This window comes from Mastigoproctus giganteus, chromosome 8 (assembly GCF_048544385.1).
Source record: "Mastigoproctus giganteus isolate SK-2022 chromosome 8, ASM4854438v1, whole genome shotgun sequence".
In the NCBI taxonomy this organism is placed as follows: domain Eukaryota; kingdom Metazoa; phylum Arthropoda; class Arachnida; order Uropygi; family Thelyphonidae; genus Mastigoproctus; species Mastigoproctus giganteus.
In genome coordinates, this window is record NC_143582.1 from 73,788,586 (window position 1) to 73,900,506 (window position 111,921).

Genomic DNA, 111,921 nt, shown 5'->3' on the forward strand with positions numbered 1-111,921 from the left:
TAGGGTTTTTTTTTTAGGTCCTTGCCACTGCAATCTCAGGAAATTAGGTGGCAGGACCTGCCAGCATAAATAACTATAATAGTGGTGTACCTGGTCTGCCTCCACAGGGCGGAGTGGGGCAATATTGGATCCCATTATGGGCCCAGCGGCTAAATGACCAGATGAACAACGGTACACGGTACACGACACTACACAAATACAAAATCCATATACTTTAAACCTCTGGCATTGACAGCGTTCTGTTTGACACCCACAATGTATAGCATGCAGAGAGGGGGGGGGGGGAACCCCAGGTGCCGTTTGACACTAAACACACTCTACACTCTATGCACTGAAACGCAGGTCGACCATCACCAACCTGCTGGCAACTACTAACACCATTCTGGAAGCCCTACAAGACAGAGAGGAGATGGCAATTGTTTATCTAGATATCTGGTCTGCCTTTGACTGCATTGACATCCAGCTCCTCCTTCAGTTTTGTGAGAAGGGACACCAGATTAAAGGAAATATCCTTGAATTCTTAAAGTCGCTTCTTACTACCAGGGTTCTTCACCTGACAGTGAATAAAAAATCCTTCATTAGGAAAGTTAGTGTAGGTGTTCCCCAGGGCGGAGTTCTGTCTGGGCTCCTCTTTACTGCTGCCATCCACCCATTCCTATGCCAGGAAATGGATTTTCTCAGCTATGCAGATGATTTGAAGCTCCTCTATCAGATCCATGGGACCGACAAACCTGAGACTGCTTCCGACACCATCAACAACAGCCTAAAAGCTCTAGTTACGTACCTAGCACAGTTCTCTCTCCAGAATAACCCAAATAAATCGGCACAAATGGTGTTCTCACTCAAATCACACCCAACTCAACTAAACCTGAAAATCCATGCCACCCGGAAATTGGGGATGATGAGTTTCAGTACGGCTTGTATAATGTATTTAGGAAGGATAGAGTAGATAGAAGGGGTGGTGGGGTAATGCTTCTTATCAGAAGCAGCCTGAGTGCGACGATAGCTTTCCCGGATTCAGACGTTTCACATGCTAGTATAGAGTCTGTATGGTGTGAGATAGTTGGAAACAAAGGTATAATGCGAGTAGGAGTAATCTACAGACCAGGTGATTGTGAAGATTATGACAAAAGCCTCTACATGCAAATGGAATGGGCAAGTAAGCGTCAATGCCTTATTATGGGTGATTTCAATCTGCCTCTAATTGATTGGAGTAAATGGGAAGGAAACTCGACATGGGGAACAAAATTTTTAAATCAACTAGATGACTGTTATTTGTATCAACATGTCAGGGAAAATACTAGAGAAAAGAATATCCTAGACCTCATCATCACACATGAATCAGATGACATAACAGGGCTGACAGTAGAGGAACCAGTAGCAGGAAGTGATCACGGAGTTCTATGGTGGATGATGACGAGAGAGGTAGCAGAAGTAAAAGGCAAAGGAATGGGTTTTAATTTCAGAAAAGGAAATTACGATGCCTTAAGGTACTACATGGCCTCTATTAACTGGGTAGATATCGCGCAGAGAATGAATACGATTGAACTGTGGTACGCTTTTAAAACATTAATCACAGATGCCTTGAATGCGTATATACCATTAAAAAAATACTCCACGAGGAGGGTTCCAAGTTGGATGACTAGTGAAGTTGCCGCATTACTTGAGCAGAAAAAGGTGGCATGGAAAGGTTACAGAACAATAAAAAGTACTGAAGCCTATAACAGCTACAAGGTGATGTGTAATAGAGCCACAGAAAAGGTTCGACAGGCAAAGGCAGTTTATGAGAAATCACTAGCAAGCAGAGCAAAGAGGGGGGATAAAGAATTCTTCACATATATAAATGCCAAGAAGAGCAGGACAAACCAGATCGGACCTTTATGTAAGGGAAAGGGGATAGTAATAAATACACCAGCTGCCGTTGCAGATGAACTCAACAGTTATTTTGCATCGATATTTACAAATGAAAAGCCTTTTGTGGCAAAGGGAAATTGTGGGAGCGAAGTTAAAAAATATGTAATTAATGATATTGAAATTTCGCAAGATTATTTAATGAAAAAACTTTCGAGCCTACAGAGCAGTAAGGCTCCTGGAGTTGATGGAATATACCCTATAATCTTAAGAGAGGCGGCAAGCGAGTGCATTGAACCAATGAGGCTAATTATGCGAGCATCATTAGACTCTGGGGAGATTCCCTTGAATTGGAAAAGTGCAAATGTATCTCCCATACATAAGGGTGGCTCTAAAAGTGAAGTTGGAAATTATCGACCTGTCAGTCTGACTTCAGTAGTAGGGAAAATCATGGAGGCAATGATCAAGGGTGGAATTCAGGATCATTTGGATCGAATTGAAATTCTCAAGGATACTCAGCATGGTTTCGTAAAGGGAAAATCATGTTTAACAAATCTGGTTCGCTATTTCGAAAGGGTCACTCACGAGCTGGATTTAGGGAATAATTTCGACATTGTTTATTTAGATTTCAGCAAAGCTTTTGACTCAGTCCCACATGAGCGGTTGCTTTATAAGCTGGAACAGGTTGGAATCACTGGGAAAATCCTTAGATGGATAGAAGGATGGCTTCAGGGCAGGAGGCAGAGGGTTGTGATAAATGGCTATTCCTCAGATTGGGTTGATGTAAGAAGTGGGGTTCCCCAAGGATCAGTATTAGGACCACTGTTGTTTTTAATTTTCATAAACGACATTGATGAAGGGATAGAGGGCGTGATGTCTAAATTTGCAGATGATGTTAAAATTGGGAGAGTAGTTAATGATCACTGTCAAGCTGAGCTTCTTCAGAGAGACCTAGATAGACTTCAGGAATGGTCAGAAAAATGGCAGCTGTGCTTTAATCCAACAAAGTGTAAGGTATTACACCTGGGAAACAGTAATCCCAAAAAAACTTATTCACTTGGTGGAGTTCAACTAAAGCCAGTACTGGAGGAAAGGGACTTGGGTGTTACAATACGGTCAGACATGAAATTCTCTGAGCATTGCAAACAGGTTGCAAGGAAGGCCCATGGTGTCCTATCAATGATCTATCGAACTTTTGCAAGTAGAGATAGGGACGTGATAATCCCATTATATAAGGCTTATGTTAGACCACACTTGGAATACTGTGTTCAAGTATGGAGACCGCACCTGAAGAAAGACATCGAGCTTCTTGAAAGGGTGCAAAGAAGGGTAACTCGCCTGGTGAGATCGGCAAAAGGGCGTCCTTATGAAGAAAGACTTCGAATATGTGGGTTGCAGAGTTTGGAAACTAGACACCTTAGAGGAGATTTGATTGAGGTGTTTAAGGCTCTGAGAGGCATCAGTAAAATGAATGAGGACAAAATTTTCTAGATTATAAATGATGCTAGAACTAGGGGACATAAATTCAAGTTACGGGGGGAAATGTTTAGATTGGATTGCAGGAAGTTCTATTTTAGCCAGCGAGTTATAAATTACTGGAATAAGTTGCCTTCATGGGTGGTAGAGGCCGACAGTTTGGGGAAATTCAAAGGTCATCTGGATAGTACTTTCGGGTAAGGGAAGCACATAGGATGATAGGTTTAATTTCCTTTTTATTTATTTTTTATTTTATTAATTATTATTATTTAGTTATTTATTTTTATTTTTTTGTTTTTATCATTGTTTTGTTCGGATTTATTTTTTTTATTTTTTTTTATTATTTATTTTTTTTTTTTGGCTGGTGCAGCATAAGCCATAGGCTTTCTTGCACCATGCGGCCGTTACTAATACTAATACTAATACTAATACCTCCATCCCTCCAGTAACCAAGCACAGAGATCTCGGGGTCATCTTTGACCCTAAGCTTAGCTTTAAACACTATGTGGCAGATATTCACAACAAGGTCTGCCGATCCAGATGGCTTGCCAAACAACGCCTCCTTCATGTCACAGAATCCCAGTACACCATTCAATATATTTACCGGTTTTTAGATCTGTAGGTATCTGTCATTACCTACAGATCTGAAATCTGGGCGTCGGTAGCAAAAACCACGCTAAAAACCGTCTCATCTGATGAGTACTGGCTTCTTCGGTGGGTACTCTTCAAGCACACAAGCTTCCATCCCTCACACATACTTCAGAAATGACCAAACGTCTAAACTACAGAAAAGTCTCAGAACGGATCTTCACTCTCCGCTTACACGTCACCATTAAAATGATAGCGGTTGAACTCAACACGCCAAGTTTTTGGCAGATGTGTAGTTGGAGAAACCCCTTCCCCCGATACCCTAAAGGGCCCTCCATTCTTTACAGTCCGTGGCGTGGAGGCTCAGGAAGGGCGACAGATTCCTGCCAATGGAGATGCTCCAAAACGTCCAAGATATGGATGCTAACTACAAGAAATTCATTGAGGACAAAGCCTGCAGAAGACGTATCATCAGGGAGCAGCTTTCATCTTCGATCGAGTGACTGTCACTATTTTTCCTTGATTGGTTTGTTGATAATTTAAAAAAAAACTGTTTTCATGTGTTTATAACTTATTTTTTTGCTGTTAGAGTTTTAGTTCGTTTCTATGTTAAACCCCTAGCATTTTTGCTGTTATGGGCATTGCATCAGGCATACATGTAAAATTTACTTATTTTCGATGATTGCAATAAAGATATTATAGAAACCACTCAGCACATCAGTAGCAAACTGCAGGACATGGCTGACTACCTCAATATTTTCAACCTCCAAATCAATCCCCTAAAATCGGCACAAATAATTTATTCACTAAAGGGCAGCCCAACAACGTTGGAGCCTGTGCTTAACGGCTCCTCAGTTCCAAGTGTTCAAACTCACAGAGATCTGGGGGTCGTTTTCGACTCCAAACTATCTTTCAATGATCACGTAAACCTCATACAGTCGAGGCTGAATTCACTACACTGGGTCGCCAAACAACAGCTGCTCCACACCACCCACCCACCCACCCACACCTGGTAAAAAGATACATCGTATCAAACCTATCCCCGACAATACTGTATGCTTCAGAGATATGGGCTTCGGCTGCCGAATCCAACATCAGTAGCAGGACATGGCTGACCTCAATACTTTCAACCTCCAAATCAAGCCCCTAAAATCGGCACAAATAATTTATTCACTAAAGGGCAGCCCAACAACGTTGGAACCTGTGCTTAACGACTGCTCAGTTCCAAGTGTTCAAACGCACAAAGATCTGGGGGTCGTTTTCGACTCCAAACTATCTTTCAACGATCACGTAAACCTTATACAGTCGAGGCTGAATTCACTACGCTGGGTCACCAAACAACAGCTGCTCCACACCACCGACCCCACCTGGTAAAAAGATACATCGTATCAAACCTATACCCGACAATACTGTATGCTTCAGAGATATGGGCCTCGGCTGCCGAATCCAACATTTAAAGGATATCCTCTGCCGAATTCTGGCTTCTGAAATGGGCTAACACCAAACTCCACCTTTCCCCAGCTCTCAGATCAACGCAGTTAGCAGATGCTCTTCAACTACGCAGGCTCCGATCCTACATCGGAGAAAGAAGGCTGCTGTTCACCATCAAGATGACCACCGGTAAAATTACAGAGCCGAACTTCTGGGATCACTGTTCTTGGCGCATTCCTTCACCTTATCTCCGGTCTTCAGCACAGCTGCTAGCAAACCATAACCGGTTAGTACTAGCCGGCAGATTCCTGCCCAAGCAAATTCCGCCCTCACTGCAAGCCATCGGCGGAGACCTCCAACAAGTGGTCAACAATAAAAAATACAATAAGGGAATCCTCGTCGAACTGAAAATGTAGAACTGTGCTTTGTTGTCTTCCAATAATCTGATGTAACATATGTTTTTCTCATGTGTATCTCTTTTGTAAATATGTATTGTAAACCCCTGGCACCACCATGCCGTGACGGGACTAATTGTATGTATATCATGCTGCAATTAAAAAGATTCTGTTCTATTCTATTAAATACGGAAATATCACGGCGTGCATTACGACGCCTAAGGGCGTCTCACACATGTCGAACATGTGTGAGACGCCCTTAGGCGTCGTAATGCACGCCGACAGCCAACTCCTTGGTCACTTGGTGAGCTAAGGAGTTGGCTGTGACCAAGGAGTTGGCTGCTCGATATAGATACCCTTATATCGAGCATGGTTCACCGCTGTCAGGAGTGGATCGTTGGAGTGGATCATACGCACTACTGATGCCATGCGACTATATTTTCGAGCATCTTGTATCGACTTTTGTAATGTGACCTTTTTAGTAATTCTTATCCAACCCCTATAAATGTCCGTTATACCTGTCCCAAGTTTCTCGTTGTCTCCTCATTGCATCGTTATTGTACACCACCATACAAAATTTTGTCCCGCTTCATTGCAAGTTGCACGAGTTACACCACGTTTTCTATTAATTTTGTCGAGCAGCGAATTAAATGTATGAAAAGCAATCATTATGAAAAAGTTTAATTAGAAACTTTGTATTTATTTAAAAATGTTTTTATTTTAATTATTACTAATTATCTGAATAATGTTAATTGCACTTTTCATGACTAAAATTCATGATTTCTAAAATTTAATCGTTGATTAAAATTTAGCTATGTATTGAAGAGCACGCAGAAAAGCAATAACACTGCATAGCAGGAGTGAATGAATTTTATTAGTACTGCAATCAACCTGAAGCATGATCAAAAGAAATATCACGAAGGTGTGTTCGAAATGAGTGTAGTGTGACAGGAAACAGGCTTCAACATGGCGTGAAAAGAAATCCCCTACAGATGCGTCGCACTGCAAGGGATTCCTTTCACGCCATGTTGAAGTTTATAATAATAGCAGCGACAGCTTCGTGGATGAGATTCAAAAAGTCATCTCGTTTGTTAATCTCTGTGGCGTAAACAATTTGTTTCATGTAACACGCCGACTGGGTTAGCCGGGTGGATAAAGTGTCCGCCTGGCAACCCAAAGGTCGCGGATTCGAATCCCGCCTCGGGCTTGGATCAGAGTACTGCAAACACCTTGGGAGATGCATTATAGCCCCAGAAGCTATAATGCGCCAATAACTAACAAAAAAAAAAAAAAAAAAAAAAATTCATGTAACACCGCACATAAAAATCCAACGGTTAATGTTAGGAGAGTGCCGCTTACACTTAAAGGAAACAACTTCCTGAAGTTTTTTTTTGGTATTCTGCCCCAGATGCTACCATCAAGACTTTCCTGGGTTTAGAGTACTGGATGCCGAGATGGTTAAACAAGATCACTACGCAGCCATTTACAATCTCAAGAACTATTTTATATGCCAACTTGGATGTCACGCCTTGGTGTCATATAATTGTCACCAAGAACATTCTCACTCTTGCAAAACTGCTGACCGGGAGACTCGACTTGCCGAAAACTGACTACCTGCTGACTTGGCCCCGCATGACGCAAAGGTGGGATAATAGGATACCATCCCCTTCACTCAGTAGCGCGCTCACGCAGCTGGGAAGCCTTCAGCGATTTTTTCTTTTTAACACCATTAAGATGTACAACAATCGTCAAGCAGACCCAGAAAAGCTTTGCACAGAGAAGAGGTACAGGACTGAAATGTTTCAGAATGCATTACTCCACCTATAAATGTCGATTGAAGCCCACTGATGAAAACAAAACAGAATGCAGGAAAAGAAGAATTAACTGGTGGGAACTGTTTTTGCTCCCCACTGATGAAAACAAAACCTGCTGATGAAAACCACTGATGAAAACAAAAGAATGCATGCAGGAAATGAAGAATTAACTGGTGGGGACTGTTTTTGCTCCCCACTGATGAAAACAAAACAGAATGCAGGAAATGAAGAATTAACTGGTGGGGACTGTTTTTGCTCCGCACTGGTGCTCCTGTTATGTTTACATTATACATCTTATCTTACTGTTATCTCGCTGTAAATAGTGGCGTAGATGTGAACATTCTCTAATTCCTTGTAAAATTGCAAATTATGTTTATGCTCTCGATCGGCCTGTCATGTAAAATAAAGCAATGATATTATAATATAATTAATTAGACAATGTATAATTTATTAAGACAATGATATGTATATAACTTATATTTGTATATATGAATGTGCACCCCCTGGTTAATAGCCGTTAGCGGGTGTCTCTTAGGAGAAAATAATGACGCAAATATCCTCTGCAAAAACTATAAGTAATGTTGTTATTTGGTTTTTAGGAGCATTAGCAACTAAGGCCATACTGCTCCGGGATATACGGTGGTCATTCCCTGACCTATCCGCATCCTCCGTATTTGGTGGTCACGGGCTCGAACCCCGGTCTAATCAAAAAGTGGGTGCTACGCACTACTGCTTCTGCCCACCTTGCTACGGAGGAGCCCTATAAGTAATGATCAGCGTTTAGGCGGGCAGGGAAGTTGTGATGAATAACGTTATCTCCTACAACCTACAGTCCACATACCGACGCTAAATCCCACTTGGAAACAGATTTGCAGAATAATGCGAGGATTTTCCACTGACCATGTATTGAGATTGTGATTATCTCATCCCGTGTAAATGTTGCGCACAGGATATTTGACAAGAAAGTCAGGGCTGTTGTTGACAGATTAAGTATCCATAAACAAAACTGCTCACGAACAAGTGAATCGCCGGCTTGCAATGCCCGAATTCTCTGCATACAAGCCCATGTTCACGCAATGTGAAGGGGAATTTTCCGGATGACCCGTTCTTGCAGCAACTCTTTGTGCTGGTGGAAGAATCTAATGTCACGATAACCAGCACTTCTTCCTCTACTTGTGTAGAATATGATCGGAGCTGGCCTCAGTCGAAACGCCCTTTCATTGTACCCAGTTCCCTCAAATTAAGGTTGACGCTGACAAATACAGGCCAATTAAGGTATCGCCTTGTTAGAAAACGACGCTGGTATTTGGTGGCTACAGCTTAGCATTTCCATCACATACACATTCATAAAGTGAATGTCTGTATGTTCTGCGTTAATGCTCTTCTACTCGCCATATATGTAACGAAGTTACTGTACCATAGCAACAATTCGTTCGGTGTGGCCTTATATTTTCATCATGCGTTTTATAAAAAATACAGCACGACAATTTACATAATATTTCGTGCAACAATCTGATTTGCATACCCCACTTCTTGATGTTCACAAAACGCTAGAAGTAACGTCACTAATCTGTTTAACGCGCTAACTCAAAACCGGTTTCTCCTACTTCAAACTTTGTGTATCTTTTAATTAACTATTCCCTCAATAAATACGTCGATTTCAAGGACACCCTGTATAAAGAGACTTAAGTATACGAGAGTAATAAATATTATACAATTGTAATTAAATCGAATGGCTAAGTTTATATAACGTAAAATATAGAGCTTTATTAAGAGTTCGATAAAATTATAATCTTAGTAATTAATTGATAAGGGAATAACTATATTTACTTATCTTCTATTAATCACTGAAAAGAATAAAAATTCAATTAATTTAAGAAAAAATAATCAAACGCGTCTGAAATATACCGCACTGCGTACATTAACTAACCTGTTCTATTTTAATTAAAAATGCGGAACACGTTTTAATAAAACATCATTCGATTATGCACAGGTTTCCTAAACAACTCGTTTATACGCATCGCCTTTCAAAAAATATATATACTGTATATATTTAATAGGCTATTGGATTTAAAGGCAGATATAAGAATAGCACGACGTTATAAAACTGGGAGAAAGGATTAATTTATCCGATTTTCTTTAAGAAAGACAGTAATTTTGGACCGCATTCCCATAACGCAATTCGCCGAAGTGTATTCCCTCCCATTACTAGCCCATGCATATTGAAGACTGAGATTTAAAAGGCGGACTGGGCGTTTGTATTATTTATTATTGTTATTTTTATCACGCAGTGCTTACTGTAGCCTTCATTAATTAGTAGTCACATCATCCCTGTTTCCGTCTAAGGTTACTAAACTTGACTGTGTTTGCGCAGCAAGCAACTAATTCGAGATAATTTCTCATCGGTTGCCAGCTGCATTTATTCTATTTCAGTGATGGTAATATCTGAAATGTTCAAAAATTAATGAAAAAAGAAAAACCAAAAAACCGGATGAAGAAACAAATACCAAACCAGAGAGAGAGAGAGAGAGAGAGAGAGAGAGAGAGAGAGAGAGAGAGAGAGAGAGAGAGAGAGAGAGAGAGAGAGAGAGAAGAAAACCCCGCAGCCATCTCCCGAAATTAATTAATTTGACCATGCATAAAAAAAAACCATAATTCGTCCCCTCCAGACAGGCCAGAACAGTATACTGTTCCGGCTAGTCCGGCCTTTTATACGCATCGTTATTTTGATTCTACACGACTATTAACTCTCTAAAAATTTCGAAACTCTAGCTATAAGGATACAGTTCCCACATTTCGGGTGATCTCTCGACTTTCAAAAAGATGAGTTCGAGATTCATCATCATCATGAAATTGATCTGGCTTAGGTCTTTTAAGACCAGTTGCGTTGTAGCTCTTGGAGGTGGTCTTCATTTCGCCATCGTTGTCTTGGTCGACCCACATCTCTTTTGCCTGTAGGTTTGTAGTTAAAGGCTAACTTTTGGATCCGGTTTGGGTTCATTCTTTCTACGTGGCTGATCCATTTTTTCTGATACCGTTTTTATATCATTTACTATTATCTGCTTTTAATTTCTCACGAATATCTACATTTCTTTGATGATCTACTCTTGTAAAGCCAAATAATGGCCTTAAAAATCTCATTTGTGCTGCTTCTAGTTTTTGTGCATCTTTCATATTTATGACCCAAGTCTCAAAGCAGTAGAAGAGGGCTGGTTTTGAAGTGATGTTGCGCAGTCGTAATTTTGTTTCAGTTGTCATTTGTTTTCCGAAGTGGCGTTTAATCGTTCCTTTCATTTCATTCTATTTTTGTAGTTTAGAGTGGATGTCTTTCCCTTCATTTGATATTAAATTTCCCAAATAGGTGAAATCAGATATTTGTTCTATTATTTTGTCATCGATAACAATTTTGACTCTTTGTATGTTTTTTCCACATAATTCCATTGATTTTATTTTTGAGGTGAAGATTTTCATCTCGTACGTTTGCCTATTTTATTCAGTTCATTAACTGCTATCTGTAGTTCATCTTCCGATTTTGCAATTATAACTTGATCAGCATATAATATAGTTTGGATTTTATTCCTGTTGTTCAACTGTATCCCGTTGTTAATTGCTTATTTCCATTCTTTAATAATTTTATTGATGTAGTAGATATTAAATAAATTTGGTGATAGTCCACATCCTTGTGTGACTCCTTTATTGGTGTTAATTGGGTCTGATAGTTGGCCGTTAGAATATTTTATGCAGACTTTTGAGGTTTTATATATGCTTTTTATCACTTTCCGGAGTTGGGTTGGGATATTTTCTTCATGTAAAAAATTCCAAAGTTTTTTTCCGGTTTACATTGCCATATGATTTCTCATAATCAATAAACAGCAGAAATGTTGGTAGGGTTAAATTCTCTTCTTTTCTCCAAAATTTGTTGCAATGAGAAAATGGCATATATTGTGCTTCTTCCTTTTCTGAACCCACATTGTCCTTCTTCACTATATTAAGTTTATTCTTTAGTAAATTAGAGCATAGCTTTGAAGCATTTGATAGCAGTGTTATTCCTCTGTAGTAATTAGAGTTATTTCTGGAGCCTTTTTTTGTCAAATTGATTACCATTCCCGTTTCCCAATCTTTGGGTATTTGTTGCTTATGCCATCTTATGGCATACATAAGTAACAGATACCCAAAAGAGATATTAATAAATGGTTCCTCTTTGCTTCTGTGGCACAGATATTATTTCCTCTACTGCGTGCTTTTCTACAGACAGAAAATCATTCAAGGCCTCCAGTACAACAGCAACGGCCATATCCTTGGGGGGAAATTTATACTGGTGGACTACAACGTTTTATATAACGTGACTGCTTCTCTGTTAAATCGCTGCAAATTTGATTGCTGCAGTTGCGTGAGGTCATTTGGTAGTAAAGATATTTACACATTTTCTCCGGCTGACGTTAGGGAGCGCAATGGCAGTAAACTGATTTCCATTCATTACTGGCAGGCGCCATAAAGTCTAGGAAATCAATCTAAAAGAAGCAGAACCCGATGACATTTACTGTTGTGAAGCCTCTATTGATCAGTAGTCTACCTACCTGCATTCCGTACAGCTTTATTTAGAAATTTTTCAAACATCTTCATACGCAAACCGTCATATCTTAATTACATAACTCAATTCTATACGAAGACATGATGTGTAAAATGTTACAGTTTATCAAAATTTTCTTTCGCCTGATAAGCATGATTAAGGAAATGCCTTTGGAAAACTAACATGCAAATATACTGTATTTAATGTGTACGTACAGCATATTTGACAACTTTGGAATATGAATAAATAATCGGAAAATCTGACAGGATTCATCTGGGCACTGACACAGACTGTACCAGTGCCGAGATGAATGCAGAAAACGAAGCACCTGCCTCCGACACAAGAGTTAAAAGATTTAATGGTGCAAGTTCATATGATATAGTCAATTGTGGAAGGGGTGGAGGAGGACACTTTTGAATAGCTGGCTCCTACGCCGAAATACGTCGATCCAGCTCTGGGCTGAGCCCGTTAGTCAAATATTTTAATATCCATTTCTCTCTTTCGATATACTCATCTATTTACACGAACTGATGGTTCAAGGATCAATTACTGCATTAATTATTCATACTATCAGAAAAGTACTATGTCTGCATTAACAAAAGAGAAATCTTTTATGTGAAATGATTATTAATAACTCGCTCTATAAAATAAGTTTTGTGACATTTTGTTAGTATTAATTATAAAACTAAGTATCTTACTGGAAAAAGTTCTTCTATTGACTAACTTGATCTGATTATTTTTCCAACACAGAAATCAATATGGAATATTTCGATGTAAGGTACGAACTGAGAACCACCTGCGCTATTAATTCGGCGAACTGAATTTGAGAGGTAAATCGAAATCCGATGAGATTTCTGCTGGATATGTTTGGACAAGAACGCTGATAGCGTCAGCTGCAAAGACTCAAATATAATAGATACTTTCATACGATATAATTTCGGAAGATATCACTGTTCGTTCTGCGAGAAGACCCTCCCCTCCTCTATGGCTGGTAATTATTTTCGGACAAAAAAGATTATTTCAAAATAAAGATGAAAGGCAAGACGAAAGGTCAACACAAGTCGAAAATTTATATGAATTTGCCTTCTCCTTCTTTATCTTTAAAATATGGTCAATTCCACTGATAAGGAAGCTTCTGGCCTCGATCCGGTTGGAGCAGACGATGCCACTTGGATCCTTACAGCTTCATTTGTTATATTTACTATGCAAACAGGTAAGTGACAATATGGGATACTGAAATTGGTATAAATCTCTCTCTCTCTCTCATTATCTAAACCAAAATTGAATAGAAGTAAGTATCTTCTTTTTGTTAAAATTTTTGAAAGCATTTTGTTAAATTTTTAATTGCTTAATAAAGTGACAAAGAATTTCGATCGTTAAGGGAAAGCATCATTGTACGCACATGCAAAGCAGTAAAATTGTAGACTCAAGCTTATTAACGATTTAAACAAGTTAAACAATATACGAGGAGTTTATAATATAAAAACTATTTGAAGAAGCAGCCCTGATTTTTAGGGTACATGGTGAACTTGAACGTGCAATGTACTTAATACTGAACAAAACTACTCAAGTACGGCAACTTGATATATACCAGTGGTTTCCAATGTTTTTGACTTCGCAAATTCCCTTGAGAAATAACGGGTTTTGCAGTTAATACCATTTTAATAATTAATATGTTTTTAAAACAAAACAACTATTTTCAAAGTAAAGAATTTATTTAAAAAAATAAAGCTTTGTAACAAGTATGTAACAAGTTTACAAATAGTATCTGATTTCTGATACCGTCATCACTTTATAGTTAGCACATAGTAATATTAAAATATAATTCAATTCTTGAAACATAAAAGAAATGAAAACAAAACCATTTAGCTAAAACTAATAAGGTTTCTGAACTTGTTTTGCAAAAAACAGTGCTTTAAAAGTTCGACACGGAAAAAGATAAGAGAATATGTCATCGCAAATTTAATTGTGCATAAAAGCTTGCTGGAGTGTTTTAATATCGTTTGCAAATATTGAGGCGTAGGCGAAAATGCTTTTTCGCACATCAATTGAAAAGGAGATCACAAATTTAAACTTTTTCTTTTTTCAAAAAGTAGTGGATTTTCAATTTAAAGAGAGGAGGAACTATACTGAATTTACGAGTTCACTATTCGAAGTATTTAAGATCGTACAAATGCTTTTTTTCTTTTTTTTTTCTTTTTTTTTTTTTTTTTTTTTTCAGAGGAGAATTTCTAAAGAAAGATGCCCAAGTAGGTGATATAAGAGGTTATGGGTTTAAATGAGCCTGACGTAGACGAGTGGTCAGCAGCGAATATTGTTGTTGTAATAGTGTTAGGAGCATCAGGGAGTAAGGCCATATTGCTCCGTATATACTGTCCGTAAATTGCGTGTTTTGAAGTCGATTTTCTGTTTGCTGGACGAAAAACCTGAGTTTTGAGAAAAAACCATGCTACCCTCGCCTGAGACCGACTAACTCAGCCACGTTGTGAAAAAGGCCCATCGACGGGACTCGAACTCGGGTATTTTCCACCCGGTGTGGGGGAGGACGGCGATTCTACCAACTGTGCTACCCACGAGGACGATCAGGAGCGAAAGTGCTGTAGCGCACGCTCTTTGAGTTAACCGTGGTTCAAGCCCGTGACCGCTAAATACGATTAACGATTGTATTCATGATTTATTGTAAACTCTGACCTGGGTAGTCGGTCCGGAGTAGAAACAAGAACAAAGGGGGGGGGGAAGCATGACTATCGCGAAATACTGACTTATTATAAGCGTATGTGTAACAAAACTGCACTAATTCTAAACCGAATATTGAAGAAAATTGAAAATCTAAGCACTTCGTCCTGCATAGAGTGAAATATGCCTTGAAAGAAATACACACAATTCTTAGACATTTCGTGGTACTTCGTGTACAAATTCTTCAGTGATCATAAAGTCAGAACGGGTAAAGGGTGGTGATTAAATTAAAAGTAAAAGTGTTTTTACTTTAATTAAATTTGACAATCACTTAACTATCTTTAACTAATTACTTAATAGATTAATTCTCGTAGATCAATAAAATATTAATAAATAAAATATTCTTCTCCAGTTAACAGACCATGTTAGAATTTTATTTTTCATATCATTTTGTAGGTTTTGGATTACTCGAGTCAGGAGTGGTGTCCAAGAAGAACGAGGTCAACATCTTGATGAAGAACGCTGCTGATGTTGTACTCGGAGGACTCTCTTACTGGATGTTTGGATATGGTCTTCAGTATGGTAAAGGACCGGGAACGTCTCCTTTTTGTGGAATTGGCTCTTTCCTTCTTGATACTGGATCTAACGATATGGGTATAGTCTTCGCTACATTCATCTTCCAGCTGTCATTTGCTACTACAGCAACGACTATCGTATCTGGGGCTATGGCAGAAAGAGCTGATTTCAACGCATATTGTATTTTCTCCTTCGTAAATACACTCACATACTGCGTCCCTGCCGGATGGATATGGGGAGAGCATGGATTTCTGATGAAACTAGGAGTAATAGACTTTGCAGGCTCCTGCGCCGTTCATTTGACTGGAGGAGCTTCTGCCCTAGTGGCAGCATGGATGTTGAAACCAAGGCTGCATCGCTACGTCAAAGGAACTGATCCCATACCAATGGGTAATCCTGGAAATGCTGTCGTGGGAACTTTCACGCTGTGGTAAGCTTTATTAAATTCTAATCTTTATAGCAGATCAACGTTAAGAATATGAATAAAAGTTAAAGGCGTAAAGAAATTTAAATGCCGTTTATACCCTTTTTAAATGAAGAGACTCAGTGTGGACTGTGGACAAATTATGAAATGAGTCACTGGGAACATTGTCGTTGCGCAGATGTGGGAAACCACAGGCGGCGCCTGACCCTAATACTATAGGAACATTGTCATAAGTTGCTAGATGTGAATCGGCATTCTTTATGGGCGAGAATGGCCATACTGCAGTCTGCAAGTTTTTATTTTAGATGCAAAGCAAAAAGAATTCCGAAAACAAATAACATTTTCTTTCGGTAACTTGCACATTTCGCCGCTAGTGAAGTTCTTTAGTAGAATCCTTTCAGGACTGCTGTCTCAAATCTAACGTCAGATATCCTTAACAGAAAATAAGATTATGGTTTAAAATTATTGACTGACAGGCCATAGCATAAATGAATCTAGGAAGAATTAAGTTTGGTGAACGATCGTGAACGTTTCCCGTGATGGACTAAGTATGATACAAGAAGGATACTATGGCACTCGCTTGTAATAATCGCATCTGTGAAACTCCGATAAGAAAGGAGTGCAATAAACGGGATTTGAACAGATACTAAAAATTGATAAGACTTTTCTTTACTGGAAAACCATACTGCACTGCTCGTCACTGAAATTGTCTCACCTAAAAGCAGTGTCTGCTTTGAGTTCAAAATAAGTGGAGTGACAGATACCATTGTACACAATAAATGGTTAAGTATGTATATCAATTCAACAGCATTTACTTAAGAAAATATGGAGCACATCAATATGAAATATGGCCTCAGTAAACAGCGATAAAAATGGCCAAATGTCGCGGCAGAGTCGAAATTAAACCAAGAATGTCGTCTTGGTTTAACATTTAGCCATACTTCTCGTTTTTGTACTGAATGAAGCAACAGTGGTTAGGAGTGAGATCAGATAAGGTCCAATAATATCACAAATGTGTTCGATTAACGAAGATCTAATGAACGTGTAGGCCAATCAGGAATGTCCGCGTCATGTAAACGATGTCGGGATATAAGAATCGCATGTGGTCCTGCTAGAAAATGGAGTGTGGATAGAGCGTAGAAAGAGCAGAAGCGCGAGTCTTAGAATAGTTTCAACATAATGTTTTTCCGTCAACATGCCATCAATAACGACCAGTTATACGGCGACTGAAATGGTTGGCTTCGCCCCACCATGACTCCTCTCCCTGATGCAGGCTGAATTCTGTTCTCGATGTGTCTAGAAACAAACCGCCGTTGCTGCATCCGAAACAGAAACTTGATTTGTCACTAAATACGAATGATAACGGCCTCCGTAGCCGAGTGGTCAGGAGCGGGAGTGCAGTAGCACACGCTCTTTGAGTAGACCGGGGTTCAAGCCCCCTGACTGCTGAATACGGTCGATCTGCCGACCAGCGTGGCAGATTATGGTCCATTTCCCTCAGCATGAATTGTTGAAGAGGCTTCCATCCTGCAGTGGGTTGATAATGGCTGCACTTAAACTTTTTTTTTTTTACCATCCTTGTCCTTGTAGCATTGTAGACGCTAATGCTAACAATGATGGAATGACATTAGAAGCCAGTGCCGGATTAAGGCACGGGCTAGTAGGGCCCTTGCCTGGGGTGGGGTGCCAAATTTTTACAAATCATGAAAAAAAATATATATACAGTATATCCTTAGTAAAGTGGGCGCCGAAAAACCTTTCTGCAAGGTGCGCGAAAATATCTTGGTCGGGCACTGTTAGCAACAGAGATGAGAGGAGACGACGGCGAGAATGCAACCGCACTTCTCGCAGTCATCTGCTATCCGTGCTTCCCAACATAAGGGCAGCTAGGAGGTTATGATGATGGAAATCTTGAGGATTGTAACTAATCTGTTTCTTGAATCTAGCCGGCGGATCTATTGATCCTCCTTCGGGCTTTCTTCTGATGTCACTTGGCGACCGGAAAGGTCGCCAAGTGATCATAAAGTCAGAACAGGTAAAGGGTGGTAATTAAATTAGTGTCCTTACTTTAATTAAATTTGACAATCAAATTTAATTTTAAGTAATTTTTTCCGGATACTTCCATGTACTGACTGTTGCCAACAGCTTCTATTAGTTCAGACATCGCTACCGACACGAACGGTAATTTGCTATGCTGATCATCCAGCTTCTGACAACCCAATGATTGATCTCTTTTCAAAGTCCGTCAGTTGTACATTTATGCATATTAAAGGTCATTCGTCTACTGTATTGTTTACAAGTTTTTATTGAATCTTCAGATCCATACTGTCAGAGCCATAACAGACACGTTATTGGACATTCATTTTGCGTACAGCAACTTCACAAAATATTTGTTTCAGTCCATATAAATCGCAGTTACCTGTGATCTATTCCAATGTCTTCTGTAAATTCCAAGAGCTCTTTTAAAAGCCTGAATTACAATTAACCTAAAATCAATACCGCTGATTATTAATAAGAAATACACCAGAAAGAAAACCTCAAGAGAACTGAGGCCAGGCTTAACATGTGTATGGATAGTGGAATCTCAGCGCAAATATCGCTGACAACACAAATGTAGAAAGGACTTCCAAATGGCACGCGTCAAACAATAACGTTGACACATTAAAACTAAAAGTACTTCCTCAGAGTGGGATAAACTTTACTCATCGTTTATCAAAAGAGTAAGTATGAATATGAATAAGGGACAACATGTATGAATGAAACATTCATTCATTCGTATTGTTCCTTTTATAACGATGCGAAAAGTGTTTGCTGCAACTTAGTTGGGAGTGGTTTGTGGCTTATCAGTGATTGAATAGGGGCTGTTTCCGACTGAGGGCATGTGGTGGTGAGCAGCTACGCCCCAAAATTTTAAATGTTTTCCCAAAACTGCAGCAGTAGATTGCTACTGCTGCAGTTTTTGGAAATATTTAAAGAGCTATCATGTGCGTAAATAGTTGAATGATTCGTGAAAATTCCTACACGAAGACTCGTTATATTCACTAACCAACAGGTGGATGTGCGTAATTGCGGTAGTGAGAGTGGCAGGTTAAAATCCGCCCAAACGTTTGCCTTCATATCATCACAGAGGTCCTGCATTTTGCCCTGTAAGTCTGATTCCTCAGTTTACGTCGCAGCATCGGTCATTTTTGGTGAGGGTTGAGTGATAGCCCACCGCAAAGTTCGGTCGAAGAGAGTTCGTACTAATTACACTTTTCATCACTATATATTTTTTTTATTATATATGAACACGTGTGTGTGTTTTTTACCTGTATCGAGGGTGGCTCCTAGGCCTAAGCCCATCTCCACCTTGCATGTCTGTGTTGGTGCAGAAACTCTGCAAAGCTTTATGTATTGGTGTATGGTGTGTCGCTTGTGTCAGTCCACCTCGCCACCAGGGAGTAGCCAACACCTAGGTAGCCGCTGCCCTCCCCCAGGCACAAGCAGCCGAGCCTGGGTCTACTATCACCTTTAGTGCCTTGTGCAGAAATCCCGCACCCACCGGAGTTAGTGCAATACCGGTCGGTGCCAGATATCCTGTCCCCAGGTTGCCCAAACCTGGAAACCAGCAAAAAAAAAAAACTAGTGGAAAAATATCCAAGCCTCAGCAGATACAAGCCAATTTGAAAAAACTCCAATAAACTTAGCGAAGTAAATATTTACATTTGTACAAGATACTAGAATTTTAACTCTAAATCCTAGCAATACAATTAAATTTACATATCTTACAACGTCATTCTATTTATATTTAATGGGATACAAACATATATATTAACTTCTCAGCTGTCAGATTTCTATTCGATTTTAGATTTGAGTTCTTATTCAAGTCTTTTCTTCAAGACCGTTTCTGCAAAGGTCTGGAAAGTCTCAAAAGTTTGTTTTGTTCTCAAGTAGTATTTTTACATTATCCTCAGCTAGACCTGGAACCTGATTAAGTAGCAATACTCGATGGTATGTATATTGCGGACAAAATAGTAAAACATGGATCCAGTCCTCCATTTGACCACAGGTGCAAAAAGGATCCGGCTCCAAACCTCTGTCGAAAAGTTTGAACCTCAAAGATCCATGGCCTGTTAATAAATACGTTGTAAACATGCTTGGTGCAAACCATGAAACAGAAGGTTGAGTAGAAGCAAACTTAACATTTTCAATATACTTCTTTGTGACTTCACCATGCACAGACTCATTCCATCTACTTTGCCAAATACTAACCACTTCACTCCATAATCTTTTCCGTTCTGTCTTCAAGTTACTAACTGGGTCTGTTGTAATTCCCATAATAGATACCTGCAGTCCTTTCTTATGTTTATAAATCATGCCACGGTATAAGATAAATAAATCTAAAGGCAGTTCTCCTCCAAGGATTTGGAGGGCATTGTTTGATATTGTACGAGGGACATTATTTAGTGCCAGAAGTACTGTTCTTTGAATTGATAGTAGCTTATTTTTGATTTTCACCTTAACGATGTTCTGGTACTAAATACCTGCTGCGTACGAAACTATAGGCAGAAATATTGCTTTATAATATAGTTTCATGGTCTTTTTATTCACACCCCAGTCTCTTTTGGAGAGAAGAGGCCCCAACACCGACCCCTGGGGGCATCCTCTCGAAACCTGGGCATTATAAGGCAGATGGTTTGCCTTGACCATGATGTATCTCTCATTAAAGTATGATCTCAGTACCCTGTACACATAATTATCACATTTAGCCAATCTTAAAGACCTGAAGGAGTCGAAAGCGCCCTCAAAGTCCACAAAAATTGACAAAACATATTTAGAAGATGAATTCTGGATAACGTTAGTCAATGTAAAAATAGCATCGTCAGTGGACCTCCCTTTTTTGAAGCCAAACTGACAGCTTGAGCATAATTGGTTTTCCTCAAATTTCTTTAGTATTCTGGGAGCAAGACGATGTTCGAATAACTTTCCCAGATTAGCAAGTAAGGAAACTGGCCTGTAAGCACGGGGATCGGATGCGTTTTTCCCTGGCTTGTGAAGAATCTTCAGCAATGCCAATTTCCACTGATTCGGAAAGTACCCTTCCAGGAGGCATTTTAAGAGATTTAGCAGTACTTGTGGGTATAAGTTGAAAAACTTGAAGATAACAAGGTTCTCCACAAGATCAATTTCGGGGCATTTCTTGCTGTTTAGTCTAGCTATGGCAGAACCCAACTCCAACAGATTAAAACACTCAATATCAGTTGAACTCGTATACATACTATTTTCAAGACGTATCTGACCTTGCTCCAATGTATCCAACTCTGGAATATCTTTAGGGAACAGACTTGACACTATAGCATGTATCGTAGAGCTCCAGTCCTCAGGTTCTGCTCCGTTTATTCTTACTGTATTGTACACTTCTCCACAGATTAATTTGTTTCTAGAGATTTTGTAAACTAATCTCCACGGTTCTGAATTCCCAACCTGTTTGACAAATCCTTGCCAACAAGCTATTTTAGCATTAGCTATTTCCTTATGGTATCTCCTCCGAAGATCTCTATAAGAATCCTTGTATGCTTGAACATCCTGTTGAGACAGATGTCTGTGTTTTTGATTAGAGTGCTTCACACTTTTCATCAGAGTGCTTCGAGGGACTGTGTGTTAATCGTTGAGGGACTGTGTGTTAATCGGAGTTTGGTTGGTCACTGAAAGTTCAGAGCAAGGGTTCTGACCTTCGCTGGTTTCCTCCATTTCCGATATGCTTAAAACGGTTGTAGAACTGTTGTTGTAGTAAGATTTTAGTGGCATCAGCGATTAAGGTCATATTGCTCTGTAAATTACGTGTCTTCTGTGGTCGATTTTCTGTTTTCTGGACGAAGAACCCGCGTTTCCGGGAGAAAAATATCCTACCCTCACCTGAGACCGACTAGCTGAGCCACGTTGTGAAAAAGGCCCATAAATATTCCTCACGTCATCGATGAAGCTCGAACTCAGGTCTTTTCCACCTGATGTGGGGAGGACGACGATTCTACCAACTGTGCTACCCAAGAGAGCGTAGAACTGTCGCTGTGATGTTATCAGTGCTGCTATGAATGCCGTTAAGGTAGTCTGGTCGTTGTATTGTACATTAAGGCAGTGCAAGATTCCAATTCCGTCAGAAACGGAAGCGATTTTATAGGTTTCTTTTACATCGTGGACAAGTTAATCAGTCTTGGGCTGCATGTCCCCTCCAGGAAATTTAGATATTTTTATCAGCAAAAACAAGTAAACTGGCCATAGAATACAAGCAATTTACCGATACATTGATACCTCAGAGCCTTAGGTGCTCCGGTGAGAAAGCAAAATAAAAGCATTATTGCTTTTAAAAGACAAAAAATGCTTCAGATTTTTGGCTTTGCCACCTAATGTCAATAAACAAAGCAAGTCTATTCATCTTATTAGCTGTAAATTAAATTTGCTTTGCCACCAAAATATATTAAGCGGTGCAAAACAAACTTATGCAGAGAGCGCACAGGGACAACCCTATCTACTTGTTCCTTGAGTAGTTCTGATAAATACTGTCCTGCTGTATAAACTATTATAACCCTCTGTGCAGACAATGAAATCTACTGACGACTGCAACAGAAGAACCTTTCACCAAACTTGAACTGGAAACAGCTGCCATGAGGATTAGAAACAAAAATAAGTCTCCTGGCTCTGATCTTTTGGAGACGGATATTGTCAAGAAAGCCGTCAAAACCATTCCAGAAGTGCTTCTTAACCTATTCAACCACTGCCTCAAAGAAGGCCTGTTCCCCCAGGCCTGGAAAACTGCAAACTTGTGCCTCATCCCCAAAAGTCCCAACGAACAACTGGACCTTCCGGGGTCGTACAGACCCATAGCACTCTTATCAGTTCTGAGCAAGCTCTTTGAAAAGCTATTAAGAAACAGAATAGGAATCCACTACACTGCAGCCGGCCTGCAGTCACCCCAACAATATGGATTTAAGAAGGGATGCTCAACTGTGGATATCCTAGAAAATATTACTGATGCTGCAACTACCTCAGATCAGAAATACTTTCTGGTCATAGCAATAGACTTTACCGGGGCGTTTGACACTTTATGGTGGCCAAGCGTCCTGGCCCGACTCCGGAAAGAAGGCCAACCTACCATCAAATCTATCAAGTCATAAAATCCTACCTGTCAAATAGGTTCGTGATAGTCAGAGTACCATATTCTTCAGTAACAAGACAAGTATTCAGAGGATGCCCACAGGGCTCAATCCTGGGTCCACTCCTATGGAAACTGGTTTTAGACGGCTTTTTGAACCTGGAACTCGGCGACGTCGTCCCCTAGCCTATGCGGATGATTTGGTTCTGATGCTGCCTGGGGGGGGGGGTCTTGGGCGCCACTGGAGAACACCGCCAACAGAGCTAGGGGAAACCTTGGACACCGCCAGTAACATACAAATATACTTTGCAGAGCTATAGAAACTATAGAGAACTGGGCTAACAGCAATAATTTGAAGATCTCATCCTCAAAGACAAGATCCATTTTATTAAGAGGAACCCTAGATACCAGACGACCCCCTCAAATCAAGATACAATGTAACACAGTTAAGCTTACCACCGAATTAAAGCACCTTGGAGTCGTACTAGACAAGAACCTGAGCTTTACACCACATATAGTGCACTTACGGAAGAAAATTAGAGGACACTCCGCGCTTTTTTCGCGAATCACACCCAAGGAATGGGGTTTGAGGAGAAAAACCTCAGCCTCTATTATAGAGCTATTTTCCTGTCAGCGATTACATATGCTGCTGGAATATGGTAAAGCAAGGCCACCACTGCAGTGAACCGGAAAAAACTGGAGACTACGCAGCGACACATACTCATAACCATCTCGAGAGCATGGTACACTGTACGTAACCACGCACTCCAGGCCCTAACGGATCCCTCCCTCCCTCCCTCTGGACCTGGAGATTGTTAAGCATGGGCTACTCTATCAACTGACCAAAGGCAGAACGGCAACATGCCTCGACTACACCATAGATCTGTCAAATGATCCCAAACTAGAAAGGAACCGTCTCTCCGCTTACCTCCAACAAACTTGGCAGGCCTGCTGGGAGACCTCCAGCAAAGGTGCAATTACCAGAAAATTTCTACCCAACATACGGCTGGTATATCCGGATTATCCACTGTGGCTCTCACCAGGACTCTACACCACCTATCTGCTGACAGGACACGGGGCCATTAAAGACAAACTAAAAGGATTTGGACTGAGTGATACGCCGTTTTGCCTCTGTGATGAACGTGAAAGCACCTAATGTATAGTTGCCCACTATATGAGGTCCTTTATTGCAGGTTCATCACTAGAACACATCTTAACCTCCGTAATCAAGAAGACCTCGCCATAACTGAAGTCGACACATACAAGGCGTTCGCGCAGCTGGCCCAGGACCTCTTCACAAGAAGGACGCTCCCACAGCCTCAGCCACTGCAGTAAACCATGCCGTGCAGACCAGCAGAAAGTCTACAGAACAACGGAAACATAACCAGATGATGAACTGGTCATGACCAGGGTGAAACAACCATGGAATTAAACATCATAACTGAGTCTCCCTGAAGTGATAATCTCTATGACAACCGAGAGCTGTATCCACCTGAAGTGACAATCTCATCCAACACATGAACATGACATGGATAAGATAACTTATATATAATATATAAGATAACTGGACCTGACCTGTACGTGACCAACTAAAAAAAAAAAAAACACACACACACTGTGACAAACGCGTCCAGCACAGGCATTTGACAACCTAATCAAGACAACAAGACTCCCATGCAAGGACTCAGAGAAATGACTGCAGCACATTGCTGCCACCTAGCCATATGGCGATCTGGGCTGGTAACCTTGACCAGCCTGCTTTCACGCCTATTCCTTGGCGGGGGGTAGAGACGGCTCGCTGTCTTCTCCTCCTTCTGCCACCCCCTCTTTCCCTCTGGTGGGACATGGGCATGCCCCACTGACTGCACGGGCCATCTACCCTATCGGCCCCTTACTTCTCTTTCTTCCCCCCAGCCTTCAGGCTCCCTACCTTTCTCTTGACTATACACCGCGAAACCCCACACATCCAAATTTAAATTAACACCAAAATTATTGCCCGCGGCGGGACCTGACAGAGTATAATAAATTACAAGGTACACCTGGCCAGCCTCCTCTTTGGCATAGTACGGACAACGTCGGATCCCATCAGGGGCTCGACGGCCAATAGGCCAGAAGAACAATAGGCACAACATACTGCACACAACACATGATCCACACACTTAAATCTCTGGTCTTGACAGAGTACTGTCCCTCGATACAGCGAACACTCGCGAAGATGGGAGAAATTCCTGGTGCCGTTTAACCCTCAACACACTTTGTACTTTGTATAAATTATTTTAAAATGGCTTCTTTACTTAATTTTTCCCAACTGCTTCACTTCGAGAAAAAAAAAAAAAGGAAAAAAAATTAAAAGTTTTCTTGTCTCGGTTAGAATGATTATATTCTTTACTTAAATTTTACTGAAAATTTGAGATGGGAATCTAAATTATAGCACCAGATTCTTCAAAATAAAAAGTATTTTGAAATCCATGGTTTTCTAAATCTTGCAGGTGGGGTTGGTTGGTGTTCAACACAGGCAGTAGCTTTGGTATCACCAACAGCAAATGGCATTACTCTGGGAGGTAAGTTATCCACTGGATCTTATATTTACACTATGATTAATTTGTTATATTTAATAAACTTATTCCATGTACATATTTTCTATGTTTTGTCCGGTCCTTAACAAACAGTAAGTTAAAGTAAATAATTTTTCCCGACTGCCTTACTTCGGAAAAAAAGAGAAAATCAAAGCAGTGCTAAATGTTTTCTTGTCTCGGACAGAATGATTATATGGGATTCATCTTGATCTCAAAAAATTTCTTTACTTTTCCAGCAAAAATATTTTAACTTCAATGTCGATATTCAATTTTATAAATTTTTATTGTCTAAAGAAATTAATATTCATATATCACAACCTGTTAAGAACGGATATAGTTGGGGGAGATAAGAAATTGTCGGTGATACCTTCAGTCATTAGTTGGCTTATTTCATATGGCAAATTAAAAGTTTTTATGGAAGAATTAAATTACAGGTAATTATTCCGAATATTTTCTCCTGGACACTAAAGGCCTTTTTCTTGGGTGAAATATTAAAATATGAAAGCTAAAACTCCACTATGGAACAAAATAGTTGTTTATATTTAGCTATTTCTTATATGTATTTTGCGTGTTGAATAAAACGGTGCCATTGCTTTTTCTCTAGCATCAATATTTTGGTGGAAGCTGTAGCTTTTATGCACTACGTTACAGCGTACTAATATTGAAGTATTCGTGTGTATATGTATATACATATTTTTTTGACAGTTTACTATGACTACCAAATGAAGGAACAAATATCTCCACACTCGTTTTCTGATGTTTGTGGATATTACGTAAGTCTGAAGAAGATGAAGCATAAAATAAAATCATTATGCGACCACGATTTTATGCTTCAACTGGTTCGGACTTCCTGCTCTGCAATCCATCTAAGGATCTTCCCTGTGATTCCAACATATCCAACTTAAAAAGTAAACCTCTTATGCGAAACTGAGTGAAATGCTTTGCTGAAATCTAAATAAACAGTGTCGAAATTATTTCCTACATTCAGTTCATAATTGACTCTCTCAAAATAGCTAACCAGGTTGGTTAACCATGATTTTTTCCCTTTACGAAACCATGTTGCATTTCCTTCAGAATACCATTTTTGTCTCAATGATCTTGTAAGGTACTCTTTATCGTTTCCTCCACGATTTTCTTCATCATTTCTTTATACCACTGAAGTCAGACTGACCATTCAATAGTTTCAATTACAATTACAATAATTGTAATTGAAAGTCTGTGCTAATTGATGCGTGATCGGCGATGTTTATCGCGTCTAGTATAACAAAAAAGATTTCAAAAGTACAATCGCTGCAAACAGTTAACCAAGGATACCATCAGCCGATTTCTCAGAGAATATTGCGAAGAAAATTGCATAACATGGATATCTGGAGTAGAGTCCCTCGAAAAAAGACCAATGATAACAGATGCACCTAAAAAAAACCCGGCTAATATGGATTAAAAGGCATAAAAACTGGACTGTTGATAATGATAATTGAAAAGCTGTGATGTGTGGTCTAACGAATTCTGATTTTGCATATAATCTATGCAAAAATTATGCTAGGCACAGAGTTCACAGGAGAAGCAATGAGGCAATTCATCCAGACCGTGTGCAAGGTGTCGTACGAGGTGGTGGTGGTGGTGGGTCAGTGATGCTTCGTGGATGTTTTAACTATTATGAACTGGGTACTCTACTTGAAATACCAACTAGGATGATTCAGGCTGGCTATACAAATATTCTGGATGATCCGGATTTTCCTTTTGCTGAACATTTGAAGGACACTAATGATTGTGATTCCAAGATGATAACAGTCTGGTTCGCATGACGTCAACTGTTTTACACTGGCACGAACCAAACGAGGGAATATTAGGGCATTTAAATTGGCCAGCCAAGTCAACAGATTTAAATCCTACAAAGAACATATGGAACTAACTTGAAAAGAATTTAAAACATAACAGCAGCACCCACAAAACTCAATTAATAACAGGCTTAATTGTTCAGAATGGCTAATATTGATATAAACTATTTAAGGGGTTTTGGTGAATCCCTACCAAGGATAATTCATGAAGTTATTCGTGGTAAAGGAGAGGTTGCACATTATTAATTGAAAAATTGCAAAGTTTACTAAATTTTTTGTCCGGGACGCTTAAGTACGTAAAGAATTGGCATGTCAAGAAAACCGCACAGTAAAACGACCGGTAGTGGTGTTGTTAACTAACGATTAGTCAAATTAAACAATATACGTTATTAAATACCACGTGCTATATGGTACTCGTTTTCGAAATGACCACTGATTGCCCCTAATGATTCTTCTCATTGATAAACTCCAGAGTATAAACAAAATGGTTTTTTTTTTTTTTTTTATTAATTGCTCAGATGCAAGTAGTTTTACAAGTCTGGAGGCTGCACTTTAGGAAGGATGTAGATCTGTTGGAACGGGTGCAGAGAAGGGCACCCAGATTGGTAACGGGAACAAAAGGATGCTCTAACTTAGAAAGGCTTCAGTTCTGCAAATTGCAGCTTCTGCAGACTAGGCATCTGCGGGGAGATCTGATCGAGGTGTTAGATAAGGTTTTGAACGTATTAAATAAGCTGGATGTGAATGGTATCCTTCCCCTTACTGAGACTACACATATGAGGGGAACATAAATTTACGTTGAGGTAGGATGGCTGCAGGATAGATGTGCAGAAGTTTTCCTTCAGCCAACGGTTGTTGATTGTTGGAACAAGCTTCCATCTGTTGTTGTGGAAGTGGATGGTCTGAATAAATTCAAGGAAGAACTAGACAAATTCTTAGAGGGTATGGATGGGTGAAGTGTGTGATTTTTTTTTTTTTCTGATGCTATATAAGCTTGCTTTCTTGCATCATTTGCACTACTACTAATTCCTCAGAGGTTTGATATGTTTCAGTTGCAGAAATTCTAGCATGTGGTAGTACTACTGTACTTTTTCACTTACCGCTCGCCTATGGCAGGCCTAAGTAAAGTAAATGAATTTTACTTTAAATTTCTCAGACACGGTAATAACAGCTCCTTACAAGTCAAAATTATATCAAATTCTACCATTACTTATGAGTAACTAAAATAATAAGTATCCTAACTTTTGTTCTAGGGCAGCTATCAACACGATCAATGCTTCAATTGGTGGAGGCCTTGTAGCCATCATAATAACGTGAGTGTCTACTTTTTTATTCACTAAGTCCACTTACATTTCTCATATGTAATAAAGACAGATTATCCAAGATTACACACTGCTCGTTGTTGAAATTGTTCTGTCTAGAAAGGATGCACGGATTTACACGAAAAATTGCATGAATAACTGTAACGTACAAGGTAATTTTTATTCAACTTTATTCATCTTACTATTTCAAACTACCCTGTGTCAAAATTTTCAAACAGGAATTGGCTGAAAATTTTTAATAACTGTTGACGTGAGGCAGAGACTGGCTTGGCCTCCAATGTCATCTAATTTAAATTCATGTGATTTTTGTCTCTGAGCTCTTGTCTCAGAGACCGAGTATTTCAGAAGAATTCACGAAATGGTTCGTGAATGATTGCAGATGAATGTTTTTCGTGTCGGATGAAATATTGGAGGCATCTTTTGCATTATTACAATATTAATAATGCAAAACTTATCAAAAATTTAATATTTTAATAAACTAAAATGTCATGATTACACTTCGCCAAAAGTTAACTGATATAACTGACTAAAACTTATGCTTCATTTTGGAGGTAACGTTTCCAAATTTTGATGTTTTAGAATATGCGCCGAGGAAGCTAAACTCACGAAGTTTGGAATTGTTTCAAACCAAGATTAGCCCTACATGGTGACCGTGTATCCATATGGCACTGGACTCTCAACAAAACAATGGCCCGTATTACAATGCCCGCATTGTGCAGGAATGGTCCGAAGATCACGTTCGAGGAATTTTTATGGGCTTTTATCACAACGTGGCTAAGTTGGTCGATCTCAGACAACGATTTCATGGTTTTTCTCCTGGAAACTCTTGCTAGACTTTAATTACTTCCTCCGGCAAACAGGTAAATTATATATATATATGTTGCTGATGCGCCTAAAACCCTACAACAATAATCACAAGACTTGTACATGCCATGCTTGTAAACTGTATAACTAAATAAATAAACCAAATTACTGGTAAAAAAAGCCATTTAACTCTTGCTCGATAAAAGCGCATAAAACCTCTGGCCGGAAATTTTCCACACGATAGAAAAGAGTACATAGTAGTTTGTGGTCATTGTTCTAGCTGCAAGATACCACTCTCTGAAAGAAGATACTAGTTTTATTCATACTCAGGTATAAAAACAAAAGAAATTCAGGATTCTACATATTTTATCAGTAGGATTTCACTACCCAATATAACAGAATGCATTACCCCATTCGGCCATCCTGCCTGTATGAAAGAACCCTAACCCCAAACTTTGGGACTATTGATGCAGTCGACCAGCATCAATAGTCCCATCGTATTTCCCTCATACATGGAATAAAAACAAGGTATTTCATTCCGTTATAGATCTGAATACCCCATTTAAACGTGCAGATCGCATCAGTATGAGAATTATTATTAAATATACTATTGCACGAGAATTATGAAATCTGTAATGATTACTCGGCTTAACAATGAGATTAGTAGTAATATGCTGACATGAGATCGCGCAATTTTCATTGTAACAAAGGTAGCTTGATGATTGATGCTGCTACCTTGAAAGTACAGAGAAGTGCTGTATCTTCAAGGAAGGATCGAACGCGGTGTTCTCACCCTTCCGCTCTCATGCGGCCAATGGATGCTGATCCTTTTTCTTACTTTTTCCTAACGACACAAAGTGCTATATTAAATGTCCCATTATCATACAATCACCAGTTCGTACTGGCATCCCAACTACATGCCAGAGTTTTAATAACCATCTAGTCGTATGCAGAGAGTATTCTTGCTTCTTCAGCCTGACGTTCTGAAAACAGAAGAAGACACATTTTTGCGAGTGGGTCTTAAATCACCAGAAATGTAAGTAGGCTCTGCTAGGAAACAAATGGGGCCTCGAAACTAGGTTCCTCACTACATCCTAATCTGTACTACTTCAGTCTCAGTTCACTAAGTTCTTGTGCATGATATTACACAGTAACTTTTCTTTCAAGGGCCATAGCCAGAGGGTCAAAGCTCCAAACTCGCCGAACTCATGACAACGATACAATCAGAAAACATCTCTACTGTAATAAGATACGTTACCGAAATTTCCCTGCAGTCCCTAAAGTACCCAGTCATAAAAGATTAATAATAGACTATACAAAAGATGGTTTAATTCTTGTTAGTTTCAGACGCATCAGCGACTTAGGCGATATTGCGCCATTTAAAATATGTCTGTGAATACGTGTTCTGTGGTCGATTTTCTTTTTGCTGGACGAAAAACCATGCTACCATCGCCTGAGACCGACTAATTCTGCCAAATTGTGATGTAACCCCCATTAAAAATTCCTCGTGTCATTGACGAAATTCAAACTCAGGTCTTTTCCGCCAGGTGTTTGGAGGACAGTAATTACGCCAACTGTGCTACCAACAAGAGTTTAATTCTTGTGAGTTAACTAATTAACTATAGTATATATACGCAAGCTTAAAATTATATATGGTTGTTCATCAATTTTTATTAAGTATCGATGGATATAAGTATCCAGATACAGATAAATTTCTATACACAGTTTTTGATCAATAACCGGATGATAATAATAATAATAAATAGCCAGGATAATACATCAGAAGCTAGCAAGGAAATGCCAGTTGATCAAAGAAAGAAAGAAAGGCAGTACTAGCCACAATCTGTACTGGGATCACGCCATAATAACAGACAAAACAGTCCCGCACAACAGACTGGACATAACCCTTGTCGACAAGAAGGAAAAGGCTACCTAACTGATTGACATAGCGGTGCTCAACACTGGCAACCTCCAGAAAACCCATAAAGATAAAATCAAGAAGTACACGAATCTAAGACTGGAGATCAATGAGATCTAGCATACGCAACAAGTAACGGCCATCCCGATCATCGTGTCAACCACCGTTATGGTGCCAAAGACCCTACATACTAGCCTAGCCACGATAGTTCTCCCAGAGAACACCTACTAGGAACTCCAGAAAGTCGCAATCCTGAACATCTGTAGGATAATCAGAGAGTTCCTCGACCAACAGTAACACCAGACATAACAACCATCCTGTGTACTTGGTAGCAATACCCGTTACGGGGTAGAACCCCCAGTTCAATCAGGTAGAAATAATATAAGAGCAACAATAATGTAGGACAGTCAGAGAGTTCCTCGACCAACAGTAACACCATACATAACAACCATCCTGTGTACTTGGTAGCAATACCCGTTACGGAGTAGAACCCCCAATTCAATCAGGGAGAAATATTTGAGAGCAACAATAATAATAATAACATAACTCTGGGGTCTGGAATACCGATTCTTTGAAGGCAATCAATGACTAATGTCAGTTACATACACAATCTCAAAATCAAAACTGCAGTAACTTGCGTTATACATTGGTGCAAAATGAAGCCTATGTTTTGAAAAACGCTTGCTGACTTAACCTATGCTCTGCTAAACATGACCATGCTAATATCCAAGAAACTTGTGGGCCAGAAAAAGAGCCCTACAATGCCATCCTGTTCTGTGCTCCAACTTCAATAAAATTTCTGCCTTTAAGAAAGTTTTCAGTCAGCTGACTTTTTCAACTCATCGGACAGATAATTTGAACTGGGATTTAAAGATTATTCCTGCAAGACTGCCTTTTTACAATCCCCCAACAAATGTTTCAAGCACTCCTGAATATCCTCAAAGATTTTGAGATAGAACTCCAGAATTCTTTGCTGCATTGACTATTTCATTATAAACCCTGTTGCTAATAAATTTGGTAGTGTCGTGTGTTAATTTTGTGTAGAATATAGTTTTTATTGTTGTTTTTTTAACCATTTATTTGTTAAGATTCCTCTGGATAACTGTAAAGAGGAAGTTAACTTGAAACTGTCCTACCAAAATTCATGTGATAACTTTGATTGCAAGAAATTGTGTGACCATAAAATATGCAAATATTTCAGCCTATAAAGGTAATATTAGCGGTTGGCTCAGAATTAATTCAAGTATGCGTGTGTGTGCGTGCGCACGGAACAATGAGCACACGGATGTTATGTGGAAAATGTCTATTGGCGCCTATTGATAGTGATGTCTGAAAATGTCTGTTAATATTGTTTGCAAGTTATTGTGCCGACCGGGCTAGACGGGTGGGTAAAGTGTTTGCCTGGTAACCCAAAAGTCGCGGGTTCGAATCCCGCCTAGGGCTTGGATCAGAGTACTGCAAAAACCTTTGGAAGTGCGTTATGGCCACAGAAGCCGATGCGTCAACAAAGAAAAAAGAAAATAAAGCAAGTTATTGTACATTATTCTCTACATTTTCTACATACATGTCCGCAAGTGATTGTCTCAGCAAGGTAGCACAGTGATATCGTCACAGTCCTCCCCATATCGGGTGGAAAAGGCTCGGGTTCGAATCCCGTCGATGACGCGAGGAACTTTAATGGTCTTTTTTTTCACTCTGTGGATGAGTTAGTCGATCTCGGACATAAATAGCAAAGTTCCCCCCCCCCCCAGAAACTGGGTTTTTTTTTCGTCCAGAAAAACAGGCAAATCGACCAGAGAACATATGCAATTTACAGACACAAATACGGGTTTATGTAATGAATTATGGGTGACCCTAATATAACAATTTGTTTGCAAGTGATTGTACGTCATTATCTGCATTTTCTAATATGATATTAACTATATGATAATGTATTACGGAGTTGGCAAGAACCGCCTAGTACAATAAATTAAAAAAAAAAAAAAAAAAAAAAAAACGGATAACGTATCCTCGCGGTTAAAATAGTGGTTAAATCACCGTCCTCCTTCACCCGGCGTCGACAAAGAATGGGCGCGAATCCCGTCAATGCCGAGAGGAAGTTTAATTGGAATTTTCCAGATTGGTCGAATTAATGGGTCTCAAGTGAGGGTAGCATGTTTGCAAACTCAGGTTGTCGTCCATAAAACGGTCAGAGAACACAAGCAATTTATAGGCATAACATACTTGGATGTATGACCTTAATTACTCTTGTAACCTTAAAACTGAAATGTTTTATACAGTCTGTGACATTGAAATCGAACCATGAAGGAACACGAATACACACAGAATAAATAGCCAAGGAGTTAAGGAGCACATGATGAAAGTTGCAGAAACTCGTGTGTGTGTGTTGATATTTGATGACACAAAACGATGCATACAAGAGACAGATCAACAATATGATATATACATCCACCACGGTTACAGATACATTGAGCTAAGCTTCTCGGCCTTAAGTCGTACAGGTGTCGAATAGCATCCGGCGGTATTTCCCACCAGGTCTCTTGCTTCTGATCCCGCAGAACATCCGTGATCTGTGCTGGCTGTGGAAGCTCTGTATATGGCATCCAGTCATGGCCCACAAATGCTCAATGGAGAAGTAACCAGAGGACCGGCTGACCAAGACAGGTCCCACGTTAAGTCCACACCACAAACATATTCAGAGGAAACCCTTGCAGTATATATTCAGGCATTGTCTTGCAAAAAAAAAAAAAAAAAAAAAAAATTGGCTTCAGGAACACCAGCAAGAAAGGGAAGAGCGACGGATTCCAGAATCTCAGCAACATAGCGGTGAGCAGTCAGAATGCCGTTAACGAACATCAACGACGACCGACCATCAAAACTGATCGCTCCTCGCACTGTAACACAAGCAGAGCGTGCAGTATGACGTTCAACAATGGCTCTGGGATGATTACCTTCCACGTCGTCGCCACACGCGTATGCAACGCTCATTGGGCCTCAAGGAGCGGAATTCACTGCTGAAGACCAATTGACGCCACTCTGTATTCCAGGTGGCCCGTGCACGTGAACATTCCAGATCTGTTCACGATGGACAGCAGTCAGGGGTAACCGACGCAATGGTCGGTCTGAACGGCGGCCACCATCTGCCAGTCGACGTGCAATGGTTCGATCGGTATGGGGTGATAGCCAGAAAATATCACAGTTTGTTGGGTGGTAGCCAGCGTGGCTGTAGGTGCGGCGTAAACGTGTGGATAAGACAATCCTCCCTTCTGTAGTCCTAAGTCTTGGTTCACTACCCATTCGCCGAGCAGTCACTGTTACCAATATCTGTGCACCGTAGTATTGTCACGGTTCACAAGTTCCGCTACACGATGAAGCGATCACCCAGCCTCTCGAAAGCCGTTAATTCGCTCTCTGTCGAAGCCGCTGAGCTAATGATATCGATGTCGAACGTGATCTCTCGGCATTCTCTACAATCTCTTTGATCTCTGAAGCCGGTTCCTGCGAGATGAAAGCCTGTAAACTGGGCTACACAAGCCTTGCTTTGAACTCCACAATCTCTACGTTCGTTTTTATTCAGACGAAGCTTCCGCTCGACTGGTCCAGTATTTTAATCATGTGTATATCTCGGCAAACTCATCTGACTGTTGATTTGCATGCACTTCGGATCATTCCTTTTGGAGAGTGTTTGCATGCCAAGTTTGGCACAATTGTTGAAGTTCAGTAGCCTTTGATAAAACAAAATGTACCCTTTGCTGTCAGGGTGTACAGGATGCCTGGGGGGAAAGTGCTTGCGTGAAGGGTGCGCGCGCGTTGTCCCAGCTATGAAGTGAGGAAGAGGAGGCAGAGTCATGGTCTGGAACTGTTTCACTTAGTACATACTAGATTCACTGCTGACAGAGCATGGAATTCTGAATGCTGCATCCACCATTGATTATTGATTCGGTGTGACCTACATTGCGGCAATTTTACGGAAATGGCCCCTTCATCTTCCAGTGCAACAACCTACCATGTACACAAAGCAATGATTGTGAAAGCATGAATTGAAGAGAATAACATCGTAACATTTCAGTGGCCATAGCAACATCAACTCAATTAAACATGTCTGTGATAAACTGGAACGCAGAATTTGGGCAAGGCCAAGACAGTCTTCGTAAGTAGAGCTCACGAATTCTATCAAAAATTAGTAGAAAGTCTTTCACAATGCACTAAAGCGTTTATTACGAACAAAAGTGGATTAGTACGCTCTTCATTTCTTTAAATAAATAGATGCTGTTGTTTATAATTACAAATATCCCATGACTTTTGAAAGGAGAATGTATGTCTCTATTCAACAAAGAATATTATTAAATAATAATACCTTTAGCCTGACACATTTTACAGACTGTGATTAGCAATATTGAATCAACTTTTTTAAACCACACTTTTCAAATCGAGTTTCTGCCTCTTGTTGCCAGTTTGAAAGCTGCTCGATTTCCCTCAACATGGTATTAAAATTTTAAGTGAGTGGTCTTATAAATTAGCATAGGCATAAGATGCAAGAAAGCAAGCTTATGCAGCATCAGCCAAAAAAAAAAAAAAAAAACTCTCCGATTTCACTCCTCCGTTCGTTCCAAATACCTGTCCAGCTCAGCCTTAAATTTATTTAGGCTATCAACTTCCACAACAAAAGATGGAAATCTGTTGTTATTTGTAATGAATGTAATAAAATGCTGTTATTTGTAATGAATAAGCTAAATAACAAGGGTAACTATTTCTTTCTTTCTTAGCTATCTAAAAAATAAGATATTTGCAGTTGGAGACATTGTAAACGGAATTTTAGGCGCTTTAGTTGGAGTCACTGGTGAGTATAATGATAGTGTAATTATAAAATTATAGAATCAACATACGAAGGCCTTTTTACAAATAAAGTTCTCTGAGTGAATCGGTAAAATCTAATAGAAATTACTCGTTAATTCACTACTGGAATGTAACCGATTCAACATAATTAAAAATTAATAAAAAGACTGAAGGGTCAGTCTTATCTTCAACTCGTACTATCACTTATTGAAGCACGGCTGAAACTATATATATATTTTTTTTTTCAGAGTGGCTCTCAGTATTACAGTCGTGTTTGTAAAAATGCCCTCTCTGTTGTCGAATATTATTCTTTTAAATGAACATTCACTTTCACTGAGAAAAAGAAAGTAATTATAAGGAGTTAAGAGTAAAGAGGTTGTAATTATGCAAGGGCTAAGAAGCCCTTGATAGTATGTGCGATTAACAAATTCACGTTAACGAAGGTACTAACGGTGATCTATACCTCATTCAACTAAATATGAACTTATCTATGTCGTGTAAATCAATTTGATATGAGAATTCGGAACAACAAAGGAGGTACTAATCATGAAAGATGATCAATTTTGGCTTAGAACTTGATGATGCATCCTTCAATGTTCCAGCAGAGACTAATCGATTCACATAATGCAACCTTAAAGTTCATCTTTAGTCGAAAGATGTGAATAATCCTTCTCAGCGAAAAATATCAACAACACTACTTTAACTTATGAGTACAAAGCAATGATGTTCGGCATTTTGAAACTTCTAAAACTATTGGAATATTATATCACGGCTATTTTATTTATTTGATTTTTTTTCTATTTATTTTATTTTATTTATTTGATTTTTTTTTAACACCACGGGAAATCTTTTTTTTTTTCCCCTCTCCTCTGGAGTGGGCCCCCAGAGGAATCTGGCCCATCTTTTGCCAACATCAGGTGGGTCAGAGTCTCGAATTGAGACAGTGCGAGCTCCATTGGGACTGGTCCACCTTCCCGTGGTGTGGACAAGTACCCAGAATCATCTATCCAGGTGACTGATGCTTCTGGGTAGCCAAGCGGTCACAACAACAGAACACACACACAAACATACACTACTTATTTCTGGCCCTTCTACAGTGGTACTGTTCTTCACAGAGATAGGAGGCGTAGATGAACTGACGTTCCAGGTGCCGCCCATTACAAAAAACACGTGTCCACATGTATATCACGGCTAGACGCTTCACCGCCGAATGCTGCTTATAACAATTCTTCTTTTGTGTTCCCTTTTCTCCAGTTAAAAGAAAATTTAACTCATACACACTGTCCTTTAGAACCGACCATTTCGAAAGGCTTACACATGGTACCAACGATTATAATAAACGACTAAACGCAGATGGCGCGATGGGATTGCCCTTGCAAGTTTAACAATAAAAAAAGTATTGTAATCTCATTCGGGCTAGTCGTGCGGTTGTTCACAGTGTTTGAACTATAAAAAAATCCAAATGCAATCTAACGGCATTCGAGGTAGTGCGATACATGGTAACTCTGAAGAGGGCGCTGACTCTTTAAAAATTACAGCTGTCAGTTGCAGGCTCCGAAAAAACGATAAGTATTTGCCTTTTTATTTACATAATTGTTATTTTATATTGTACTTAATACGTAGTCTTATAGTTATAGTTACGCTGGTTATTTTTATTTTAATTTAGATAAACAGTTTTTGTACATATACGTAATACTTAATATACGTAAAACCGTTATTTCGTTCGAATCTTGCAGCCATTGTTTTTGTATATAGTGGTAGGGAATTCAAATTTTTAACTGAGGTAGTTAGGTAGCTCTAACGTATAATTTATAGAGTAATACGCTTCACTGTTTCTATTAGATAGCGTAGTATTGACATTTAATTAATTTAATTTATTGATTTTATTAATTTAAAGTATCATGCCCCAAACTAGAGCAGCAAAGCAACGGGCACAAAGTGGCAGGAGTGCTGTGACTCGGGGGAGAACTGACGGGGTGCGATTCTCCAACGCATCACAGCCTAAAAAAATGTGCGACTTGTGAAATGTTTGCCGAACTCTGGAACGAAACATGATATTGCCATGGGGGATGTCTTTGTGTGTGCGCGATGTGAGGAAATCAGGCGACAACTCAGCGTTGTTATGGGCCTATATGAGAGTTTGAAGGACAGGGTGGATGCCCTCGAAAGATCTAAATTGAGGGGCCCATCAGGCTCTCAGCTGCCCACATCAACGCCAGAGCTTGCACTTGGTCATCACGCAACACAGCGGCGATCCCCAAGGCAGAATGCGCTGGTCCCTCAGGAACTAGTAGTTGTTGGAGACTCTATTGTCAGGGAAACGGGAAACATGCTTTGTAAAAAGGATAGGTGGAACAGGCCCAGGGTATGTCTGCCAGGGGGAAAGGTTGATGACGTTGTAGAGCGGATATCATCTTTTAAGGGCACAAAAGGTGATATAGTTGTACACGTTGGCACTAATGATATTAGGAGTAGGAGACCGGCAGAATTACTTAACAAGTACAAGTCACTGTTGAACAAAAGCCGAGAATTAGGATTGAATTTGAAAGTGTCTGCAATTCTGCCCAGACACGATAGAAGGGAATATATGATGAGAGCCTTGTCGAACAATTCGGCCCTGGAAAGAATTTGCAAGGCTCAAGGGGTAGAATTTTTTTCAGCCTGGACTGTACTTGTTAACAGGAGAGACTGCTTCTATAGGGATGGGATACACTTAAATAGAAAGGGTGCAAGAATATTTGCTGATGCTATCGAGGCAGTATTAGGTGGGTCGGAAAACTGATAGTTTGGGGGGATACAAGGACTAATAGTTTAACAGTAGCTGTAGGCAGAGGTGAAGGTGATTCTTGCACAACTTCTATTAGAATAAGTAGCGACCTGGAGCGTGGGGTGTTGGGGGTTTCAGGGACGGATGGCAGTCATCCTGAAATAGGTGGGTATATGGGATGTGTTAGGGTAACTAGGAATAGGAGTAAGAGCATGTATGCTTGCATGTATACCAATGCTAGAAGTGTAGTAAATAAATTTGATGAATTTGAAGTGTTGTTGTTGTTGTTTGGTTTTTAGGAGCATTAGCAACTAAGGCCATATTGCTCCGAGGATATGCGGTGGTCATTCCCTGACCTTTCCGCATCCACCGTATTTGGTGGTCACGGCTCGAACCCCGGTCTAATCAAGAAGCGTGTGCTACGCACTGCCGCTCCTGCCCACCTGGCTACGGAGGCGCCATTTGAAGTGTTGGTCAAGACATCAAAGGCGGATATTGTTGAGATAGCAGAGACGTGGTGTCACACAGATATAAGGAATGCTGAACTGGAATTTGGGGAGTACAATGTGTACAGAAAGGATAGACAGGATAGAAAGGGAGGAGGTGTTATGCTGTTAATTAAGAAAAACATAAAATCAAAAGAAGTGCATCCAGTTGATACAGATGAACAGTGCACTGTTGAGTCAGTTTGGTGTGACATAAGCACTGCGAAAGCAAAAATAAGAGTAGGAGTGTGTTATAGGCCCTAATGACTCGAATGAGTACAATGAACAATTGTACAGAGAAATAGAGTGGGCTAGTAAATCGGAATGTCTTATAATGGAGGATTTTAACTTCCCAGGTATCGACTGGAACTTGTGGGTTGGTCACTCACACTCTAGTCAGACTTTTGTGGATTTATTGGATGATTGTTTTCTGCAGCAGAATGTTCGAGAGGCAACCAGAGAAAGTAATACTCTTGATCTGGTTATCAGCAGTGATCATTCTTGTATTAAGAATTTGCAGATAAAGGAACCACTAGGTAGCAGTGATCACAGTGTACTGATGTGGGATTTACTTAAAGATTTAATTACCATCAGGGGTCAAGGAAGGGGTTTTTGCTTCCGTAAAGGTGAGTACAGTGCTCTCCGACAGTTTTTAAATTCTGTACAGTGGGATAAACTGACGATGTTACCAAATTTTAATCGTGGATGCTACTAAAAGTTTCATACCTATTAAGAAATATTGTTCAAGGTTTAGGCCTAAATGGTTATCTAATGAACTAATGAGACTCGTAACAGAGAAGAAAAATGCATGGGATGCATATAAATTATCAAGCGACTCGGACGCCTATGGCAGATATAAGCTAGTCTGTAATCAGGTGACAAAGGAGGTTAGGCAGGCGAAGGCAGATTACGAGAAATCCTTGGCAAAAGATGCTAAGAAAAACAGCAAGGATTTCTTTACTTATATAAACTCTAAAAGGAAGGAGATGAATCTGATTGGTCCACTTGACATCGATGGTTCGACTGTTTATGATCCTGCTCAGATAGCAAACAAACTGAATGAGTATTTTGCATCTACATTCACACATGAGGAATTATTACGGTTTGAAAATGGCAGAAGGTTATCAAATTGTAGCAGGATACTTAATGATTTTGTAATCACTGAAAGCAAAGTGGAGGAGAAATTGTTGAAGTTAAACATAAGAAAAGCACCTGGGGTGGATGTGATCTATCCAGTTATATTAAAGGAGGGGGCAAAGCAACTAAGCAAACCCTTAGCCATAATTATGAGAGCATCCTTGGACTCAGGGGAGGTCCCACGGACTGGAGATGTGCAAATGTATCCCCAATTCACAAAGGGGGATCGAAGGGTGACACGAGTAATTACAGACCAGTTAGTTTAACTTCTGTTCCGGGTAAAATAATGGAGTCACTGGTTAAAGATGCATTGCAGGATCATCTGGATAAGACTGCAGCAATAATTCAGACACAGCATGGGTTTGTTAAGGGAAAGTCTTGTCTGACAAATTTGATAGGATATTATGATGTGGTTACAAAGGAACTGGATGCAAAAAATAATTTTGATATCATATATTTGGATTTCAGGAAAGTTTTTGACACTGTTGCGCATGGAAGACTATTGTACAAATTGGAGCAGAATGGTATTAAGGGTAAGTTGCTACAATGGATAAAAGGATGGTTAAGTGGGAGAAGACAGAGGGTGGTAATCAATGGGTGCTGCTCTTCGTGGACTAATGTTATTAGTGGAGTCCCACAGGGTTCGGTGTTAGGTCCACTGTTGTTTTGTATATTTATCAATGATATTGATGAAGGTATATCAGGCTTAATGTCGAAGTTTGCAGATGATACAAAGGTTGGCAGGGTTGTTAATGACAGTAATGGCAGTGTGCTACTGCAACAGGATCTAGATAATTTCGGCAGATGGGCTAAGAAGTGGCTACTGAAGTTTAACCTTGACAAATGCAAAGTACTGCATATGGGTAGAAGTAATCCCAGAGAAACGTACCAACTGTGTGGTACTACACTTAAGGTGGTAGAAAACGAAAAAGACCTGGGAGTAATTGTGCAGTCAGATATGAAGTTTTCTGAGCAATATAGACAGGCTGCCAGGGCAGGTCATGGGGTTTTGTCAATGATATATAGGAATTTTGCTAGCAGGGAGAAGGAGGTGATTGTTCCTCTGTATAAGGCAATGGTCAGGCCACGCCTTGAGTACTGCGTACAGGTCTGGAGGCCTCATTTTAGGAAGGATGTAGATTTACTTGAGCGTGTACAGAGAAAGGCAACAAGATTGGTGAGGGGAATGAAGGGATCCTCTTACCAAGAGAGGCTTAAGTTCTGCAAATTGCAGTGGCTGGAGACTAGGCACCTGCGCGGTGATCTGATTGAGGTGTATAAGGCCTTGAATGGGTTGAGCACGCTGAATTCTGATGGGATCCTTCCACTTGTTCAGATTACGAACCTAAGGGGGCATAAATTCAAATTAAGAAAAGACAGATGTAGAATAGATGTGCGGATATTTGCCTTTAGCCAGCGGGTGGTTAATTGCTGGAACAAACTTCCATCTGTCGTTGTGGAAGTTGATAGGTTGAATAAATTTAAGGAGGAACTGGACAGGCATTTGGAGGGAATGGTGTGATTTTTTTTTTTGGCTGATGCTGCATAAGCTCATACACTTGCTTTCTTGCATCACATGCCACTACTACTACCTCATTGTGAAGTATGATCACAATATGCGATACAGTTGAAACGATGCCTTTACACTACTATCGTAGTTTTCGTTTAAGAGCTATCTATGGTGTATCTACACCAATATTTAATACAGTGTTTGAACAAATGCATGTCTCAGAACTTTGATAGACACAATCGAAATAGTTCATGATATACTCTCGTACAATAAATCCTTTCATAACAACTGAATAATGATTTATTAAGAAAGTAACAGTAACCAGTACGAAAATTAAAGGAAATGCTGCATGAGAAATGAATGGATATGTCGAATGCAGTGGTTCGGGCATACCAATAATTCCTGTAGTTCTACTGTAATGAAATAATCTAATTAACTGTCCCTTTAGCCTTGGAAAATCGCTAAAACAGCCAAGCAGAACAATTATTGTACATATTTATAAATTATATTTTTATAAATTGTAAATATTTATAATTTGAAGGAGGACAAATGTGAAGAGAATAAATGCTTTACAGGAAGAAAAATAAGCCTGTAGTACTGAATTCAATGGTTTAAGATAATAATACTATCGTCACCGCCTTTGACTAGAATCGTTAATTATACTGAGCTGTCCAAAAGCCTTAAATCGCTGCAAGGGTACAAGGCTACACCCCATTTTGAATCAAGCTTTGAAACTCGACAAATGCTGGCAGCAATCCCATACACGCCTGTGCACCAACAATGAACATCGATCTGGTGAATGTATGTTTGCACAATCTCGCGACCATGTGCGCATCTGAGTACGCACAACTCATTTAGTATTTATTTTATTTTTTCTCTAACGTCTGTATTTTGTTAGTATTCTGTATGCGTTTATTCACTTGCTGAAGAAGGGGTTCGTTTAGCCTGAAAGCTACGAATTAATCTTAACTTACTTAGTAATTAAAAATCTAATTATTGTCTCTACTGGATTATTATTATCATAATGTTTTATTAAGAGCGACAAAGCAACAGGGGTATCATGTTCATCTATTAGAAAAATAGTTTGCTGATGCTTCCGAAGTCGTTCGAACAGTAAGAAAGAAAACATGGGGAGTGATTTTACCTAATGTTGACGATTTTGATCTCTGTTATTCGAGAGACTGTATCAGAGAATTCTTGACAAAATAAATAGCCAAATGTGGTAAGATGATTGAGAGGAAAAAATATCTTTTGATGAAAGTGACAAATATCTTCGTCGAATAATGAACGAGAAACGTAGTAGTGGTGGTGGTGGCAAATTATGCAAACAGCAGCCAAAAAAAAAAAAAAAAATGCTTCCCATTTCACATGTCCATCCCCTCTTAAAATTTATCTAGTTCTTCCTCAAATTTATTCAAAATACCCACCTCTACAAAATCAGATGGAAAATTGTTTCGACAATCAATCACCCTCTGGCTGAAAGCAAATTTCCACATCCAACTTGCAACCAGCCTTCCTCAATTTGAATTTATGTCCCTTCGTGTTTAGTCTGAGCAAGAGGAAAGATTCCATCAGCAATCCTCAATCCATTGCATCTAATGCTTATTCAATCCATTCAAGACCAATCAGATCTCCTCGCAGGCGACTGATCTCCAGACGCTGAAATTTGCAAAATTGAAGCCTTTCCTAGTAAGAGCACCCTTTTTCTCCCTTCACCAATCTTGTTGCTCTTCTCTGCACTCGTTCCAACAGACTGGCGTCCTTCCTAAAATGAAACCAAATGGAAATACTAAGAGATGAAAATCTCAATCTATCTCCCTTTTCTTAATTATAATAATAAATATGAGGGTTACCACAATATCCAAATAGGATATTGTGGTAACCCTCGTTTTTCAATTTCCGGGATAAAATCAAGATAAATTAAAATTACATTAAACTAAAAACACCGAATTTAAATAAATAAATAACCTAAAATACCTCGATATGCTCATACAGTACTTTCCGTACGTGAACCCTCCAAGCACCAAAACACGCCGATATCAACCAGCCCCAGCATCAGATAACCCGCGCACTAAAGAAGACTGAACACATTTCCGTCAAAAATAATCCTTATTTTAAAATGCGTAATCTTTTATTATTAAAACCCAAATCTCCTTCGTAGAGACCAAACTTTTCGTCTGCGAGACATTTTCAACAGAAGGATAATAATACTGAAATCTCAAATGTTCCTCCCTAAATTTATACATTGATATGAGAGATTACTGTCAATCGCGCATGTGCACAAAGGCCCATAAGTCCGAGATTATGTAGGGACGACGAATGTTAATAGAATGTTCTAGAATCTTCATTTCTACGGTATCTGCTATGAGTAGCTTAGTGAAATTCGCTGTATACTAAGAACCATCGTTTCACGAAATGAAAACGAATGGCCTTCATGTATCGCGATGAAAGAAAGTTCTGAGACCCCTGACTTATGAGCCCTAACTGTAGCCTCATGTTGTTTCAGTCTTACGGAAAGCATATTTTATAAAGAACCTATATATAGCGCATTACAATCACCACATGGAATACAATAAAAAATATCATTCTTTTCAACACTATTAGTGCGCTATATATTGGTTCTTCAAAGAATATGCTTTCCGTAAGACTGAAACAACATAAAGCTACAGTTAGGGCTCACAAGTCAGGAGCCTCAGAACTTTCTTTCCACGCGATACATGAAGGCCATTCGTTTTCATTTCATGAAAGGAAGGTTCTTAGTATAGTATACAGCGAAATTTTACTGAGCTACTTATAGCAGAGACCGTAGAAATAAAGATTCGAAAACATTCTATTAACATTCGTCGTCCCTACATAACTTGGACTCATGGGGCTTTGTGCACATGCGCGATTGATAATAATCCCTCATATCAACTTATAAATTAAGGGTTTGAGATTTGAGATTTCAGTATTATTATCCATCTAGTGAAAACGTCTCGCAGAAGAAAAGTTTGGTCCCTTCGAAGGAGATTTGGGTTTTAATAACAAAAGATTACGCATTTATTTAAATTCGGTGTTTTTAATTTAATGTAATTTTAAATTTATCTGATTTTATCCCAGAAATTGAAAAAAGGTCTCCTATTTGGATATTGAGGTAACGGTTTGAGATCTTTCTTTATACGAAATAGCTTGTTACCAACTTAATTTTGCCAGATGTGTTGCCATTGTTCAAGAAATTGCTTCTTTATAATTAACTTGTAATCTGAGATCGGTATAGCAGCGGTTCTAAACCCGGGGTTCGCACTAAAAATTCTGTAATGGCATCTGCCATACACTTGCCGGTCTTGGCTTTATGTCGTTTTGGATATTACAGCGGCATATAGGGGAACCCTGGAGACCGCAATAAAAACAAACACACCTTGACACCTTGCCATTACAGAATTTTTAACAGAAGTTATAATTTTTAAAAATTATATGGCAATGTTATGTATAGGTACTTAATAATAATTTTTATTATTACGCATTATCGTTTATAAAAACATAGTACTGGAAATATTTTATAATAAAACTTCAGAAGTATTCAGAGAAAGGCTTAGTGGTTCGCGATAAAAATATTTTGTTGAAAGGGATTCGCGAGTCAAAAAAGGTTGGGAAATGCTGATCTATAAGATTTGTAGCAGTTTTGGCAGCTAGGTCGGCAAGTTCAGTTCCAGAAATTTCAGCGTACCAAGGTATCTAACAAAAGAGAACTACGTAGTTGTTTGTTCTTATTTAACTTGGTCATGGTATTTCAAATCTGTATGAGTAAGTAGTTATCATGATTTTTATTCTGCTCTATAGCTTAGATAGCACTAATGGAGTCTGTATAAATAACACTGCAATATTTGTTGGGAATGTGAAATTTAAGGGTATGTGGATAGCGAAGAGTTCTGCTGTATAGCTGATACATTCAAAAGAGAGTTTCTTGGCTATGGTAATGTTAAGAAATAATACTGTACCAACATGAATGTCAATTTTAGATCTGTGCGTACAGATTAGCGTGTACTGTACATGCTAGGTTCTCAATGCGGCGTGAATTTGCAGTACAGTATATTCTGTTGCGATAGGGCGTGTTTTCTCCACGCTGTGAATGAAAGGTCGCACAACTTTATACGTCCAAGGTGGGACTGCACGAGAAGCAGCAGGCATGGTAGCATCCTTTAATTGTTATATCTACTGTGTGTGTGTGTGTGTGTGTGTGTGTGTGTGTGTGTGTGTGTGTGTGTGTGTGGTATTCATCGCTGTCGTATTGATGTTTTGCCTTACTCTCGCGTTTTTCCCTAATTTTTGTTTCCAGTGTGTGTTTATTTTGTGGCTCAAAATAGTTGTGTTACTCTTACGGTCATAACACAATTTTTTTTTCATTTTTTTTTTTTCTATTCCAGAAAGTCTTACTATGAAACGAATATTACCAAAAAAGAATCTGAGTGGAGCAGAAAGCAGGAAGAAAAGGAAAATGCAAGAGGCTAAAAAGTCAAGTGGTTTTATGACGTCATTTTTTGAAACTCAAGAAGCTGGTACTTCATCAGCAGTAACTGCATCACATATGAGTGTTGACCAACCCACCAGTATATCGGAAGGAGAATTAAATGTCTTTCAAGAACCAGAAGTGTCTTTCAAGAGGCCAGAATGTACTGAAACTTTGAGCAGTGAAGAGCAGGAAAAAACAGCACAGACCATACAAGATGCGATTCAGTCATCATGATGCAGTCTTCTTGGAGTTTGATAAAACATCAAAGGAAGTCATTTTATCAGATGCACTGAGGACAGAAATGATCAGATTGGGTTCGAAGTATTTTAAAAATAGTGAAGGGCCTTTTATTTCCACAAAATCTATCAATGAATAAAAGATGGTTTAAAAAAAAAGTTGGGAAATGGATATGGAGAAGAAGTTTGGCGCTCCTGGCTTGTTTATTGTTCAGGAAAAAAGGCAGCCTTTTGTTTTTGTCGTTTGCTATTTTCTCAAACTGACAGTCTTCGTTGGAGCAGCAAAATGGGTTCAATTACTGGAAAGCACCAGAAAGGTTTAGCACCCATGAAAATGCAAAAAATCATCGATACTGTTTCACTCATTGGAAGGAATCTCTTATGGAACAGAGGAATCATTGACGTAGAGCTTCAAGCGCAAATCGCAACAGAAAAACAAAGTTGGAAAGATGTTCTCTACAGAATTCTCCATTGCATAAAATTTATAGCAACTCAGAACCTTCCATTGCGTGGCCACAAGGAATCACTTAGACAGGAAGAGGAAAGCAGTATTGGAAATTTCCTTGGGTTACTAAAGTTGTTGGAAAACTTTGATCCTGTCAAGAAAGAACATCTCAGTAATGTAAAAAAGCACTTTGGAACAACATCATATTTATCTCTTTTAGTGCAGAATGAATTTATTCAGCTGATGGCTGAACAGTAGAGTTCGCCAGAAATTGTTACAGAGCATCCACAATGCCAAATATTTTGGCCTCATGTTTGATTCTGCTCCAGATAAAACACATCGAGAGCATATGGCACAAACAGTTCGTTATGTTGATATTGATTTTCAGAAGAAAACAACTCATGTAAAAGAAAGTGAAGGCCCTGATGAATCTTACATTCATGTAAAATTCGTCAGGGCCTTCACCTCTTTCCTTGGATTTATCCAATTAAAACAAAAGGATGCTGAAAGCATTGTAAAAGTGATTTTGGAATAACTAGAAAAAGACAAAATGCCATTTGAACACTGTCGGTTCTCAGTGCTATGCCAATGCTGCAGTTATGGCTGGTTATAAAAGTGGTGTTCAACAGAGGATTATTGAAAAGCATAGCAAAGCTATTTTTGTGAACTGTGACAATCATTCTCTCAATTTGGCTGGAATGCGTGCTGCCTCCCATTATGCACTGATGGTGACTTTTTTTTTGGTGCAATTGAGTCACTTTATTCATTCTTTTCACGTTCTACTCTCCGTTGGCAAAAGCTAGAAGATGTCATACCAAATCCGAGTTGCCAAATCCGAGTCTGAAAACCGGTGCAGTTCTAGAACAAAGGCTGTGAAGTCAGTTCACGAATATTTTGATATTACAGTGGAAGTCTTGCAAAGAATGATTGATTGATCAAAATGAGACTGCTGATACAAGAGGTGATGCAAAGCAGGTGCTGAATCGGATTTTGATATTTGATTTTTTTTGGCTTTGCTTGGATTTTGGCACAAAATTCTTGTTCGGATTGATTGTGTTCAAAAACGACTCCAAGATCATACCATGAACTTTCATGATGCTGCTTATGATTTAAAAGCCCTTCAAGATTATTTTTTTAAGCAATCGAGAATCACTGACTAGTAAATCACTTGAATCAGGGCTGAAACTATGTGATGAATGGGATATTCAAGTAGAAAGACGCTCCAGAAAGAAAAAACAAATGTCCGGTGAAAGAGCCAAGGATGTAGGGCTCGCTACAAATGAAAAAATGATGAGAATAATGAAAGGAACTATTAATCGCCTCCATAATGAAACGGAAGGAGGATTTGGATTTCTTTTAGCTCATCGTCCAGTAATTCAGTCTTGCGACCGGTCAGTTCCTCTGATGAGCTGTCTCCTTTTAGATGTTAAAGGATTACTGCTTGACTCTAATGAAAGCAGCAGCAGTCATAGCTTAAATATCTTGAATAAAAGTTGTCTCAACCTAGGACAGATTTATATCAGTAACATTGACAGTTTTCAGCTTTATGAATAAATCCTGGATTGTAAGATGCTTCTGAAAAGCCACGCAAATGTTCAGATTTCAAAAGTTGAGGAACTCCTCAAGTTTATTGTTCAGTATGGAGATGAAAATGTTTATCCAAACTTAAGGGTTGCTGTTCAGATAATGCTCACTACTGCAATTTCAATTTCCAGCTGTGAGCGGCCTTTTAGCAAATTAAAATTGATCTTATCATATTTGAGAGCTTCAATGGGGCAAGAGAGACTTTTTGCTTTACCTTTGATCAGCATTGAAAGTGAGGAAACTGAAATAACAAATTTTGATGACATTATTGATCAGTTTGCATCAGCTAAAGTTAGAAAAATCCATTTTTAGTGTGAAGTTCCAAATCATTTTTTCTAAATACCAGTAACAACTTTTTATATATGCACTGGTAGTTTTTGCAATTTCTAAAATGAAATGGCATTGACAAAGTGAGAAATAAGTACGTGGTTATATTTATAAAAATATATTAGCAATAATATAAGTTTCATTTTTTAACAATAAAAGTGTATTTTGTTTTTATTATTTTGTAACCGGTATTATAACGAGTGGCCAGTTTGAGTAGCAATATAAAAATTCAGCCAGAATTTTAAAGAACAGTTTTCAAGGGGCGCCATTTTTTTATTTGCCCTGGGCGCCATCAACTCTAGTTAAGCCTCTGCGGACAACTCTATTCGGAATGGACTTTTCTCTCCCAAATGGGAGAACCTTTACATAATTTACCCATCTACAAATCCATCAACAGGGATACGCCTTCGCTACCTGCTCATTGCTTGGCAACTTGACCTTGATAAGCCTTCAAGGGCCAGGGCCTTCACTACTATCAAGGCTTAACTGGTCAATTATTTGCTGAACTGTATTTTTGTTCACAAGTTGGTTAATCAGCAGGGCTTGAGTATGAGGTATTTCATGTTGCACGCTATCTGGTTGTTTATAAGAATAGAATTTTTTAAATCTGTTTTGCATATCTTCAGTGCAGATGTCAAAATTGCTTGTCTCCATATTGAATTTTATCCATGCTAAAACTTGATCGTATTGTAAGGTAGCTCGTTTTAGTAAAAAGTGCTCTTTTATTGTGCTTTAGTCTGAACATTAAATAATTTCTTTACGACTAAATTTTTTTGAGTTGAAACAATGCTCTGCTTCTTTTTATATAGAAGAACATTTAACATTACTTCTAATTGATTGTCTATCAATTTCTTTTACATAGTTGTTAAATATTCTTCTATTTCCCCTCTCCCTTTCCCCATAGCATTTATGGTCTTATGGGGGGGAAAGATTCCTGAAACGTCACTTGTTAACAATTTAGTGTAGAAACAGCTTACATTCCACATGAGTTTAATAAAACCTATTTTGTTAATAATTTCATAGTGTCAATTATAATTATTATATATAGTATATAATTTACCGTATGGAGTGCAAAAATGACTTTCACCTCGGCCTGCTGCTACATTAATCTATTAGGCTGTATATACCCAAGCTTTGAATACAAAAATCATCAGTGAACTTAAAAGACAGTATGAAAGAAAAATTTTCCACATATCAGAATATAAAAAATATGCGAGTTTAATCTATTTAAGTTTTAAAAAAATCACTTTCAAAGAATTGGGATATAAATTAAACACTCACAAAATAAAAAATCACGTTCACGAACGGAGGACACAGCCATATGGTAAAAAATCAAGCTCAGACATGAAGGACGAAAAAGGTGAAAAAAATAATAATAAAGATGAATTTTTCCCTCATTCTTTCAGATTCCTACGTAATCCTTTCCTATTTCATATAAACCAAAGGTTTTATACTTCTACAAGCCTTTTGGCCTACGGTTCAGATGATGACTTTGGGAGTGGTCTGGCACCAAATGATACCACCTTATTTACTTAACTGCTCAGCGCGCACCTGGATCCAGTACCATCGAACACCCAGCAACTGTGTAATGTAATGCCGATCACACTGAGCTAACATACCTAAGGACACTTTCTACCACCTGCGGAGCCGATGCCACACAGTATCAAAACGGAGCTGTAAGCTAAAAGGCTGTAACCAGATACTATGTACAGCAGATATTTAGTATCTACTACTGTAGCTGTTCCTAATGCAAATTTATTTTAGTGTCAATGAATACCAAAAGATTTGAATGCAAAGCTGAAGATGGAATGGGCGAATTGTAGAAAAGCAATTCTTATAAAATTTGTCCCGAATTCAGATAAGCTGGGCGGCCAATTGGCGACAACGAATGAAACTTGGATGCATTACTATGACCCAGAAAAGAAGCAAGAGTCCATGGAATGGCATCACGAAGGTTATTCTCGGCACAAGAAATTTCAAAGGGAGCCATAAACTACTAAAATGATGGCATCAATATTTTGGGAGAGAGGATTGATATTCATTTATTACATTAGAGCCGACCGGGCTAGTCAGGTGGGTAAAGCGACTGCCTGGCAACCCAAAGGTCGCCGGTTCGAATCCCGCCTCGGGCTTGGATCAGAGTAAAATGCAAAAACTTTGGGAGGTGCATTATGGCCACAGAAGCCGATGCGCTAACAAAAAAAAAAAAAAAAAAAAAATTACATTAGAACTAAATAATTCGAACTAAACTGAGGGGTGGGATAGTTCGAATTATGTGAAAATATTAAGTTGTAGTTCATAAAAACAATATTAACATATGTTAATTTACAAATTAATTATACGTATGGATCTGGACCCAAATATAACAAAGAGAAAATGAAAATGCATATACTGTATTTGAAACAAAATGTTGACCCGATATAGCCAAATCAGGCGCAGAAGCACATGTTTTGAGTGGACCATATTTCAAGCTCGCATGATTGCTAAATACGGCTAAATGATTATATTCATTGTCAAAATAATTGATGTAAACTCCTCTGACCTAGTGGTCGTGTTGGAGTATAAACACGAACGAAGAGTTCAAATCAAATAGCCCACAAATAATACGATGTTTTAAGAAAACTCAGATGTGTGCATAATTCTATAATTGCTTTTTAAAACAGCAACAATTGTAAATTTAAACATATAGTGGAGTTCGGCAACTGTTTCTTTCTATATAAACATTTACACATGAATGTGGCTAATTGATCCGCAGATTTTATAACTGTGAAACTGAAAGGTTTTCTTACCTTAATTTTATTAGAAGGATGTGTAGTTCCATTATCTCATAATAAAAATATCTTAATGTTTTTATTTACATTTAATTTTTCCTTTTAAATGATTTTACAGTGTTTGTGAAAGCAGTTCGAAAAAGTATAATTAAATCATTGTTTAGGAAAAATCTCCGTTCTGCATACAGTATATAAAATACAGGGTGCAAAAATAATTATTCAATAAATTATGTAAATTATTGTTTGGAACAAATAATGATGTTATTCGTATGGTCAAGGAATGGTTAAAGGACCAAGACAGTAGATTGTACGAAAGGATTCTAGAAAAGTTGATGGGACATTGCATTAAGTGCAGTAAGGAAACTGAAAATTATAGCCCATCCTTTCGAGATTCCGAAAGACCCCCGTGTGTTCTTTCACTGACCATACCAAACCAAACGTTGCCTCCCCCCACCCAGGGGTAGCATACCACATATGAGTTTCGTTTCATTCTTCTTACGCAATCATTCTTCTCGTATGATAAGACTTCTTTTTCTTTTTTTTTTTTCAAATATCCCCATACAAAAACTGAAACTATTATATTGAGGTTACCCATAATTTCTTATATATGCCCCTATATGTATTATGTCTGTAAACTGCGTGTGTTCTCTGGTCGATATGCCTGTTTTGCTGGACGAAAAACCCCCATTTGGGGGGGGACCTTGCTATCTACACCTGAGACCGACGAACTCAGTCACGGAGTAAAAAAAGCCCATTAAAGTTCCTCGCGTCATCGACGGGATTCGAACCCAGGACTTTTCCACCCGGTGTGGGGAGGACTGTGACGATACCACTGTGCTACCTCGCAGACAATATCCCCATACAGACTATAGTCGCGGTCTTTTAATTTTAGTGATTTTTTGAAAAACCAATTAATGCATAAGGCAATATTTTTCAATTAAATGATTGCCAACATTCAGGTAAACAAAAATGAAACAAATTAATTATTAAGAAACCAGGGTGTGGGTAAATCACCAATGAACGAATTCGGTAGTTTGGAGTCTTGGCGCACATATTTTTAGAAGCACTAAACACAGCATCATTAAAGTTTGGTTATAGTAGCATGCGCGCATTTTGTAGAAGCAATGTAAATACTAAAATTGCAGTAAATAAAAGATATTCTCAATTTAAGAAAAATAAAATTAGCCATGAAACAATTAAGTAATCTTGAAGAGGCCACTTATGAATGCGATGCTACTGCGGCAATAAAATGATCAAATTAACAGAAAGAGTAAACTGGTTGAATCAGAGGTGTGCGTTCTTGAATAGGTTTCTGGAACGAACAACATTACATGGCATCCTTAGTCTGTGTATGACTGAATATTTGTGGACAGAAAAATAAGGAAATTGGTCAGCTGTTAACGTGCAATTGGCCATGCTTTGTTTAATAAAAGTGAAAAGGAAGATATATTTTTATTTTGGAGGAGGGTTAGAAAACTGCTGTACGAGTATATAGTAATGGGAAAAAACTCCGGCTTTCAAAGATTTTCTTGATGGAGAGACGCTGTTCCGGACAGAAAAATGGTGAAATTCGCTCGATCCTGTCTGCAGTAAGTCGAATTTTGTGCCGGTTAGCAGATGCTAGAATTCGTACGGAACATACTGCTTTAAGGTAAATAATCGTAGAAAGTCGCATGAAATCTCCATCGGCTTATTACCTGTCTTGCCTGAGAAAATGGTCTTACTTCTGAAGCTTAAACAACGTACAGTATATAGTCCTGTGTGGAGCTAACACTTAACAGTCGTATGGAAAGGTTTCGGTTCAAATAGTGGCGAATCCAGTATGGAATAATCGCCGCGTTAGAACCTGAGTAAATTGGAATAAATACCGTGTGTTTACGACATTGCTTCAATTACTGTCAATTATATATATCGTCATATTGCTTCTATCCTACAAATACAGCCTCTGATCCGAGAGATTCGAAAAATTCTCCTCTGAGACGAAAAGAATTCTTAATGTCTCTTCAGTCTGGGGTATAATTTGCCAATCCGAGGAAGGAACAGGACTTACCCCGTGAATTTTTCTAGGTTTCTCATCCTATACAACATGAAAATCGGTCTGTGACCACACTTTTACAGACAATGCACAATAAAGATCATTATCAAGTAGCATACGATACGGGAACCTGGCGCAATATGAATACAGTAGTCTACGTACGCAAAATCCTAAAACAGCAATAGCAGCATACATTCACATAAATCGACGCTGTAGTATATACATTTGGATACGCCTGTTGTCAGATGGGTTGTTCAAATCTTTCTGAAACCGTAAGTCGAGTTCTGGAACCCTTCCAATACAGCTGAAAAGCAGACTGGGAAACATGACATCTTTACGAATTGTGTTCCCGCGAACATCACTGATAATATAATATAATTTATTTATCCCTATTTTATGTTACACTTTTTTTGGAAGATAACAGCAAAAAGGGAGGGAGAACACATATGCCAATGGCTTTTTAGGGGGTGTTCCCTTAAAAAACGATGAATATACAAATATACAGTTGAAAAATGTACAGGTAATGTTCAACAGAAAAGACATAAATAAATTGGAGTTTTCTGTACATTTCTTTACAAAAGAATTCTTAAACCATCTCTGCTTATAATATCATTGTGAACATTTTTACAATTAAATGATGAGAAAAGAAAAAATGATCACAGATGTGTGCACGGAAATTTACAAACTATTTACCAACTGCTTCCTTTAACATTTGTACATTATTTTCATGTTGGTGTTTTTAAAATCCAGGAGTTGAGTGGAAGATAATTTGAATCAGTCAATGATGAATGTGCAATTCCGTTTATTTGATTATAAAATGATGTATTCTGACAGGATGTACAGAAAAGCAGGTCTGAACTGTATAAAGTGATTACATTTTAATTTGGAAGTAACCAGCACATATTTTTAGATTATGAGTATGTTTGAAGCTGATACGTATTTTAAGTGAGATATATTGGCCGAACATGTTAGTGCAAAGCATCACATCAGTTTAGTTCGTAGTAAATCACCGAAATAGGTGAAATGGCATCGTTTTTGTTACAACTCATATTGTGAACGCCTTCACAATGAGGAATCTGTTAATGCGCTACCTCAAATAAGCAAAGCTTCTCCAGTAAAGAAGACTGATGTTACTTATTCGACGTAATGCAACAACAGGCCGTGAAGGCGTTCACAATATGAGATGTAACAAAAATGATGCCATAATATCTACTTCGGTGATTTGCTACGAACTAAAATGATGCTTTGCACTAACTTGGTGGTCTATTAAATTTCCCGTAGTCTGACGCTTTCTGCCCTAAAACGTTTTTAGTGAGATAAATTGTTAAATCAATATTAATTAATGCTATGATGTATTTAATTATGAACATATATTTAATTTCAGTCATAGATGGAATAAGCAATGTATTTAAATAAAAAAATAAATTTTCTGTTTATACTCCGTCACGACAACCAAGTCAGTAGAGTTTACAATAAATCGTCAATACAAATATTTATCGTATTTAGTAGTCACGGTCTTGAACCCCGGTCCACTCAAGGAACGCGTGCTATGCACTCTCGCTCCTGACCACTGGGCTACGTATTTGTAAGTGCCCTGCTAACCAAACAGTCTGTCCAGGGACAAATGTAAATTAAAATGAATAATAATAATAATATTCCTAACTCTAGTAATGTGTAATAAACAGAAAAGTTCAAAATCCTAATCAAGTCCCTTTAAATTATGTTTTCTTTCAGCTGGTTCCGCATTCCTAAGGCCATGGGAATCTGTGGTTGTGGGAGCTTTTAGTGCGCTGCTGGTCAATGAAGTACCACCAATATTAGATAGATTCCATATTGATGATCCTGTAGGAGCAGTTGCTGTGCATGGTGTTGGAGGAATCCTGGGAATGACTGCTGTTGGCTTATTCGTAGAGGCTGACACGCTACTACATTTAACAGCTGACCGCAGTGGCGTGTTTAAGGGAGGTGGTTTTTACTTCCTGGGAATCCAGATGCTTGCATGTGTATGTATAGCGGCGTGGAGTATGACAGTAACGTTTATAACACTTAAGGTATAACACTTATATTTCATGATTCAAATTAAATTTCAGTATCAAACCTCTGATTATAAAATTTAGAGAACTCACTCTTTTTTTTTTAAGTCAGTGTGGGAATTTTTAAAAAAGTGATATGTCTAAATTTTATAGTTAGATGTTCAACACCAGAATTTAATTCGAAATTATTGGAGAACTTTTGGTTTTTCCCATTATCAGAGTATAATGCTTCATAATTAAAATTATTCAATTATGCTTACTTCCAATTTTTATACAGGAGCGCACTTTTACAACTCAAGAATCAAGATATCGCTTTAAATTTTAATAGCAGTTGATATAAATCGGTGGTCTGGAAATAAAGTAAACCAGATTAATTCTGTTTAAAAAAAATACTCTAATTTATACTGTATATTCATGATAGTATCTGTAATGTGCAATTGCCTACAGCGGGTTTTTACGAAATGGACATTACTAGATTACTTCCCAGCATAGCAGGAAGGACACTAAACATACACTAACAATATTTTAAAATTATAAAATTACAAACTTAATGGTAAATTTAAAGGTTATAAGCAAAAATTAAAAGGGTAAAAGTTAATATAAAGAGCAAAGTGAAAATTAAGGTGTGCGGTTTGCTTGTAAAAAAATGTCATCCTACAGTTTTTTTTTTTAACAAATTTTTGCGCAGTAGCGAGCCTCCTTCACAGTCTTATTCTTTTGACTTTTTACTCACATCCCAACATTTATGAATGCCAGGAAAAAAATTTTTTTATGTAAACCCCAAACACGAGAGGTATTAGAACCTATAGTACTTAGTACCATGCTTGGGTTGTAGGTTCAGAAGACGAAAGAAGATATTTGTTGACATTGCACTTGAACTTCTGTAGACTAATTTTCAGAAAATACGTATGAAGGAAGGTTGTTCCAGAAAACGGCAGTTGAATGAATAAATGAGGAAGATGAAAAGTTGGTTCTGTGGGTTTGAAGTTGGACAGTAAATGGATGTTGGCTGGTGGCGGCACGTGTTCGAACTGTTTTGAAAGAGAGAGCGGGAATTATAAAAGCCAATTCAGAAGAACAGTGCCCATGGAAGTATCTGAAGAAGAGGCATGCAGCAGAAACAGCGCGTCTATGAGACAGCGAGTGGAGAGACTCTGTTAGAGATAAATCATTAATTAATCTTCTGAATGGAATCAAGAAGCCTGAGAGAGGTTTTGGGGGCACCACCCCAGATGTGGGAACAATATTCCATGGCAGGGCGGATTTGCGATTTATATAGAGTGAGCAGCTGCTTGGAAGAAAAGTAACGCCGAGAGCGAACGAGAAAACCAAGTTTTTTAGATGCAGAGGAAGCAATATTTGTAATGTGCTTGTGCCAAGAGAGATTAGAAGACAGGGTAATATCCAAAAGAGATATATCATTTTGCCTAGAAATCGGAGTGTTACTAAAGATAAGCATAGAAGCAGAAGTATCCTTTTTGCGAGATATAAGACAAGACTGAGTTTTAGAAGGGTTGAAATCAACTAAGTTGTCTTTGCCCCACTGGAGAATTACCTGAAGATCGGCATTTAAGGAATTGGTAGCAGATTTTCGAGAAGTTGAAGCTGATTGAGCAGGGCAAGGTTTCTCAAAATGGAAAGTGGAATGGAATGTACTATTATCGGCAAAACTATGGATAGGATTTCCAGTCAATGGAAGAAGGTCATTAATATACAAGAGGAAAATAGTGTGGGGAAAGAACTGAACCTTGGGGGACACCGGCATTAGTGGAGAAGTTAGAAGACAGAGAGCCATCTACCATCATCCTCACTGAGCGATCAGAGAGAAAACTGGATAACCAATTACTAAAAACAGTTGGCAAACAATAAGATGGATGCCTGTTTAGAAGACCTTTATGCCAAACACGATCGAAAGCCTTTGAGATGTCAAGAGCAACTACTTGTGTTTCACCGAACCTTTCCATTGAATTGGTCCATAAATGGGTAACATAAGCGAGAATATCACCAGTGGATCGACACTGACGGAATCCATACTGGCGATCGTTGATCAGACGGAATGTTTCTAGCTAATTTAAGATTTGGCGGTTAATTGATTTCTCCATTACTTTAGAAAGAGTAGAAGTAATTGCAACGGGACGATAATTGGATGGGAGGGATTTGTCACCCTTTTTAGGAACTGGTTGGATATGAGCAAATTTCCAAGCAGAAGGAAAAACAGCTTCGGAATAAGAAAGTGAAAAAAAGGCGGCAAAGAATAGGAGTAAGTTCAGGAGCACAGGTTTTGAGAACAAGTGGAGAAATACCATCGGGACCTGGAGATTTCTTAGCATCAACATTCGTCAAAATCCTTCTGACATCCTTTTGACGGAAGACCACAGGAGGCATTGAATGGAGCGTGTTGGGAATGGTGGGAGGTGTTTTACCAAGATCATTAATACATGAGCTGAAAGAAAAATGGGATGCTTAGCAGGTCAGTTTTATCCTTAGCTGAAGTGACAACAGAACCATCTGGTTTGGACAGAGGTTGGAGCAGAGATGGGAAAAAGTTGCGGCCAATAGCTTTGGCAAGAGATCAGAATGCTCGGCTACCATTAGAGCGAGAAGCAAGTTTTCTACTCTTAGCCTGTTCAAACTCTAGTTTGGACTGATTAATAACTGCTTTACAATTGTTGCGAAATTTGGGATAGGCAGAAAATGAAACTGAAAATTAGAAACAAGCCAATTACGATATGCAATGTTCTTCTCTTGAACAGCCTTAGCACATTAATTGGAAAACCAAGGTTTAGATAAAGGACGAGATTTTAAATGGAGTGTGGGATAAAGGATTCCATTCCTACAAGAATAATTTCACTGTCACGATCTGAGCAAACGTTGACATCAGAAATTTTGAAACAGTAATCCGACCAAGGAAAAGAAGAAAAGAAATCTCGCAGGTCATCCCATTTTGCATTCTCGTAATGCCAAACAACGCGAGGTCGGGAATAGCCATGAGATGAAGGCTCTATTGAAGAAGAGACGATCACCAAGTTGTGATCTGAAGTACCTAAAGAACCCCTTACTTCGGCCGTGTACTTAGAAGGGTTGTTTGTGAGAAAAAGATCAAGCGTGTTGGCTGTATGATTAGGATTGTCCGGTATTCTTGTAGGTAAATGAACAATCTGTGCAAGGTCATTAGTAATTGCAAAACCTCAGCATCTCGATCAGCTGGGTCGGTGTGACTAGAAAACGGAATCCAGCTGGAGTTGTGAACATTAAAAGCACCAAGGAAAATTACCACACTGTTAGGAAAGTTGGACTGGAGAAAGTCAAGTTGCACAGAGAGGAAGTCAAGGAGCTCAAAGTGATTAGTGGAGTTGGGAGAAGGGTGGAGACAACAGATGAATTTGACACAATGAGGAAGAAAGATTTTAAGCCAGAGAAGATCAAAGAGAGGAGATTCCAAATTACCAAGTCTCTGACAGGGAATATCAGAACGGACATATGCAGAAGTACCACCTTTGAGGCGAAAGGAATCATACAGCGAATAATTTGGGCATCTGAGATGAGCAGTAGTTGAATCAACCGATAACTGAGATTCTGTCAGAAAAAGTACATGGGGTTTGGCAGACTGCAAGTGGAAATGGACATGGTTCAGATTAGAATTGAGACCACGTATATTTGTGAAATGAATTAGGAAGTGTTTGGGAGGTTTAGATCTTTTCGCAGATAAGCTTGCTCTATTAGTTTGACAATTCATGGTGTATTCAATAGTAAGAAAAAGTGGGTGGGACATGCTGTATGAAGTAATGAAATTTTTTGATATGGCGTCCACATGGTAAGAATATACCCAGATCCTTGACGTAACGTGGCCTCGACAATGCTCGCATACACACTACTCTGACTCCCTCAAGTCACTATCTGGCAGAATAGAGGTAGCAAGATTATACACTAGCTGATCCGGAAGCCTCCTAGAGAGTTACCAATAGGTTCGGTTCGGTGTACTAACTAGCGGCTGGTCTGCAAACACCGTTTTAGAGCTGTACCCTCAAAATGTAAGGAATATTGGATCTCGCCACGATGTTCATCATAACCTCAAAAGTCATTAATCATACTGCATGATGGAAGAGATAGGGAAGGGTTGACCGGAACTTAGCTCTAGAGACTAAACATGGGTTCCACCACTTACTTCACGCCTCCAATAGGCAAAGTGGTGATATTGCACCGGTTGATGAGAGTCATCTACCACCTAGTACTGCCTGGTAACATAGAGGGGCGGCATTCCTCCATGTGGTGTGGGCGCCACACCTCGACCCCTGCTTACGTTGGTTCACACCTGGGTGGTCACCCACCATGTGCTTGAGCATGGAAGTTATACCCACGACAGGCGCCTCCGTAGCCAGGTGGGAAGGAGCAGCAGTGCGTAGCACACGCTTCTTGATTAAACCGGGGTTCGAGCCCGTCACCACCAAATACGAAGGATGCGGAAAGGTCAGGGAATGACCACCGCATATCCCGGAGCAATATGGCCTTAGTTGCTAATGCTCCTAAAAACCAAATAACAAACAAACAAACTATACCCAGGATTACTAACAGTCCCACCATCGTGAAGGTGCAAGCAGAGGATTTGGCTGTCACAGACCATCCGGACTTCGCCGAAATTGGGTCCACTTGACTTGAGTGTCACCCGAATATCAGTTCCATCAGCGTTTTAGACTCCGAGGTAGCAAGTACAGCTTGTCTGGCATATCTGAGAGAATGTCTGTGACAACCTCAAGGACCAAATTGCTGTAAATCCTTTAATAATGCCGTTACATTACTCTGCACGCCTTCAAATGACTCAAAATGGTATCTCAACGAGGCTTTCCGTTTAGGTTGTTGTTGTTATACAGTTTTAGAAGAATCAGCAGCTAGGGCCATATTACTCCGTGTATACTCTCTGTAAATTGCATGTGATCTGTGGTCGATTTTCTGTTTGCTGGACGAAAAACCCGAGTTTACGGGAGAAAAACCATGCTACCTTCGCTTGAGACCGACTAACTCAGCTACGTTGTGAAGAAGGCCCATTAAAATTCCTCACGCCATCGACAGGCTCGAACTTGGGTCTTTTCCACCTGGTGTGGTGAGGACGGCGATTCTATCAACTGTGTTACCCACGAGGGCTTTCCGTTTAGGAAACAAAAAGATGAACGGAGTAAAACTCGGACGAATACAGTGAATTTTCCAACGCTCATCACATTGCAAATCTATTCGGCCAAAGGTTGTCTCTTTCAAGGAATGTACTACCGTAAACGTTCCAAAACTTGAAAGTAGAATGCTTGGTCAGCTGCTGCTGGAGGAACAAATTAGTCATGAGTAATTCCTTTGATATTTAAAAATATCATCATGGTTTTCAGACAGTCTGATATTAAAGAAACGTCAGACTGTAAAAACTACTGAAAAAACTTTCAAAAAAAAGGATTTTCTATGGTGTTTCATGGCATGACAAAGAATTGGAATGTGTCTACAAAGTCAGAAGGAGAACATTTTAAAGATGCCTATAATCACTAACGTTTATTTTATTTATTTATGATTAAAGAGGCCTGTGCGCTCTGGATTCATTATTATTGTGGATTATTGCGTGACACAGAGCGAAATGGAATAAATAATTACAAGTTTAATATTAATTGGAAACACACATATATTAAATTAAATACATACAAAAGCTTTCGGTTAGTTTGTTAACCTTCGTCAGTCAAACTGACAGTGAAGAGTGTGGAACATGAGGGCGTGTAGTGCCAGTCATGTATATGAACTGCGTGATGTGATGGTTAATTGTTGGATGTTGAAGCCTGTGGCTGTGACGCATGTGAACGTTGCCAACGTTTGTCATTCATCAAAACGGTTGCTTCAATGATAGGGTGGGCACTACATCCACTGCTCCTGTTGACTGAGGTATTAGAACATATGATGTTTAGCGACTCCAACCAGGCGCGTCGCCGGTAGTGGCGGGACCTGTCTACAATCACGACATCGCGGTGTAGGTCAATGTCGTGGTGGTTGACCAGAAGTGTTCGGCAATGGCCAAGTGTTCTATGTCCGCTAAAGGGATGGCTCTTTTGTGTTCCGGAACACGTTTTTCGAGCCGACTCCCAGTTTCCCCAATGTAGCAGCTAGTGCAGTCACGGCAGTAGATGCGGTAGACTAGCTGCTACATTGGGGAAACTAAAACATGCGGCAATATGCAGATGAAAGGCACGACGTTGTAAAAAACATGGTTTGTGTGTTCAATGCCAAGCAACTAAGACCGTAAGGCTTAAATATATATTGTGTCTGTAAACTGTGTGTATTCGACTTGCCTGTTTGATGGATGAAAACCCGAGTTTCTAGGAGAAAAAACCCAAACTACTCTCACCTGAGACCGAACCGACTAATTCAGCCATGTTGTGAAAAAAAAAAATCATATAAATTTCTAGCGTCATTGATGGGAAATGAATTCAGATCTCTGCCACTTGGTAATGGAAGGACGAAAAAAATGATTGTATCAACTGTGCTATCGGGGCTATCATGCGAAAAACATGAATACTGTTGAGAGACAGTTACAAGGAGCAATAAATAAGATCATGGATACAAACTAGTGGCTTTCAACTTTGTTCCCAAAAAACGTTGTGCATCCATTTTTGCCGCCAACTTAAACTGCACCCACATCTGGAACTACTAGTGAATGGCCAACCAATAGCAGTTCACCCCACCACACGGTTCTTAGGAAACACATTATACCATAAACTTACCTTTTTAGAGCATATTAAAAAACTAAGAACATCTGTCGCAAAGGCTGAATATCATCCGGGTTCTTTCAGCAACTAAGTGGGGAGCTGATCGCCTTACCTTGTTACGATTATACAGAGCCTTAATAAGATCGAAGCTTGACTACGGAGCACCAGTGTATAGATCGGCAAGACCTAATGTCCTTCGCTGGCTTGACCCTATCCATCATAGTGGAATACGCATTGCCCTCGGAGCATATCGCACATGCTCCAATACATAGTTTATATGCTGAACCACATGAACTGCCTCTCTCAATCAGAAGACAACTGATATTACGCTATGCATATAAAATTAGATCTATGCCAGAACACCCAAACTGGCAGATACTTTTCACATCACAGCACAATAGGTTATACCAAAACCGCCCTACCTGTGAGAATAAAACACCTCTTAGAATAACTAAATTTAACCTTAGACAATGTGGCGCATAACCTCCCAATCCCTCTTGCTCCTTGGAACATCACTCCACCTACATGCGACTTACACCTTCATGAACGGAATAAATTAATTTACATCAGAAAAATTTCTTGCAACTATATCATGCAGTAGTGGACCAGTTTCCCAACTTCGTCGTAGTACATACTGAGGGATCAAAAAATGATGCTCACGTTAGAATCGCTGCAGTTTTCCCAAACATCACATTAGCATATCAGTTCTCATGTGAGTTTAGTATATTCTCTACCGAACTAATAGCAATTCAACTAATAATATTAAAGACAGCATAATTTTCTCAGAGTCTTTAAGTGCACTTCAAGCACTGAAACACACCATGAACATTACTCACCCAGTCGTGAAAGAAATAATCACCTCTTTGCATATCTTGTCAGAACTTGAGAAACATATACTTCTGTTGGATCCCAGAACATATGACAATTCCTGGAAACGAACTAGCGGACAATGCTGCCAAATCTGCTCACCTACTACCCGACAACAAAAGAGAATACCTTATCAAGACTATAGACCAATAATCCAGGAAAAATGCATGTGCCAGTGGTAATAATCATGGCAGCAACAACTTAACAATAAGCTTCGAAGTATTAAACCAAATCTTGAGCGATGGCCTTCTAGCTTCAGTTCAATTAGACAACAGGAGGTAATACTAGCTCGTCTGCGAATAGGTCACGCTAATGTTACTCATGGTTATATTTTACGAGGGGAGATACCCCCTCAGTGTCATCATTGTAACACTGTGCTTTCAGTAAAACATATCCTTGTCGAATGCACAAAATATACAAGAGAACGCGAGAATCTTTTTACTCCAGCCACAACAGAAGACCCTCTTAAACTTACTTCACTTTTGGATAATAAAACAAAGGTCTCGAGCATTTTTACATTTCTCAAAATTATTAATGTATACCACCTCATTTAACTAGTTAAAAAGAAATCTATTGGTGCTAGTTTTGAAGTTAACTTTATCCAAGAAGAAATAGCATACACACTAACCACACGTATGGCGCACTATGGCCACAGATGCCGATGCGCCTAATAAATCCTCAAACAAGCAAGCTATCGATGGGAAGAAAAGTGGTAACATTGCCATGCGCATGCGCAAGAATGACGTGCATGGGTGGAAAGATATATAATGGTGTTGAATGTCTAGGTATAAAAGGTATCAGCCAGGTATAAAAGGAGAGCGAATTATGCTGCAGCAGCAGTTTGTAAGTGTACGAGAATAGAATAGCAAAGTTGTTTCGTTGGATGGAGAAACGTAGGACCGTGGAAAAGGTGCCCTGTGCCCTGTTCTACGAAATGTCAGTAGTCTCAGTGTTTTTGAATAAAGAATGAAGTTGCAAATGACGAATCGCAAAGGGATGTTTCCATAATGGAAAAGTTCCTGAAGAAGTACTGAGTGCAGCAATACGACGAAAGCGCCGCCATTTCCTGGCGACAGTGCCAGTCCTCAGTGGCAGCTTGGTCCGCAAGACATACCGCAGCTTACCCTTTGGCGAGGTCTGGGTTCGATCCCCCTCGATTACTGAAGGAATTTCTTAAGTCCTCTTCAATGATCGGCTTAGTCGATTTCAGATGGAGAGAGCAATGTTTTCCCATAAGTTGTTCGGTTCATTAGCCAGAACAGCGTGCTTTTTTTTTCTTTTTTTTTTTTTTTTTTTGTTAGTTGTTGGCGCATCGGCTTCTGTGGTCATAATGCACCTCCCAAGGTTTTTTTTTTTTTTTTTTTTTTATTTTACTCTGATCCAACCCCGAGGCGGGATTCGAACCCGCGACATTTGGGTTGCCAGGCAGGCACTTTACCCACCTGGCTATCCCGGTCGGCGAACAGCGTGCAAATCTGCATGAACACACAAATACTTCTACAGAGACTATATCAATATGAGTCACAAATTCCAGTACTGTTAATTAGAACTCGATAACATGTGCCTCGATGCTGTCAGCATTCAAATATGGCAAAACCTCAAACTGAGTAACGATATGGTCAACTGCTGAACGTAACATATTGATAGTGGTGTTTCTCAAGTTCTGATGTTATCCTTCATGGCTGCTAGATCAAGAAAGAAGTTTGCTAATATTTCATCCTTAATGCCACTCATCTTGCATAAATGATTGTTTTCAGACATCCACGCTAATATTAAATGTTGTAAAATACAAATTTTCAGTTGTAAAATACAAATAATCACTAAAGTGTAGCGTCCTTCAAAAAAATAATGGGCTGATAATGAAGGTAATTGTGAAACCATACCTCACGTACGTACGTTTAGGAGATTTCCTGTATTTCACGAGGTATTCCGCAATCCAAATCTTGCAGGTTTGGGTGTTTGCAATCCCATTCAAGTAGATATGGGCCTTATCTCCCTAGAAGATATTCCATGGCTTCTTGGTGTTAACCTCCGTTCGTGCCAAGAAGTTGAGGCCAAATATCAGCCGAGTTTCGATAGAATCCACTTTTAACTGTTGCTAATGGTGCAGTCTGTATAAATATAACCGAATAATCTCAAGTAAAATGTCAAAATCTTTTAAGTAACACCTTCCATACTGCTGCATTAGGTGCACTGGCGCTGCCTTTCTAGTGGCGACAGATATTTGTATTCCATTATCTACGGACCTTTCCACGACTGCAGTAGCAATATACTGTACTCAACTGCGCTTGGTTGTGGGGTTTGTGCCGTCTTCTTAGCCTCAATCCCAGATATCCTGCTTCCTTCAACAGTGCAATAATTTATCCTTACACCACATGTTGCCATTAGACCGCTTGGCTGGTTGTCGCAATGCCTGTATTCTCGAATTGCTGTGGCTGCATTGTTTACATTCTAATAGTAGTTTCACAATCAAAGTGCTCTCTGGTAAAGTAAAAGGCGTCGTTCTCCTTATCAGTAGCATCTTACGCCTTCGATTCCGTACTTATGCGCGAGTGGAGGTATAGATAATCATTTTTTCCCTAGTGACGATTTTGAAAGTAATTCTGTTTCTCGTTTAATTGTCTTCTGCATCCTACGAAGAACACAACTAACAAATTTTGTGCATTCACAGCTCTATACAGAAATACTTAAATTTTTGTCAACCGGTACATAAATTGGTTTATAACCAAGTTACTCAGAGAATGGGACAGAATGAAGCAGATTGTGAAAAGAATCTGAAAAATCAAGGTCCAAGGTCCAGCAAAAAATTCTTTGCGCTACAAGAAAAGGAATGTATATGAATGAGTTGCTCAAGCTTCAATCTCTGGAAACTCGGTGAACTGTTCTTGATTTAAAACTGTTGTACCACATCTTCGCTGGTTCAACTTACCTGCCGGATCTTCTGTGCCATATTGACCTTCACGCTCCAGCGGTGGCTTCTAGACAGAAGACTACATTTCACATCGGAAATTCTAGATTAGAGATATCCAGGAACTCCTTCTTCAAAAGAACATTGGCACTCATGAACAAGTTTGACTTGGATATGGCTGTGAACAAGAAACAGTTTCACAGAACTATTTGGAGTAGGTTGACTGATTTACGGATGAGTTCTGGGCTAAAGATGTCCTCATTAATTCGTGTGTGTGTGTGTGTGTGTGTGTGTGTGTGTGTGTGTGTGTGTGTGTGTGTGTGTGTGTGTGTGTGTGTGATGTCTCCTGCAGCAAACTGCTTCCTGCGAGTTTTCATAGCGCTGGACTTGACGTCATGAATATCTTTTTTATTTTCATTTTCGTAAATTGGACTTTTCCCGTTTGAATTAACTTTCATTGTACAAAGTGTATTAGTCTACCATTTATTATTATGTTTTGTACACTTTAACTGGGAGAATGCCTGTTGTGTATATTATATGTTAAAAATAATAATAATAAACAGAGTCTATATTTACTGAAGAAAATTTTTAAATTTTGGTGGGGGGGGGTGGGAAGAACGAATTCAGTTAACAATCGTACGATATAAAATGAATTGTGATAAGTGTAAAAGCTCTAGAGGGAAAATTATCAGGTTTGAAATTGAATAAGAAACATGCAACTGATGGCGTCTTTCTGATTGTTTTGTAAAAAAAAAAAAAGTCACTAAACCCCTATCTAACCATCTTTAAACTTAGGTGCAATTCTAATTCCAGAAGACTGGACACATATAGATACCCTTCCTATACAAAATATTGGTGTTTTAAGGGTGATCCAGGAAACTATAAACATGTAACCTGACTTTTGTGGAATGAAAAATAATGGAATCTATGTTAAAGGATGTAGTTCATTTTTATGCCAAGTTAACTGCCGCTATAACTAAATATATTTTGTCTGTATATTAAAAGTATTTTATAGTCTGCTTGTTCCACCGGAAAAAAAACTGTTTGTCCGAATGAAACCGCCCAATCTTCACCGGGGACGGATCAGTCGGTCTAGAGCAAGGATTGGACGATGTGAATAAACAAGGATCATTAAAAGTTCCTCTTGTCTTGGGAGAATTCGACTCAAGCCTATCCATAAAATGTGGTGAGATAGCTATCGTAGCAGTTATGCCAACTGTTGTTATTATCCGTGAAGTGAAATGCTTAAATTTTGGCTGGCTTTGCAGGTTCTCCTTGAAACAGGATTCTTTACTTTCGACATAAAGCATGTCAGGAACACCGGAAACAGAGTTCTGCTAATAGTCACTCCTTGTTATCGACTACACATGGTATCTAGAAATCATTCCCATGCCTTGGCAACTGATATACTGATATTAGTTATAGAAAGGAGAAACTGAAAATTAAAGGAGGCGGGAACAGTGTTGATGCTTTTTTTCCGAGGATCGTACGCCTGCGCGTGTAGCACAGTGGTATCGTCATCGTCCTCCCCCACACCGGGTGAAAAAAGGCCAGGGTTCGAATCCCGTCGATGAGGCGGGGAACTTTAGTGGATTTTTTTTCACTCCGTGGCTGAGTTCGTCGGTCTCAGGCGTAGATAGCAAGGCTTTTTTTTTTTTTTTATTTCCAAAAAGGGTTTTCTCGTCCAGCAAAACAGGCAAATCGACCAGAAAACACGAAATTTACAGACAAAATAAATATATGGGTAGATATAATCATTTACGGGTGACCCTAATATCATAATTTGGGATTTTTTTTATTGATTAGTACAGCTGATTGTCGTTAATGAACAACTCACTCTAATTTGAACTATTTTTTCTGATACCACATGAAATGACGACAGAGTCCTCCTCCTGAATAACTGAAAAGCCACAAGCTGCATTTTCTTTCTTTGTCACTCCTAATAGAAGTCCATTCATATTTTGCCAATCACCTGCAATAAGAATTCATGAGACTCCTTTCTTTCCGCAACCTTTGATAAATACTTCAAAGGAGCAATTTTGTATTGCAGTCGAATTCCACTTATTTACTTTCAGTACTCTGAGCAACTAAAGCTACGAATATATTACATCTGTAAATTACTTGCATTCTATGGTCGATTTTCCTGTTTACGGGAAAAAAATAAATCCCGATGTTCCGGATGAAAAACCATGCAACCCTCGCCCGAGACCGACTAACTCAGCTGTGTTGTGAAAAAAGCCCACAAAAATTCCTTTAAAAAGCCCATAAAAAACGTCTGGATTCGAATCCAGGCGTTTCAACCCGGCGTGAATAGGACGGTGATTATATCCAATGTGCTACCTGAGAGGGGTATCTTGATCTAGCACACTGTTGAATGTTTCAAGACAGCTGTTAAGCGACTACATTCAATATTTGCACATTATCTAGTACAATTTTATTTTTGTATTTCAGTTTGACTCTCTTAAATAATATAAAACAATTATCTGTATAATTAATTAGCCATTTGTTCTTTCAGACAATCGATTTCATCATTCCCATTCGCATGTCCATAGCGGATGAAACTCTTGGAGCAGATTTCAATGAACATGATATTCGTCATGACTGTTATGACTATGAATCAATAATGGAGATGCTTGAGAAAGAGGGCCTGATGTCTAACCACCAGAGACAGCATGAACCACCAAGAAGCGAATGGGATACCTACCTTATTCATAAATACCTGGATAATGACGGGGACAAAACTACAATCATTAATAGAGAGATAAAATCCAGTTATTGGAAAAATTCTAGGAACTCAAACCATAAACACAGAGGAGCTTGCACTGTTTCATGAAGCTGTGCAATACTCATTATTAGTTACCAATAAAATTTAAAATCCTTCCTTAACCATTCTTGCTTTAATTCTTCAAGGTTTGATTCTTTAAATCTTCAATCCGGAAAACTAACACGGTCTCCAATGAAGCAGGGGAAATCGCAAGACAAAGTCTTGCGATTTCCCTTTGCTATGATCCCTGCCAACGAGCTCGATCTGTTGCCGTTCCAGATTTGAACTGATTGAACGGCTTTATTCGTTTCTATTTGGGAGAGAGAGAGAGAGAGAGAGAGAGAGAGAGAGAGAGAGAGAGAGAGAGAGAGAGGGTGCATAGTCTATGTTTCCAAAACTGAAGGAACACCTTTGGTAATTTTATGGTACTTTGATAAGTGTAATTTTATGATTATCAGAAAAAAAAAAAAAACACTGGGAACACCTGGTACCATCTGCTCAAAATGCAAACCTTATGAAAACTTTATGAACGACTCGTACAGTGAGAGAGCTGCCATAAGAAAGGATACCATATTTTGAAATTTCGAAAATGGGAAACACGGCATCACACATGTAACACCACATATGATTTCACATGACGCCAACGTGAGTTAGACGCTTTGTTAAATGTTGATTATCTTTTCGAAGGTCGCACAACTTGTTGTCAAAATTGTAGAGATTAATTTAGGATTACCACTAATACTGAACTTCGAAATCCAATATGAAAGTGTAACGTCATGATAGTCCATGAATGATGTTCACTCATTAACTACTGGCTATACAAAATACGGCAAAATTGCTATACACTGCAAAATCCATTTATTTATTGCATATTCGATGACACATGTGACTGAATGAACACGTTCGTTTTGTATAATTATTAAATTAAAGGATGACTGGTGCACCGAATAAAAACAAAAACCATATACAGTAAAACTTATAATGATGACCACCTGTGTTTCAGCTCAAATGTGACCAAATTACAGAAATAGAATTAATATTTTCCATTTTAATGTCTATAGTAACCATACTTATAGTTACCATAGTTGACTCTACAGTAACTATGCTTAATTATTAATTATATTTACTTTTGCCATCATCCTAAGCTTATTGAAAGTTTTGTTTGTGATCTGTGACTACTGGGCCGAATACAAGCTTAATTATCAAATCAGTGGATCGGAAGTGAATGTGAAACAGAGATATAGCTTTATATCTTCTTCACATTCAATATTATACACTGAATGTGAAATACACTCCCGCCTAAAAGTTTGGAATCACTAAACCCTTATCTATAACAAGGAATGAGAGTTTCTCTGTTCTTACTGAACTTAGCTCGAATTTCAAGTGCAGTAAGTAGTCGATTGCGTTTAAAAATCAGTGTTATGGTCTTGTCTTGTGCTTCCGCTGTTACGCGCGGTAGTACAAATTGTGTTTTGTCCTTTAAACTGTCAGTCTCCTTGAGTCGTCGAATAATAGTTTGCCTCCTTTAAATGAAACACCTAGTTTTTTGCCAATACTTCCCAAGGGATAACTCTTTTCACGAACATATAATAGCACTTCTTGCTTCAACACTTAGTTCCCTATTTCTTGCCATGTCTATCATGAAACACACAAAACTAACATCAAACACTCTTTCTGAATGAAGTGTTCGATTTTATCAGTTACAGTTCTTACTCCACAATTTAAATCGTTGCAAAACACTCTAGAGTCATCTACAATCTTCTATAATATTGAAACTAAACTCCCACATCCTAGAATCATCTACAACGTTGAGGAATCTTCTACAATGTTCTACCACATTCAGGAATCTTCTACACCTTTCTGGAATATTCTAGAAATTTCCAAATATTTCTTAAATATTATTTAATTTTTTTATTTTTATACATAATAGAAAATAATTTAATGAAAATTGGTAAAAACTTTGAAAATTAAGAAAAAATATTCCAAACTTTTGGGCACGGTTTACATGTAACTTCATGAACTTCAGATGTTCTGGGTCAGCAGTTGGCCCTTACTTTTGTTGATTTTGTGATGATTGATAATATCAAAAAGCAAAAGAATCTGCAGATAATAATCTTTATCTATCTATTGGTTAACAGTTAATAGTAAATTAAATTAAAAATTAAATTAAAAATTAAATTAAATGTAAATTAAATTAAATGTAAATTAAATTAAATGTAAATTAAATTAAATGTAAATTAAATTAAAAAGTAAATTAAACTAAATTAAATTCAAGTTCACAGTTAAAAATAAATATTGCAATCATACAACATTCTTGCTGACACATTAGTAGACAAGATTCCGTAGAACTGCGAAGCGGACCAGGCTAGCCGGGTGAGTAAAGTGCCTGCCTGGTAACCCAAAGGTCGCGGGTTCGAATCCCACCTCGGGCGTGGATCACAGTAGTGCAAAAACCTTGGGAGGTGCATTATGGCCACAGAAGCCAATGCGCCAACTAACAAAAAAAAAAAAGAACTGCGAATCATTCTAAAGGTTTGAATTAAACTTGACAAGGCAATTATGTCAATATCCATACTACTAAGCAAGAAACTTTTAATAAAAGACATTTCACGACGCTAAATATTTCATTAAGAATAAATTAATAATATCAGACACAAACAGTCCTAATAACTAAATGGTTATGTTTCGCATTTCTATATTGAAAATCGCCTTTAGGCCTTCACTTAAGAGATTATCAGTTGATCACATGAGAGAGAGACTATCGAGGCTTGAAGACCGATTTCAATGTATAAATCCGAAACGTAGCCCATTTAATACATTTTGTAATAGCTTGACTTGCAGTATTGCGCTGCTTTCGCGTCCATCCGCTGCGGCTTCATTAGACAAGAATTCGAAATTTACGTTATTATTCTCCAACTCGTACTTTCCTGGTCAACACCTCCAATAGAGTAAGCTGTATCTCCATTATATATTTTAGCCTTGCCAGTACATAGCTTATACAGGGTGATTCACTACCAGTGCGACAAACTTGCAGGAGGTGTAGGGGGCACAAAGACGAATCGGAATCACATAGCATTGCAGGGTCCGAAATGCCTTCGTCATGCGGTAGAGGACGTTGAACGGGAGGTCGCGTGAACAGCGATCCCGCTGGAAGTCAGCATTTGCGAACCGGTTCCCGAGGCAGTAGGATGGACGAGTATTCAAACGTTGAACTGGCCGACATGCACCTCGCGTATGGAGCTGCGGAGTGTAACGGGCGCGCCGCTCTATGCTTGTACCAGGAACGTTTCCCGCACAGGCGTGCTCCTCATCATACGATTTTCGCATGTGTGCACAGAAGGTTACGTGAGACTGGTTGTTTCGCGAGAGGTACCATGAATAGAGAGCGAACGACGAGGACGCCAGACAATGAGGAGAATGTCCTACGTCTTGCAGAAGGCAATCCGAGTACGAATACTCGAGCGATAGGCCAACGATTGGGTATTTCCCAATCCACTGTATGGAGGATACTGTCAACAAACCAAATGAGTTCATACCATCTGCAACGCGTCCAATCATTGGAGCCTGCAGATTATCCACTCCGGAGGACTTTTGCTACTTGGTTTCTTCAACAGAAACGGTTCGCAAATGCTGACTTCCAGCGGGATCGCTGTTCACGCGACCTCCCGTTCAACGTCCTCTACCGCATGACGAAGGCATTTCGGACCCTGCAATGCTATGTGATTCCGATTCGTCTTTGTGCCCCCTACACCTCCTGCAAGTTTGTCGCACTGGTAGTGAATCACCCTGTATACAATTCCCCATGGGTTGTCATTGCCCACTGTTCTAACCAACGTTCTCCAGGCAGTTAATTTTGATTTATATATCATACGCACGTATGTGCACTCCGTATCCTCTGATACTCTACTTTAAATACATTAACTTTCTCCTCCCCATTGTTACGCCTACTTCTTTGGTACATTTTCCGCGCTTTATGAACCTGCCTCCGATCAACAAGCGAAGTTGGCTTAAGTCACCAGACACCATTTAACTGGAATCCTATTACAGTTCTTTTGCTTCATGGAAGTGTGCTAGAAGCCTCAAAAAGAGAGAGAGCGCTGAAGTAACTCCACTGCGTTCTCTTCAGACATCTGACTGAATGCCCAAATGCCCAGATTCCCAAGTCGGACATGAATATGTTCATCAAACATATTCCACTTTGCATTTTCGATAGCAAATTGTCGTAACTGTTCCTGAGACGGAGCTAGTTTTGTTATGTCCCTGACAGAAAATACAATGGCCCGATGATCAGAGCAGACCCAGTCTGCTCTCAATCGCCAATCGGCCACGATACCAGCTGCCCTTACGTTACAAATTGTTAAGTCAATATTTGCTTCTCCATTAACAGTGAAGAAAGCACTATCTGAACATGGTAGATTTTGTATAAACAATCCACAACAAGCGAAGAATTCATCTAGTTGACGACCACGATCATTTGTAATTCTATCAAATCACGATGCTGATCTTGCGTTAGAATCCATCGCAAATATTACTGAATTACTACCCAAGCGATTTTAAACCAGTTCCATGTACCTGATGTAGAAATTAACGTGTATTGAGTGATGACAATACATACAACATAGATAGAATGATGCAAGATCTGACTCCACCCCTGTATTGAGTGATGACAATACATACAACATAGATAGAATGATGCAAGATCTGACTCCATCCCTATGCACCACCATCTGTGAAGAGCACAACGAATTTATAACAGTAAACTATGTCCTTATTAAAGACCAAAACTGCAGCTCTTAAGTCTGGTTCAACTGCGTACACGTGCTGAAAGTGGATATCCTGTAGGCCGACCTTTCACTAAGTATGGTTCCTGTATGCAGGCTATATCGATATTCTCTCTGCTACACACTATTCTAACTTCATCAGCCACCGATCTTGATCTCTGAGCATTAATCTGTAGTATACGTAGGTTTTCCATTCGATTTTGCATTGTACTTATTAAGAATTAAGTGATTATCAATATGTGCCATTAACGTTATCAAATTGCCGTGCTCTTTCTTTGACCAACTTAAGTGCATTCAAGTATTCTGGACACTGTTTGCTCCTTACAGAATAATTTGCAGCTAGACTTTTTGCCTTACAATTGGGTTGTTCTCGCTGATGAGTACAGAATATGTAGGAGTGTCCTATACCTGCACAGTGACTGCAGACAGGATCTGTGTGGTAACATGTTCTGGCTGTATGACCAAATCCCTGACAATTGTAGCAGGTATAATTGACGAGGTAACTAAATGAAAGTCATTGAACTTATACGACATAAAGCCAATGAAAATCCTACCATGCAGTAACAAATGACTTCTAATACGCCTTTACACCTGGAGGACCCAATTATTTTCTGTTTTTGCTTTATTAATACTAAAAACGGACAAATATCTCCGTCTCCACTTCCTCCCTAGAGATGTTCGTATTTATTAAATTTTTGTTGTATGTCTTCTAACAGGTCTTCCTTGTTGATCGTTTTTTCCACATCATACAATATTATTTTTTGCCCTGGCTCTTTTGGATTCGAGAGAATCACGCCCAATCGTTTAATGCTCTCGCATTCCTTTACCTCTTGCAGCTCCTTTTCTGTTTGCATCTCCAATACCACACCATTATCCCTAATCTTTCGAACCCGCCTTATCCTAATTTTCTTTAAGCTGCTTTTAAGCTCTTTAGTTACTGCTAAACGCACCTCATCACTATTTTTCCAATCTTGTATGCAGATTTCAATCTTGTATGAAGTCATCAGCTCATGACTTCAAGAATTCCAGTATTTTGCCTTTTATCTGGTATCCATCCTCACAAAGTTGCAGGAGGGACTGGATGTCTATGCTGTCGAATGCAGACTGAATATCCAGATAAACAATTGCCATCTCCCCTATCTTGTAGAGCCCCCAGAATGGTGTTGGTGGTTTGCAATAGGTTTGTAATGGTGGACCTGCGTTTCAAGGCATAGTGAATTTATGGTGATTCACATGGCAGAACCTGGTTGGTTAGGATGGGAAGAAGGCACTTCTCCATGACTTTGAGGAGACATGAGGCTTTCATTATTGGCCTGAATTGTGAAATTGATGTCACTCCTTGTGTTTTGGGGATTGGTCGGACAATATATTGATTCCAGGCTGTTGGGAAACTTTGCGTTGTGAGGATTCCATTGAAGATACCTAGGAGTTCATCAATGATGAAAACACTAACGCTCTTAAGAATGAATTGTGGGACCCCATCATATCCAGTGCAAGACGTTGGTCGGATATCATTGATGGCCTGGATAAGCTCTCTTTTTGTGATGATGATGGAAGCGATGATATCTCGCTGACAACTGTTGTGAATGCATCTACTACGTCGTCATGTTGCACGGTCAAGGGGCACCCCTACCTCCCGTCCCCGGGAACTAGGGGTGCCCCTTGAACTGTCATCCATTCTATTAGATCTATTTCGCAACCTAACTGCTCTAAAACAGTCGGGAGACCGACTTCTGGAAGATAATGGAGTAAAGTTAGAAATGGACGGCTCCCTTCCATTCTTGGATGTCCTGGTAAAATGCGTGGGCCCAAACCTGGAAACCTCAGTATACCGAAACCCAATGTAGTGCAATCAGGTCACCAACTACAGATCTGGCCACGCCCAAGCCATCTCAACAGCACCGCCAGCACCCTGTTCTCCCGGCTTGGAGCCATTCCGGCACAGATGAAGCTAGGCGCAACGAGATTTCCAGAGTGAGGACAGACTTGGTCAATTGGGACTATCCAACCCACATATTGGACAAGTGCTTATTGCAAGCGCAGGAGCTCGCGATCCACCCGAGACTGCCATCAGCTCATGACAATGTACCTATCGCCTACATTCCCTACTGTCCGGGCATGTCGTGCCAGATTTCAAAAATCCTTCGAGAATACAATATAAAATGCGTGCAGCTACCTGGTAGAAACTTGCGTTCTCTGGTTTCCAACGTGAAGACTCCGGTCGCCCCTCTCTTGGGCAGCGGTGTAGTATACCACATAACCTGCAAAGATTGTAACAGCTGCTACATAGGGTAGACCTCGAGACGCCTTCAAGACCGCCTTGCAGAACACGACAGATCGATTCGCCTTGCTGAGACTGACCAATCCGCAATCGCAGAACACTCTGGTCGACCCACCATGACCTTAATCCCAAGCGCGACTATGAAGTGATTGACCAGTCCCGACACTTATGCCACCGACTCAGGCTAGAGTGACTTAATATACCATGTAATTCAAGAACTATGAACGGCAGCAAGGGAATGAGACTACACCCTATCTTGGAGGTAACTGTTTTGAGATTAGATAAGCGCTGGAAGCATAACCACACACGTCCATGCAGCAACAATGAACACTAATCTAGTGGTTGAATGGTCAACCTCGTGCCCACGCACGCCTCGTTGCGCGCACAACTGTATCCTTTAAAATTTTGTCCCTAGCGTCTCCATTCTGTTAATATTTGCTGACGAAGAGGCCCGTTTAGCCTCAAAAGCTACAAACCATTTGTAATTAAATGTGTATTAATTTTTTTTTACTGGACATATGTAATGTACAAGTTAGTGCAAACGCATAACATCAGTACACAGCTAAACTCTGAATTAGCACAAATATGCAAAGGCGGCATCATTTAAGTTATATCTCATATTGTGAATACCATCACAACGAGTTTCCATGATATTGCACTACTTCGAATAAGTAACACTTCACCAAAGGAGAAGACTGTTGTTATTATTCTCAGTGAATACCACTACCCAGATGGCACCGTTTGAAATATGGTATGGGATAAAGATCTCTGTTATCCTCATACTATCCCTATTAAACTTAGGAAAGCAAAAAAGATGTAGGAAGATGATAGTAGGAGAGGTAGAGGAAGGAAATGCCGTAGAAGGAAGAAAGAGACAGTTACTCTTTCAACTCACACTTCTCAAAAGCTCATAAATTCCTCGAATAGGCAACGCTTCCCCAGTAGAGAAGATTGTTGTTACCTATCCTTGGAAACTCCGGATATCATCGGGCTCCACCTGGTGACCGTTTCAGGGCTATTTGGCCCTTCTTCGGTGGGTGGGTGGGTACCCTAGTGATGCAATGATGACAAAACAATTATGAAGTATAACTCCACAATATGAGAGATTCCTGATGGTGTATAATATAAATTAAGACTGAAATGTGTTAAGAGCTTTAGCCTCAGGCTGCGAGAGATTTAGACAACGTATAACGTACTCGTACGTTGTCTATATGTCTCGCAGCCTGAGGCTAAAGCCCTTAACACATTTCAGTTTTTTTGGACATACGTATTTATTTAAGCAATGGATCCCAGCCATTTACAGGCCATTTACTCTCATTATTAAGGTTTTATTAAATATTTGAAATTATAATAATTTTCGATTTAATTCTTTTATAATTGTATTTTTATCTTGAATTTGTATTTTGTTTTTCTTATTAATAAAATTAATTATATGTAGGAGTATGTATAAATATTACAATAAATAACATAAAATTTTATGACAATTTTTCATTATACTTCTTCTTCTTCTTCAAGAGGAGTGTTTCCATTTACAATGGGTTTCCTCAGCCTACAAGTTATTTCTTGTTAGGAATTTTTTCCCGCCATAAAGTGCGGTTCAAGGTGTCTTGGTCGGTTAAGCCTCGGGTTGTCATGCACTCCCGTGCTCCATCCATCCATGTCCTCCTAGGTCTTCCTCTTCTCCTTCTTCCAGGAGGTATCTATTCCAGGATAGCCTTTGGATATCTGTTTTCTTGCATCCGTTTTACATGTCCATACCATGTTAGACGCTTTTCTTTGATGGTGTCAATAATAGTCTTTTTCACTTCCATTTTTCCCTTATGTCTTCATTCCGTTTTCTGTCTCTTCTAGAAGTTCCTGCTGAGCGTCTCCAAAAATCCATTTCTGTGGAGAGCAATTTGTTTTCCGCTCGCCTATTCAATGTCCAGGTTTCCGCTCCATACAATAGAAGACAATAGAATTTTCATTATACACTATTTTAATAACCCAGAAATAATCATAAAAATCGCGGAAAGCTAAAAAAAAGCTGGCCCGCGTGTACCTCACAGACATTTTATTTGGCCCGCCATTTAAAAAGGTTGCCCAACCCCATCCTAAACAATTCTAGCCACCCATTGAAGTGCCATTTTGGTAAAAAAATTCAGAAGGTGAATATTAACAAATTCGTTAACTGTTAATTAATTTTTAATTTATTAATTTAATTAATTAATCATTAATTATTTTTATTTTTCTTTGATGCAGTTCTCCACGAGTCTTCAAATCGTATTCTTGTTCATGCCTATAACTGTTTACTTCGCTGCACTAGATTTTAAGCAGTTCATCGCTGGCTAACACTCTTGACTATCAAATCCTCCATGTTAAACTTTTTTTATATGCTCAATGTTTAAGATGTGTAACTTTTTTCGTTTTGAGTCCATCATATAATTTTATTAACTTCTTTACGTCACATGGTATTGTTCACTAAGAAACAGAAATTTGTAAAAGGAATCATGTTATGTGACCATAGACACAAAAGTAGATAAGTGACTGAATTTTCAAGGAAAAATCTAAAAACTCCTTTCACAAAGACAACTGACTAAAAACAAATTTTAAAACAGGATGGAGGACAAAAGGTCAAGTTTTACTTAGCTTTTTGGAAATTTAAAACGTTGCTACCGCAACCTCAGACGGATAGGTGCCCATGCAAGTATCTGTAAAAAAAAAAATTGACTATCTATGAGACAGAGAGTGGAGAAACTTTTGTAAGAGATGAGTCATTAATTGAACCGACTGCCCTCTTTTGAATGGAGTTCAGAAGCTTAAGAGAGATTTTGGAGCACTACCCCAGACGCGGATACAGTATTCTATGGCAGGGTGGATTTGGGATTTGAAGAGAGTGAGAGTAGTTGTTTAGAAGAAATGTAACACCCAAGTAAAAAAGAAAATCGAAACTAGGATAATCCACAAAAGATATGCAATCTTGTCTAGAGGTCTGTGTTAGTTGTCTGACGGGACCAGGGGTTGTTTAGATGTCTAGAGATCTGTGTGTCATCGAAGATAATCAAGGGCAGTGCACTCATTTTTACGAGAAATAAGACAGAACTTGGTTTTAGAATGATTAAAATTAACTGTTTTCTTCGCCCCACTGGAGAATAACCTGGAAATCGTCATTTAAGGAACTGGTGGTGGGTATTCAAGAAGTAGGAGCAGGTTGTGCATAGCAAGGGTTCTCGAATTAGAAGGTAGAATGAAGTATACTATCATCAGCAAAGCTATTGATAAGATTTTCAGTCAGTGGTAAGGCATTTAATATACAAGACGAAAAGAGTGAAGTAAGGAACTGAACGATGGACAACACCAGCATTAGTGAAGAAGTTAGAAGACAAAGAGCAATCGCCAGCAGTGAGTGGTCAGAAAGAAAAATGAATACCCGATTGCAAAAATACAGTCCTTAATCCATAAGATGGATTAAGGACTGTTATGTTACGCTCTTATGGATTAAGGACTGCATTTTTCATTTCTTATGGATTGAGACTGCTCTGTTCCATCGAATTTGTCCAAAGATTATTAATGTAAGCCGACATATCACCAGTGGATCGACACTGACGGAATTTATATTCATGATGATTAATCGGATGCACGGTTTCGATATAGTTTAGACGTTGGCGGTTTTAATGGATTTCTCCAGTACTTTGGAAAAAATAGAGATTAAGTGCAATGGGACGATAATAGGATAGGAGGTATTTCTCACCCTTTTTAGGAGCTGGCTAGATATGAGCAAATTTCCAAGCAAAGGGAAAAACACCAATGGAATAACAAGTGTATAGAAAGCGATACAGAATAGGAGAAAGCTCTGAAGCACAGATTGTAAGAGCAAGGAGAGAAATATCATCAGGACCTTTAGCTTTCTTGGAATCAAGACTGTTCAAAATTCTTCTGACATTCTTTTAACGGAAGACAACAGGAGGCACTTAGTGGAGTGTAGTGGGAATGGTAAGAGGTGTTTTACCAAGATCGCGAATACAGGAATTAGAAAACTCGGATGCTAGTAAGTCCGCTTCATCATTAACTGAGGAGACAGTAGAACTACCAGGTTTCAACAGAGGTGGAACAAAAGTTGCACCTAGTAGCAGCTGCGGCAAGAGACCAAATGCACGAAAGGTTTTCGTAAAATAACATAATACTGTATATTATGTTCTAGAGTCGCATGATCTCAGACCGCTGGAAAGGCCAGCGCATTCCAGATCTTTCTCTCCACTTAATCTTCGAGAGTTACGCGAACTCTCGAAGATTAAGTGGAGAGGTCTCAAGCATACAGGTCTCTTTCTTTGGAACTATAAATAAACATCTGCTAATTACGCTCTGCGCGTGTTGCACAGTGATATCATCACCGTCCTCCCCACACTGGGTGGAAAAAGTTCAGGGTTCAAATCGCGTCGATGACGTGTTGTTTCACTCCGTGGCTTAGATAGCAAGGTTCCCCCCCCCCCACCGGAAAAACTAGGGTTTTTCGTCCAGAAAAGCAGGAAAATCGACCAGAGAACACATGTAATTTACAGACACAATGTACATGGGTAGTTGAAAATGACTTTCTAGGCGACCCTAATATAATTATACTTTAGCTACTAATTATGCAATATGATAGAATGAAAATTACTAATAAGAGTGATTTACGACTATACTTTCCAACCATCAATATATAAGCACAGAGCCATCAAGCTCAAGGGAGTAATTAAATCGTCCAAGAATGCTCAATAAATATGACTTAAGACATTGAACTGTACTGTTAACCAGCTAATTAGGACTTTAAAGAATAGTATTTCGTAAATATACTTAAATTTTTATCAAGGAGATTGCCAACGAAGACATAAATTGAGTTATTTATCATAATTTTCTCCTTTTCGCTTTGTTGGACCTTTGATGGAACCTTTATGTTTATTGTGTTTTTTTTTTTAAAGGTAATAATATGATTATACTTTATAAACTCACTTTTAACTTACTGATATGGATCTGTTATTCTTAAAAAAAAAAAAGTCTAGTTTTCATAATGTTCTTAAATGAATTTAAAGAAGATCGCTCTATTCTATTGTATTATTTCGAAATATCAAATTTAGCAAAAGGAAGAAGGGGATTATGCACTCTGGATATTTTGCTTGGACAAAAAATTTCTCTCGAATCAGTCCTGCCCTATATTATAACATATTATTGTTAGGACATCCAAATATATTTCTTGATTGCTACAACTGTCACTGTTGTAGAGATTTTAAATAAACATACAGTATTCGGTTTTGTTAACTGATGCGATTTTTTATACTACTGATATAGTGTATATAATATTATTTCATCGATATGTACATGTTGTCTTTATATCGCAAAATAAACGAGTACAAAAAGCATGGCCTTTTTTTTGGTATGATGTTTCGTCTTACTAATATTATTGGATGGAGTGAATTGTCTTAAATCGATAAATTTCTTTTAAATATTGACTGAAGTTCTGTAGAACTGTAAAACAGCTGCTCTCCTGGGTAGGATGCATTGGCTGTCTGAAACAATGACAAATAGCTGATCAGAGCAGCAGAAAATCTCATTAAAAATTGAAGCTTATCTCCTATATGAACAAGCTGTTACTCTAGAAAACACAGTTCATTATTACAATGCAAGCGATAAAAACTTCCGCTTATACTCAGCACGGCCACCACTGCCGGACTAGACATCTATGTGAATTGTTTCACTACAGCCGATATACACTGATTGATCACTAATTATGACCACCCCTTATGACCAGAGTCAGAGTTTTCAAAACGGAATGCGACCCTTTTGACCACGTGAAGTACGAGAGTGCGGAGTTAGTCGACCTGCACAGCATAAATAAGATGACAGTGGTTCAGTAGGTAGTAAAATTCCGAGCGTGATGGGTAAAAGGAAGGATTTATCGGACTTTGATAAAGGACAGATTGCGGTGCTCGACGAGCTGGTGCCTCGATTTCCCAAACGGCTGAACTGGTGGGGTGTTCGAGAGCCGCCATAGTTAAAGTGTACCAGGACTGTCGTCAAAGTGGTCAAACAACGACCCGACGGCAAACCTGCAAAGGTCAGCGAAAGGTTGATGTTAGAGGTGAGCGCCGGGTCCGACAACTCGTACAGGCACAACACTGTTGAAGAGTTGACTATCCAATACAACATGGGCCAACCCAGAAGCAGGCCGCCGTAGCCGAGTGGTCAGGCGCGTTAGTGCATAAGTACACATGCCTTGAGTGACCCGGGTTCAAGCTCGCGACTGCTGAATACGGTGCTGTTTCTTGTATTCTCTCTACCTTGTGAACTCCTCCTGCCGTGTGGTCGTCCCGGAGTATAAACAGAAAAATTTATTTATTTATTTTAACAATATCTGGCATGACCATGAATAGCACGCTCGCACGTATGGGCTACACCAGCAGACGACCCCTACGGCATCCTCTCCTAAGCAAGGTTCATCGGCGTAAAACACTCGCCTGATGCAAAGAGCATGCAAGTTGGACGTTAGAAGACTGGAAGAAGGTGTGCTGGTCGGATGAGTCACGTTATTTACTCCACACCGTGGATGGTCGTGTACGGGTTTGGCGTCAACAACATGAGGCTCTTCATCCATCATGCATGGTATCAAAAGTGCAGGCCGATGGAGGCGGTTGTATGGTGTGTGACATGTTTCACTGGCAGGAACTTGGACCCCTGGTGCATGTAGAACAACGTATCAGTGGTCTCCGCTATCGTCAACTGCTTGCTGACTGTGTACACCCCGCTATGTTACACTTTTTCCCGAATGGCGATGGTGTCTTCCAAGATGACAATGCGCCGAGACATCGGGCACTTGTTGTGCAGCAATGGTTTGAGGAACACAGTTCTGACTTCCAGCATATCGATTGGTCTCCGAACTCCACCGATATCAATCCCATAGAGCACTTATAGGACACTATGGAAAGGCATATCAGGCGTCTGGATACACCAGCCACCTCCATACCTGCATTGCTGACCGCATTATACACAGTTTGGTTGGCCATACCTCCCGAACGCTTCCGACACCTTGTTGAATCAATGCCACGTCGGATAGCTGCTGTATTGAGGGCAAAAGGAGGACCTACGAAGTATTAGGTACGTGGTCATAATTCAGTGATCACTCAGTGTATAAACGCAACAGTTAACAAGGACAGTGCATTTTGTGTCATAGCCAGTGACGCAGCATCCTATGATGCAGATGCAACAGGACTCTCAAATCAGGAAGCTCAAGGGAAAAATAAAAATGAGAAAGTTACATAAAAAATAAATTAAGTAAAGCAGCGTACTGTTTGATCTTGAAATTTGCGTTACCTCAGGACCAAAGGCAGTCCGAATACTTTCTTATAAGAAAATTTCATCTTGATTCACTAAAAACACACTAATGCGAAACAAATGTAACTTTAAACAAAATACCAAATATTCGAAAACACTGGAATACATGATTTTTAATGATTGAAAACACTTTATTCTCTCAGATTATTCTCTGTATGATTATACTACCAAAAACCAGAGTCAGAGTTTTCAAAACATGGCATTATAACCGTTAACATTCCCTTCTGTTGTATCTCTGAACTCTTTCGGAAATCCCTTATTGCATATACCTTCTTTAATACACGAAGATCGTGCATTGAGTACGCCGCAGGGACCATGTAGTATGCACTTTGTGATGATTTCAAACAACCTTGGATTTGTTTTTAACCAAGGCAGCTCTGCATTGACGACTCTGTCAATGGCATCCTTTGTGCGTATTTTAGAATCTGTAGTGAGGAGTATGTGCGCATATGGTAGTCCACGTTTCTGGAACTCTATCACGTAGATGAAGGCTATCACAGTACCAAAAAGATTCCGCATGAGAATGTCGTCGAGGGATTCTGCAAGTTTTAGTTTTAACACTCGCACAGTTATGTCTGGTCTGTGTTCAGGTCGTTGCTTTCCTTCCATTGCATTCGCAATCTCAGGCCAGGCAGGATTGTAAGTAAATGTAACGAACAGATCAGGTCTCCCAAACTTTCGTACAATTGCCATAGCATCTTGATAGTTTTGTTGCACGTAACTTAGACTGCCTTGGAAAGTCGTGACGATACCACTGTGCTACCCACGCAGACGACGAGCAATCCGTAATCGCGGAACACTTCTGGTCGATCCACCACGACCTCAATCCCAAGCGGGACTACGAAGTAATTGACCAGTCCCGACACTTTCGCCACCGCCTCTGGTTAGAGTCACTTAATATATTGTGTAATTCGAGAGACATGAACAGCTGCAAAGGAATGAGACTACACCCCATCTTAGAGGCAACTGTTTTAAGTCTAGATAAGCGCTGGAGGCAAAACTACGCACGTCCATGCATCAACAATGAACACCAGTTTAATGGTTGAATGGCCTACCTCGTGCCCTCGTATGCCTCACTGCACGCACAATTCTGTGTCCGTTAAAATAATTTTTATCTCTAAAGTTTCCATTCTATTTGTTGATAAAGAGGCACATTCAGCCTTGAAAGCTCCAAAGTATTTATTTATAATTAAAGATATTTTTACTGGATATATACGTTATCATTATTTCATATATACCTTGCATTTGGTGTACACATGTTGTGAACTCAGAGACCACAGATTGTTTGCTATATTCACATGTCCAGTATTATATGATACAACACCAAGAACAAAGCTGCAATCCAATGTCCAAACCTGCTATAAACTATTCATCCTGTCCTCCATAGTGAAAGACTTGGCGCATCATGGCCTAAGATAAAAAATGAAATCAAACCAAACCAAAATCTCACAGTGAAGAAGTACCACTTCCAGCTGAACCTCAGAACTTTGATACTTCCAGTACAGGGTCTGAATGTTCCACAAGTAAGCATATTGAATCTGAAAGTACTGGTGAAGTTAGAGCCAGTTAGAGAACACAAAATAGTCTACACAAGCTGAACCGAACGATCTGGTAAGAGATTTGATCTACCGAAGAATTCAGCATAGCTCTTAGGCTCCAAGACGAATCCCGGTAAAAATATCTCCAGGAAAAAATATCCCATTTTCTTGTTAAGATACGTAAACGTTTGATTATAATTTGCATGATTTTTTGCAAATTTTAATTTGTGAAATAATTGTATACTGTCATTATTTTAGCATTCAAAAATAAATATTTTCCTTTGTTTCCTATTTTATTTTCTCATATTGTCTTATTACAGTGAAAATGATGATTATTATGTGATATAAATTCGAAAAGGTGAAAAATTCGTAAATTAATTAATTTATACAGATATCTAATAACAACAAAAACGACAATTGTAATTTTATATTTATTCAAATAAGAAAAAAAAAAAAAAGCTACGCATGGATAATAATAGACATTTAAATTAATGACACATCAGAATTTACATGTAACGTATACAATGTGCTACTGCTCTTAAAAATTCTGGTATAAGGCGATCGAATCCCGTAAAAAATATCCCCGGTAAAAATGTTCCATTTTATTATTATTATTATAATATTATTTAAGTAGGTAAAACTCCAGATTAGTGATTGACAGGTGCCCACTCACTGCTTTCTCCGCTCACTGTCCTCCTACATTGATATACCTAGGGTAGTAGTAGTAGTAGTAGTAGTAGGGGCATGTGATGCAAGAAAGCAATCGTCAAGTGGGGAGTGTTTCTCCCTGCTTGACGATGTTTTTAAACCACGAACTCGTTTACCGATTTTAAAACAGCTGGATAGGGGGAAAACACCCTACCTCAGCTAAGACCCCCCCCCTCGACAACACATTTTTACCGGGGATATTTTTATCGGTTACTTTCCAAGACACCTGGCACTTCATCCACTTGGTATAAAGCTACAAAGAAAAAAAAATGTTCCCTTGTGTTGTGTTCTTACCAACATCAGAAAGAAATAACACAAATACATTACATCAGTACATGAACATGTAAAGTTTATGTACCGATCAACACACGTTTTATGTTATGTGTGATTATGGTTTTTGCCTTTAGTCACTGGTAGTTGATTACTGGGACAAACTTCCATCTGTTGTGGAAGTTGATAACTTAAATAAATTCAAGGAAGAACTGGACAAACTTTAGGAGCGAGTGTTTTTTTTTTGGCCGATGCTGTATAAGCATGCTTTCTTGCATCATATGCCTCTACTAATGCTATTATTTTATTATTATTATGTCTAAGGTGGCACCTAGACTTCCGTCTATCTCCACCTGATAAACTGAATTTGTGCAGAACCTCTGCGAAACAGACCTGTATGGCAGGCCTCTTCGCCACCAGGGAGCAGCTGGCACCTGGACAGCTGCTCCCTAATGGCCGCCCATAGTCACTTGGTACTGGGCCCGGTCTACTATTTTAACAGTGCCTCATGCACAAAAATCCCGCACCCACCGGAAGTAGTGCTATACCGGTGGGTGCCAGCAATCCCGTTCCCAGGCTGCCCACACCTGAGAGAACTATTAATGCTAATGACGCATCATACACGGCCTAAATTAAACTGGGAATGAAGAGCCAACTGACAGCTCGATGACAAGCTAACGAGCTTAAGGTTCACCTCCGAGTTCTGCTACAAAATGAGTATACATTACATTCAGTGATAACCCCCTATTCTGTGCACTTAAAGGAAACTTAAAGTCTGAAATTTTTTTGTTAGAAAAGGTGAAATTATTGTGATTCATGAGTTTGTGATGATTTGAAGGTGTTAACCAAAGATCGTAAACAACAGTCAGAAACAGAAATCTCTTATTTGATGTGATAATGTGACTAAAGGACTAAAGCTCATGCTTGGATCAGGTTTTTCGGAATGGACGCGAAAGCATCGGAAAGCAATTCGCCACACGCATCGGTAATATCATATACACTTGTCAGGATAATCTGCTACATTAATCTAGAGCGTTTCGCTTCGTTTTGTAAAATTTTCCATTTTAAGCCCTGCCTTGGAGGGAAAGACATGGACAAAAAGATCAATCTCACGCTTGGAAGGAAAATATCATCAATGGGTAACTTGTCTATCCAAGAGAAGTACTTCTGCCACTGATACATGTAAAATTAGGGCTAATAAAACGAGTCTGCGAAGTCCATAGATAAAGAAGGAGGTGTCTTCGATTCAGACTTTCCTGATAAAGCTAAATCTAAACTGTACACTGGTATTTTCGAGGAACCACAAATCAGACAGCAGCTGCTGCCAGATGACAGTTTTACAACTTCTAGGTCTCAAAAATAAAAGGACGCTTGGTGTGGGCATAATTAGGCCTTTATAAATCAAAGGATCATAAAATATATAAAATACAATTTATGTCTATTTTGTACATACCACAATGAAAGGATCATTGTGGTATATACAGTGAATATTGTATATACCACATTATTGTATATACAATTTCATTGAATACGAAATTCAATGAAAGTTCGAAAAGCGAGCACCAAAAAGCGCATATTCATCAATGTAAAAAAAAAAAAAAAAAAAAGTCAATAACGTATTAATTTAGCGAAATCACTGATGTATCTGTGTACTCTACTATTTGTTCTTAATACTCTATATTGAAAACTGTCTGATGAATGTTTGTAACACATATGCAGTATATTTTTCTGTAAGCAGTACATTTTATTTTTCATTTTGTGAAAAAAAATGACGTGGCAGAGCAAACCAAGAGAAATTAGAAATCAGCACCTAAAATTGTATAAGTTCACCTACTTGCATTAAAAAAAAAGGCAGAATTTTTTAATACATTCCAGTATAATCAATGAAATGCTTCTTATATCGCTGTTTCAAAAGGAATCCTACAACAAATATGTAAATGCCAAATTAATATGCATTACCTTACAAAAAGAGTTCGTACATCTCTTTCACATTATAGCGAACGATGAGAATGAGTTGTGTGCAAAACAGGAATGGATACGTAATTGCAGAGATATCAAAAACATGCCGAATAAAGTTAGAAGAGGAAGAGGTAAGCGAAGTTACGATGTTTCGAGAAGCTTTATTATTGGAGGGCATATCAGCAATTTGTCCTTGCATGCAACAGCTGAACCTCACAAAGTAAACGGTAGTGCATGTAATGAAAAGATGGAAGAACAAGAGCGACGTAAGTGGCCCCGAGTGCCAAGAATTTTCCAAGTGATCAAGTGATTTAAAGTGCGCTTCTCAGTTATCTTTAGTTTATTATATTTATAGCGATCTTTATTTTTCAGTACTTCATAGGTAGGTTTTGCTAAAAGGATCTAGCAAACTAACAGAAAGGAAAGTCACCTTTCTTTTTTTCTCTTACCTCAAACTAACCACCAACCTTACTAATTTATAGCCGCTGCTTCGTCACTTGGTAGCACCGCTCTTGCCTCCTCGTGGCGGGGCCGTGGGAGTTGGAAGGTACACTCTCAGGGCTAAAAAGGGCAAAACATGAGTAGTAAAGTCATTACTTCCCAATGGACTTCAGAGAAGATCCCACAAAATCGACCTGCTGAAGAACCAGAAAATACTGCCAAAAGGCAAAGAACAGACAGTTCCCAACCATTACCGACGCCTTTATTCCTAATCATTCACTTCACTGGAGATGAGACATTAGGAAAGAAATTCTCATTTTTCATCCAAAAATCTTGGAAGGAGTAGCCGGAACACCAAAAACGGTCAGCGACTCCGATGTGGGGATTTGTTAGTTGAAACGTCCAGTACTAGACATTCAGAAAAGTTACTGAATGTATCGAACTTTGGAGGTATACCAGTAGTGGTCATCCCACATAACACCTTAAACGTTTTGCGAGGAGTAATCTCCGAATGGGATCTCTTACACGTTATTGAAGAGGAAATCAGCAACGAACTCCAAAATCAAGCAGTGACGAATGTAAGATGGATTTCTATTCGGAGAGATGGAAATGTAATACCTACCAAAACCTTAATCCTGACATTTAACACAACAAAAGTCCCACCTACTGTAAAAGCAAGATATTTGAACTGCCAAGTAAAAGTATATATCCCAAATCCCTTGCGCTGTTTCAAATGTTAAAAATTTGGACACTCACAGAAAGCACGTAGAAATACACCGACATGTGCTAAATGTGCATCCAAAGAACATCAGATTGATGACTGCCCAGCTCCAACCCCAAAGTGTCCAAATTGTAAAGGAGGACATCCTGCCTACTCCAGAACATGTGAAAAATGAAAAAAAGAAAAAGAAATACAAAACTGACCACAATATTACATATCAAGAAGCAAGAAAAATGGTCCAGCCAACTATAACCACCAACGTACACAAGTAGCAACTAAATTTAAATCAGTGGAATGTCAAACTGAAATCTCAGTTCCTCCAAATAAATCTTTATCCACAAGTCAAACACTTACTCCAAGCAAAGTAAAGAGATAAACATGAGAAAACAGTAAACACACCGATCTCAATCCCCTCAGATTCTCCAACCTTGCAACAGTGTAAGAGTAATGAAGGACCACGAAATCATGAATCTACCTCAGAATTTATGGAATTTGAAAAAACAGGAAAGATAGATGACAAAGTGTTGGAAATCCATGCTGAAGAATTAGAAGAAGATATGGATACCGGAAAACCGGTATTCCTCAAAAGAGATAGAGTAAGGACAGAAAAACAAAAGACAACCCACCCAACGAAAACAGCTCGAGGGGCTGAGCAAATATAAATAATGGATAAAATTATTCAGTGGAACTGTCGAGAATTACGTACTAATTTTGACGACGTACAGTATCTGATCACCCAGTACACACCAATCTGTATCTGTCTCCAGGAAACGTACCTTAAACAACAATATACCCTGAATATCAGGAACTACTCAATGTTCAGAAGAGACCCAATAACTCAAGGTATAACACATGGAGGAGTTACTATATTAGTAAATGACAGAATACCAACACAACAGGTGCATATAAATAACCCATTAGAGGCAGTAGCAATTCGTACAATAGCAAGGTCCCTATTAACCATATGTTCATTATACATTCCACCAGGAAATCTCTCTTATGAAGACCTAGATGCATTACTACAACAACTACCACCCCCAATCTGTCTGATGGGAGATATGAATGGGCATAACCCTTTGTGCGGATGCTCTGACTACAACAGAAGAGGACGCATCATTGAACAACTGCTAGATAATCATAACCTCCTACTTCTTAACAGGAGTAACCACACTTACTTCCACTTTCCAACTCGGACCACCACAGCTATAGATTTTACCATATGTACTCCTACACTTTACACAGCATTTAATTGGGAAGTTTTTGAGGATCCTTTTGGGAGTGATCATTATCCAGTAATTTCCACACTGGTCAGTGAATATCCATATCATACCAGCAGGACTCCTCGCTGGAAAATAGAAAAAGCTAATTGGGAAGCATTCAGGAGGAAAGCAGTTTTCAACACCAATATCATTGAGCAGGAAACAGTAGTTGTTGCACTAGCACATGTCACAGAAATCATACAAAACGTAGGCAAGCTAACAATCCCAAAGACTTCACGTTTCTCAAACCGTCCGAAAACATGGTGGAACAGTGATTGCACTGAAACAAGAAAACAACAGAATAGGGCATGGAACCGTTTTCGCATGTACCCCACCACAGAAAATCTGGTTCAGTACAAAAGAATGCGAGCCATAGCGCGATTTACTAGGAAGCAGAGTCGAATAGCAACATGGATCAAATTCACTTCTACAATAAAGAAAACAACAAATGCACATATAGTCAGGAATAAAATAAGAAAAATGACAGGTAAATATAGAAATAAGTCATCACCAATACTGGTCTGCAATGGAATTAATTTGACTGAACCTACCGTTATTGCAAACACATTATGTGAGACCTTCGAAAAAGTATCAGCGATTGATTGCACTGAAACAAGAAAACAACAGAATAGGGCATGGAACCGTTTTTGCAGGTACCCCACCACAGAAAATCTGGTTCAGTACAAAAGAATGCGAGCCATAGCGCGATTTACCAGGAAGCATACCATCCGGAATTTCTGATCCAAAAAGAAAAAGCAGAAAAGCATAAGATCAAATTTGAATCAAAAGGTAATGAACCCTACAATCAACCATTCACAATAAACGAACTGCACGAAGTTTTGTCCACAGCCAGGCCCAGACGACATACATTACGACATGATCAAGCACCTTAACAAGATTGAATTAGAAAATTTATTGAAACTGTATAACAGAATATTCCAAGAAAATGTATTTCTAAACACATGGCGCCATACAATAGTAGTAGTTTTCCCTAAACCTGACAAAGACCTGACAAATCCATGCAACTATCGACCAATAGTCCTCACCAGCTTTTTAGGAAAATTACTAGAAAAAATGATAAATAAAAGATTGATATGGTATCTAGAGGAAAATAACATCTACACAAACACGCAATGTGGTTTTAGACATCATAGGTCTACTCTAGACCACCTAGTCAGGATAGAAGCCAACATCAGAAATGCATTTATCAGAACACATGGTTACAGTATTTTTTGACATTGAAAAAGTTTACAATACCACTTGGAGATATGGGATCCTGCGAGATATGTACCAGGCTGGACTCAGAGGCAATCTCCCTATGTTTATCCAGAACTTCTTTATGAACAGAACCTTCCAAGTCAAAGTACAAACTTCTTTCTCCAAAATCTACCAACATGAAGAAGGCGTTCCACAGGGCTCAGTCTTGAGTGCCACTTTGTTTGCCATAAAGATAAATTCGATCACAAATCAACTCCCTGCTTCGGTTTCACGTGCACTTTATGTTGATGACTTTAGTATCTCTAGTCAGGCACAGAACATGACAACTATTGAGAGGCAATTGCAATGCGAAATCAACAATATAAGTAAGTGGGCACTAGATAACGGTTTCAGACTCAACACAAAAAAACAATATGTCTACATTTTTGTCGCAAAAGAAATATCCATCCTGATCCTGAACTGAAATTAGAAGGCAAGAATATACCAACGCAGCCGAAGGCAAAATTTCTTGGACTAATCTTAGATAAGAAACTCACATTCGTGGAACATATCAGGGAGCTACGTAAAAACTGTATAAAACACCTGAATATACTTAAAATACTTTCGTCAGCAGCATAGGTACCAGACAGATATTCCTTACTAAACCTATACAAACCACTAATTAGATCAAAGTTGGACTATGGAGCCCCAGTGTATGATTCAGCATGGAAAACAGCTGTGAAATAGCTGGATCCAGTTCATCACAACGCACTGCGTATAGCTACTGGCGCCTATCGTACCTCTCCCATATATAGTTTCTATGCTGAAGCCAACGAACAACTTTTAACTCTTAGGCGACGGCAACTCGCGTTGAATTATACATTTAAAATAAAATCTATGCATGGACATGCTTTGTGGATTGCAAATCTGTTGGTGAGATATCTCGTGATTGGGGTTCTGGTTAGAGTTCTTGAAATTCGGTAGATGATCACCCGGTGATCGGATGTTGTTCGGGAATTTTCGACCGTCCATCCGTCGATGTGCACGGCCATAATGGCTGTGGCTATTGTAATGTCTATTTCTGCTTCCCAAAGCAGGTTGCAGAATGTGGGCAGATGGTGCAGCTGGTTAAGGATCACGAACGGCGAGGTGGCTAGGAAGTCTTCAAGTAGCTGGCCACTGTGTGTTGCTCTTCTGCCCTCCATTGTGCTGTGCCATGCGGGCGACCGATAGTTCACGTCTGCCCCCACAATGATCCGCTGGTCTGGTAGGACGTCAAGTAGCTGTTGCAAGTAATTTATGGCAGTTGCGATATCCTGTCCAGGTCTAGAGTAGAGGGATATGGCGTAGAAGGCTCCTATTGGTGTGATGACATGGGTGCACGCTGCCCAGGGTGTGCGCTGCTGTGCGATCTTCGTTGCCGTGATGTCCGGGTTTCGAACTAGGACCGCGGCCCAGGAAGTGTCCTCATCAGATTGCATTAATTTATATGCAAGTGAGTAACCCGTTTCTAGTTTAGATTGTGCATACGGTTCCTGAAGTAGCAGGATATCAGCGCTCTCTTGGTCGGCCTTAAGGCGTAGCTGGTCAGCCACGGCCTGGCCCTCTGTGCATTATGCTGGAATATTTTCATCCCTGTGGTGTTGAGAGAGAGAGAAAGCTCACCTCCCGTTATGTTATTTGTTTTTTTAGGAGCATTAGCAACTAAGGCCATATTACTCCGGGATATGCGGTGGTCATTCCTTGACCTTTCCACATCCACCGTATTTGGTGGTGACGGGCTCGAACCCAGGTCTAATCAAGAAGCGTGTGCTACGCACTGCTGCTCCTTCCCACCTGGCTACGGAGGCGCCTCTGTGGTGTTGAATTTCTTAGTTGTAATCGCCATAATCAGTTCTAGTTTGGTGCATGCTCTTGGCTTTGATGTACGAGGGGCAGTTGGGGTCCCTTATCGAGTGTTTGCAATCCATTTTTACCGACTTGCAATTAGCACAGATAGGGTCTTTGTCCTTATTTGGACAGTTTTTAAACTCGTGCCCCCCGCTCCGTACAATGGCTACAGATGGGCTGAGTCTGAGCACAGGTGTGGGTAGTATGCCCGAATTTACAACACCAGAAGCATTTTTGGGACGGCCACGTACTCCCTGAAGCAGTGGCTGCCCCAGTTTATAAAGACTCTGTTTTGCTGCCATATAGTCTTCCAGGTTGTTGGTGAGAGCTATACCACCCAGTTGGTGGCGTTTCCTGCTCTAGCTTTAGTCTGAAATCTCGGAGTCACAACGGTTGATGGTTCCTTCCCTGGATAGTCTTGCTGTTGGTTTCTTATGTATAGCTCTGTTTGGATCTCACTCGGGGTTATCCAAGTTGTATATAATTACCCTAGGCCCCTTTCTTTTAGGTGGTAGGGCCTCTAATACAAGTGTGTGGATTCTTTGATTGTTTAGTATCAGGTTTGCATCCTCCTTTGTCTGGGTTTCAATGATAACACCCACATTTCGGGTTTTGCGGACCAATTTGATTTTTGCCGCTCTTAAGTCTTCGGTAAGGTTGTTTACTATTATGCTCTTTACCTGTTCGCTGGTGTGGGTTTCCTCTTTGGAGGTCGGTTTTACAATCACTAGGTGTGGGATTGGCAAAAGGGTCTTGCGTTTAGTGGTAGGTTCCTTAGCTGATGTTTGGTTGCTGGGTCGGTGTGTCCTCAGCGCTTCAGCAAAAGTGGGGGAGCGCTGTTGCATTTCTTCGCCCCACTTTCAAGGTAGGCATCAAGCTTGGCAGTTATTTTTTCATTTTCCAGGTGCATTTGGTCCAAAATTGTTTCTAGTTTGGTCCACAGGGAAACTATTTCAGCTCTTAGTCCTGTAGTCACTCTGCTGCTCTGCTACTTGAATAAATTTTCAAGGGCGATTCGCAGGATCAGTTTCTGTTCAGAGACGGTGCCCTTGGATCCAGTGGCGGTTCCTCTTGTTTCTCTTCGGTAGAATCCCGTTGGAAGGCATGAATATCTTGTGATTCTCTCATGTCGGTTTGTGAGCGGGTTTTCCTTTTACCGGAGGGGGCTCCGGCGCGGGGGTCCACCGGCTCTTCGTCATGCTCGATGACTGTAATGTCATCTTTGTTGGTATGCTGCAATGCGGTTTGGTTTTTACTGGTTTTTCCCTCCACGTTGGAATAACTTCGGATAATCGAAGTAGGTTCGGATTTCCGAGTCGGTATGATGTTGATTCAATAGGACTTGATTTTTGGTGCAGGAAGACATCCGCTATAAGTTCGTAGTCCAATTTGGTGAATTTCTGTGCACTAAAGAAGATTTTGGCTGTCCCCACAAACACGTGGGGGGGGGGGGAGGAACAGCTATTGGGGATTGATGTTTGGGGATTTTGTAGGCCAAGGTAATACCTGGAAGTCTTCATGTTCCGCGAATCAAGGATGACATTACAGTCATCATACCCAGCGAGGCATGGACGTTACAAGATATCTAAATGTGTCTTGTGGTATCTGGTACAAACACGTAACCAGCAGATCTTTTAACTCCTGTAAGGTCCGTGGTTGAGACGCCGCAGATCGGAGTTGCTGTTCCAACACAAACCACAGATGATCGATGGGATTGATGTCTGTGGAATTTGGAGGCCAGGGCAATACCTGGAAGTCTTCCTCATGTTCCGCGAACCTGTCTCGACGAATCCGGGCGGTGTGACATGGCGCATTATCTTGCTGAAAGACGGCACGTCCAGAGGCGAAGACCGTTGACATGAAAAGGTGTACCTGGTCAGCAATGATGTTTAGGTAGGTGGTAGGCGTCAGAGTGCCCGGCACATGGATAACTGGACCCTGGACCGAGTTCGAATTCCTCGATGGAATTCGCACTCGGTACTTTTCCACATAATGTGAAAAAACAACGACCCTAGCCACTGTGCCAGCTGTGAGGGCTTCATATTAACTCGGCTCTGATTTAATTCAATCTGATTCCTTAATCGCCAAAAATCATTATTGTGTTACTCACTACCTTCAAAAATTAACATTTTACACGTACTTATTTTTAATACTGCAACTGATATTAAAAAGGACCCTCCTTTTTAATAGAGGGGCATCTTGCTTCCTTCCAGTACGAAATTTCAAATTCAACTCTTTATTGAACCAAAGTCAATCCTTTTATATTATATTTTCTTTTTCGTCTTATATACTTTCTTACAATAAGTTTATCAAAAAAGAAATTGATTTTCAGAACTACAAGAAACTGAACAGCGGGACTTGTTTATTTCCTTGTACTAATGCATCTAACCTTTTCTGGACTACACATGCTATCATAAATAATAACAAAAAAAAAAAAAAAAACTTTATCGTGCGTGCGTGCGTGTTTGAGAGAGAGAGAGAGAGAGAGAGAGCCAAATGGGAAAAATTCCGCAAACAGTATATTGATATTTGGAAAGTTATTGATTCAAGTCAGGTGCTTTTAGAACCGTAATGGTTAAAACAGGCAAAGGTAAAATTGTGCTCCCTACGTATGGTCTGAGAGAAAATTTCACTGCTACTACTGAGTGCATCATATTAAGTAACATTTTGTCGAAATCAATTTCAGAACGCGAAAAATTCGGTTCTTATTTTGAGTAGTTTCTAAATTAAAATAACGACTTGCAAAAATGAACGACGACAGAAAGATAAATAGCAGTACCACCAGCATCCCACATCTGAAGACTATGACACCAGAAGACGCGACCTGGGTTATGACCACTTCTTTCATCATTTTCACGATGCAGTCGGGTGAGTTAATGCTGTAGTTCATTGGGTCCGGATTCAATGTTTTCTAAGGATATTATTAAATATCTGTATTTGTTTCTATTCAGAATTCAGAATGTTGAAAACATTCTGAATTTGAATTATACGAAGGTGAATTATATTTCTTTATTTATTTATTTTTTATTAACCTGTGTATTAGGCGTTGCAGATAATAATTTCACAGAACACAAGTAAACAGAAAGGTTTTTGGGGGAAGTAATTAGACAATAAGATATCACATAGAAAACTGTATTGTCTATTTGATATCTTAAGCATAAAATTTAATGTTTAATATCAGATCAGATAGATAAATAGCTGATGAGCTTATAGGGTTCCCCGAAAAACATAATGATTCAAAGAATAAAAAAGTTCTGCTAAATATAAAAAAAAGCTCTTCTAAAGAATGACGGACTTCGGATTCGCAAGTCCGTCATTCTTTATCTCAATTCTCATTCTAATCCCAATTCTTCGGGTTAGCAAGATGGCGAAGCCATCTTGATATTAATTATCTATCTAATCTATTATCAATTCTTATGGGTTAGCAAGATGGCAATTGATAATATAATCTATTACAATATAATTCTTAGGGTTAGCAATATAATATAATTCTTCGGGTTAGCAAGATGGCAATTGATTGACGAGATGGCTTCGCCATCTTGCTAAGCCGAAGTCTGTCAATTTTCGAACCTATCGACACAACAGGGTTGACTAACTGCATACTTAACTCGTTCCTGAAGAGAGAGAGAGAGAGAGAGAGCGTTGTGCAATAATTGTGCTAAATGCAAAATAAGGATATTAAAATAGTGTCACCTGCTAACATCAGTTACACGGTTTTCTCTTTTTTCCACTTTTAATTATTTATTTATTTTATTTATTTATTACTGCAGGGCTTATTCCAATTAAAATGTGTATGGATATTACAGTGTTAATAAATATAATTAACTACATGTAATACAAAAAATATTATTATACAAATACACTTGAATGAAAACAAGCAAGAATAACTTCGAACAACCCGAATACTGTAATGCTGGGGACGGCAACCTTTCCATCATATGAGCTTACAAAATGCAAAAGGTTTCGACCTACCACAATTATTTTATCAAGTATATCTTATCTAAAATAAATAAAAAAAAAAGCTGGTTGTTAAAATTATTCTTAAAATTATCCAGTTGACATTGGAATTTATTCAAACTATCAACCTCAACTACCTGCGGAGGTAACTTGTTCCAACAATCAACGACTCGCTGCCTAAAAGTAAACTTCCAACAATCCAATCTAAACCTCAACCCTTGTCAATATGACCCCTAGTTTTGGAATTCTTTAGAACGGTGAGAATTCCGCCTTCATTTTACTAATCCCTCTCAAAGCCTTATAAATCTCAATAAGGTCACCTCTGAGGTGCCTGGTTGCCAACCGCTATAGCACACATAATCGGAGTCTTTCCTCATACAGTCGTCCTCCTACCATTTTCACCATTCGAGTTGCCCGTCTTTGGACCCTTTCATGAAGCTCAATGTTTTTTCTGGATGAAGTCTCCATACTTGAACACAGTATTCCAAATATGGTCTTACAATTGCGTTATACAGTAGAATTATGATGCCTTCCCTATTTCTAAGGATAACGTTCTATGAATCATCGATAGGGCACCATGGGCTTTCCTAGCTGCCTGTTTACACTGTTCAGAAAACTCTATATCTGCCCATATTGTAACTCTCAGATCCCTTTCCACCTCCACTGTTTTTAATTCAAATTCATCAAGTATGTAATTTATTTGTGGGTCGCTATTCCCAAAGTATAAGACCTTGCATGTAGCAGCATTAAAACATAGCTGCCACTTCTGATCATCTTTGAAGTCTGTTCAAGTCATCCTGAAGGAGCGCTTCTTAGCACTGATCATTAACGCTTGTGCCAATCTTTAGGTCAGCTGCAAATTTTGACATCACGCCTTCTATCCAAATACCAAATCCGCCTACCAAATCAAAATCAACGTATTTGCAGACGACATAAAAATCTATAAAGCAATTCGCAGTACCAATGACTGCATCATCCTAAACGAAGCTCTTCAACGAGCTATTCAGTGGCTGAAGGAGAACAAAATGGCAGTCAATGAAAACAAGTGTGAGCTGATGAGCTTTGCTAATGCACACAAGAAAAACAAACTTAATTTTCCTTATTGTATCAACAATAAGGCAATCAAAAAAGTTAGTACAGCCAAAAATTTAGGTATCTTTATTAAAGAATCATTTTCCTTTGATGTCCATGTCTCTAACATCGTGAAGGCAGCTAGCAAAAAACTATGTTTCCTGAAAAGAATTAACCGAGACTTCAATCAGTTGGCACTTTTCATCTTTCTTTACAAAATCTATGTTAGGCCAGCCCTAGAATTTGCCTCACAGGTCTGGTCCCCACATGTTGCTTACCAAAAATTAGAAATTGAAAATATTCAAAAGAGAGCAATCCAGTAAGTTTGCTTTAAAAGTGGCCTTGAATACTATGAGAAATCCTACCAAGAGTGGTGTGTATTCTTTGGACTCGAAACGCTGGAAAAAAGAAGAGATAAAGCCGACTTACTCCTTCTTAACCAGCTGTTAAATGGTACCCTGAATTGCCCTCATCTTGTCTCACAAATAAATTTCAACGCTCCGACAAGAGCGTTAAGAAACCATCCACTGCTGAAACCATCCTATGCGAGAACAAATTATGGATACTACAACTTCTACAACAGGACTGCAAGATCAATGAACAAAGCAAATATTGAGATATTTGATACCCCCGGACACTTCAAGAGGCAACTGAAACTGCTAACCTCATCCGGTACCTGACTTAAAATGGACTCTTCTTTTAAGTTCTAAGACTCTGATTGTGTAATGTATGTGAAGAAATACCACGGCTCTGCCTGTTCACTTAAATAGGACGGATGAGTCCTACTTTTATTTATTTAGTTTTATTTCATCTGTACATTTACTTTTTTCTTTACTTTGGGAAATGTATACTCCAAGCTTCTGCTTTGAAGCTATGTAATAATTCTTTGTAGCTGCACCCTCAGGCACGTTGTTTGCTGTTTTGTAGCTGTTAATAATAATAATAATAATAATAATAATAATAATATCCCTTCGCTCTGTTGAGGCCCCAGTTAGTCCTACTGATGCGAACCACCATTGCTGTTTTGTTTTTTTTTTGGTAGTTGTTGGCGCATCGGCTTCTGTGGCCATAGTGCACCTCCCAAGGTTTTTTTTTTTTGCAGTACTTTGATCCAAGCCCGAGGCGGGATTCGAACCCGCGACCTTTGGGTTGCCAGGCAGGCACTTTACCCACCCAGCTAGCCCGGTCGGCCACCATTGCTGTGTAGTTTAATTTATGTGCAGATGGAAGGACGGTTTTGAATCTAAGACGATTCCCAGGTATCTCAATTTAGTAACAAGTTTGATGGTTTGGCGGATAAGCGGAGGTCTTCTAGTCTGTAAGGTACTAAACTATTTATAAACTATTTATTAGGACTCCAGGAATGTTAATTGAACTACCCATGTGTATTGTCTGTAAATTGCATGTGTTCTCTGGTCGATTTGCCTGTTTAGCTTGACGAAAAAACCCCAGTTTCTGGAGGGGAGACTTGCTATCTGCGCCTGAGACCGACTAACTCAGCCACGCAGTGAAAAAAAAGCCCATTAAAGTTCCTAGCGTCATCGACGGGATTCGAACCCAGGCCTTTTCCACTGTGTGGGGGGACAGTGACGATACCACTGTGCTACACGCGCAGACAAGTCTGTAAGGTACCCTTTAGGAGGACTGATTTTTTTCTTCCGATGAGAAAACAAAAAATCGCGAATAGAGCTGCAGCCGCGCGAATACTCATTAGCGCGCACGAGTAAACAAATACATCAGCGTACTAAATTTGGACGTTGGTATTTATTGAGCCATCTGATATTTTTAGCATAAATCGTTTATTACACCCAATACTGTATTTCTGCATTAATTTTTTTTCTTGAACATTAAAAATTGCGCAGTACAAGGCGTCACTGTATTATGCAGAGTAATTTGAGAACGTGCGTTCACTCCAACTGAAAGTTGCAATAGGTCCTAAGTAACCATTGCACTAAAAAATGTCACCGGAAGCATAAGATAAGACAATACTCTGATTTCTAAACGCAATCGACGACTTACTGCGCCTGAAATCCAAGCTGAATTAAATAAGAACAGAGAAATTCCCGTGTCTACCTCAACTGCAAAACTTCTTATTAACTAACTGCACGGTGTCTGAACTGGCGTCTTTTACGTTGATTTTGCATGCAAGGATTTCTATCTCTGGTTCCTCAAAAGAAACTTCGTTATTTGAGAAATATGGTCTTACAATTGAGTTATACAGTATAATTATGATGCCTACCCTATTTCTAAGGATAACGTTCGATGAATCATCGATAGGGCACCATGGGCTTTCCTAGCTGCCTGGCTTTGAGATTCCAACCAATAACCATCAATAACTCTTTTCGTTTTACTTCTGATTTTTTACTAGTTTGGTTTATCTATGTTATGGTTCAGCACAAACCCATTCATCTTTATCTTGCTTCAATTTCTTAAGCATTTCATGTGTTTGACTGGCGCCTTCGTAGCCAGGAGCAACAGTGCGTAGCACACGCTTCTTGATTAGACCGGGGTTCGAGCCCGTACCCACCAAATATGGAAAGGTCAGAGAATGACCACCGCACATCCCAGGAGCAATATGGCCTTAGTTGCTAATGCTCCTAAAAACCAGATAACAAACAAACAATGTGTTTGACACATGAAATGTTTAAGCATATTTGAGACAATGTTCCATTTTGCATTTTATACGGAATAGCGTATTTTTTTTACCTGGTTTTTTTTTTTTTTTTTTTTTTTGCGGTTCTGGCACGTTGTAGTCTCCTTACCAGTTTTAACAAATTCTTTTTTTTTTTTTTTTTTTTTTTTTTGAGATTCTAACACAATGGGGTTAAATTTTCCTTGTTTTTCTAAGATGATTTCTCCGTAATCGTCTTAGAACTACAACAATCACACTAAGCCTATTCTCCCAGTTTTAACTTTACATTCACGGTTGTTTGTGGAAGTCTGACATGTTAAGGCAAGGTTGTTGTGGTAGTGTTTTAGGAGCATCAGCAACTAAGGCCATATTGCTCCGTGTATACTGTCTATAACCTCGGTGTTCGTGCGAGAACTCGCCATAGTCGTTGTTTCAAGTGCTCCTAATAATCGGTTGTGTTTTTAAATATAAGTTAATGAGTAGAGTTTTACACATGTACTAGGGCAACGGCCAAGTGTTTTTATGTCTCCCGAGGTTAAAATCTTCATGTTCTCATTGCCGTCTTTACCGTCTGCGACCACTGTCAAGGTCAGGAAGGGGTGAAAATCTCCCCGTAGGGTGAAGTGTCTTTCAACATACGTCATAAAGTAAGTACTGTATTCTGAACTTTTATTCTTTCCACAAAGTTAAGCCTTACTATACCCGTGGCGACATGGCGCAGAAGCAATCTGAAAAGTTCAGAAAATGCTCACAATCCACAAATTGCTGGATCAAGTGCAGTGGCCCCTGTATGCTTATTTTTTGTGAGACCTGTTGTCTTTTAAAAAACTTAGCTCGCGCCTCAGCCCAGAGGCGATAAAAATGGCAATGTGCTACATGCCGTGGGCACAGAATGAACGCCACAGAATCAAAGGCGTCTCCCCTTCCTCACCTCCGTCTCCCCTTCGCCAGCAGGCTACTCCGGCGAAGTTGACTGCAGGTCACCTAATGCAAGCATGTCCGACTCCGCCACAGTTCTCCTACACCGAGATGGTCAGGCGCAAACTGATCAGGTCCTAGAGCAGCATGAGGACCTCATGTGTCAGAATTGTAGTAAAATGGGCGAGAAGTTTATCTTATTTGAAAATATTCTGAGAAAGCTCTACACAGAGAATACAACCTTAAGAGAGTCTATACATAGGCTGGAAGACCTAAAACATTCTACCCACCATTCTGTGTCCTTGCTGCTGGAATCCATCAGTAAACCCATCCAGAATACAGACTCCTTACCTATGCAAATTGTTCAACACTCGAAACAAATGGTTTCTGACTCCCGCATCGTGCGGCCCCCAACAGAGCCGTTACCTGCAAACCTTTTGCCTTCATCCCCTGCCCTGGAATTTGCAAAAGCATGGAGGAAGAAATCAGCGATAAGCAAAAGTAATGTGCCTCCCAAGCAAGGCAAGGCCAGTCTTAGTAAAGAAACCTTTGTAAGCCGAGCAGATCAGAATTGTGAAGCTGTTACTGGCTCTAACCCTAACCCACTAGGTATTAAAATCGGGCAACGTAGAGGAAGGAGGTCTAAACCATCCAGCATATTTATAAGTCGATTATCCCCAGAAACAACGGTGGAACAAATTGAAACCCTTCTGAAGCAGCTAGACATACCTGGTACCCCCATCAGGGTTCCCACCAGACATCCAAGCTATGCCTCTTTCCAGAACAAGATCAAAGATCCTAATATAGAAAGGTATCTAAACACAGATATCTGGCCTGCAGGTCTCCTGGTGATGCCATCTTATGGCAACCATAATGTGCAACCAGGGGTACATGCTATCTCGAGACCAGAGGTGGGCAGGGTGCATCTCTCTGCATAGCTAGGCAGCATACCAGACTGTACCTTTCAACCTAATGAAAGAAGAGCAGCCACCGAGCTGATTAAATCCTGCAATCATCTTGTCAAGTCTGATAACCAGATACAAGTGCACATTACTAGTAGGGTGGGTCCTAGTGTCACACCCTCCTCAAGAGGAATCTACCTCCAATCAGCTACCATCCTCAGGGAAAGGAACCCTACAAACTTAATCCAGATCAAGCCTGTCAACGATAAACATGTTAAATGCTTCATGCAGAACATCAGGAGCCTGAAGAACAAGCTCAATGCCCTGATTGACATACTTCTAAGTGCGAATTACGACTTTGTTATCCTTATTGAAACCTGGCTTCGTGATGACATGGACATATCGCCTTTAACCACCAACATCGGTTATCAGTCTGTTCTGGCGAATAGGAAAGGAGGTGGAATCTTAATCTGCCAAAGGCAACAGTTCCCTCTGATCAAGGCTTGTACATACCCTGGTAACGATTTTGAGGCTGCACTGGGCTGCTATCTAGTCGATGGAATACAGTTGCTAGTATGTGCAGTTTACTTACCCCCACCCGTTGCAGACCAATGCATTACTAATTTTTCTGCTTGGCTCCTGACCTCTATCAAGTGCAACCAGAAAGTAATAATTCTCGGAGACTTCAACCTGCCCCTGCCTGCTGCATCAAAGCTCCTCGATGAGTTAATTTCGGATCTGTCGAGTCTCAACATCCATTGCATCTGTGTTCCCCCCTCTCGAGGAGAAGCCACATTACAGAGAATCTTTTCCAGCCATGGGAGTGTTGAAGCTGCAATCAGTTCTAATTCGGCATTTCCCTCCGACCACAGGCCAATTGAAGCTTCTCTCATCCTGTTGAAAGAATGCTATAACCAACCAAACCAATCGACCTCGATTGAAAAGATCAGGAAAACTGTATATGATCCAAAATACCTAAAAATTGAAACAGCAATGAATCTCTTTAGGCTCTACCCCTGGCGAACTCTCAGTGAAATAGATATAGAGGAAGCTGCGTTTTGGCTTCAGAAATTGTTGTCTTTCATTGCTAGAATGGCCATGTCAAGAGTTTGCGTCATCTGCCCACACTCGAAGCCATGGTGGTCCAGTACCCTTATACACCAGTTTAAAGAAAAACAATGGCTACATGCCCAATTCAAGAGATCACCCACAGAAAGATCATACTCAGCTACTCAATGGCCAGATATAGTTTCCAGAAATCCAAGAAGCAGGCTATAAACTCGTTCATGGAGAAGAGGATAGCGTGTGGCCAGCGATCCTGGTCGGACAATCACATCCAGTCAGCAGAATCGTTAGACGTGGCCGAATGGTGCGATCATGTGACCCGGTTCGTCAAAACAGACAGTGCAGCTGCGGACTCCCCCTGGAACAGTGCATACTACGACATAACTAATCTCAAGTGACGATTGGCGAAGAGGAGCTAATCAAAGCCATCAACGCCCTGTCCAATAAAAGATCAATGGGAAGTGACTCTGCTCCCACCTTTTGCCTTAAAGTTGCCCCCTACTTCATCAGCGACGAGCTGATAAAGTTATTTAATAGAATTTACAACAGGGAGTCGTCCCAAACGCTTGGCTAAATTATAGAGTCATCCCAATTCCAAAGGTGCAGAATCCGACCTCTACTGCTGACTATAGGCCTATTTCAATCTCCTCCCCTTTTCTCAAATGCCTGGAGAAGTGCTTGTTTAAAGTGGTTGCCAATCAGATCCTTTCCCAGAGACCTCAGCATATACATTAAGCGCTCTCACAAAGATCGCTGATAACATGCATATAGGCTGGCGCACTATGGTCATAGTTGCCGATGCGCCCAATAAATCCCGAAACAAACAGCATATAGGCTCTGAATTTGAAAACCCTTCAAGCCTGGGAGCAAGGCTATGTTATGCATGCTGTTTTTCTGGATCTGAAAGCCGCCTTCGACTCGGTGCAAGTTAAGCCACTTATGTGCCTCCTGGAGAACTACTACGGTTTCACAGGTAATGTCTCGAAGCTACTCAGAAATTTGCTGACCAAGAGGTGCCTTACCTTCCAGCAAGGGAATAACTGCATCACAAAACAGGTGGAAGTCGGTATACCCCAAGGTGCATCGTTGTCGGCACTGCTTTTTTCAGCAATATTTATTCCATTAACGAATGAAATATCTGTGTTTATGGCCTACGCCGACAACATTGTATGTTACCTCTCAAGCCCGGCTAACACCTTACCGGACCAGGCAGAGGAATTATCGAATTCCAGCATCCTGAACAAATATCTGTCCTCTTTCTGTCAATACACTACTTATTGTGGGCTTAAAATACACCCCGAAAAGTCCAAATATATCATTTCACCTAGAGCACAAGCAGACGTCAATCCAGCAGCCTCTCTGCAGCCCTCCATTGCGGGGCATTTTCTCGTCGCCACTCATTCCGTAAAATTAAAAGGAACTTGATCTCTGTAGCGCGCACAACAAGGAAACAGTCAGAAAATTTATCCTCTACTATTTTAGTTCTATAATCAGTTATGGTATTGAAGTTTGGTCGGCTGCTCCTATGTCCAGTCTGAAGATACTTTGGGTCTGGAATTCTGGGTCCTAAAGTGGGCAAACAATTGGGCTCACCTACCCTATCCAACATCAAAATCACAGCTCTGCATAAATCTGAGATACACCCCGGCCCATTTTGGGCAACCAGGCAGAAGCTCACCGGTATTAGAGACCCCGGTCTGATGAAGTAATACATCAACAGATGTGTTACTCCTATTCCCTATACGCGGCACAAATCTGGTCTTCAGCTCCTGAAAGCAGTATCAAAGCCTTTCTAGGACTCGAATACTGGCTCTTGAGATGGCTGAACAGAATTTCAGCTAAGCCTTTTACCATCTCAAGAGCTATACTATACTCCAATTTAGAGGTCACACCCTGGAGACAAATAATCACGTCTAGAAACATAATGACCCTCACTCAGCTTTTAACGGGACGACTGAATGCACCGAAAGCCCGAGAGTGGATAATAATACCCGGCGAAAAACCAAGACGAGTTCCAGATAGGAAACCACAACTGAAAGCGGCATTTACGCAGTTGGATAGCCTCGGAAGATTCTTTCCAGCAAACACCATCCAGCTATTTAACAACCTCAACATCAATCCTGAAAAGCTCTGCAATTGCAAATCCGACAGAAAGGAAGTTCTCAGAAACTCTTACTTGCAAATACAGATGTAAGGATACAGTTTCAGCACCTTGTTCGGCCAGGCACAAGCCACCGGGCTTTAGGAAACCTGACCTCATCAAGAAATAGGTGTCAGGATTGTCCTACCTACACAACCCCACAGAAGACGACTGCTGGAAAATTGAACTTTCAAATTTTTATTTTGCTGTATCGTGGTCATTCCTGTTGTTTCATATGCTGTACGTTATTTGGCTGTAAATATTTGTGTTTATGTAAATATGGTGAAACTTCCACTTGTGTGTGTTTAAGCAGAAGGTATGCTTCAATTGCCATGGTATTATGTTCTTACCAGTTTACAGTAGTAAAAGCCTTTGCGAGTAATTAATAACTCAAATATTCTATATTCCAGATAAAGTGTACTTATAAATCAGATATTATGTATTTCATGTATTTTATAATTGTAACATTGATGTATATTTTGTAACATAATTGTATATGTATGATCACCCTCTAGCCAGTGGCTGTAACCGGGTGTTCTCCTAAGAGAAATAAACTGATGATAATAATAATAATAAAAAAGATTCCGATATAAACACCTGGCATATGCGAGGAAGCTCAAAATGGCGCTTAATCTGTGCTCCGCTGCTCTCGACTTCGTTAGTATCTGGGAAATCGTAGGCTGGAAAATCCCTGGTAGAGCCCTCAGAAACCAGTGCTCTGTTCTAACCTGCAGAAGCTCTCGACCACTTCAAGCGACACTTTCCGAACAGCATCATCGGCGCGCTGAACTCCGCGAACATTGATTTGGATGTGTGGTTCAGAGATTCTGCCTACAGAGAAGAAAAGCGCAAATCCATAGTGAAGTGCAGTCAGCATTCCTGCAATTGTCAGCGCAACTAGTCAACTCCCAGTGAAAGTTTCCGGACTGTCTCAATGTGTTGCAGCTTGTATATAATAACTATAAAATCTATGTACTATAATGCAATATACGTTCTGTATAATAAATCTATAATAATAACTATAAAATCTATTTATTGCAATATTAGCTGTGTATATTGCACTGTCTATGTATTTGCTGTGTACACACGTAGTTTTTTATGTATTGAATGTAATGTGTCCAGTTAATTGTAAGATTCCTCTGGTTTCCTGTAGCAGGAAACGTTGCCTACATTTCTATGAATAAAGAATTCAGAATTAAAAAAAAAAAAAAAAAAAAAAAAAAAAAACTTGCGTGTGTTCTGCGGTCGATTTTCTGTTTGCTGCACGAAAAACCATGCTACCCTGACCTGAGACCGAATAATGCAACAACGCTGTGAAAAGGCTCATAAAAATTCACGGGATTCGAACTTAGATCTTTTCCACTCGATGTGGGGAGGATGATAATATCATCTGTGCAACTCACGAGAGAAACAGAAATCCAAGAATTACTTATAAGTCAAGGAACAGGAATTAAAACTAGTTATGATGTTATGTACAGACTAGGGTTAAGATTTAGTCAGACATGAAAATTACCATGCAGTATAACCAGGCGGCTACGAAGGAACATGGCATCCTGCCTATTATACGAAAGGACTTACGCATGTAGGAAAAAGGATGTCATTGTCCCTTTATATAAGATGTTGCAATTAGAATAATGTTTTCAGATCTAGATATTAGACTTTAAGAATGTCCTAATCGACATAGTCGTCTTGCTCGTTTGGACAGGTCTGGGTTCGATTCTCATCGACTGGAGCAATTTCTATAATCCTCTTCAATTGAGGTTGTAGTAGCCGATCTCAGGTGTAGGAGTAGGATTTTCCCCGCGAGTTATTCTAAGTTTTCAGCCCACGCAACAGGAAAATCGGCCTGGAAAATAACACCGTTGTGAAGACATAATACACAATGTCGCAATACGTCTAAATGAACATTACCTAAAATTATGCAGGTCAACGCGCAGTGCCGGATTTACATATAAATAAAAATAAATTTTCTGTTTATACTCCGACACGACAACCAAGTCAGTAGAGTTTACAATAAATCGTCAATACAAATATTTATCGTATTTAGTAGTCACGGGCTTGAACCCCGGTGCACTCAAGAAACGCGTGCTATGCACTCTCGCTCCTGACCACTGGGCTACGTCAGCTGAGCGAGCTACAGTCCAGGGCCTCATAATCTAGGGAGGGCTCGGCCTCCTTCCAAAAAAAATTAAACTTTACCTTAATTTTATTTCATTTGTAACGATAAAAATCAGGGGCGTACCTAGGCCAAAATAATGTTTAAGCACAAATCCAAAATTCAGGAACACACAGGCGCCTCCATAGCCATGTGGGCAGGAGCAGCAGTGCATAGCACACGCTTCTTGATTAGACCGGGGTTCGAGCCCCTGACCACCAAATACGGAGGACGCGGAAAGGTCAGGGAATGACCACCGCATATCCCCGGAGCAATATGGCCTTAGTTGCTAATGCTCCTAAAAACCAACTAACAACATAACAGGAACACACTGATGGGAGTGCCGAACGCACTCGCCCCTGAATCCTTGATTTTATTATCGAAAGCCCAGTTGCTTAGTAACATTAAACACGTGACGTATTTGTCTATGACTATATAACAGTTACACAAGTAAGTACTTACTGTTTAGCAAAGTTCGTGGAGGCTTTAAAGCTACTCAGAATCAAATGATAAAGTCAACTATGAAGCAATACAAGTGTTCAGATTACTGTCTATCATTACAGCGTGTGTTTTGAGAACAAGTGAGAATTCTTTTATATTGTATGACACAAAGTCTTACAAATTAAATTAAATGTCTATATAATTAATGATAGAACGCTAGATAGAGTGATATTGTAAAACCTTACAAGAAAACACTTAAAGTCACAAATATTGTTTAAGATAGTGGGTCTCACGCTAATGGAATTTAATTAAGTGGAGTCTATAGTTAATGTAAAGGCAGATATACCGTGGAAATAAACATTAGAAAGAGTTTGAATCAGTGCCCACACCGGAAACAGCAAGCGAAGATAGCAAGACGGAACAATAGGGATACAAGCGGGGGGCGTTCTTGTTTACTGCAAACAGAGCGGGCGTGGCGTGGCGAGACGAATCAAGTAAATGGACGCAGGTGTTTTCTGGATGATACTGAGCTCCGAAATTTCGATCACCTTCCAGAATATTCGAGAATTCTCTAGAAACGGAAGTCCTCTCTACACCGGAAGGGGCTCGACCATCGTGTCATGGGTCACAGGCAAATGAGAATGAAGATGATGGTGGTCAAAGAGAAGTGATTGGTTGAAAGAAAGGAGAGGCGTATGTGATTTTGGGAAATAAAAAGGCAAGAGCGCGCGAGTTAGGAGTGATGTTTGATATATGTGATAAAGTTTTTTTTGGAGATGATAAAGTTTTTCGGAAGGTGATAAAGTTTTTTTTCGGGAGTGATGAAGTTTCTTTGGAGGGCGAAAAGGGTGTTTTTGGAAAGATAGGCCCAGGAAACAGTCCCCGGAAGCGATCCACCAGTAGAACCAGTTATGGTGAGTTCACTAAGTTCTGATAGTTTTAATAAAGTGTAGATGAGTTACAGAAAGGGGAACTTTCTCGACATAGAAGTCCGAAAGCGTCCACCGAGAGATATTTTTTGAAGGAAGACAGCGAGATAATGCTTACGGAAGAAATACCGGACCGTCCTGTAGAAATAAAGTGATTGGAAGCGACTCCTACTAAATGATCCGGCACAGCAAAGAAGGATACGACACCAGGATGATCGGCTAAGCGAATAGTGTCCTTGGTAGAAGTTAGCATTCCGGAATCGGAGAAGAACGTTCCCAAACCAATGGAGGACCCGATGCAGAGCAGAAAGTCACCGGCCACACGTTGTATTAGCGGTAAGATCCAAATCCCCAGAAGTAAGTGGTTAAACAACGAATTTACCTCTATGTAATTGCAAAGGACTGCAGGGAAGATAGATAAATATTAAGTGAGATTTAGGGAAGCATACAGTTAAGAGTTAAGTTAAGGTATAGATAAGTAAGGAAATATCATAGAAATAGTTTAATGAAGGATGGTTTACAGTTATGATTTATTTACTGATTAATTAATGGAGGAAAAGTAATAATTTTGGACGGGTTAGCCTATAGAGCAGGTACAGTTGTATGTTACTTTTATAATGTCACTGATGTAGAGAAATTAGTCGCTAAATGCTGGAGTTTACTTGAGGGAATGAAGAAATAAATAATCCCATGTATATTTCATTTTACATGTAACTTTAAAGTGCTGGGGAGAGAATAGAATAGAATAGTTTGTAAAGTGGACATTAAATTCCAGAAGAAGAATTGTATCAACCATGAAGAAGAATGTAGGATTGTGCTAGATAGGTATGAAAAAGAAAGATATAAATAGATAAATAATAAATGTCAATTGTAATTAAGAAAGAGTTAAATTAAACTGATTGTACGAGATGTTAGTGGGCCTATAGTAAGAAGATGATGATGGATGGGAGAGCCTAATGACCAGGAACGTGATCCATGCCCTGTACCTATATATGAAGTGAATAATGTGTAATGATTTGTCTTATCTTTTATTTGTAAGTATGTATAATAAACTGATTGTATTTCACTTAATGCAAATAGTGTTTAGCCATTTCTGAACACACAGCAACATCCAAAGGAGGAGTGATCTAATATAGGAACTCCCGCAGAACCGGAATTCTTCTGTGAGATAACAAGTCAGATGCAAAGTGGGGAATATAAATAATAAATATAAGATAATAAATAAACAAAAAAAAATATATATATAAGAATAAAACCCCACCCCCACAATATCATTGTGAATCACAATAATATTTAATTTTGACTTTTTGTGAAAATAATAATGAGTAAACGATATGAAAGTGGCGCTAGTAAACGAAAGCGACAAACAGAACAGAAGGAAATACTCAAGCGCTTAAAGCCAATCACATCATACGTTTTGTACAGCAGGCAGAAACGGCCCTACATAATTCCTCAGATACATTCGGATTTACAAACAGAAGAAAATCAAGTAGACTACACTGAGCAGACTGACGAACAGCCAGTTTATATACAGAACACAGCCTCCCAAGAACTTCAAGGAGAACTGTTATCAGTAACTACCACTACAAGTGCAGAAACTTCAGGAGAAAGTGACAATGAAGTGACAGGAATTTCTGTTTATACTCCGGCACGACAACCAAGTCAGCAGAGTTTACAATAAATCGTCAATACAAATATTTATCGTATTTAGCAGTCACGGGCTTGAACCTCAGTCTACTCAAGGAACGCGTGCTATGCACTATCGCTCCTGACCGCTGGGCTACGTCAGGCCTGAAGAAGTGACAGGACCTACAGCAAAATAATTAACACAAGGCGCTGAAGGAACATGCCACGAGATAGTTACACCAAAAGAAGCAGTTCAAGCTCATTGCAGTCTTAAAGACTTGGAAAACAAAGCAAATGATCTCAGCGAAAACCCTAGCATTGCAGACACGAAAATAACAACTGTTCATGCTACTACTGATGTCAGAGACAATGACGTAAGTTTA

The 111,921-nt window shown here is 39.5% G+C and overlaps 2 protein-coding genes across 2 annotated transcripts; one reads left to right on the forward strand and one right to left on the reverse strand.

The window, feature by feature from the left end:
• The first annotated feature begins 13,232 nt into the window (after positions 1–13,232).
• Positions 13,233–69,382, forward strand: LOC150081633 (putative ammonium transporter 3). Its single transcript, XM_090380271.1, has 7 exons — positions 13,233–13,338; positions 15,258–15,807; positions 25,420–25,491; positions 28,598–28,657; positions 36,155–36,228; positions 55,745–56,061; positions 69,065–69,382. The coding sequence occupies exons 1-7, from the start codon at positions 13,233–13,235 to the stop codon at positions 69,380–69,382; spliced, it is 1,497 nt and encodes a 498-aa protein (XP_090236397.1).
• Positions 69,383–83,908: 14,526 nt separating this feature from the next.
• On the reverse strand, positions 83,909–84,412 carry LOC150081634 (uncharacterized). The gene has a single exon (XM_090380272.1). It carries the CDS (start codon positions 84,410–84,412, stop codon positions 83,909–83,911), a length of 504 nt encoding a protein of 167 aa, XP_090236398.1.
• Between the last annotated feature and the right edge of the window lie 27,509 nt (positions 84,413–111,921).

Excerpts from the sequence above, each read along its gene's own strand:
- LOC150081634 (XM_090380272.1), bottom strand. The coding sequence starts at position 84,412 with ATGGCAATTGTACGAAAGTTTGGGAGACCTGATCTGTTCGTTACATTT.
- LOC150081633 (XM_090380271.1), top strand. The coding sequence starts at position 13,233 with ATGGTCAATTCCACTGATAAGGAAGCTTCTGGCCTCGATCCGGTTGGA. Across the intron at positions 25,492-28,597 it reads AAATGGCATTACTCTGGGAG|GGCAGCTATCAACACGATCA; the intron begins GTAAGTTATCCA and ends CTTTTGTTCTAG. Across the intron at positions 56,062-69,064 it reads TAACGTTTATAACACTTAAG|ACAATCGATTTCATCATTCC; the intron begins GTATAACACTTA and ends TTGTTCTTTCAG.